Genomic DNA, 118,040 nt, shown 5'->3' with positions numbered 1-118,040 from the left:
TTTCAGGTTCAGAAGAAGCCACCTGCTCAGAGAAGGTAAGGTCGGCTCAAGCTCACAAGCTGTTAGGAGCCCATGGCTGCCTGACTTCACGCCTGTGCCCTTTCCCCTACCCCACCATTCTGGCTTCAAGGTGTTTGTTACAAAGCACATCTGCATACATTAATCTGAGCCTCACAACAGCAGCACCTGCATTTTATAAATGAGGATAGTAGGGTTCAGAGATACTAAATGACGTTCTGCCCCTGTACGGCATGCCTGGCAGAGCACGGCATATTTGTTGAATGGATGATGATCCGGATTATAGTAGTAATTCTTGTCCTTACGTTACTGAAAATAAACAATGTCACTGCCTAGAGGTCTTCAGGTTCCTTTTCTCCCTATCACCTCCCCCCTGGGCTTTCCTAGGAATTCCATCACCTTCAACCAAGACTCACAGAGCGTACAATCCACACCTCCTCAGGCAGGTGCTCAGAGAGGGGCTTAGGAAGGAAGGGCCCTCTTTCGAGACAGAGCTCAATGGGCCTGTCAGTTTTTGCTCCCCCACCTGCCACTTCAGGGCTTCCTTTGGTTCTGCAGTGGCAAGGCTGTATGCGGCCTTCTCCCTGCCCCCAGGTGGCAGGGCTGCCCTTGATCTGGAGTGGACGGACCAGTGAGCCTCTACTCCCCTGCGGCCCGGGCCCTGACAGCCATCACACTAGTGCCCCAACCCCTCTCTCCTCCCCAAGCCCCACCTCCTGCCTCTGGCTCGGCCTCCCAGCCCTTGACACAGTCAGCACACACAGCCCAGGAGCTCAGCTCAGAGAAACGGCTCAGAGAAACGAAGGGAACTTCGCCTGGGTTCCCAAGGCTATGGCTAGCACCTTCATACCAGGGCTGAACCCTCAGAACCCTCATTATATCCCAGGGTAAGACTTCTGCCCAGAGCACACGTGTTTGCTTCTGGGAACAGGGGTGTAAAAGGGTGTAAAAGGTGGCAGAGTTGTGCCACCTCGGCCTTGGGGGCCAGGTGGACATTCTGGTATGGGAGGCTTATGGCTGGGATGTCTATGATGTTGGATGGAAAAGGAAAAGCAAGGGAACAGTAGTAGCCGGGCCTGCTATGAAGCTTTGTGTTGTGCTCTCCATGGTAACAGGGTAGCAGCAGAGGGGAAGGGTTGAAAACCCAGACAGAGAACTAAGAAACGCCTGCTCCAAATATATACACAGCTGAGTCCAGAAGAGATCAGGGCTTCAGAGGTCTCTGCTTCTGCCTCTGGGGATGGTGAGGCCGGGGATTCTAGAGGTGAGTGGGTGAGACTTGTGCTACAGGTACACTGGACACTGCCCGCTACTTCGGTTCAGCATGGGCCAGACCTATGGGCAGATGACTGGGCAGCTACTTCGCGGCTCTCCTGGCCTAGCCCGGCTCCCTTCCCACCGCACACTTCTGCCTCCCATCCGGCCTCCAAGATCTCCCGACGGTCCCAGGAAAAGCCTGCCTGTCAGGCGTGGACACGAAAGGCTCAGCTCCAGCATGATCCCTGGGTACACAGGTATGTACCCAGGTATGAACAGGTACCCCCCATCCCAGAACATGGGTCCCACACACTAACAAATCGTCCTTGCCCCCTGCCTACCTAGGTTTTGTACCCCAGGCACAGTTCATCTTTGCCAAGAACAGCAGCCGGGTCTGGGCTGAGGCTCTGAATGATTTCACTCAGTGGTATGGGCGACAGAGGAGTCAGGAGCTGCCAAAGGAGGCCAAGGGAGAGAAGGACGTGGAGAAAGACCAAGAGCCAAAGCTGGAGGCAGAGCTAGAGACGGAAAAGGAGCCAGAGCTGGGGCAGGAGGTGGAACAAGTGAGACGGAGAAGGCTGATGGGGAGTACGAGGCGGGAGTGGGGAGCCTTACCTCTGTGTGGCCAGGTCTGGGGTGGTCATGTGTAGCATGGCTGTGGGACAGGGGATGTGGGCTAGACCGCCAGCCTCACCTCCCTGGGAGCTTGTGTTACAGCCCAGGGGCTGAACTTGATAGCCCTGTTTTTCTTCTATCAACTTCTCCTCAGAAGGCTTCCCCTTATTCCATGGATGACAGAGATCCTCGCAAGTTCTTCATGCCAGGTGAGAGGAAGTGGGTAATGACCAAAGGCCTGGGGAGGTGCCCAGGAGGTACTGACTTAGTATCCCCCTCCCCTAGGCTTCACTGGTTATGTGCCCCGTGCTCGCTTCCTCTTCGGTTCCAGCTTTCCTGTGCTCAGCAACCAGGCACTGCAGGAATTTGGACAGATGAAGTCAGGGGTCAGATCCCAGAAGGATCCTAAACATCTCCCCTCACTTTCCAGGACCTACCCTCAGAACCTGGGCCTTGTACCTAAATACGGGGGCTATGTGCCAGGTGAGGACAGCCCCCAGAGGGAGGCTTCGGGGACTGGAATATTTGTGTGTGTGTGTGTGTGTGTGTGTGTATGTGTGTGAGAGAGAGAGAGATGGGTGGAGGTGGTTTAGGGCTTGGAACTAGTAGATATGGGGGGACCTTGGGTCAGCTTTCTCACTGGGCAGAAAAGGAAACTGATGTAGCTCCTAGGGAGTAGTTAGGACCAGATTTTGAAGGATAACTTGGAGGTTCTAGGCAACTGGCTGAGAAATAACTTTTCTATGCCTCTGGCTACAAATGACAGAATCTTTTGGCCACACAGGGTATAAGTTCCAGTTTGGCCGCACATATGGGCATCTCACCCATGATGCTCTGGGCCTCAGCACCATCCAGAAGCAGCTCCTGGCGTAGGTACCTAGACTTCAAGTTCTCTCTTTCCTTTTCATCCTATCCCAGCCATCCTTTTGCAAAGAAGAAAGATGGTCTGGAGGGTGGGAGAAGGCACAAAGAGAGAACAGTTTGGAGGCCGAGCACCTTTTTTATTAATAGGTGTAATAAATAAATAAATAAATACATAAACAGAGCCTGGGCTCCTCCTCCCTCCTCTGACCACCAGGCACTGGCCACAGCCTACTTAAAGCTGGGGGCTCAGGGAACTGGCCCCAATACTGTCACCCATCCTTCTCACCACCTGGCCTAGGGACCCCCACAAACGGGCCTTCTGGTCACCTCCCTCCACAGGGACATGCCTGTCTGTACCCATGGGAGGGCTGGCCAAGATAGGCGGGGGAAATTCTGGCAGCCCAGTGCTGCGTCCCTTCCCTCCTTTCCTGGGGGGAGATCTGGACGAGGTCACTGGGACAGTTAAGGGGGAGTAATTGATACTGAGCACAGGGGTATGTGGCCCCCAGCTCTCGGTCTACTCTCTGTAACCAGGCCAGAGGGCTTGGGAAGGGCTCTCAGGCTACGAGTCTAGGGGTTGTGAGGGTCCCTGAGGCCACCAGCATGCACAGGGCCTCAGTTTTGGCTACTTCCAGGGGTTGGACTTGGAGTTGGGGTCAAAGTCACATAGGCCAGAGGCACCAGGCCAGTGTCAGGGCCACGGCTGCAGCGCAGCCAGTCTCTTCCGGCTGGCCCCAGCACCCGCAGGATGTCTCCCTTGTGGAAGCTCAGCTGTCCAGGGCCTGTGGCCAGATAGTGGCACAGTGCCTTCACCTCGCTGGGGAAACAACAAATGGAGGTCAGAGAAACCCCACCCAGGGCCAAACCCAGCCCCCAAATCCCTCTGTCTCCCAGGGCTCACCATGGAGTGCTGGAAGGCAGGGCTGGAGACTGTGGCTCCTGCAGGCCCTCCTTGGGCTCTGGCTCCCGGCGGGCACCCACTGTTTGCGCCACTAGCTGGAACATGGACTTGTCCAGGCTGAGCCAGTCCGAGGGTAGCCTAGGGGATAGCGGCCGGGCTCTGGCTCTGTCTGTGCCCTGGCTTAGAGCAGGCACCCCCGTCCGTCTGTCCACACCAGGGGCTGTCTCTTACCTGTTTGTGGGCCGGGCCTCCCGCTGAGCCTTTCGGGACCCGAAGAGGTGTCCCCACTTGATGACCCCGGGTGAAGGCTCTAAGGCTCCTTCCTCATTTTCTGCTGGGGGGGCAGTGGGCCCCTCCCTCTCCCGGCTGCGCCTCAGCTCAGCCAGTACAGAATCAGGGGGGCTCCCCATCCAGAAAGGCCAGCCCCTCTCCCGGCCAAGGGTCTCCTCAGGGGCAGGGCAGGCCTCAGCTCCCTCCACGACTCCCTCTCGGGGGGGTGGCCCCCCACCTCCCGTCCCTTTCTTTTTCTCACTGCTGCTGCCACTGCTGCTATTGCTGCCACCCCGGGGGAACCTAGAGCCCTCAGCGGAGCCATCGATGTAGACCTGGGAGCTCTGCATGAGCTGGTACCACCAGCCAGCCTGCCCACTTCGGGCCCACCTGCCACGCCCTGAGCTCTCAGCTGCCTCTGTCTCCTTGTCTTCTTCCTCATCTTCTCCACCTTCTGGGGCACCCACACCCTTCACCCGCTCCCCACGGGCTGCCCCGTCCATGTCTCCAGGGCCCTCCTGGCTCCGGGAGCGGGCCAGCTGCAGTGTCGAGTGGGCGGACAGCAGCAAGTCCTGGGACACCCGCAGCAGCTCCTTGTGCTGCCGCTGCCGCTGCCCACTCTGCAACAGCCGGTGCTGGAACAGTAGGTCGAGGCTGAAGGGCAGGAGGGCCAGGGGCTGGAGCAGCAGCAGCAGTTCCTCCAGGAGGCCAGGGCACACCGTATGCGCCGCGTTCAGGAAACCCCACGGCTGGTAGTGGGTCTGGATGATATCTAGGGGAGAAAGAGAGAGGGACTGAGCCACACAGAGAAGCAGAGCCCGGCCTGGGGTGGGCCTGTGAAAGGCAACCTGGGTGGAGTCACTGTGGACTGCTGCACAGGCTGTGTGCCGTGCCACTTAGATGCACTACGGTGTAAACGATGCCTTCTGAAGTTGTGCAGTGCGGAAGCTCCACAATCTTAAGTGGCAGCCGTGAGTTCAGAGGAGAGAGGTTCCTGGCCACCCTGACTCCCAGATTGCCTGAGTATCCCGCTGACTCCAAGGCTCTAACACAAGCAGAGGCTGGGAGAGGACTTGGGTAGAAGCCCAAGCCTTGAGGATGAAAGCCTGTGTGGTTCTCCTCCCCACTTCTAGCATCTGAAAAGACAGCTGTGCCTCCCTCTTTCGATCCTCCGAGGTCTGGCCTCTGCTGAGTTTGCAAGACAGACCAGGGTTCTGAGCATTACCTTCATGGTTATAGAGGTGATTAAACCAGAACTCCAGGGACCGGATGCTGTAGGGAGATAGGTGAAGAGAGTTGAGTCTTGTGTGGATATAGCCAGATGATAAGATACAAAGAAGACAGATATGGGGGGGGTCATGCACAGGGCAGAGGTATAGGTGAACATCTCCCTGCTATGGCAGTGATGCTACCTGGTTAATAGGGAGGGGGTGAACATGTGATTCACAAGCCAATCACTTCCTCTTAGAATGGAGTTGGCTTGCCCGTGACCCAGGAAGTCAGGGCAGCTGCTGAGTGAGAGGACAGGATAGCTCAGGACCAAAGGGGATGACCTCGGCCCATACTTGAGAAAAGAAGGATACTGTGATGTGGGTGCCAAGGTGAACTGGGTCAAGCAGGATTTGGAAGCAGTGCTGGAATGGACAGGATCAGGGTTACAATATCCAAAGAAACTGAGAACCAGGTTAATTTCCAAATGAACCAGATTATGGATTTGTAAAAGCAGAAGACCATGTTGGTGATCAGTGCCAGAGACTGATGGGTCTGCTGGGAGACCAGTGACCTACTGAGAGAGGCTGTAGCTAGGTGGGGAGAAAGTGAGCCTGGGCCCTGGCCAAAGATCCTGCAGATCCACCCTTTCTGACCCAGTCTAGGGAGCTGGTTCTTCAGAAGTGCCAGAGCCCAGGGGAGGGGACCGGTGGTTTGTAGATTTCCACACACTCACTTGAGCAGGCCGAGGATGAAGGCGTTGAAGCGCATGGTATGACTGGTGAGCTCTGGGAATTGGCTGACTTTGTTGTACAGGCCGTGCAAAACCTTGGTGGATGGGCCTGGGAGGAAGCCAGAGTTGGAGGTCACGTGCCCAATCCTGGAACCCTGAAATTCAGCCTGGGGTCCCTATCTTGCCAGCCAGCACTTACCTAGCTGTGTGGAAGCCTCAACCACACTCCACGGGGTGTTCTTCCGCTGCCCGATGATGACATCCAGCACAAAGGCCTTGAGCCCATCCTCCAACACCGCCCGGACCGCAGGGCACAAGTACTTCAGAACCAGGTGGCCTACATTGGGGCTCACAGAACTATTCCCCAGCTTTGCCTGTGGATGCAGTAGGGAAGTACAGGGAATCATCTGGAGCCTGACCTTGGTCCTTTCTGACTCTCTTAGTCCTTACGGTGCTTCTCTTGCGATCCCCATCTCTAAGTACCCAACTCTGAGTTCTAGAGGCAAGAGAGCAAGGGCAGGTGGTAGCAGAGAATAGGTGAGGGTCAGCAGGGTAGAGCTCAGCTCTCCACAGTTTCTTGCCTACCTTTACCCCAGGATCCCGGCTTGTGCCAAAATGGGCCACAATGAGGTCTACAGCCGTGTTAATAGCTTTCACCAGCCCTGCAAGTGAGAATTTGATGTGATGGGTCCCTAATCAAGTCCCTGGGCAACTCAGCTGGGACTGAGCCCTCAGTGGGAAGAGGGAAGGGCTTCCACACACACACACACACACACACACACACTCACTCACTCACTCACTCTCTCTGTCCCTGCACACACAGCAGGCCCTGGCCTCTTCCTGTTTTTGCCGGGTTCTCAAGCCCCTCCTATTTTCACCTCCCTGCCGAGACCCACCTCAATGATTCCATTGTCAAGACACTCAACATCCTCACTTCCTTGCCCTCTTGCTCCAAACCTGGATCACTCTAACCATCTGTCCTCTCCACTCTGAGAAACCAGGCTATTGGCTGTTGTAGGAGAAAGTCCAGTGCTACTCACACCAGTGCCTGGGAGAAGCACTTCTTTGACGTGTGCCTTGTAGCACTCTTTGCTATGCTCTCACGTTGCCTTGCCAAATCTTGACCCCTCTCTCAAGCCCTTGGCTCTACTTCACACAGAGAACAGAGGCCACTGGTGATGAATTCAACTTCCCTGTCCATCCAAAAGACAGAGCTACATTACAACTATCTTCCTTCCCACCTGCCCTCTCTTAATCCCTTTCCCACTTGGAGGAAGGTGGCTATTCCCCTTCTTGCCTAAGGTTCTTCCCTCTCCCTAAACTCTGAGTCCCCCACTCTGCCTCTGCGAGGGACTTTAGCTTCATCTTTCTCCCTTTCACAGGCTGCTTCTCTAAGGCCCGCAGTTATGCTCAATTCTCTCCCCATCATCTCACTTAAACAGGTCTGCTAGATAGACTGGTTCCTTGTCAGTCCTTACCTTATTAGATGTTACCATCATGTTTACCCAAACCGCTAGAGCTTGTAGCACTTGAGCTCCCCCAGTATAGCACATGGGAGTCTCCCTCACTATACTTAGCTCCCTGAGGGAGGAAACTAAAACCTGATTCTTAAGCATCTGATAAAGGATCCTTGCTCACTTGCAAATACTCACGAGCCACAGTACAAAGACTTCTGCCTCTTGCCCCAGTACCTGTGCTCTCTAATTCCCTCCCAGCACTTGGAGTCCTAGAACAGGGAAATATTCCGAAGGGCTAGATAGTAGGGCAACAGGCACAAATAGGTAGTGATAGCAGATTTCCCGTCCGGAGCTAGGAGTAATATTCACCTTTTTTCTGAAGAAGGTCAATGGAAACGGCCTCTGAGTTGCCATCTGGGGACAGACAGAACTCAGCTGGAGGCTTCTCAGTCAAGGAAAAGGGGTCTTGGAAGTCAGGACAGGTCAGTGGTAACGGCTTCACTACTTGACCTGAAAAGAAGAGAAAAATCAATTCCAAGGAATTCTCTTTCTGAGATGCAGCTCAGTTCAGTGCCTCATACCCTCTGAGCCATGTGATTTTGGGGACTGATCCCTTCTCTAGCCCCTCCCAGCTATGGCAGGGCCTGCCCTGGGTTTACTGGGGATCTGGCCCACACACCATTCAGCCGGCAGTTCAGATGGCCAGCAGCACTGAGGGAGCCAGGGAACTCAAAGATGGGGTTCCTTCGGGCCAGTCGACCATCCTGTGGCCTTCGGTCTAGGCTCCCTGACAGACCAGGTGGCCCTAGAGGGTTCTTCCTCCTGTATTCCCTCCACTTGAGTGCTTGAGGGGATAGATGGTTGGCTGAAAGCAGAACAGATTAGCAAAAGAGACAGGAAATAGTCAGAAGACAGCATTTCATACCCACCCAGTGGGCCCATATAAAACATGAGGGTTGGGATGTTAGCCACAGATGCAAACACTGTAACCTCTGACCCCAAGCTGGAGTATAAGAAACCATTCAGCGGGGAGGTAGCTTGCTTGGGGTGGGGTGGGGGGCAGGCACTGAACCTCATACCATTATTGGGCCTGGAAGCCATGCTGCCCTCACCACCTCCCCGGGCCAGGCTCTCCGCCCGGCTGAGGCTAGATCTCCAGGAGCCCAGAGGAGGCAAGCTTCCTGTTCCATGGAGTCGGTACTCAGCCAAGGTCAGTATCTTCTGATGCTCCTTTTGTGGCTGCTGGGAGGTGGCAGGCCGGACAGCAGGAGGACAGGAGCGGCCCCATGGAGGTGGGCTTTCTGTGGCTGTGGTCTGCTCTGGGGGAGGGGAGCACGAAGTGGAGGCAGAAGAGTCGGTGCTGGGCCCAAAGGGGCCGGCACTCCGGATGGGGGAGTAGCTGCCCAGGGGTGACGGCCGTGAGGTTTGTGGCTCAGGCCCAGCTTTCCTGGCACCTCCGCTGCTGGATGCCTGAGGCTCCCCTGAAGGAGCGTGCGCTGGGACCTGAGCAGTGGGGGCAGCCAGAGGGGCACGCTGCGGTGCACGGGTGCAGCCCGAGAGGCTGTAGAGCTGGGAGAGGCTGTGGAGGGCCCGGGACTTGGCCAGCTGCTTGGGGAAGTGGTGCTGGAACACGAAGGGCTGGATGGGCAGCGTGGTTGGCCTCTGCTCCTTGCTGTAGCGAAGGACTGGTCGGCTCTCAGCACCACCCCCTGCGGCAACAGGGATGGAGAAGGAATCAGATGAACACTGAACTCACGTGAGGGGAAGACAAGAAGCAGGAGATGACGCTCCCTGGGGAAAGGGGATGAGCGGGGTAGGACCTGGGCTGAAGGAATTGAATGGGGTAGGGGTAATTCAAGTTTGTGGAATGTGCTCCTCCCGTCTTTTGTAAAACTTTTCCTAGTGTTTTTATGACATTGACCTGTCTTGTACCTCTTGACTGTTCAGTCCTTCTTCATTTTCTTGACTTCAAAGACGGGCATATCTTAAGGCTCAATTCTTATATTTCACTCTACACTTTCTTCCCTGCCTTGTTCACGTTCAGACAGTCGTACAGGCAACTCCTGAACCCATGGCTTTAGCCCCAACCTTCTTCTTGATCTCTAGATCATTCTACTTTAGGGTTCTGCTTTCATTTAAAATTTGCCATTTTAAAACACCTCATTCATTCTCCTGATGATTTCCATTTCTGCCAATGGCAGAACCGTCATTTTCTCTGTTTCTAAGGCCTAAAGACTTGGAGTTAGTAATATATTTTCAGGGTCAAGATGTTAATTTACTTCAAGCTTTCGCCCATCATCCCCTGTCTCCACTAGAGACGACACATTTCATTTTTGAGCAAATCTAACCACAATAAAATATTTCTTTACTTGCAGCTAGAATCAGCCCCCCTGTCACCCTATCCACCCTGCTCCCACTCTCTCATGATCCTGGTATTGGAGCCCCAGAGTCCACATCTGTTCCCTCTACATAGAGGTGTGTTCCCCAGGAGTGGTCCTCTCCTGTTCTTTCAGCCAATCTTCTAGTCAGTGTCCCTCAAAACACGGGTCTCACTCCAAAACACGGGACTCACTCACACAACAGGACGCTGCACAGAGGGAAAGTCTTTGTGTATGGGCTGTGCAGCTAATGAAACACTGCACACACTGTAAACATGTAAAAGAACACAAGGTGGCGCTATAAGCATCCATACCACCTGAAACCCTGGGTGTGGTTCACTGGCACCCCTGGCTCCACAGTTCTGAGGAAGGAATTAGTATCCATACTTGAAAGATCTGGGTATTGGAAATTTAGAGATTAAGTCATTCGCCCAAGGTCACACAACTAGAAAGCTGCAGAGCTAGAATTCTGCCTAAGTCAGAGTTTGACTTCGGGGCTAATGTTGTCTTTACCACATTGTACTACACATGAAATGATATCAGGCTGGATTTTCCTATTCCTCATCTTTCCCCATTTATTTACTTCAGCGAGTCTTAAGGGGATGGTGAACACACCCTGTAAAGGAGATGCTTCAGAACCACTCTCAGTGGAAATTTTCAGACTATACCCTCCTGCTATTCCCAGTCAGTGATCAGAGAACAACCCTTGTCATTCTCCCTGGCTCACTATGCTCCAGCAATACCTTCTTCTGTCCTTCAACATGCCAAGTTCATTAACATCTCGGGGTCTTTTGTTCTCGCTGAAATTGTCTCATCATTCAGGCATCAGCTCAAGCATCACTTCATTAAGACCTTCTCTGACCACCCCAGTCCCTCTGGCAAGTCATGCTCTCATCACCCTGTTTTATTTCCTTTTTAGCCATTTTTCACTATCAGAAATTATCTTATTTGTTTATTGTCCATTACTCCTTATAAGGGCTCCAGAAAAGCAGGGATTTTTAAATTGTTTACTGCTGTATCCCCAGTGCCTAGAACAGACCCTGGTGCATGGTGGGTACTGAATAAAGATTCGTTAAATGAATGAAGCCTCACTGTCACCCTCGGTTCAGTATAGGCTCACTGCATCCAAATCTTCTTACATATACCAGCTTTAGGAAGTATTTTATTTCCTGCGGCGCTACTGCCCACAGAACAAAGTCTAATCTTCTCAGTCAGGTAGGTGTCCACACCTGCCACAAATTAGCTGCTCTCCCCTCAAACGTCCACACCTGCCATGCTCATTGACACCACTCTTCCCCCCCATTCCCATCTTTAAGCACACTGCTTTTCCTACTGGGAATGTCTTCATCCTCTCCACTTACTTAAATACCAAATTTCAAGACTGAGCTGACGCTGGCTATCAGAGTAGGCCCTCCCAATCCCAGCTTTACTGTACATGCTATGCAGAGTATGTCTGAATTAGACTATCTATTCCTACTCTTTTAAAAATCCTCCCTGCTAAGTTCTCAGGCAGTAAGATCAGAAAGGGGGAGGGGTGTCTACTGTGGGGAGTGGGTATCAGTTCTACCCTCAGGGAATACAGGGAATAAGTTTTCTCATTTTCTATGTGACAGCCCTTAAGAAAATTGGAGATAGAGACCACATTCACCCAAGTCTGTTCTTCTGTGGGCGACACAGCCCCAGCCCCTTGGTTCCCTCTTAAAATGGAGTGTCCAGAACTTCCAGGAGGGCTCTAAGTGGTTCACAAGGGTGAGGGGGACTATCAACTCCTCCCTTCTCGAGTCTCTAAATGAATCCAACCATTTTAACTTTTTGGAAGCCCTTCCAAACTGCTGACTCATTCTGAGTTTGCAATCAATTAAATATCCCAAATCAACTCAAGTACAGCTTACATTATCAAAGTTCATATTGGTCCCTGAAAGAACAAAACGTTCTTTCCCGACTTGGTAAAACCCTTTTGAATCTTGATTCTGCTGCTCAGAATCTCAAAGAGATCTCACTTCTTTTGTCATCATTTTTTGATATAAAAAAAAAAGTCATACAGAATCAAGAAAAAAGCCCTGTGGTAAGTCACTGGAGACTTATGGAACAAAACAGCATCTCAATATGAAAATTCTTACCTGATAGCAAAAACACTTTTAAGGCCTCTCCTCCCATCTCTGACCAGGGCTGCTCTTGCCCTCAGACTGCAAGCCCTGTGCCTAGATATCACCCACCAGACACTGCAATCTCAGAAGAGCGTGGGTTCCAAAGCACTCTGACCAATCCCTGCTGTTTCTGACCCCCCTCTTCCCTAGAGACCCTCCTGCATCCCTTCCCCAAGGGCACCTCCTCTGTGTATGTTTAGGAGTGTGAAGTCTTCTGATAGACTGTGATCTCCCTAACAGCAGAGACAACACCATTTATGATTTTTTTTAACCCTTTTCCTTTGAGAAGCCAACAGACCAACCTAAGGCTACAGACAGCCAATTCCCCTTTATCGACCTTTCCCCTGCTTTATCTCCCCTTTCCTTCCAAACCTTCTGAGATCTGGCTTCTATGCTGGCCACTCCCAAATGCTGCTCTTGGGATTCTTCAGCCTTAATCCTAGTGATTTCTTTTCAGAACTCATTTGTTGAACTAACTCTTCTTGAAACGTTCTCCTCCTTTGGCTCCTGTGACTTCACCCTCTCCTGGTTTTCCCTCTATTTTCTTGGCTAATTTTTCTCAGTCTCCTTTGAGGGTTGCTCTGCTCAACCTTAAATCACTGTATCCCCAGGGCTCCGTCCATCATTCCCTTTATAACTCTACACATTCTCCCTGGATGTTCTCATCCACTCATAGCTTCAACTACTATTTTTATTCCAATGACTCTCTGATCACAGGGGTCTCCTGACCTCCAGGGAGACATCCTTTCTAATCTACCTTCCACCCAAACAATCAGAAATCTTTCTAAAATGCAAATCAAAACATGCCACTATGCTGTAACAAACCAAAAAATGCCACTTTCCTGATTAAAATCCTTCAATGGTTCCATCCACATTCCACTATAGCTATACTAAATTATCTGCAGTTTCTGGAAAGCATCAAGATATGCTGTGCCTTTGTGATTTTGTATAGACTACTGTATGGGCCTAGAATGTTCTTTTTATGAGTCTCCACAAAGCCTATTCCTAATCATTTTTCTAGACTGTGCTTAAATGTAAACTGTATGAGCACTCCTCTGACATTTTGGTCTGTTTAGCTATCCCTCTCATAGACTAGTACCACACACCGCCATCTCTACATTTTAATTTTGTACCGCACACTGCCATCTCTACATTTTAATTTTGTTTCCTTTTCTGTTTCCACCCTTCATCGGAATTCCTTAAGGACAGAGATTGTTCCTCTCATCTATCACCAGCACCCACTTAACATAGAGCTTTTAAAAAATAATTACTTAAGTGTAATAAAGTAAATAGGGAAAGAGCTGGCCTGGGAGGCTTAAAGGTTAAGTGTCAGGTCTCAGGTTCTTTGAAGAGTGGCTACAATCACTGATCAAAGAATGAACTTACTGATACCCAGGGTGGTTTGCCTGTTGGACATTTCCCTTAAACACTGCAAATTCCTTAATGTCCAAAATGGAACTCATGCCTTATTCCTTTTCCAGTAAATCTACTTCTGTGTTTACAGTCCCTAACCATGTATCAACATATTTCCAGTCATCCGGGCTTAGAATCACAATCTTTTGAGTACTTCCTTTCCCGATACATCAATCTCTAAGTTGTGCTAATTTTATCTCCTTGGTGTATTTTTTATTCTCCATCCTCCTTCCCCCTATTACAACCGTAGGACATGCTCTGGACTGGAAAGATGATTGATCTAGGCTGAGGAACCTCTAGTGGTATGCGTGGGGTGGTGGGCAGGGCCCTACTACTGAGGAGGCCATGCACACACCCTGGTATTCTCCAGCCTTTAGGTTCCTTACCGTCAGCTCTAGCTCTTGCATCCCTCTGGGTATGGCTGCTGGCTGGGCTCCCTGGGAGAGCAGGCCCTGGATCCATCAGCTGGGCCAGGGGGCCTTGCCCAGCAGCTCTGAGGCCAGCAGGTGGCATCTCACTGGACTGGAGGCCCTGACAGACCTGGGTGGACCAGGGCTCTGGGCCAACTAGGTCCAGGCCTGGCCCCAAGGGCATGGGTGGTAGGCTATGGCTACAGTGAGTGCCCTCATCTAGTGGGCCCACCCTGTCTTGCTGGGCTTCCTGGATGGGTGAGAACTCCTGGGAGGAGTCCCCAGCGCTCACTCGCAGTGGGGGGGAGCCAGAGCCTGCAGTTTTCTTCCGGCCCTTGGCGAGTTCAGCAAAGGAGGTGACACGCCGAGGTGGGGAACTAGGCCCAGTCAGGGCTGCAGGGCCCTCACTCAGGCGTACTGGGCAACTCAACATGCGTTCCAGTGAGCCCAGGCGGATAGGAGGGCTGCGCTCTAGGCCGCGGTCGTAGCTTCGAGAGCGCTGACGTCCAGTGCTGAGGTTGGGGGGTGAAGTATTAGTGTACACCTGCCCCTCGATCACAGTGGGGCCCACGGGAGCAGGTGCTTCCACTTCGGAGCCCACTGCTTCTTGTTCCTCTGGCTGGACTTCTGGCTTCTGGAACAGGTAATACTCAGAGGGCTGGCTAGGGCCAGGGTCTGGGCCAGGGCCTGGCGCAGGACTTATCTTGGTGTGTTCCTCTGAGCAGCTGGTGATGGAAGAGCCAGCTGGGCTTGGGGATGATTGGGAGGACAGGTCACAGGTGACAAGTTTATAGTAATTCTGTGTGGCCACAACAAGACGGGCCTGGCTCTGGAAGCAGGCTGTGAGGTCAGCCACAGCTGGGCAGGGCTCACAGTGCGAGCGGTAGGAGTTGCAGTTGGCATCAAGCTCAGGAGACGAGGCATGAGGACAACCATAGCCACCTTCCCTCCCTCCACTGTCAGGGTGGTGGGACTCACAAGACATCTTAGACTCTGCTGGGGAGGGCTGCAGGTCCAGGTAGAAGGCGCTGGGGTCTGAGTGGCTGCAGAAGGAAGAGTCGCTGCAAGATTGCGGGGCAGAGTTGAGATTGGCATGGGAGTTGCCGTGCATCTTGTTGTAGAGGGTGCTGAAGGTGACCAGCACTCCGTCTGAGCTGTTGCAGGAGGAGTCGCTCACATAGCCCATGGACTGGTCAGCCGCCTCGGACTGACTGGATGTGCTACTGCAGCGGCAGTGCTGGGGTCCTGAGCCTGAGCATCTGGGGTTCCTTGGGGATTCATCTGAACTGAGCTTCCACTCCTGGTCAAAGGAAAAGCCAGAGGTATCACTGGCTCCACCCCCGCTGCCACTCCCGCCAGGGCCCCCGTACTCATCCAGCTCCATCGTCTCTGCTTCCGGCTCTGGCCGGCAACTGTGGCTACTGCTGCACTGCTGGGCATCCAAGGTGGTCACTGGCTCCTGTTCCTGCCCCTCCACCACTCCAGCCCGACTATGTGTTGCCTCCCATGGCCTGCCCACTCTGGGGCCAGGTGGTGGCAGCTGGAAAGAGGAGGGATGGAAGGTGGGCTGGCCAGCCCCGTGCAGGTGGAAGGACTGCTGGGTGGCACTATCACCAATGCTGTCATCATACAGGTCACCAAGTCCTGGCTCAGCAATACCCTCTTGCAGCAAAAAGGGATTGTGTCGTTTAGGGGCCCCGGGGCCTCTTCCATCCCGACCTCTGTTCTTGGTGCTGTCTGCAGATCGCGCAGATCCCCCGGGAGCAGAATGCAGACTGTTGTATAGCAGAGAGTCGGCTTGTCCCAGGTCTTGATCAGGCTGGGTGATGCCCAGCTCAGGTGGGCAGAAGGGATTGGGTCTTGTGCTCCCGCTACCTGCACTTGCCCCTCCGCAGCATTGCCTGTCTGGGACTTGACAGTGTACCAGGGGGATGTGGTGGACGATGAGGGTCTCTCCAGTCAGCTTTGGGGGACTATCCATTCTGGAAAGTTCGAACAAGGGCATCAACAGCACCAGACACTGCCCCCGGAGCCCAGTGGGGCAGAACACATTTCATCAGGAGAGCTTGGTACCTGGAGAGAGAGGGAAAGAAAGGGAACCTAATGTCACCTTCCCGAAGTCAGGGACATGCCCTTACCCATATCATTTTCAGATGGAGAAGAGCCCAAGAGGAAAAAAGATTCAGAGTCAAGATGCAGCTGGATAATACAGCTCGTCAAGGCACATTTTCTGCATTGCACAGGTCCAGCTCTTGAGTTCCCCTTCATTTTAAGTTCGTCATGCATCCACTTGCAACAAAATGCCACATCTGAAGGTCTGGGGAATCTCAGGGACAGCATTTTCTCCTTCTCTTTCTTAGCAGTAAATAACGACTAGTCCTGAGTACAAAAAATGTATGAATAATGACATAACTAAGAAAAAACTGTCTAAGATGCCTGAAAGGGTACTAGGCACTGAGGAGATACAGAGATGTCTTAGACACAGCTACAGCACGTTTACAGATGAGGGGGGGAAACCACAAATAATGTATCACGTATGCATAGCAATAAGCTATAATTTTGCAAGAAAAATAAATTTTAATGTATTATATCATTTGACGCCTATGTCATCTTGGACACCTTTTCTCCTCCTCTGAGCCCCAGAATACCTGCCCCTCTCTGATGGCTGTGGGCTAAAGATCCTCACTCTCTCCACTACTGTACTAGAGCTTCTTGAATAGAGACCGAGTTAGGCATCAGACTACTAGTATGGCTGATGCCAGCCTCTTCCTTCTCAAGGTGGGTAGAGGTCTGTTTTTATCTTTTTTGTATCATTCTAGCACAACATCAGATAAGGCTTGGCAAACATGAGGCATAATATATCCTTTTTTAAAAAAATTAATTAATTTATTTTTGGCTGCATTGGGTCTTCGCTGCTGCGCACGAGCTTTCTCTAGTTGTGGCGCGCGGGGGCTACTCTTCCTTGCAGTGCGCGGGCTTCTCATTGCGGTGGCTTCTCTTGTTGAGGAGCAGGGGCTCTAGGCGCACAGGCTTCAGTAGTTGTGGCACGCAGGCTCAGTAGTTGTGGCTCGCGGGTTCTAGAGTGCAGGGTGAGTAGTTGTGGCACATGGGCTTAGTTGCTCCGCAGCATGTGGGATCTTCCCGGACCAGGGCTTGAACCCACATTCCCTGCATTGGCAGGTGGATTCTTAACCACTGCGCCACCAGGGAAGTCCCCAGGCAAAAAATATTCTTAATATTTATCTAGCTCAGGGTACAGATCTGAAGTGCCCAGATTCTGCCCAGTTTTAGCCAAAACTTTAACTATGAGGGTCCCCTAAAAAGTCTTCTCTTCCCAGTTTTAATTCTGATAGGTTAAGGTCAAGTTCTCTACACAGAGTCCATTCTAAGCTTCTCTGGTCTCTTGGCTGGACCATGGCAGAATGGCCTCCTCAAGTTCTAGTCTCCTGTGCTACCAAGTTCATGTCCCAAAAGACTTCACTTGCTCAGACTTCTCCTACCTAATTTCTCCTAATTCATTCATTTCTCTTCTTTTCCTTATCATTCCTGTCATTTTCCTTACCTACCATGAGTCTAAACCCCTCACTGCCTATAAGTTCTGCATCATTTAGTTGAACCCATATACCACCAATTTTTAAAAGTGTAACTCATTTAGATCACAGGATCAGAGCTCTTCATGTGGAGTACAGTAAAGGGCCAGGCAAGTCACACATGCTCAAGGACATGAACAGGCAACACACAAAAGAAAAAATTCAAGTGTCTAATAAATACATGTGCAAGGGACATTATTAAATATATTCTTTTGTGTTAAGTTAAATTACATTAAAATTAAAAAGCAAGTATTTACCTTCTTTCTTCCTCCTTTCCTTTCTGAGAGGAAGGCTCCTCTGTTGGACTTCCCAAGCCTTTGTGTGTTGATTGAGGTAAGGAGTAGATATGCAGAAAGGCAGAAATCAGAGAGGCTAAACTGAGCCACAAGGCTAAGAGTTACAGAAGAAAACATGGGAGTAAATGCATTATCTTAGATTAAGATTAAGATGGGATGCTTTCTTAGATAAGATACCAAAAACACAAGTGATAATAGAGAAAACAGATAAGATAGATTTCATAAAAATCAAAAACCTTTGTGCCTCAAGGGAGACCATCAAGAAAGTGAAAAGACAACTCAGAGGATGAGAGAAAATATTTGCCAATTGTGTATCTGATAAGAGTCTTCTGATTAGAATATACAAGGAACTCTTACAACTCAACAATAAAAAGTACATAACCCAATTAAAAACTGGGCAAAGAACTTGAATAGACATTTCTCCAAAGAAGACATACAAATGATTAATAAGCACATGAAAAGATGTTCAACATCATTAGTCATTAGAGAAATAAAAACCACAATGAGATACCACTTCATTCCCACTAAGATAAAAGGCAATAACAAATGCTGGTGGATGGATGTGGAGAAACTGCAACCCTCAAACAGTGCTGGAGCCATTGTAAAATGGTGCAGTCACTTTGGAAAAACAGTCTGGCAGTTCCTCAAAATGTTAAACATAGAGTTACCATATGACTTAGAAATTCTACTCCTAGGTATATACCCAAGAGAAATGAAGACGTATGTTCACACAAAAGCTTGTATACAAATATTCACAGCAGCATTATTCACAGTAGCCAGAAAAGTGGGAACAATTCAAATGTTCATCAACTGATGAACAGATAAACATAATACGGTATACATAATGGAATATTATTTAGCGATAAAAGGAATGAAGTACTGACACATGCTACATACAGCATGACGGAATCTCGAAAAGGTAAGTGAAAGAAGCCAGTCGTAAAAGGCTTCTTTGTATGATGTTATATGATTCCATTTACATGAAATGTCCAGAATAGGCAAATACACAGAAACAAAAAGTAGAATAGTGGTTGCCAGGGACTGAGGGACTGGAAGATGGGGAGTGACTACTAATGGGGATGGAGGTTCTTTTCGGGGGTGATGAAAATGTTCTGAAATCAGATAGCGGTGATGGTTACACAAGTCTGTGAATAAAATAAAAACTCCATAGTTTTATGGAATGTGAATTATGTCTCAGTTTTATAAAAGAGTGGATTTTATGGTATGTGAATTATACCTTAACAAAGCTGTTAAGATATAATTTGTAAGTAGGAAAAAAGATTAAGGTTTATGGGAAGAGGGAAGGGAACCAATGTTTAGCAGTGGAGGGGAGTGGGTATTTGCAGAGACAAGATGAGAAAAAGAAAAGAGAGGAACAGCTGCCTTAAAGTATGGGATTTTGTAGAGAGGGATAAAGATAATTTTGAGGAAGTTTTGCTATGAGGTATGTGAGATAATTTCCCCTTCACTCCTTCCCATCTCTTCTCTTCCTTTGCCAAGAAAACTTTGAACTCAAATATATATGCCACAAGGATAACAGAAAGTTGGGAACACAGTAAAATTCCAACAATAATCAGTTTTAAAATTACAGAACAGGGACTTCCCTGGTGGCACAGTGGTTAAGAATCCGCCTGCCAATGCAGGGGACACGGTTCGAGCCCTGGTCCGGGAAGATCCCACATGCCGCGGAGCAACTAAGCCCACGTGCCATAACTACTGAGCTTGTACTCTAAAGCCCACGAGCCACAACTGCTGGGCCCGGGTGCCACAACTACTGAAGCCTGTGCGCCTAGAGCCCGTGCTCTGCAACAAGAGAAGCCACTGCAATGAGAAGCCCTGAGAAGCCCGTGCACCGCAACGAAGAGTAGCCCCTGCTCACCACAACTAGAGAAAGCCCACGAGCAGCAATGAAGACCCAACGCAGCCAAAAAAAAAAAAAACCAAAAACGTACAGAACAGAGTATCATTAAAACAACGTTGGTTAATTTGATTATTATTGACTTGAGAAACTATTCACAAACTATTAAGTGAAAATAGCAGATTACAAACAGAATTTACAGTATGACACCATTGTTGTAAATAAATATATCTCTATATCTGTCAGTCCATTCAGGCTGCTATGACAAAATACCTCAGACTGGGTGGCTTTATAAACAGCAGAAATGTATTTCTTACAGTTCTGGAGGCTGGGAAGTCCAAGATTAGGATGAAGGTTCCAGCATGGCTGAGTTCTGGTGAAAGCCCACTTTCTGGTTCATAGTTAGCAACTTCTACCTGTGTCTTCACATAGTGTAACGGACAAGGGATCTTTCTGTTTTATAAAAGCGCTAATCTCATTCAGGAGGGCTCTGCTCTCAAGACCTAATCACTTCCCAGAGGCCCTACCTCTTACTACCTTGACCTTTGGGACTTAGAATTCAACACATGGATGGCGGGGAGGGGACACACAGACATTCAAACCATAGCAATATACATGGAAGAAAACGTGAAAGCATAAACAGTACCAAAATCCAAGGGTGCTCAGGTCCCTTATATAAAATGTCGTAGTATTTGCATATAACCTACACACATCCTCCTGTTTACTTTAAATCATCTTCAGATTACTTGTAATACCTGATACAATGTAAATGCTATGTAAATAGTTGTCAGAGCATGGCAAATTCAAGTTTAGCTTTTTGGAACTTTCTGGAACATTTTTCCTGAATATTTTTAATCCTCGGTTGGTTGAATCTATGCATGCACAACCCGCAGATACGGAGGGCTGACTTTGCAACAAAATGTTAACAGTGATTATTGCTGTTGAGTGATTTTCGATTATTTTTTAATTTTATTCTTTTTGTTTCATCTAACTTTCTAATAAATATCTGTTATGTACATATATATATATTTTTATTATTTATTTATTTTTGGCTGTGTTGGGTCTTTGTTGCTGTGTGCGGGCTTTCTCTAGTTGTGATGAGCGGCGGCTACTCTTCATTGCGGTGCGTGGCTTCTCATTGCGGTGGCTTCTCTTGTTGCGGAGCACAGGCTCTAGGTGCATGGGCTCCAGTAGCTGTGGCTCATGGGCTCTAGAGCACAGGCTCAGTAGTTGTAGCACACGGGCTTAGGTGCTCCGCGGCATGTGGGATCTCCCCGGACCAGGGCTCAAACCCGTGTCCTCTGCATTGGCAGGCGGATTCTTAACCCCTGCGCCACCAGGGAAGCCCCTATGTACATAATTTAAACAGTTTTTTTTCTTTAAGTGCTACAGATACTGTGGGTTTGGGGCTTGGGAAGGGGGCTTCCCCTTACGTACAGTACTATGCTTCCCCAGGGTCCAGGCCACAATCTGAGGCCTGGACTAAATGGAGCATAAAGAACTTTCTTGCACACATGGAAGTAATTTTAGGAGTACCTGTGGGCTACAGCCATCACTTGATCTTCAATGAATACCCCTCCACCCCCTTTTATAGCACGATTTTCAAAAGCATTCACAAGTAATACGCGCATAAGAGTTTCTGATTTTGACCCACAAAACCACTGACTGTGTCATATACACGTTCAAATGGAGAAACAGAGCAACACATAGAGTCTGGAAAGCTGACTCTCTGAATCAGGGATAAAGCACAAATGAATGTGGAGGGTGATGGAGTACCTTTGGCTGGAGGGCGCTGAAGGTTTATTATGTTATGTTTACGTATCTGTCCCCAGACTAGAGTGCAGTTCCTTGAGGAACAGGGTAGGGACTGTATCTAGGGATAGAGTCAACCCTGTGTCCCTAGAACCCACGCATTGTGCTTGGAACATGGTAGGCACAGTAGGTTAGTTATCGACTCCTGTTCTACCCATTTTAAAAACTGACTTGTCTTTTTATTGTTGAGTTGTAGGAGTTTTAAAATTTATTCTGGATACAAGCCCTTTGTCAGACGTATGTCTTGAGAATATTTTCTCAAGTGGCCTTTTCTCAAATGTGGCTTGCCCATTTGTTTTCTTAATGGTGTTTTTTAATTAATAGAAGGTTTTAATTTTATGAAGTCCCGTTTATCTGTTTTTTTCTTTATGGTTAAATCTTTCTGTATGCTAAGAAAGCTTTGCCTGTCCCAAGATCATAAAGAAATTTTCCTCTTTTTTTCCCTAAATGCTGTATAGTTTTAGCTTTTATATTTAGGTTGTGTTGAATACTATTTTAAGTGTAAAGCTCTTTCACTGGTTGATTCCATTTTATTTTATATTTTTGTATCTCAGAGAAAGTCTTATTCCTTCCTGATCTGCCAGTAGTTTCTCCACAGACAACTCCAGTTCAGCCAACTAAGGTAAAGTTCTACAGACACCTCATTAGACTTTGTACTCATGCCTTTTGCCCCGACACATTCACATATTTTACAAAGCACTTCTTTATGTATGTCATCTCATTGATCCTCACAACAAGGCACCAGAATAGGCAGAGCCACTTCTTTATTTAAAAAAATAAGGAAATCAACACCTAGAAAAAACAAATGACTTGCCCAAGATCTCTCAATGGATAAATGACAGAATTAAGTCAAGAGTCAGGAATCCTAATGTTTGACCTTTTTTCTTGATCAGTTAGGAATGTAATGAGAGTCTACTGTACACGTGACTTGATTTCAAACACCACAGAACACATTTACTGAGAGCATATCTATTAGACTTCTCCCCCGGGAGAGACATGTTCTATAACAAGACAAGTTTAATATTGTGGCCCATGAGCGCTAATAAAGGTGAAGAGTAAACAGTGAGATGGAAGAGCTCATTCCAGATGCTTTTTGTGCCCTGATTAAATGGAGAGACATGGGAGATGAAGATGGGGAAGGAATAGAGAACCCGGAATAGGAAGAAAGTGGAAGAAAGTGCTCAGCTCTGCCTACCAGGTGGACAAAGAAGTGGTGGGCTTAGTCAGCATAAAGTTACGAGGTCTAGATCTCTAGAATCAGGGAAAGCTCTCCACGAGAGCCCTCTTCCTGGCCCTCATCACAAATGGGTGTCTCCTGGCCTATTATAATAATACTATTTATTAGTGATCATTTACTGAGAACTTACATGTAAGGTGTTGTACATATATCATCTCTAATTTCACTATAATCATTTAAAGTAGACATAATCATCCCCATTTTACAGATGAGAAAACTGAAGCTTAGCAAGTGTGAGAAGTTAGCCCATAATTATACAGCTGAGATGGACGCAAACCCAGGTCTGCCCAATTCTTAATTCTTTCCACTACAACTGCCTCTCAGAGAAAAGATCAGGGCCACACCCTCTTCCTAAAGCCCCTACATTTACTCTGCTACCAAGGCAGATGCTTCCTACCTTTCCTGGATAGGCTCACACTCTAGTTTCCATTTACACAGTTTATACTTACCCACTTTACTATTCTCTGAACCCACAGTCCCTTTCATATTACTGCCCTATGCTCTAATAAACACTCTTCAATCACACCTCCTGCCCCAGTTCCCAGCTCACATCTCCCTGCCCCATTCACAGTCCTCAACGCCCCTTTCCCCTGCTCTGCAGTTCACATTCCTAGGTGCTTCCTGGGAACTAACACCTCCCACAACGTCCCAATGTATTATCCAACCACATTTGCACAACATGGAACTACTGACTCCTATTAGCATATGTTTTTGAATCCTCCACCAAGGTGATCAATGGAGATGGGAATTTAAAGAACTCTTCCTATCTGCTCAGCAACAGGGTAACTCTGGGCAGGAAGATGTTCTAAACTTCAGAAGAAAGGTTTCCCTTGTCTTTGGTCTTCAGCATCTTTCTGCCAGTCATAGAATCCCTTCCCTCTTTTTTTAGCCTCCTGAAGGGGGACGGGGAAGATGGTGATACTCGGCTGTTACTCTCTAGCAATCTGACCTTGACCTGAGGTCTGATGGGGAGCCTCAGTAGGACTGATAACCCTTTTCCTGTCTGGGTTCTCTCTTGGACAGGATTGAAGGGAAGAGAGCAGGAGGGTGGATTTGGGAGTCTCAACTTATGCTCAGGTCTCTTCCTGTTAGGAATCTAAGCCTGTATAAGAAGACCAATTATAATAGGTCAGGTGCCCTAGGCACTACTTATCCCCACCAACCAATAATGTGGAGCCTCTTGGTCAACATTCTTTCTTATTCCATCCTTATCTGTAGCCTCTTGGCTCCCACAGCTCCAGAAGATATGGTATGTGTGTCTAGTGCATGTACATATGTGCATGGAGGTAAAGGATGGACTCAATGCTTCCCAGTACCTCCTGTGTGGATCCCTGCATGTCTCCATCATAAACTTACAGTAGCTGTAGGGGTATCTCCTCCCTATTAAGCCTTTGTTTCTAGATCTGACCCCCTCTACGCTGACCCGCACTATAACAGCCTCATTAGAGATGCTCAGAAAGGAGGAAGGGGATTTTCTGCTTCTTGACAAAATAGCATTAGCCCAAGCCTGTTTTTCCCCATCTCTGCACCACAGCCCAAATGTATGCATGGATGAGCTTGTCTAATGTTTGCGCTCATGCTCGCTCTCTCTCTCTCTCTCTCTCTCCCCCTCTTTCGGGAAGACAAAGCCAACCCTCAAAACCAGGGCCCAAATGTGCTGATCAGTTATTCTAGCATCTCTGCCCTGCCCCTCCCCCCAGCTCCGCTGAGCCATACCTCTGTAAGGAGCCTTAGCTGTATCTGGAGGCTTCTGTTCCTTTTGCACTCCGACCAAGCTCTATCTTGACAGTTCAAGCTGAGGCACTGTTCCACAGGACCACACAGGGGGAACTGGGCTGATTTCCTAAGATCTGATTTCTGCTAATACAATGGCATCGTTGCTAATGCAGGGAGGCTGCGCAATCCCAGCCCCAGTATCCTTGCCGCTGCTGCTGCCTCTGGTGCTGCGGTGACGTTGCTGCTAAGGGAAGGGGGAAGGGAAAGGAATAGGCATGCCCACAGTACAGCCACTCAGCCTTCCTCCCTGCCAGTCCCCGTGGGCCCTTTAGCCTGGGGAAGGGGGAAGGTAGAGAAAGGAGTCAGCCACAGAAGGCAGTCAGTGCTGGAAGATGAGAAGTCTCAAAGCGGCAAAGAAAAATAGCGAGAGAGCTGGGCCTCGCTCCTCTCTCATCCCTAGGAGTCTCAGGGAAAAGGTCTGGGAGGAGGCTTAGAGCTTCCTTCCTTCCTTAGGCCCCTCCTTTTAGATCTCAGCCAGAAACCTCTCCCTCCTCTTTTCACCCACTCTGAATGACTCCTTGTTTTCCAGCTTTTTCCCTTCACTAGGATTCTAGACTAGCCTCAGGGTGGAGCAGCCAGCCTGGGAGGGGGTTCCTGAAGCCCTGCAGGGAGGCTGTGGGGACCAATCATCATTCCACCAGCAGTAACACCAAGTTCCTAGACTTGGCAATAGGCTTTCTAGGGCGTGCCTCTTCAGAGAAACGGGGTCTGTCTCAGAAAAAAAGAGAGACTGGGCCATAGAGGCTTCTATATACAGGGTGGTAGTGAACCTTAGGATCAAGCTGGCTACAGGCCCCCTTCCTACCACAGGGTCCACTTCAGTTCCCTGGATCTTCAGCGGGTCTGCTAGTGGGGCTGTAGCAGAACCTTCCGCCCTCTCACCTACATCAGTTTTAGGTCAGTACTGAGTAAGGTCCAGCTGGGCCTGTGGGAAGGCAGAGTCCCTTTAGCCAGGCCAGGGGGCAGAAAGCCTACTTTCCTAGGGAAAGGAAGGCTAAGGAAAAGGAGTGGTCTTCCCCAGCCCAGAGAAAATTCTCAGTTCTGTCTGAAGAACTACAGAGCCCTCCACCCCTTCCCTGCTCCACCCTCGTCAGGTTCTGGGCCAGTTCTGTGGGAATCAGTAGACAGTGGAGAAGCCAGAGGCAGAGCCAGCTGTACAGTAAGTAGCAGCATGTCTCTGTCCAGTTCATGCCACTGCCGCCTGCTGCCATCCTTGAACACAGAGATGGTGGTGTCAAGATGGTCTTGGCCCTCAAGCACTAGCCCTGCATAGAGCTCCTTCCAGTACTGACTACCATCTGGACGCCACAGGCAAGCCCTTGGATTTCAGGTCCCTAAAAAGAAGCCTTAGGTCTACTGGCCAGGACCACATCAGCTACCACTCAGGATCCAGAAGATACGTCGTTTCTTTCCCCTTATTGTTGCTTCTATTCCCTATGAGACTCAAATGCTCAGTGACAGCATCCTAAGATGAACTGAGTTGTAGAAGAACAGAAGTTGCTGAAGACCCAAAAACCTATCTCCAACCTTGAAATAAATGTTTGAGGGGCCATGCCTTCTTGATTCTACAAAGCAGGAAACAATGAGGAAGGGAAGGAGAGAGGAAGGCAGCTGTTCATAAAACTAGTCATGAACGATCCCCTCAAGGACAGTGAAAGGTGTCACTGTACTTCCCTCTCCCCTAGCTGGGCTGTAGGCTGGGGCAAAGTCAATCTCCATGACCAGTGCTGAGAATTCCAGTAAGAGCTCTGGGCCCAGGGTCTTTGTCCCTGAAATTTCTGTGAGACTAAGCCATGCATTGTACTAGAGAGCTACTACTTAGGAAGTGTTTCCAGCTGCCTACAGAAGGTGGCAGCTATCATACTTTCAGTGCTTAACTTACTTCACTATATCACAGACCACATCATCACCTACTTTCCACCAACTACGGCCAAAGATCTATAGGGCTTTGATAAGAAGATCAAATTTTTTTCTGGCTAGAAACAAAATATAAAAACCATCACATTATAAACCACAATTGCCTCCTAACTAGTCTTCTCACCTGCAATTTACCTTCTATCTAGTACTGCCAGATTCATCTTCCTGAAGCCCCATTTTATTCAACATGTCACTCCTGCCCCTTTTAATGGTTTCCCATTACCCAGAGAATCAAGTTCAAACTCATTTTGGCTTTCAAGGTCCTCCATCTTGGCTGTCTACTCCCTCTCTACCCAACCTTACTTCCCATCCCCGGTCATGTAGTCCTTCAAACCTGTTTCATAAGCTCTTTCCACTCTTTGTTCAGATTCTCCTGCCTGTTACACTTGGCTAAACCTATGAGGAATTATCTAAAACCTGCAATGCCCAGATCAACTCCTCCATCAAGTCTTCACTGATCACCTTGGAGCCAGAAATGATCTCTGTCTTCCGAACTGTGGCTGGAGGTTGTTGATTTTACAGACAAGAAAAAAATCCCACAAAAGCCAGGGGATCAATACGGGATTGCCAATATCTTATATCGCCAAGTAAGATCATTAAACAACAACAACAAAAAACACACCCTACATCAACTATCACCATCATTTCATTAAAAAAGCACACTGTCATTATTTTTCTTATTTCATTGTATACTGACGGAAACTTCATCAGAAACTAACATCAGTTCATGAGAGGTGTTTTTTTAAATTTTATTTTATTTATTTATCTTTGGCTGTGTTGGGTCTTCGTTTCTGTGCGAGGGCTTTCTCTAGTTGCGGTGAGCAGGGGCCACTCTTCATCGCGGTGCGCGGGCCTCTCACTGTCGCGGCCTCTCTTGTTGCGGAGCACAAGCTCCAGACGCGCAGGCTCAGTAGTTGTGGCTCACGGGCCTAGTTGCTCCGCGGCATGTGGGATCTTCCCAGACCAGGGCTCGAACATGTGTCCCCTGCATTGGCAGGCAGATTCTCAACCACTGCGCCACCAGGGAAGCCCCATGAGAGGTTCTGATTAAGTATATCGTTTGTCACTTGACATGGTTATGTTCTTTTTTGCCTATCTGCCTTAATGGCTCTTATAGACTGCAAAGTCCAAGTTATAGTCATCTCTGTATCCCCAATACCCAGAGCTTAAGACAGTATCATTTTTATTTTGTGCTTCCTATAATACTAGCACAGTGTTTGGCTTATAGAAGGTGGTTAGTCAAAGTCTTGTTGAATAAGAGTAATACAAAAAGGGTGAGAGAGTAAATTAAAGTAAGTGGTGGGCAGATCTGACTCAAAAGGCTGACAGAGAAGCCCCCTGCTGTTCATGAGAAAAAAAAAAAAAGGTCTGTTAAAAGAAAGCTTAGCAAAAAAAGGAATAATCCTTCATAACCTTGAGTTAGGTAATGCATTCTTAGACAAGATACCACAAATACAAGTGACAAAAGAAAAAAATAGGTAAGTTGGGGCTTCCCTAGTGGCACAGTGGTTAAGAATCCGCCTGCCAATGCAGGGGACACGGGTTCAATCCCGGGTCCAGGAAGATCCCACATGCCGTGGAGCAACTAAGCCCGCGTGCCACAACTACTGAGCCTGTGCTCTACAGCCCATGAGCCACAACTACTGAGCCCACGTGCCACAACTACTGAAGCCTACGCACCTAGAGCCTGTGCTCCACAGCAAGAGAAGCCACCACAATGAGAAGCCCGCGCACCGCAACAAAGAGTAGCCCCCGCTCGCCGCAACCAGAGAAAGCCCACACGCAGCAGTGAAGACCCAACGCAGCCAAAAATAAAAACTAAAATAAAAATAAAATAATAAAATAAATAAATTTATTAAAAAAAATAGGTAAGTTGGATTTCATAAAACTTTAAAACTTTTGTGCTTTAAAGAACACAATCAAGACAGTGAAAAGACAACCCACAGAATGGGAGAAAACATTTGCAAATCATATATCTGATAAGGGACTTCTATCCAGAATACATAAAGGACTTTTACAACTCAGCAATAAAAAGACACATAACCCAATTTAAAAATGGGCAAAGGACCTGAATAGACATTTCTCTAAAGAAGACATACAAATGGTCAATAAGCACATGAAAAGATGCTCAACATCATTAGTTATTAGGGAAGTGCAAATCAAAACTTAAATGAGATACTACTCCCTACTAGAATGGCTAAATAAAAAAGAGAGACAATAACAAGTGTTGATGACAATGTGGAGAAATTAGAACCCTCATATATTGCTGGGAGGATTGTAAGATGGTTCAGTCACTTTAGAAAATAGTCTGGTAGTTCCTCAAAATGTAAAACACAGAGTTACCGTATGACCCAGAAATTCTACTCCTAGATATCTACCCCAAAGAAATGAAAACATATCTTCACACAAAATCTTGCATATGAATGTTCATAGCAGCATTATTTATAATAGCCAAAAAGTGGGAATAACTCAATGTCCATTAACAGACGACTGGATAGATAAAATGTGGTATATTCATAAAACGGAATATTATTCGGTAATAAAAAGAAACATGCTACAATATGGATGAACCTTGAAAACATTATGCTAAGTGAAAGATGCTGAACACAAAAGGCCACATATTGTTTGACTGCATTTACATGAAATGCCCAGACTAGGCAAATCTATGGAGACAAAAAGTAGATTAGTGGGACTTCCCTGGTGGTGCAGTGGTTAAGAATCTGCCTGCCAATGCAGGGGACATGGGTTCGAACCCTGGTCCGGGAAGATCCCACATGCTGCGGAGCAACTAAGCCTGTGCGCCACAACTGCTGAGCCTGCGCTCTAGAACCCGCGAGCCACAACTACTGAGCTCATGTGACACAAGTACTGAAGCCCACGTGCTTAGAGCCTGTGCTCCGCAACAAGAGAAGCCACCGAAATGACAGGCCTGTGCACCACAACGAAGAGCAGCCCCTGCACGCCGCAACTAGAGAAAGCCCAGGCACAGCAATGAAGACCCAACGCAGCCTAAATAAATAAATAAATTAATTAATTAAAAAAAAAGTAGGTTAGTGGCTGCCAGGGACTTGGGGGAAGGGAAAATGGGGAGGGATTGTTACTGGGTTTGGGATTTCTTTTAGGGATGATGCAAATGTTCTAAAATTAGATTACGGTGATGGTTGCACAGCTCTGTGAATATACTAGTAACAATTGAATAGTATACTTAAAAAAAATTTTTATTGGATTATAGTTGCTTTACAATGTTGTATTAGTTTCTACTGTACAGCAAAGTGAATCAGCTATACATATACATATATCCCCTCTTTTTTGAATAGTATACTTTAAATGATGAAACAGATGTCAATTATATCTCAATAAAGCTGTTAAAAAAAAAAGAAGCTGCAGCAGTGAATGGTGTTGCTCAGCTCCACAGACGCAGGAGTCTTTAAAGGCTCTGTGACTGCGTGGGCGTGGGGTGGCAGAAACTCAGGTGTACTAGAAAGCAGAGGGTATCACTGCCATGTCAACCTAAGGACCTTAGACAATTCCCCCTTCCTTCTGTTTTTTTCAATACCAAAATTCTTAGAACAATGAACTATGTTAATTCTACTTTCTCCTTAACTATTTCTTAAACATCGGAAGTCTGACTTCTTTTAATTAATACATGAACTGTCTGAAACAGTTCTAATTTTTAAACCCATAATATTTAAATTGCCTGACACTTAGCCATCCCCTCCTACTGAAACCCTCTTTTGCCTTTGGCTTCCATAACAACAACCCTCCTAGTTCTACTTCTTAGATCATTCTTTCTTAGTTGTTTAATACAATACCTGACCTATATTTAAAGGTAGATTTACAGCAGGGCTCAGACCTGAAGTCTTTTTCAACCTGAGAAGTGTTTAGCCCTTCCCATTATACTGTTGATTTCCAAATCTTACATTCTTCCTGCGTTTCCAGAATCAAATCTCCAATACCGTATTAGGTACTTCTTATTATTACCTCAAATTCAACACGTTTAAAACCAAATTGAGGGACTTCCCTGGTAGTCTGGTGGTTGAGAATCTATCTTGCAATACAGGGGATGCCAGTTCGATCCCTGGTCGGGGAACTAAGATGCCACATGCCGCAGGGCAACTGAGCCCACGTGCCACAACTACTGAGCCCACACGCTCTGGAGCGCGGGTGCCACAACTGGAGAGCCCATGTGCTGCAACTACTGAGCTCGTGCGCTCTGGAGCCCGCACACCATGACTAGAGAGAAGCCTGTGCACCGCAGTGAGGAGCCCGCACGCTGCAATGGAAGATCCCACATGCGGCAACTAAGACCCGTTGCAGCCAATAAATAAACAAACAAACAAACAAATAAATATTAAGGAGACTGTCCTTAAAAATAAAAAATAAAGCCAAATTGATTTTTCTATTTCAAATCAGCTTTCTTTGGACTACCAGTAACACAAAATTGAAAATACAAGAATCGGGCTTCCCTGGTGGCGCAGTGGTTGAGAGTCCGCCTGCCGATGCAGGGGACATGGGTTCGTGCCCCGGTCCGGGAAGATCCCACATGCCACGAAGCGGCTGGGCCCGTGAGCCATGGCCGCTGAGCCTGCGCGTCCGGAGCCTGTGCTCCACAACGGGAGAGGCCACAACAGTGAGAAGCCCGCGTACCGCAAAAAAAAAAAAAAAGAAAATACAAGAATCATCTGGAATCTCTCCTCACATTCAGACAATCACCAAGTCATGCTGAGTCTAACTTCCAATGTTTTAGGCATTGATCTAATAATTTACTGTGCTCTTACCACATTCCAACTACTATGCTAAGCACTTACATTATCTCATTTAACCCATATAACCGCTCTCTAAGCTCAGTATTAGTATCTGTGTTTCATGGATGAGAAATCTGAGGCTCAGAGCTATTAAATAACCTTCCTAAGGTAACTCAGTCAGTAATGTCTGATCTGGGATTCAGACACAGAACTGTCTGATTCCAAAGTCAGTGTTCTTAACTACTTGTTACATTGCCTTTCAAGTTCCCATCCCTACTCCTATCATCCTAGTTCAGACCTGCAGCATCTCTCCTCTGAATTATTATATAGTCTTCTAACTAGCTTTCTTGCTTTCATTTTGGCTCTTTCCTCCCAGCTATCCTATATACTGACACAAGACTAATCTCCCCAAGTATACTGCCTTCAATACGTCACCTTACTACTAAAAAGCCTTCAGTGGCTCCCAACTGCCTACAGGATCATCCAAATTCCTCAATGTGGTATTCAAAGTTCCTTCCTACTTATCCAACCATGTTCCATCACATGCCAAATTTATTCTGAATTTTGAGTTTTGGCTCACTCCACTGGGAAGATATCTGGAATGTTCTCTCTCCCTATTTCTCTTGCCTTTTTTTTTAAAAAAGGATCTAGCTCAAATTCTACCATTTCTGGAAGCTTTTCTTTATCATGAAAGTCTTTTCTTCTGAACTTTTTCAATACCAATTATCTGTACAACTCATTTGGTACCAAGTCTTGGCCATTTTATTTTGTTATTTATCTCTTGATGACAGCAGACTTTTGGAAGGTGGGACTGTGTCTTATATCTTGATAAGTAATTCTGAGCCCAGAGCCTTGGCACTTAGTAGGTCACCACCAATGTTTGGTAAAGCTACTGAATGGCAAGCCCAGTGGGCTAGCTGGACTCAAGTCTGCTTTCAGAAGGTTAGCTTAGTCTGAGAATAGCATATTTGATAAGAGCTGAGGAAGGAAGGAAGGAAGATGAAAACCAAAAAGCTGAGCCTTAGTAAATAAATCTTCAAGGCCAAGATCTTAAACTCTTAACTCCTCATTTCTCTCTATTTCGTACTGAGAATGGAAAGATGACTGAACAGCCATGTCTTCAGTCAGTACTTCCCCACCATTTATTCCCACAGTCATGATCCTAGAGCAAAGGTTGCAAAGTGACAGCCTGATGGTCACATCTTGTATGTCGACAGATTTTATGTGGTTTGCACAGTAAAAATGCGACCATAAAATTTTTTTTTTTTTAGATTTTCAGTTTGTGTTGCTTGAAAAATCAGAAGAACTGACCATACCAGTCCCTCATTCCTAGATGGTAACAATCAGCTAGAGATATGGCTGCCCTTATTTATAAGATGGGCATGTGCCCTTCAGTTTGACATGTTCCCACCACTCCCTTTGGTCTTTTGTACTAGTCAGCTTCATTGCTTCACTATACTCATTTGCTTTATTTGCCTGGATCCTACAAAGCATTTGAGTTTACAACCCCTCCCCAGGGTAACAGCTATGCTTTTCCTTTATATCCTCAACCCCCGATTTACCTCACATTACCACAATGATGTTCAATGCAGTATTATTTACAACAGCAAAAACCTGAAAACATTCTAAATATCTAATAGAAAAATGCCTAATTAAATGGTGGTCTAGCCATGCAATGGAATATAATGAAACCATAGGAATTACGTTTATAATGAATGTTTACTGGTATAGAAAAAGGCTTAAAAGCTAATAAAAAAAAGTAGGATATCAAATTGTACAGAGAGACTTCTGCTTCCTGCATTACAGTGAACAAGATATCAAGGGAGTTCCTTCTACTACAAAAAACTATATCCTGGGCTTCCCTGGTGGCGCAGTGGTTGAGAGTCTGCCTGCCGATGCAGGGGACACGGGTTCGTGCCCCGGTCCGGGAAGATCCCACATGCCGCGGAGCGGCTGGGCCCGTGAGCCATGGCCGCTGAGCCTGCGCATCCAGAGCCTGTGCTCCGCAACGGGAGAGCCCACAACAGTGAGAGGCCTGCATAACGCAAACCTCGCCACCCCCCAAAAAAAACAACAAAAAAAACCTATATCCTGTATAACATATACTTTTTAAAGCATTTCAGGGCTTATAGTAAATAGGAAAAATCTCCAAGACTACTTGCCCCACCCCCCAAAAGAGGAAAAAAAAAAAAATCATGAGCTGTGGAATAAGCAAGGGGTCAAACAACAGTTTCTTGAGGGCTAATTCCCAAAGCATTCCTATAACGGTCAGAATGACAAGCCCTGGACCACTAGTAAGGTGAGGGAGCCAAACCCAAGACCCCCATAGTAGGCTGAGACCCTTGAAGCAAGCTCAAGTGATCCAGGGTTGGTGGTTCCTCCCAACTTTTGGAGGAAAATATCTCCAACTTTAAGTTGACAGCATTCTCAAAATTAAAGAGTAAGTAAAAATTAGTTTGTATCAAAGATCACAAATATACATGGAAACAAGAAACCATGAATGAATAACAGAAAACAACAAATAATAGATTTAAACTGCAAGAATTTCAAATATTAAGAATGCCATGGGCTTCCCTGGTGGCGCAGTGGTTGAGAGTCCGCCTGCTGATGCAGGGGACACGGGTTCGTGCCCCAGTCCGGGAAGATCCCACATGCTGTGGAGCGGCTGGGCCTGTGAGCCATGGCTGCTGAGCCTGCACGTCCGGAGCCTGTGCTCTGCAACAGGAGAGGCCACGGCAGTGAGAGGCCCACGTACCGCAAAAAAAAAAAAAAAAAAAGAATGCCAGATACAGAACACGAATCAGCTATGTGTGAAATGTTTTAAATAAAGGATAAAATCTCAAAGATACGCAATTAGCAGGAGACTTATTAGAGAGATCCAGGGTGGTGAAAATATATCTGAATATAACCATTGGCTACTGAGCATTCTTAGGCCTGGATTAGGCTATTCTATAGGGAATCACTAGGCGAGAAAAAGGATGTGGAGGCTAAGGGGAGATATTATACCTCATGCTACGGATCTGAACAGTGTCTACTCAAAACAGTGTGTGAAAGTGCTCTATAAATGTTTTATAGAAATGTAATGCATTGTTATTACTCTTTAAAAATGCCAGCATCCATTGCAGATTTTTACCTGAATTAGTTATCTACTATGATGGTTGAAAAATGATGATTTTCTCTCTATTATTCCTCCTACATTTATTAGCTGGCATTCCAATATGAGAAAGATTTCCCTTTTCCTTCCTATTTATTTTTTTGGTATTGGTATAGATTCTCGGCTTTTTTTTTTTTTTAATTCAATGGGTCATAATCTATTGCTGGTATTATTGATTTTGTTGGTCATTATCTCAGATTTGGCACTACTTGGCATTTTTCTTTTTCATTGTGAAGATCTTCATTATTGTGTACAAATTTTTAAAAATTATTTATTTTGGAATAATTTTTGGAAAACTTGCAAAGATAGTTAAGAGTGTTCCCGTATGTCCTTCAACCAGTACCCCAATGTTACCATCTTACATAATCATGGTGCATTTGTTAAAACAAGGAAATCATCATTGAATATATTAATATTACCTAAACTTGCAGACTATATGGATTTTGCCAGTTTTCCCACTAATGTCCTTTTTCTATTATTTGGCTTTTTAAAAACTAAACATATATATCACTTTTATAAAACATAAATTGATTAAAAACAAAATAAAGCCACCCACCCCCCCCTTCAAAAGATATGTAGATGTATACTGGAGGCTACAGATAAACAGCTTGGACGGTGTTTTAAGGCAGCTTAGCGAAGAAAAAGATTTGTACTTCCCATAATCAAGACACTGAGTAGTTTTGGAAACTATCAGGCAGGTAATTTTTAGCAAAAGCAAGTAATACTGAAAAGTAGATAAGGCTATGTTATCTTAGTATATTTCTGTCCCTAGTGTTTCCCAGTAATCACTCTGCTTACCTTTTACCTCAGGACACACTTCTTTGGAAGTACTTTTTTGCTTGTGTTGACCTAGTCAAGTATCCTCTACACCAGCAATAACCTACGTTAAATATTAAGTAACTCCTTTAGGCCATGTTTTTACCTCAGATTGCACGACTGATTGCAGTAGGAAAGGTCAGAAGTGCCCAAATCATAACAAATAAACTATGATTTACTATGTACTCTCTTTTCTGGTGTAGAAGCATCCCAAGGCCATTAATTAATATCATCTCAGGAGTCAATCAATCAAACAAGCAATCAAGCCACAAGTATTCACTGCACACACTTCTACTGTGTATAAAGCACTGTGCTGGATGTTTAGGGGTAAGAAAGCTCAACTTGCAAGGCTCAGAATTTTGTTAAAATCATTGCCAACATGTCTCTGGGGAGGGCTAGGGCAGCAAGAAAGATGTTTTAGGATGTAAGACAAGGGTTAGAGCAGTGGTTTCAAACTTTTTAGCTCCAACACATAAAACAGAGCTATTCTGGTTGAAGCAGGGAAGGCCTAAGGCCCCATACACTCCAACTCCCTCTCTCCACTGCAGGGCCCCCAAAGGCACTTCCAGGGGACCCTAGGGCTCAGAGGAAGAAATTCTGAAAACCTCTGGGGAAAGACAAAGGCAAGACTGAACATGGTTGGTTGGGGTCGGGGAAATGGGGAGTGAAACAAATTTTTTTTTTTTTTTTTTTTTTTTTTGGTACGTGGGCCTCTCACTGCTGTGGCCTCTCCTGTTGCGGAGCACAGGCTCCGGACGCGCAGGTTCAGCGGCCATGGCTCACGGGCCCAGCCGCTCCGCGGCATGTGGGATCTTCCCGGACCGGGGCACGAACCCGTGTCCCCTGCATCGGCAGGCGGACTCTCAACCACTGCGCCACCAGGGAAGCCCTGAAACAAATTATTAACGGAGAGAAATCATCTTTCTTTTTTCATGGCTCTCAAATCAAATATGTTTGGAAAATGATGTCAATTAACTGCACTAACAGCAAACTTACTTACTTCTGAGTACAGAAAATAACTTTCTATGTGAATTCAGAAAATCAGTTTGTATAATTACCCTTCACGCCTGCTAAGGTTCGATGTCTTTATAGGCCATGAGATTTGATGGAGACTCTGAATTACCTATAAAACAAATACTTCTGAAATGTGTGAGAAGTGCTGAAAGAATTTGGAGATTTAAGAATTGGTGCTAATAATGATTCCTGTGGTGTCTGGGCTGAGTTGCAAGGAGAGAATAAACAGGCTGTTAGATGCCTGAGAGCACCTGGCTATGGCATCAGGAGTCTGATTCACAAATGGAATAGCAGCCAATGCCCAGGAGCGCATCTATCTGTCCTCCAGGTTGTGTGTAGCTGCTCCTAGCTGAGGAGGCCACTGTTCCGAACTGGTATTATGTTATTTTGGACTCCAAGTGAGGCCAGCCAGCATGCTAGGAGTGTGTTAGAAGAGGCCTAGCCTGCTTCCTTATCAGGCCTCCCTAATGTAGAGTCTTCTTTCAAAGCACAGAGCTTGCTTTGCTTTTGGGTTCTCAAATACGTTACAGAGGGACTTCCCTGGTGGCACAGTGGTTAAGAATCCACCTGCCAATGCAGGGGACACGGGTTCAAGCACTGGTCTGGGAAGATCCCACATGCCGCGGAGCAACTAAGCCCGCACGCCACAACTACTGAGCCTGTGCTCTAGAGCCCGCGAGCCACAACTACTGAGCCTACGTGCCACAACTACTGAGGCCCATGAGCCTAGAACCCGTGCTCCGCAACAAGAGAAGTCATGGCAATGAGAAGCCCGCGCACCGCAATGAAGAGTAGTCCCCACTCGCCGCAACTAGAGAAAGCCCGCGCACAGCAGCGAGGACCCAATGCGGCAAAAAATTAAAAACAAAAAAAAATATGTTACAGAAAGGTTCAGCTAAAAGTCCACTCCCAAAAGTCAAACACACTCTAGAAGAGGTTTGGTTCTGAAGTAGAATGGGTTCTTTCCTAGGACCACCTGGTGTGGATTTATCGTCTTTTCCCCAAGTCTATCACCTCCCTTATGAACTGGAAATATGCAGGCACCTTTAATGTAACCAAAATCACAGACAGAACATCTAGGGGTAGAACCCCAAACAAGCTCCAAGCCTTTTACCTCTCAGGCTCAGCTGAGAGGAGACTGCAGCACTAGGAATTATACCCAGGAAAAGAATAAGCTAGAAGCCACTGACCTCACTGAGCTGTAAAGGGTTGCTTTCCTTTAGTCCATAAAAATAAAATAATAATAAACTCAGCTTTGTTCCAGGTTCTCCTTCTGCTCAAAAGGGATTACACCTAGATAAATATTCTCTTCCACCAATCCAGCCAGCAAGTGTATGCCTTCCTCCATTAGATCAATCATTTGATTTCCTCCTTAATTCAACTCATAGCACCTGTTTGTGGAGGCAAAAGGCTAAATCAGATGACTTAAGGTCCCTTTCAGCTCTAATTACAAACTAAGCCAAATTAAAACCTTGGGCCCAAGGGAAGGTTCCTATGAAGGGTGCTAATAAATGTCCTCCCTCTCACCCTCCTCCCTTTCAACATAAATACACAGATACACACACACACACACACACACACACACACACACACACATCCCTATACTTCCAAGTGCCTTGCTTCTAACTGCTACAATTAGAAGTCTCTAAAGATTGAGAATTTGCTGTAAATCCTACCTCTTTTGAGGATGTAGGTTAGGGATAGAGAGGAGGACTATAGGGAATTAGGGAAGATTTAGTTCCTACCTTGACAGACTGATTTCTTCAGATGGAGGGGATGGAGGATGCAGCAGTGGATAGAGGTAAAGCCTCCTAATGCTGCGTATAGGTGAGCAGCAAGGAGCAGGAAACTACGAAGACCAGAGACAGTGTACCAGGGGTGGGTCCAACGTGGGCTGCTCTACTTGGGGGATAGCTCTCCAGTGTATATTTGCAAAAGCAAGTTAGCTGGGACAAAAAAGGCCCCTATGCTTCTTGACTGTTCAGCGTGGTCAACCCTTTGCTCTTCCTTTGGCTGTTCCTTTTGGCTTCTAGGCTCTAGGAAGCAAAGCCAGAGTGTTTTCTGCTTCCCCTCCCCCAAGGCAGTGGACTGAGTCCTGCAGGCTGGTAAGCTGTTATCCAATCAGACTGTCAAAGGCTGTAAATAAAAGGCCACATATGCACAGTGAAATAGGCTATGAGAAGAATCTAGATTGAATTACCACAAGCCAGTTGTGGAGACAGGGTGGGGGAGGCAGGAGAAAGGATAGAGATGCATAACTGCCCTTCAAGGAAATACTTTCATTCAAGCACACTCCTCCCTCAGCATGACTGCTAGAAGCCATCAAAGCCTTGCTCCTCAAGGAACTAGGTTCTAGTCTGACCCTATTCTCAGCAGAGGGGTCATAGTCCCAGAGACCCCTCAGTCAAGTCAAAAGCCTTTTCCCGGATGTGACTTACGTTCCAATAGACTTCAGGTAACAGTCTCTGAGTCCAGCTCACGGTGCTTGGTAAGAGCACCGGGACTGCCTCACTAGCGGTCAGCGGCAAAGACCATTTCTTTGTACCAGATACTGTATCTGCTTTGGTTGTAAGATTAAAGTAAGAGTAAACTGATATTAAACAAAAAATTTTTAAAGCAGGTGTCTGGAGTCTTGTCTGGGTCTGGAATATTCAGGAGCCTAGTTTCTGTAATGATTCAGGGTATGGATTTTGGTGTTGACAGGTTTGGATTCAAATCTGACACGCTACTTGCCAGCTGTGGACTTCGGGAAGTTATTCAACTTCACTAAACTTTAGCTTCCTCATTTGTAAAACTGTCACGATATTTTCCCTCAAAGGCTTGAGGGAGAATGAAATAAGATATTATACGTAAGTGCCTGACACAAGGTAAGTGCTCAGTTATGGTCACTATTATTATTATATCTTTGTCAATGACCAATGGAGTCCTTACCTCTCTCCTTTCCCAATTTCCCAGAAAACCTAAAGGCTCCAGGTCCAGGGAACTGGCAGGCAAAACCTCTTCAAAAGAGCCAAAGGAACTGGAAAGAGTCATGTTCCTTTTTTCCCCTCCCCTGCACTAGGACTGAATCAGTAACCCGGTGCCCATTACACTCTGGCCTGGCAGGCTGGCCCTAGGAGCCTAAGGCTTTCCCAAACCAAAGACACTAATCCATCTCTAGTACTACCTGTTGTGGGGCATGCTCCCAGACTGCTGGTGCTTCTCCAGGGGCCCCAGATCAGATTCCAGTAGACCGAGGAAAGAAACAGTCTGATCCCAAGCTGGCAGGATAGGTCTGTCCAGGCTGTTGTCTGCCCATCACAGCTGCCTGTGAGGCCTATAGGTTAATAATAGCAACTCTGATGCGAGTGGATTAAGACAGCACTGTAGGAGGTGTTTATTTTTACACTCTGCCGTCAGTATCAAGTTCTACTGGTTACTGCCCAAATCTAGGGCAGCTTCCTGCTACAGGAGTGGCCTCAGGCTTCTCCAGGATGCTAAGTTGGATTCTGGAGGAAACAAGCCTTGTTGAAACAGTTTAGTATCAACAGGGACAGGGAAGGGGAAAAAGGAACAAACAGAGCTGTCATATGTCCAGCTGTCTGGTCCCAAATCTTCGGAACCAGGTGGACCTCAATTGAGAGCTGTTGTTCATGGCATTTTCCTGAGTCAGGTAGGCCCTGGACAAGAGACTTAATACGTTGTTTTGGAAGGGCGGGCACACACACACACACACACACACACACACACACACACACACACATTGGTTGCACTGAAATGACTTGGATAAAATCAAGGAAAGACTGTTACTTAACTAACCAGAAGCTCAGCCTTGTCAGTCACAAGTCCCAGATGAGTGCTGTGAGTGCTGACCTTGTGAGAAAAAGAAAAAAGCCCACCTGGGAGGGTTTTATAGGATATTTGAAATAAAGGATGGTTAGGCTGGTCCTTATTTTATTTGCACAGAATTTTTAGCAGGTATATCAAATCCCTTGAAAATTTATTTGGCCAGAGCTTCTTCCTAGAAATGACACAATAGGATAGAAATACCAAGAAACCAGCTTTCATCTGGCGAGGAGTCAGTGCCCAGAAAAATCTTTCCTGAAAGCCTCTTTCTCCCCCAAGGCCTAGAGGGTGGGGTCCCTGGGACCTTACACTTTACCACAGTATCTGGAACTCCGTGGGTATCCCACTCACGTCCCTGAAAGGCAGTTCCTAACACAGTTTCATCTTGTTCCATCAGGCAGACAGGGATGCGAGGAGGCTGGCAGCTGGATAGCTGATGTAAATAGATGGGGACTGGCCTACTGAGAGGTCATGTGCACAGCAGGCCGCTGTGGAATGACAAAAATGTACCACATACCAGGTAGGAATGCTGAAGTGCAAAGAAAGCAGCCAAGCAGCCAAGCACACAATAACAGTGACTCCATCATCTTCCTGCCTAAGGCTGACTCATAACCATCATCAGAGACACAACATATCAACATCTCGTGGAGCAGGAAGGTAGGCTGGTGAACCATTCGTTCAGTACTTTTTCTTCTGTCATTCAAGGCTTATCTACCTGGTCATCATAACAACAACGCAGCCTCAGAAACAATCAGATATGATGACTAGAGATATAGGGTTTGATCTTAGCTTCATTTGGAAGCTACTCATGCCTAGGATAGTGGCAGGATGCCCAAGGATAGGAATACTGCTTTCATTCTTGGCTTTTTCTCTGACTTGCTGGGTCATCTTGGGGCAGGGTACCTGTCCTCTCAAAGTTCTAGGTTTACCATTTGGAAAAGGGGCTAATTGTATCTACCTTCTGGTGTTATGGCAAGAAAAAAATATTCGAACAATTAGAATAATAAATAGCAAAAATGCAGCTGTAGATGATCATACTAAGTGAAGTCAGAAAGAGAGACAAATATCATATGATATCACTTATATGTGGAATCTAAAATATGACACAAGTGAACCTATCTATGAAACAGAAACAGAATTACGGACATAGAGAACAGACTGGTGGTTGCCAAGGGTGAGAGGATTGGGGGAGGGGTGGAGTGAGAGGTTGGGGTTAGCAGATGTGAGCTATTATATGTGGAATGGATAAACTACAAGGTTCTACTTTGTAGCACAGGGAACTATATTCAATATCCTATGATAAACCATAATGGAAAAGAATATTTAAAAAATATATATCATAAATATATTAAAAATATATCATAAATATATAGAACTGAATATATATATAAAAAACTGAATCACTTTGCTATATAGCAGAAATTGACACATTGTAAATGAACTATACTTCAATAAAAAATAAGTAGCAAAAAATTTAAATGCTATAAATTCTTTGGATAAAGTATTTTAGAAATATAACTGTCATTCATGCATATAGGTAGAGAGCCCAGGCCTTATGTATTTTCCTTCTTCTAGGTCACGGTGGCCATGTTGGGAAGTGAACCTGGTCTGTGCTTGGAGGTACAGTTCCTTTCTTTCAGGCCTATAATCCCCACCACTGGTTTGAGGAATGGTTGAAACAGTTAGGAATCTGTTTATCTAGATACAAGGTATTAACTTCCACTAATGTGTAATAGAGAAAGTAGAAAAATGCAAGCAAAAAGAAATGCCTCTACTCACCCACTTGCTCCATCTACAAACCTAATTCTCCCTTACACCTGGGCCCAGGACACTGATCTGAGACTTGTATCCCTTTGATACAGGACTGAACAGTAGTATTTCAAACTAGATTTAGCCGAAAGCCCTGATAAAGCAGCATTAATGAAAGGATGTATTCCACTGCTCAGTTAGAACAAAGGCAACACTGTATTCTAAACCCAACACAAGGCTTCACTCTTTCTGGCCCGGCAATCGGTTAGTTTGCCAGGTCTCCAGAGCTTTTGGAGAGGAGAAATAGAAATCTATTCTTCATTGATGCTGATACCTCTTTTTCTGCAAGTGCCTACCCTAGGGTTCAAAACAGACTCTGCAACATCCTGCAGCTTCTGGTGAGCTTTCAGTAAACCCTCCTTTCAGCAAACTCTGTCTGTAAAGGGCCAGAGAGTAAATACTTAGGCTTTGTGGGCAATAAAGTTCTGCTACATATTCCAACCTCCGCCCCCACCCCCGCCGCCTTTTTTAAACAATTCTTTAAAAATGTAAAAACCATTCTCAGCTTGTGTGAATGTAAAAACCATATAAAGTTACTCTGGCATGGGCCATAATTTGCTGACCTCTGCTCTAGACCTTAAAGCCCTCTCTATTCAAAGTATATTTCTCAAAATTCTGACTCTGCTGAGCCTGCCTAGGGATCCTCTTTCCTCTTCCCACAGGGCTGATGCATATACTTCAGAGGCAGCTCCCCCCTAAGAAGCCACTGAGGAATGTGAAGGAAGAATTCTGAGGTTATTTGTATTGAAGCTGACAGACTGGCTAATTCCCTTCATATAAAGTGCTTCAGAAACATCTGCGGAATTTAGCTTATTGCATTATCATTCTGGAGTGCAGACTGAGCCATAAACAGTCTTTATCCTTCTATTTTTGCTTAATAATACTATCCCATGCCTCTACCAGGCCATTTCTTTTTTCTTTCTTTCTTTTTTTTTTTTTCCCTTTTCTCCTGCTCCCAGGTTCCAAACCCACACTTGAATTGACTTAGGTCTCAAGTCTTTCTCTTTTCCCTATCTTGCCCACTTCTATATGTGGTATGGTTGTGGACAGCGAGCAAACTATCAACAGTTAGATGAGTTTGGACATAGTAAATATGGATGAAAGGCCTGAGGCTAGGGGTGAGCTTATTTTGAGCAAAGACTTAAGGCTGTAAATCTAGGCTCTATCACAAATAGTTAAAGGCTTTGCAAACAGTGATCAAACTACTATAGAAGCAACCTAAGAACAATGTGCAAAGGGTCAGTAATCACTGGAGTTATACCTCACCACACACCACAGGCTAGAAGGAAATGAATGACTTATAGATAAAGACTAATACTTACAATAATAATAGTCCGCTGTGCTAGATGTTTGCCTAATACTTTATTTCAGGGAAGAACCAAAAGCTACAGGCATGTCTAAGGCAAATCATAATTCACTGAGAAAGCTATTTGTTATTTTGAAAGATTCAAGTTACATTCAAAGTTCTAAAATGCCACATATTAGCTTGAGAAAATTATGGAAATAAAAACAATTGAGAAAATTATGGAAATAAAAACAATTAATATAAGAATATTCTTGAAAGTTGTGCCTGCCCATTTCATAAATAATTTAGTAAAATAACTGCTCACATCTAAAAAGGGGAGATTTTCTTGTATTTTTAAAAAATCATAAATTAGGAAGCCCATAAGTTCACACGTGGATATAAACCTGACGGTTACCTTTATAAGAGAGTTAAGAGTAAAAGAATTACATAAAGTACACAGGACTATAAAGCAAGGAAGTGTATTATAATTGTTTACATACATTTTCTCTTTCCTTCTTGGTTGCACGTTAAGGATAGAGACTGTCTTATTCATCTCTGTAGTCATTTAACCTAGCCTAGAGCCTGGCACATGGCTTAAAATGTTTACTGAATTGAACTAAGGAGGAACTGAATCTTCACCAAAGTAAATTGGGAAAATTTCCTTTTCTAGAGAAGAATTTGGTTCATTACAGCTGTGGACATATTTACACACACTTAGTTCTAGTCCTCCCTCCTGGGGTATGGGGTGCTAAGAAGATAAAGGGGGTACAGTGGTTGGCTTCTGGAATGTGCAGGGCAAATATCCCCAGGTACAGCTCCTCTCCCTTCACCTCAACACTGAACTCCCTTTACTGCTAGTGCGAGCTGCAGCATGAGAACCAGAATAGCATGCTCCAGCCAGAATGACAGACATCCTCTATCCCTCTTTCGTTATCTCTCCCTGCTGAACCTCATCAGTCTTCAACTCTAGCCTGTTGGCTGCTTCCAATGGGGCTGCTGAGCATCTAGGAAAGAATGCAGGATGTGTCTCAAAAAATCCAGCACTAGCTGAGGAACAGTTTGTTTTTTCCTAAAAAAGGGCAGTCTGTAAAGTTACATAAGACTTGGCTCTCCTGGCTAGGAGCTTTTCCAATTCCAGCTGGAGAGATTCCTCAAGCTGTTTAGAGTTCAGGAAAAGGGTTTGGAATTCCCTGATTGGCTAACGTATATTGGAGCCATCTCTGGGTAGCAATGGGGAGGTTCCAGCAGAGTACACAGTAACTCTGTGTTCTCACTGCCCCTCAGTTGTGGTCCCACTGAGTTCTCCTGAGAACAGGAAATAAGCATGATCCATTTACAGTTAATATCTCAGAACAAAGACAAGCCCCACTGCCAAACCAGAGCCCCAGTGGCATCAAGCCTCTGGGGCCCCACCCAAAGGAGGCAGGACCTAGGGAATCTAATAGCCCAACCTAGAAGCACAACAAGGCTCTGGGAGGACTTCCTTCCCTGCTTTGGGCAGATGTATAGAAGAATTTGTTTGTGGCCCTGAGAACCTCAGATGCCAGTCTTGCCCAAGGACTAGATGAATCAGTCAATAAACATTAACTGAGCACCTATGAAGTGCAAGGCACTGCACTATGTGAACAAAGCAGGCCTTCATGGAGCTTATAGTTCACCTGGGGAGACTAACAAATAATTAAATAACTATGACATACAAACTATAAAGTAGGCTTCGGAATGTGCTATATTCAAAGGAAAGACAGCTAATTCAAAAAGCCATCTCTGTCCAGGGACGTCAGTTAGCATATTTATTAAATCAGGGACAAATTTATACTGAATTGACAACCCAAATTACCTGTGTTTTGGTTGAAAATTCTGACCCTTGAAGGAGTCACTAGAATCTCAATAACTTGCTCTCAGTTGAGCCCCATTTTTATTCCTATTCATTCTGCAGGAGTTCAGTCCCTATTTACATCACACACTTTTGTTTAAGGCATAGGAGCTCACTTCAACTAACAAATTACTGTCCATTTACAATGAAGAAATTGAACCCTGATTTGCTCTTTCCAGCTTCAGGCCATGCACTTTTATTTCTTTCTGGCCAACAAAGGGAGCTAGGGACTTCCCTGATGGTCCAGTGGTTAAGACTTCAAGGTTCCAGTGCAGGGGACGCGGGTTCGATCCCTGTTCTGGGAACCAAAGTCCTGCATGCTGTGAGGTGTGGTCAAAAAAAAAAAAAAAAAAGGGAGCTAAAAAAAAGCTGGTATATTAACTCTGCTCTTATGGACTAATTCTGTAGCACTGGGCAAGTTATTTGATTCCCCTCAGCTTGGGTTTCTTCACCTGTACAATGGGGATAATATAGTATCTCCTCTCACAGGGTGCTGGTGGAAGTTAAAAGATATAGAAACATCTAGAACAGTGATTGGTATTTAGTGAGTGCTCAGTAAACGGCAACTATAATGAACATGAATCGGGAATCTCTTCTTTCTTTGAGCCTAGATCCCTCCTATTGCCTTTTTGAGGCTGCACTACTGTTCAACTTACCAACTCACACCAGGGAATCTTGTCACAGTCATACCCAGAGCTTTTCTTTTCAACAGGCCCACAACCTCAAATTTTTTAACCCTCATGGCTCTGTTCTTTGTCCTCCTGAAAGTTGTAAAGTGGCTCTGTCCCAGAAAACATCCTGAGGGCGGGACTTCATGGGTGGCGCACTGGTTAAGAATCCACCTGCCAATGCAGGGGACACAGGTTCGAGCCCTGGTCCGGGAAGATCCCACATGTTGCGGAACAATGAAGCCTGTGTGCCACAACTACTGAGCCTGTGTGCCACAACTACTGAAGCCCACGCGCCTAGAGCCCCTGTTCTGCAAGAAGAGAAGCCACCACAATAAGCCCGCGCACCGCGACGAAGAGTAGCCCCCGCTCGCCGCAACTAGAGAAAGCCTGCACCCAGCAACGAAGACCCAACACAGCCAAAAATAAATAAATAAATAAATTTATTACCAAAAAAAAAAAAAAATCCCGAGGGAATACATAGAAAGGTTAGAGTAAATATGCAAATTATCTGTGAATCAAGAATTTCCCACCCAGTGAATACAGCGAATTCAGTTACATGACTACCTGAACTGCTCACTGTCAGCAGAAGACAGTGAAAGTGAGTCCTCTACATAAACTCATGGGCTGACAAGATTCTCCTTAAAGGGTCTAATTATTTCCAGACATGTATCCCAGGAGACCCTATCCAAGTCCCATAGCTTCTGCCGTAGAAAAGCTCTCAAGTCTATCCTCTCTTCTAATTCCTACAATCAGTGCTCTAATTCTAGGCCCTCCTTCAACACCTCTTTCGAGGATTATTAATTCAGTCTTTGGGCAGATTCCTATAGGCCAGGAAGTGGTAAACAAAATAGATGCTATCCCTGCCCTCATGAAGTTTACAATCTAGTGGAGGAAGGCAGACAAACAATCACATAAATAAAAATATAATTACAAAGTGTGATAAATGCCATGAAAATAAAGTACAGAGTATTAAGCGGATCTGATTAAGACTGACTAAGGGCTTGATTAAGAGGTCAGGGAAGGCCTCTCTGGGAAACTGATGTTTAAGTTCAGCCTTGAAAGGTTAGTTGAAGGGAATTTAAACAGGTGAAAAGTTGGGGACAACATTACAAGCAGAGGAAATGACATGTGTGAAAGGGCCTGAGACAGGAAAGTGGTTGGTGTCTTAGAAAAACTGAAAGAAAACGAGCGTCTTTGAAAGTGTCCATTTTATTTGGCAACGGGGAGTTCACTGGTGATCTTGACATAAACAATTTCAGGGGTGTGGTTAGTGGAAATGAAGCTAGACAGCAGAGGGTGCAAAAGTGAATGGACAATTGAGCAGACAGTCTGGGTGGTCAAAAAAGGTTGGCTGTTAAATGAGACAGTCAATACCCAGAGGGTGATGTGGTGTCAGGGGATTTTTAAATTAATATTGATTTTATCAAATTAATATATGCACATGATTACAAAGATAAATTGTAGTATAAAGTTTATGATGGAAAATAGCAGTCCCCAGCTCTACCCCTTTCTACCTCTGTGTCCTTCTCCAGAGACCACTACTTTCCAATCTTTTAGCTGTCTCATCTGGCATTTATGTTCATGTTTATAAATCATATATGTATTTAATTATTTCTTGATTTTAAACATTCTCTTGACTTCCTACATCCACCACCTTCCTCACAATTTCTTTTTTTTTTTTATATTTATTTATTTGGCTGCGCCAGGTCTTAGTTGCAGCATGCAGGATCTTTTTCAATTGATCTTTGTTGCAGCACGTGGGATCTAGTTCCCTGACCAGAGATCGAACCTGGGCCCCCAGCATTGGGAACACAGAGTCTTAACCACTGGACCACTAGGGAAGTCCACACAATTTCTGATTTAATTAATATCCAGTGTTTGCTATGACTTGGTAGTCTGTGGACCCTTATTATTACTGCATAATTTATAATTTAATTTTACTACTTGGCTCTCTTTTATTTTTCTATATATTTGTCCCTAAATCCTCACAAATTCTCTAGCGGAATGGTAAAAATTGCTCTCAATCTAAATCTAACTTTCCATATGGTCAAACACAGTTCCTTTTTGTTTCCCCCCGGAACATAATCCTTCTGGAACTTTCTTTTCTGATACATTCTGAATTGACTCTCCTCTCTGGCTTACAACACCACTTCATGCTGGACTTCTCTCTCTCATCATGCTAGGAATTGCCTTTGCCTCTCTTCTATTAGTTGCCCTGTGTTCTAGATCCCATGATTTCTTCTTTCTTGTTGGGAAGTCCCTGTATGTAAACTTTAAAAAAAAATGACAGATTAAAAATTTCTCTATATCCCTAGTTTTCTAGATTTTTATGATGAGGTACCCTGGGGTAGGCTATTTTTATTTGTTGTGCTGGGCACTCAGTGGGCCCTTTCAATTTGGAGACTTGTGTCTGGGAAATACACTTGGTACGCTTTCTTTTATTTTTTTATAACTTTGCCTCCACTGATGTTGAAGGTTTAGAAAGGAGGAATTAAATGATGAAGCAACACCCCTGAGAAGCAGTAGTGGCTCAAGAATTTCTATATAAGGCTTCCCTGGTGGCGCAGTGGTTAAGAATCCGCATGCCAATGCAGGGGACACGGGTTCGAGCCCTGGTCCGTGAAGATGCACATGCCGCGGAGGAACTAAGCCCATGCGCCACAACTACTGAGCCTGTGCTCTAAGAGCCCATGAGTCACAACTACTGAGCCCACGCGCCGCATCTACTGAAGCCCGCGTGCTCTGGAGCCCGTGCTCCACAACAAGAGAAGCCACCGCGATGAGAAGCCTGCGCACCGCAAGGAAGACCCAACACAGCCAAAAATAAATTAATTGATTAATTAATTAATTTTAAAAGTTTACATACAAATAGAAATCAGAATGGCATTCGGCTTAACAATGATGGAATCTAATTAGTAACCAGTGGAGCAGTACTTTCAGATTTCTGAGAGGAACTGATTTCTAGCCTAAGGTTTCATGCACAGCCAAATTATCAACTGTGAGAGTTTAAATATATATACTTTCAGACATTCATTTCAAAAATGTTCCTACTATGTATCCTTTCTTAGAAAGCTACTACGGAATATGCTTCAGCAAAATGAGCCAAAAATAATAAATAAAAAAAATAGATTTAAAAAAAAGGATTTCTATATAGGTTGAACTTAGGATCAGCAAACAAATCAAAAGAGGTGTGTGGAAGTGGGGTGGCATCAGGGAATTGTCTTGAAGTTCCATTTGTATAGCAATCAGTGTTTTTACTCAGAGTATAGGTTTGTTTGGGGTAGTTTACAAAGTATATCATTTAGGTTTAATACTCTCTGCTGTATAAAAACATCTCAAAACAGCTAAACAATAGAGGGTATGCAATCCAGTTCACCAGGGAGAGATTAGCTTTTGTTAAGAGGTGAGATACTCCTCCCTGCAACTAGTGAAGAGAGGATGGCTATAGACAGATTTGCAGATTGGTGGTAGGAAGTAAGAAAGTTCATGTTTGATGGCTTCCTTTTTCTTTGAGGTATATGAGTCAAGGTCATCATAGAGTATATGGAAGGAAGATGGGAGGGTCAGAGGTTGAGGAGGGTAGTGAAGGTATAAAATATTTGTTATAAAGAGTAGAGGAATAACCTTGTAACAGAAATATAGTAAGACTGCTGGCCAGCATAAGTTTGGTGATGATGAAAGTGATACTAAACCTACTGGACTGTACAATTTTCTCTAGCTGTTTAAGTACAGACAAATAAAAGGTAAGGGGTTATTATTCAGAGTTAGGTTCATTACTAGGTGAGTACATTTTTAAAAGAATGATTGTAATATCAATGAAGTTTTAAAGATGTTAAAGGACTACCAGTGAGGATATTTCAACAACTGAATAGAATACACTAAGCCATAAACCATAAAGCCTAAACAGCAACATGGATAAATGTTTATGAAACAAGGTTAATTAAAATAAAGCAGAATACAAAATAATTTTAATGCTAACAGTTATATTCCTGCAAAATTATATATGCATGTAAACAGAAAGGATAGGCAGATAGGATTACAGGTGAATTAAATTTCTTTTATTTTGTTATTGTTTTATTTTTAAATGGTTTTTGTATATTTATCTTAATTTAAAAAACTCTTACTTATGTTCATGTTCAGCTCAGTTCATAGATCTTTTTTTGGAAAGAGCTTTATCTAGTCTACCAGTCATAACTGACCATTCTGTCTTCTTTAAAAGTTGCTCTATAGGGCTAAAACCAAACTCATCATAGGACCAGTCTATAATTTCTGTGACTGTCACTAAATTCATGGATCCTTGGTGATAGAGAAAAAAACCTCAGAAATGTAGCTGATTTGCTGAACTAGGCTTAAAGTCAGTTCAGCTGTCATAATTTATTCATTTATTCTACAAATATTTATTGAACTTATACTATTTGTCTGGCATTGTGCTGGGCACCAGTGAGACAGGCTGGGACCTGAGACCCTTTGCTGCAGCGCTGCAGTGCTTGTACCTGGACACACTTCAGCAACAAAATACAAAGACACTGTCTGGGACTAAAAATAATTGCATGCCTGCAGTTAGGGTAAATTCTGGACCCAAAAGATACAAAGAGACCAAAAAACCCAACTGCCACTTTTGAAGAGCCTGGAGCAAAAGCAGGGGGTGGGGAGCAAAAGCAGGGTCCTGCGGATGCCCCTGCCCACACCACCACCTAAGGGGTGGGCAAAACACCTAAGCCACCCCTCTGGCCAGAGCTCTGGACACACCCCTACCCTCATCCCATGTAAGAAACAAGTTTGCCCCCCCTCGGGGAGCCAACAAGCAAGGGAACCTGTTGTTTGTTCTCACTGCCCACTGCTGCAGCAGGGGCCCCAATAAAGCCTTGCCTGAATTTCTTGTCTGGACTCTGATCAACTTCTACTGATTAAGGAGGCCAAGAACCCTGGTTGGTAACACCAGGAATATAGAGCAGAAAATAGAGTCTTTCACAAGTTGGGGGAAAAAAGGACAGGAAAATCTTTGGCCCAAGACTGACAATCACAAAGGGCTTCAAATTAGCCTTTTATCCTTATTTACACATGAAGTTATAACTGTAGTCATTAAAAAAAAAACAACAACTCTTTTGACATATAATTCACATACTATAAAATTCACTTTTTTAAAGTGTACAAGTCAGTGGTTTTTAGTGTATTCACAGAGTTGGGCAACCATCACCACAGTCTAATTTCAGAATATTTTATCACCCCTAAAAGAAACCCTATATCCATCGATCTTGCATCCTACAATCTTCAACTCATTTATTAGTTATAATAGTTTTTTTTGTGGCTACCTTAGCATTTTCTATATACCAGATCATGTTATCTGCAAATAGTTCTACTTCCTTTTCAATCTGAATATCTTTTATTTCTTTTTCTTGTCTATTTGCTCTGGCTAGAACTTCTAATACAATGGTGAATAGAAGTGTTGAGAATGACCAACTTTCTCTTATACTTGATCTTAGAGGGAAAGCTTTCAGTTGTCTTTCACCATTAAGTATAATGTTAGCTACAGGGTTTTTTATAGATGCCCTTTACCAGGCTGAGGAAGTTCTACTTCTGGTTTGTTGAGTGTTTTTATCATGGACTTGTCAAATTTTTTTCTGCATCTACTGAGATGATCATGTGGTTTGTCCTAAACACAGTCATTTTCATATTACAAAATGAATTTGTTAAGGTAAATATTTTAAATATACCAAAATTATTAGAATTCTGCTTTGGATTTCAATCATTTTTAACACATGAAGAACTTAAAAAATGGAAGAGATCAAGCTCTCTCTCTGGATCTTTCAGAGACCCTGGATTCAAAGACTATTTCTGCCCTCACAGAGTTTACAGCTATGTAAATAACGCGTTAACCGCTGTAATGGAGCCCCAGACAAGGCCAATGATAGCACAGTGGAAATTATACCCAAATTTGCAGGGGGTCATCAGGAAAGGTTTCGGAAAGGAGTCATATGAGTAGATTCTTAAAGGAGGAGTAGAAATATGCATGCAGGTCAGGGGAAGGATTTCAATCAGAGAGAACCATATGTATAGAGTTCTTTATATTATTCAGCCATGAGAAAGAAAGAAATCTTACCATTGTGACAATATGGATGGACCTTGAGGGCATTACGCTAAGTTAAATAAGTCAGAAAGAGAAAGACAAATACTGTATGATATCACTTATATGTAGAATCTTAAAAGGCCAAATTCATAGAAACAAAGAGTAGAATGGTTGCCAGGTGCTGGGGGGTGGGGGAAATGTTGGTCAAAGGGTAAACATTTCCAATTATAAATTGGGGATCTAATGTATAGCATGGTGATTATAGTTAACAATACTGTATTATATATTTGAAAGTTGCTAAGAGAGTAGATCTTAAATGTTCTCATCACAAAAAAGAAATGGTAATTATGTAAAGCGATGGAGATTTAACTATCCTATTGTAGTAATCATTTTCCAATATATGAGTGTATCAAATCAACACACTGTACATCTTAAACTTACACAATATTATATGTCAGTTATATCTCAATAAAATTGGAAAAAAAATAAAGAGAGAGACAGTTTGTCACAGAAATCTGTACCCAATAGCCTCAGACTCAGGACATAGACTCCCAGAGTATTTATTGAAAGAAGGTGTACCAAAGTCACAACAGAAAACTAAAGATTTGACCATATAGAAACTGTAAAATTCTAGATGTCAAGTCATAAACAAAATTAAAAGACAAATATTTGACACAAATATAACAAAATGCCAATATCCTTATATGTAAAGAATTTATGTGAATTGATTGCTAAAACCTAAGATCTTTTTTTAAAATTGAGGTAAGAACATATAGCATGAGATCTATTCTCTTAACAAATTTTTAAGTATATAGTGCATTATTGCTAACTATAAGCATAATGTACAGCAGATCTCCTGAACTTATGCATCTTGCATAATTCAAACTTTATACAGGTTGAACAGCATCTCCCCATTTCCCTCTCCTCCAGCTCCTGGCCACCACCATTCTACTTCTTGCATCTCTGATTCTGACTATTTTAGATTCCTCATGTAAGTGGAATCATGCAGTATTCGTTCTTTTGTGACTGCCTTATTCACTTGAAATAATAGGAAAATGGGCAAGATATGAGCAAACAATAAGATTTAAAATACTATCTTTTGTTTATCAATTATCAAACAAAATAATAATAGTTAAGGGAAGGAAAGTAAAATAGGCATTTTCACACTTTGCCAATATAAGCATATTTTGGTACAACCTTCATATTGAGGTTGGGGGTAAAAAAAAATATATATATATATTTTTGAATATATATATTCAAAAATAGAGCCTGTGCTCTGCAACAAGAGAAACCACCACAATGAGAAGCCTGTGTACCGCAATGAAGAGCAGCCCCTGCTTACCGCAACTAGAGAAAGCCTGTGTGCAGCAACGAAGACCTAACACAACCAAAATAAAAAAATAAATTAAAAAAAGATACTATCAAAAATAAAAAAATAAAAGGAAATGATTAGCCTTACAGAAAAACTCTAGCTATCTACAACGTACAGGGAATAGGTTGGTCTGATAACAAAGTTTGTCTGTATCTTTAAATAAACAGAATACAACATCCTTCAGATAATAAGAAAATAACATTTTGTAAGAGAAACAACTCTTGGATGAATGGGATCAGCACTAGGTCCCCAACTCTCCCATCTTGAGTTTTTGCTTTTTTCCTTGGGGTCTTCTAAATTCTATCTATACTGACTTTAGGAATATGCTTATCTCCTTTTTTTTCCTTTACCTGAACATGGATAAAAAATAATTTTTCATTTTTCCCTAAGTACACTAAATATAAGGCTGCATTTTCTTTCTTAGAATAATTATACAAAAAAAGAAAGGAAGCACAAAAGTATAAAAACAGGTAAACAAGTTAAATATAGATTTTAGGATTCTAAGGTAAACTTAAGTATAAACTTTGGACCCTAAAATAACTAAATCTAGCCAGAAGTTGGCTGGCCCTTTTTTCCCCTCTCCACCCAGTTATCAATTTGTTGTCCTTGACCACAGGACCACACAAGAAGCCAAAACCACAGAAGACATTTCAGAGCTGTCTCATTTCCTAGAGAAGATAAAAGACTAACTTATTAAACCAAGAATTCCAGAGAACAGAAGTTTTCTTCTTTAAGTATCAAAATTAATTTTTTTTAAACTTTAGGTATTTTGATAAAACTCTTTTAAAATGTACACTTTCACTTACACACTTTTTTTTTTGTTTTTTTTTTTTTTTGCGGTACGCGGGCCTCTCACTGCTGCGGCCTCTCCCGTTGTGGAGCACAGGCTCTGGAGGCGCAGGCTCCGGACGCGCAGGCTCAGTGGCCATGGCTCACAGGCCCAGCCGCTCTGCAGCATGTGGGATCCTCCCAGACTGGGGCACGAACCCACGTCCCCTGCATCGGCAGGCGGACTCCCAACCACTGTGCCACCAGGGAAGCCCCCACACTTTTGTTTTAATCACAGTGTATAGGCTATAACTTAACTTTTTCTTGATGACTCACTGTTAACACTAATATACTATGCTAAAATATAGTTTTGTTCTCAGCATCTATTATGGACTTACATCCTTAAGCATCAAACCAAACCAATCATCAAACCCCTAAGACTGTGTGTTAAGAGTAAATATGGTTTTGCCACTTCTATTCAACATAGTATTGGAAGTCCTAGCCAGAGCAATTAGGCAAGAAAAAGAAATAAAAGGCATCTGCACTACTGTTGGCAGATGACATGGTCTTATATGTAGAAAACCCTAAAGATCTACCTCCCCAACTCTTAGAATTAATAAATGAATACAGCAAAGTTTCAGGACACGAAGTCAACATATAAAACATAAAATCAGTTGTGTCTCTAGACAATAATAATGAAAAATCTGAAAAGGAAATTAAGAAAATAATTTCATTTACAACACATCAAAAAGAATAAAATATGTGGGAATAAACTTAACCACTGAAAACTATAAAATGTTACTGGAAGAAATTAAAGAAGATACAAATAAATGGAAAGATATCCTGTGTTCATGGATGGTAAGACTTAATATTGTTAAGCTGTCAATACTTGCAATATTCGACAACATGGTTGGACATTATGCTAAGTGAAATAGGCTAATCACAGAATGACAAATACTGCCTGATTCCACTTGTCTGAGGAATATAAAATAGTTTAATTCATGAATCAAAGAGTGGAATGATGGTTGACTGGGGGAGAGGGAAATGAGGAGTTGTTGTTCAATGGGTATAAAGTTCAGTCAAGCAAGATGAATAAGCTCTAAAGATCTGCTGTAAAACAATGCACCTACAGTCAATAATATATTGTAAACTTAAAAATTTGTTAAGAGGGTAGTTCTTTCCACAACAACAAAAGGATGTCAACTGCCCAAAGCAATCCACAGATTTAATGCAATCCCTTTCAAAATCCTAATGATATTTTTTGCAGAAATAGAAAAATCTATCCTAAAATTTGTATGAAATCGGAAAGGATCCTGAATAGTCAAAAAAAATCTTGAAAAAGCAGAACACAGTTGTAGGACTCATACTTCCTTACTACACAGCTTACAGTCATCAAAAGAGTATGGTACTGCCTCATGCTGGTCAGAATGGCCATCATTAAAAAGCCTACAAATAACAAATGCTGGAGAGGGTGTGGAGAAAAGGGAACCCTCCTACACTGTTAATGGGAATGCAAGTTGGTGCAGCCACTGTGGAAAACGGTATGGAGGCTCCTCAGAAAACTAAAAATAGAATTACCATATGATCCAGCAATCCCACTACTGGGCATACATCTGTACAAAACTATAATTCAAAAAGATACATGCACCCCTATGTTCATAGCAGCACTATTCACAATAGCCAAGACATGGAAACAACCTAAATGTCCACCAACAGATGAATGGATAAAGAAGATGTGGTATATATATACAATGGAATACTACTCAGCTATAAAAAAGAACGAAATAATGCCATTTGCAGCAACATGGATGCAACTAGAGATTATCATACTAAATGAAGTAAGTCAGAAAGAGAAAGACAAATACCATATGATATCACTTATATGTGGAATCTAAAATATGACACAAATGAAACTATCTATGAAACAGAAACAGAATCAGGGGCATAGAGCATGGACTGGTGGTTGCCAAGGGGGAGGGGGTGGGAGAGGGATGGACTGGGATTTTGGGATTAGCAGATACAAAGTGGTATATACAGAATGGATAAACAACAAGGTCCTACTGTATAGCACAGGGAACTATATTCAATCCTGTGATAAACCATAATGGAAAAGAATATCAAGAAGAATGTATATATATGTATAAATGAGTCACTTTGCTGTACAGCAGTAATTAACATAACTTTGTAATTCAACTATACTTCAATAAAAGATAAATTAAAAAAAAAAGAGTGTGGTACTGGCATAAAGACAGACACACAGACCAATGAAAGAGAACAGAGAGCTTAGAAATAAACCTGGCATATCTGGTCAAATGATACTCGACAAGAATGCCAACACTATGCAAAGGGGAAAGGAAAGTCTTCAACAAATGGTGTTAGGAAAACTGGATATCCACATGCAAAAGAATTAGATTGGGCCCTTATCTTACACATCATACAAAAATTAACTCAAAATGTATCAAAACCTAACCATAAAAGATAAACCTATTTAAAAAAACTTAGAAGAAAACACAGGGGAAAAGTTTCATGACACTGGATTCGGCAATGATTTCTTGGCTGTGACACAAAAAGCACAGGCAACAAAAGAAAAAAATAGGTAAACTGGATCTCATCAAAATTTAAAACCTTTTGTGCATCAAACGATACTATCAACAGAGTGAAAAGGCAACGCATGAAATGGGAGAATATATTTTCAAATCATAATATCTGATAAGGGACTTCTATCCTGAATATATAAAATACTCTTACAATTCAACAATAGAAAGACATATAACCCAATTAAAAAATGGGCAAAGGATTTCAATAGACTTTTCTCCAAAGATATAAAAACAGCCAATAAGTACATGAAAAGATACTAAACATCACTAGCCATTAGAGAAATGCAAATCAAAACCACAAGATACCATTTCACACCCATTAGGATGACTATTATTTAAAAAACAAAACAGAAAATAAGTGTTGGCAAGTTTATGGAAAAACTGGAATGCTTTACATTGTTGGTGGAAATGTAAAACGGTAGAGCCACTGTGGAAGATGGTATGGCAGTTCCTCAAAAAATTAAACACAGAATTACCATATGATTCAGCAATTCCATTTCTGGGTATATATCCAAAGGAATTGAAAACAGGGACTCATATTTGTACACCAATGTTCATAGCAGTTTTATTCACAATAGCCAAAAGGTGGAAACAACCCAAGTGTCCATCGATGAATGTGGATAAAAATAATGTGATATATACATACAATGAATTTTATTCAGCCTTAAAAGGGAAGGAAATTCAGATGCAAGCTATCACATGGATGAACCTTGAAGACATTATGTTAAGTGAAAATAAACCAGTCACAAAGAGACAAATATTGTATGATTCGACTTATATGAACTACCTAGAGTAGTCAAATTCATGGAGAAAGAAAGTAGAATGGTGGTTGCCAGGCGCTGGGGGAAGAGGAAATGAAGAGTTAACCGTTTAATGATTATGCAGTTTCAGTTTGAGAAGATGAAAAAATTCTGGAGATGGATGGTGGTGATGGCTGGGCAACAGTGTGAATGTACTTAATGACACTGAACTATATATTTAAGAATGGTAAAAATGGTAAATTTTATATTATATATATTTACCACAACTTAAAAAAAAACAGTAAACATGGTACAAGAGAAGTTCTACTGTGAGTTGTTAACTTTTCGTTAGAATGCACTCCACACCCCACCCTCATCCCTTGAAGTTAATCCAGAGCAATGTTTATATCTGGCCACTCAAAATAATATGCTCATTTTGCAAGACAGACTCATTTGACAGGAATTACAATATCATATGTCAATGTTTGATGGGTGTTTTCTGGGTAACCTAAACACTGACCAATTGCACTATCTCTACAGAGCCTGCCCTTACCCTAACATGCAGTCAGTGAGCCATCTCAGTCAAGTGACATTTAATAGGGTGCTCAGTCATTGTGTATGAGCAACAGAAGAAAAGGATGAGTTATTGTCCTAAAGTTGCAGAGAGAAAAACAGAACACATAAGCCTTCCCATGAACTAGGGTTGCCAGATTTAGCAAATAAAAATACAGGACACCCTGCTGTTTATCTGAAATTCAAATTTACCTTGGCATTCTGTATTTTATCTGGCAACACTCTGAAGTATTGGAAGTGAAGAAAAAATAAATCAAACAATCCAGAGTGTTTTGGGGCTACTGAGGTCTTAACAGGGATCCTAGACAGGGAAAAGTAGAAAAGCCCATTAAAAACATATTGGTTAACAAAAAAAAAAAAGTACTGGTCTCCAGATACCATGCCCCTGCTTAATTCAGCTTAGGAGCTCTTTCCTGCTTTCAGTATCACTTTGTAAAGTTACAAAGATAAGTCAGAGAATGGCAGAAAGAAAAAGTAAAGAAGGATAAATCAAAGTTAGAAATGGGTGAGAACATACCCAGCTTCCAGTTAGGCAGGCCTTGCCTCAAAAAGGAACCTTAAACATTTAACAAAAAGGAACCTTAAACACTTAACATAAAAATCAGAGGAAATCAGATTCTGACCTGGCTCAAAGCAGAAAAGAAACAATGATGGTGAGTGTGCTATAGTCATACAGTAGGAGGGACACGGATAGCAGAACACCAGAGAGAGTGGTGGGATCTCCCCTCTCCCCTAAACCGTATCACTGCTTAATTTCCACGGAGCCTGCTAAGAAACTCCAGTCACTATTTTATCTAGTAATATGCTGAGCCCCAGTGACAATAATGCCACTATTAGTCAGGCAACTACTTAGCTTATAAACTCCCGCAGCTTGCCAGCCATTGTTTCATCACTCAGCAATATCATCCACTTCCCCACGGAACCGGGGCCAAAACTGAGGTCGCCGAACCCTGTCTTAGCTTCAGGAAACTGAATCTGTTCAGGTCATCCTCTTAGGAATCAACAAAAACAGGTTTCAGGCTTTCTGTTCTTTGAGAATCCCATCTTTAAAAGGCCTGTGTTCTTGTTTATTACTGACACTGTTCACATAGCAGTAACCCCTGCCTGATTCTGGTCTACTGAGATATAAATGGCCCATATGACCTGATCATACTTCAGTAGTATTTAGGAATCTTTCATATTTCTCACACTAGGCCAGCCTGGGATGTCTACCCCTCCAGTGGAGGAAAGGGGAGGGGAGGTATCCAGGAGCTAAAAGGGTAAAATAACTGAGGTCATTCCTCCAACCTGTCCTGAAGCACTAGCTGACCAGCTACAGTGAGTAAGGTTTAAAGACTGTGGCTAGTCTCCACAGTTCTTCTTTAGAGGGAGCAGTTAGTCGCTAGGGCAAAAGGAGGGGCGTCACCTGGGTAAAGCTCTCTCAAGATTATCTGGGCAGCCTCTGAGGCACACTGACCAATAAAAATTTCTGCAGCCTTGGCCCTGACTTTTTTTTTTTTTTTTTGTAAACAGAACATAAAGGGAAATCAGCTGATAAATAGAAGCTTCTATGTAAATGACATTAGATGCATGAATTGAGACTGAATATGTTCAGTTCTATGCTCCCAACATAAGCACCACAAGTAATCCCCTAGATGCCCTTCCTTTTTTCCCACTTCATGTAACTAGTGACATTTTTCCCACTAAAGCACTCTGCCTCACAGCCTCTGCATTGGTCTCATTCATTCACCCACCCATTAAATATTTACTGAGTGCTACCATGTGCCAAGCACTGTGCTGGGCGCTGGAGATACAAATTAATAATGTACGGTCCTTGCCTCCCGGGCAGTCCCATGGTGTCCTCAGGGCCAGCCTGGTAATCCCAAGCCAGCCCTGGGCAACGGGAACACGGTGCCCTTTGCAACAGGTAAGAGCGGTAGCAGGGGACTGGCAAACTGCCAGTCCAAAGGTTTTCCCAAGGTAAAATGGGATGTGAGAGCGATCCCAGCCCGGCTCAGGCAGACACCAAGTTGGGAAGCAGGGGCCAAAGGGGCGGAGGGCGCAAAGGACCCGGTTGTGCGGAGGACCCCGCCGCAGTCGCCGGGCTGAGTGCTAAGCGGCCGCGCTACCCCAGAGCCGTCACTGGAGATGTGGGTACAACGATGACTACTGGGCGCGAGTCAGCTGAGGGGGTGTCTCCGAAGGGACACTTTGAGGAGACAGTTGGGGTGGATCTGGGGTGACGCCCAAAAGGATGGTTGGTCCTGGGTGTTTGAGGGTTCGGCGGATGGCAGAGCTGAAGGGTCAGGACAGGACTGAAGACGAGGTCGGTCCAGAGGGTCGAGGAAGACCGGAGGGTGAGGTTGCGGCGACGAGGGGGAAGGGCGGAAGGGAAGGGGCGCTAAGGGTTGGATAGGTGGGCAAACTGAGGGCTTTTCTCCTAAGGGATCATTTGGAACGCGAGGGCAGTGGGTCTCCGGGACTTCTTCCGATCCCGAAGAGACGTCCTACCTGGTTTCTCGCCTCAGTTTAGTCCTACGGCGTAGGCGGCGGCGTAGTCTCGCGCCCTGCAGGGGTCGTGTTGCAGCCTGGACCAGCAGGCGCCCCCCTTCTCTCAGACAGCTTGGTAACGTCCGGTCCCCCCTGCAGCTGTGGCGCCGATGGTCCGATCTGAATTGCCTTCATGCCGCCCCTCAGGACGGCCAGTGGTTCGGTCCGCTGTGGGCCAGCGGGTGCTCGCCCACCTCCCCGCTCCTGCGGCTATGCGCGCAGCGAGTCACGCGCAGTGCTTTCCCGCGAGGGGAGCGAGCGGCGAGGCTTCAGCCGTGGCCCCGCCTTCTGCGGCGGCGCCCCGCCCCCTCGGGGGTGGTGCCGGGCTAAGCGGGCTGGGGTGTACTGGAACCCGGAGAACCCTCGCCCGCAGCCTAATTGCCCTGTGGAAGGCAGGTACATTTGCGCATCCACCTTAGCCTAATGCCGCGATTCTCTGCCCGACACCGCAGTAGAACCTCTTGGGAAAAACAGAAAAACAAAACTAAAGCCTGACCTCAGCCGAGACCAGTTGAACTGGAAGCACGGGTAGGGTGGAGTAGGGGTGGGATGGTGCCCAGCCTTGATATTTTTAAAAGCACCGCATGCGTAGCCAGGGTTAAAAAGCCCGGTAAAACCTAGAACGGACAAAGACTGTCTCCTTTGGCTAAAAATTTAGTCAGGCTTTTCTGGGTCTGCCCTGGACTTAGGTTGACTTTGGGCTTTCCTCTTTGTCCTTGTAGAATCCAGTTTGAGCAAGGATCTCACTAAATCAGTTTATTGGAAGTTCTCCGCCCTTGGTATCTGACCATCCTTGGTGTCTTATCACCTTGGCCTGCCTTCAGCACGAATTCTGTTGAGTTGGTCTACCAAGAATCCCCCTTACCCCTGATGTTTCTTCTTAGTAACTGCTATGATCATGTCCCTCCAAAATTCAGATGTTGAAATCCTAACCCCCAAAGATTAGTAGGTGGGGCCTTCGGGAGGTGATTAGGTCATGAGGAGCTCTCATGATTAGGATTAATAGTTTTATAGAAGAGATCTCACAGAACTCCCTAGCCCAGTCCTCCAGGTGAGGAAATTTGTGACAAGAGAGCACTTAGCAACCATGCTGGCACCTTGATCTCAGACTTACAGCCTCCAGAACTGTGAGAAATTTGTTTATAAGCTACTCAGTCTGTGTTGTTTTTTGTTTGTTTGCTTGTTTTGTTTGGCCGCGTCGTGGGGCATGCAGGATCTTCGTCCCCAACCAGAGACCGAACCCGTGACCCCTGCATTTGGAGCACAGAATCTTAACCACTGGACCACCAGTGAAGTCCCTATGGTGTTTTATTATAGCAGCCAGAGCAGATTAAGGCTTACTGTAATTTTCCACCCACTGACCCCTACCCTGCTCCTTGGCTAATAAATTACCACTTGTCTTTGTTGGGGTCTGAGTTGAACTCAATCTCTCCCCCACTGCAGCACCCATTGCAGTGGTTCCTATAGCTACTTCATGGTCCCTGCCCCCCTCAGCCCCCGTAAATAATATCTGCCTTACCATCTTTAACAAGTGTCATGAATAATTTTTACTTTAACGGAACTCATGCACTTCCTGCTCCTAGGCAGGGTGTATGTGGGACATTGAGGATTGTGTTGTCTTCTTCTTCTATCCAAAGAGGGGTGGGGACAGGTGGTCATTCAACAAATAGTTATTAGAACCTCACTAGGTTCCATCCTCTGTGAAAGAGTTGAGACTGAGACCCTGTGCTCTTCCAAGACCCAGGCTTGTTGGGTCAAGGAAGCAGATAAATGTCATACTGTGTAATGCATCCTCAGGCTTCACAGAAGGCATGTGAGCTGAGCTTGGAAAAATGAGTGGGAGGTAAAGGGTGTGAAGGAATCAGCATGTGCAAAAGAACAGAGGGGCAAAACAACTGATATGATTGAGATGTGGGACGTGATGGAGAGAGCACAGCAGAGATGGTCAGGGGTGTGATAATGAAGAGCCTTCCATGACATGCTAAGGAGTTGGGACTCATCCAGCAAGCAGTGGAGAGACACTTTATGTGAAGGCAGGAATGGTAAATCAAATATGAATTTTCGAACTACAATTCTGGGGGCAAAGTGGAGAGGGCTAGGACCAGCCAGGGAGACCAATGGAAAACTGGATGTTTGTGCAGTTAAATGGTGCAGGGTGGGGACTTAGCCTAAACTAGGCCAATTGGAATCCCTTCCCTGAAAATTTGGATTTGGGGGAGAGAGAATTACACCCTTACTCATTGTTAGACTTATAATGGAAATTTGAGAGTGCCGAGTGACCATCTTTTACTTGTCAAATGGCCTGAGTAGCAGAGAAAACCAGTTTGCTGAGAAGTATCAATCTGTGGCCTAGAGAGGAGTCAAGTCTAGACATAAAGAGACTCTACTCCCCAGCAGCTGGTTCTGCTTCTTACTGAGGCGAGCTTGATTGTTGCCCTAGGTTGATGGCATATCCTTCGATCCATTCATATAGTCTCATTTTTGGCTTCAGCAAGTGGGGGTTACTTCCCGTTATTTGTGTTAAGGGATAATTTTTCAAAAAGGTAAAATCATGAATCTTATACAAATATAAAATAAATCTATATTAAACTCACTAATTAATGAGAGAACCAGTGAGACACTAAGACTGGTTCACATGAGTATTTGACTTTTAGAAATGTAAATTCTCTACCAGACAAAATTAGTTTGCATCACTGGGAATAGGAATTATTTGCATTGTTATGGGCAAAAATATTTTGCATTATTATCAGTATTTGAACAGATTTGAACTTAAGAAATCTCACTCTAGTTGGAATGTAGATATTGAATTAGAGGAAAGTAAAGAGACCAGTTAGGAGACTGTGGTAATTATGATGAGAAATGGGAGGGTCTGAATTAGGACAGTGGCTGAGGGGTTAGATAAGAGGAGATAGATCTAAGAGAGATTAAGGGTATAGAATCTATAGCAGTGGTCCCCAACCTTTTTGGCAACAGGGACCAGTTTCGTAGAAGACAGTTTTTCCACGAATGGGGGTGAAGATGGTTCAGGCGGTAATATGAGCGATGGGGAGCGGCAGATGAAGCTTTGCTCGCTTGCCCACCACTCACCTCCTGCTGTGTGGCCTGGTTCCTAACAGGCCACAGACCGGTACCGGTCTGCAGGCCGGGGGTTGGGGACCCCTGATCTATAGGACTTAATGATTAATGTGTCATTGGGGGGTGGGGGTAAAGTAGAGTGAATAGTCTAGCATGACTCTCAGGATCCTCCAAACGCTGAGTTTTCTCCAAAACTCTTTGTACATATCTTAGAAGATTTGGAGCTAGAATTACAGGGAAATGTTGGGGCTAGGACAGTGCTCCCTTGTTTCTCTGTTTCTGGCAGTGGTAAATATGGTTATTTCCCCCACAGTTTCTTATAGAAAAAGATGTTAAGGATGAGCCAAATGGTCCCTGACCTTTCCCTGTTCCTGAGAAGCTGTAGATGAGGAACAAGTATAAGCCTATGTAAGTTGGAATCACCTCTCTGTTTTTGCTATTGGCAGCTATCCCATCTAGCTCAGGTGAAAAGATCTCATCACCAACTCAACTTCAGAAAACCCCTCATGGGGTGCTCTCCTGGAATGAAACAGTGTCTTGTCTGTTTCCCTTTGGACATCTGCTTTATTCTTCTCTCTATAGACTAGACACATTGGCGTACTTATCTTCATACTTATAGCAAGTCATGGCCACTTTAAAACGGAGGCCTCTCTTCCTGAAACTATATGACCTTTTAGTAACTATTCTCATCACTGACTTAGTTTCTTGGAATTCTAATTCCCAGAGAGAGCAGGTATATTGGGATTATATATCCACTCTTCACCAGTTGTGGCTGGGAGTAGTGGAGTCAACTGGCACAAATAGGGGACGACCTAGACCCACCCCATCATCAGGAGCTGTGTGGGAAGAGTCAGTAATCTATGGATTTAGCACCATTGAGTAAGTCAATGGGCTCATTTGATAAACCAGTACCTGCATCTTCTGTAGCCCACCCACAAAGTCCTTTGGTTTTATCTTCAAAATATATCCTCTATTCATCCACTTATTTTTTCACTGCTTCCACCCTAGTCTAAGCCACCACCATTCCATGCCTAGACAACTGTAACTGCCTCCTAAATAGTCTCCCTGATGTCACTTTTGCACTCCTATTGCCCATAGAATAGCCTGACCAGTCTTTTCAAACTGGCCTTAAAGCCCTCCACTGCTTCTCATCAGACCTATCTAACCACACTCCCCTTTGCTCACCATGTTTTGTCCACATTAGGCTTCTGTTTCTTATATACAAAGCTTGCTCCTGTCTTCAGGACTTTACACTACTTACTCTGCCTGGCATGTCTTTCCATTAGATTTTTGCAAAGCTAGATCCTTCTAGTCACTTAAGTCTCATGTCACATGTTATTTCCTCAGAAAGTCCTTTTCTGACTACCAAATATAAAATTAGCTACCCCTCCCCCCTCACAGCCTCTCACTGTTAAAGCAGCTGTTGCAGTATCTTCATAGCACTTATTATCTGAATGATCTTGTTTACTTTGACATTGGCTCTTCTACTAGAACATAAGCTTCATGGTAGCAGAAACCTTTTTTGTTGTCTTTCACTGTATTGGCAGCATCTAGAACAGTGCCCAGACATGGTAGATGCTCAATAAATATTTGTTGTATATGGGTGAATGTGATGAAAGGGAGTGTGTGTGTGTGTGTGTGTGTGTGTGTGTGTGTGTGTAATTGGAACCTTGAAAGAATGGAATTTGTGGGGTCAGTTTAACTATAAAACCATTTTATTTTGTTTTCTACTCTTTTAACCTATTTATGAGACTTTTACTTCATGAATTTCCTGGTCAATTTTAGGTAGCAATCAGTACTTGTTACTTTAAGTTTCACTTGAATAATTAAGATGTCCACACTAATGAAATTATTTTTTAAACTTCTTACTTTAAAAATAAAGCGTTTCCCATCTCTCAGCTTGGCCCTATTGCAGGTGGCCATGTTCAGTGGGGCTTAGTAGATGTCTATCATTTCCCACTATCTCTTTCCCATGCCCCAGTTTGCTAATCTTCTTTCTCCAGGGTTTGAGCAGGGTGGAGGGAGAAGAAGGTTCTTACTTGACTAATACTGTCATAAACTAGTTTTAGTGTTTGGCAGGTATCTAAACCTGACAGGAAATTGGGTGTCAGTGAAGGCTCCCAGAGGAAGTGACCAAAGCCGCTGAGATTGAAGATCAGATACACATTAGCTAGATAAAGGAAAGAATATATTCTAAGAGGAGAGAACAGAAAGGGCCAAGGCACAGTGGTTTCTGAAGATAGTGGAACCTTTGGGGAATTGCAAATAATTTAGTGTGTGCAGCAGAAAGTGGCGATGAAGGGGGGAGGTAGGCAGCACCAAGGCAGGAAAGCTATGATGATTCACTAAAGGACTTTAAACTGGCAAATGACATGATCTGATTTGTATTTTTGAAAAATCACTCTCTGTGGTGTGGATCATGGATTGGAAAGAAGCACAATCAAAGGCAGGGAGACCTGAGAGGAGGATGTTGGCATAATCTAGGCAAGAAACAATGAAATCAATGGGATTGGGAACAAATAGGAAGAGAAAGACTTGAAGACATTTCTAAGACAGAGTATATGGAACTTGGTAACAGAATGGATTGGATTAGAGGAATGGAAGGGAGCTGTCCAGAAAGACTTCCAGTTTTTTGGTTTGAGCTACTGGGTGGTAGTGCTATTCAGGGAAACAAGAAAAATAGTCAAAGAAGCAGATTTAAATATTCTTTCATTTTATTTGTTCATTTATTCAGTAGACATTTATTAAAGGCCCATTATATGTTATGAATAGATAAGTAAATCAATGATTACAATGCCCTGTGATAAGTGTCACTGACAGAGGTATACACAGGGGAGCAATTGAATAAATAGGACAGATATACAAAAGTCACACTGAGGAATTAGGGTAAGCTCTTGCAGGAGACAATGCCTAATCTGAGTTTTTAAAAAATTGAGGTAAAATTCTCATAACATAAAACATTCTCATAACCCTTTTTAAGTATACGGTTCACGGGCACTTAGTACATTCACAATGTTGTTCAACCATCACCTCTACTTAGTTCCAAATATTCCGAGTTTTGAAGGGTGACTAGGAATTTGCTTGAAGAAGAAGGGGGTGAGGGAAAGCATTTTAGGATATGAGAACAGCATGCTTGACCACATGAAGACCAGAAATAGCATGACTGGAGTGAATGCAGATGGGGGAGAAGTAGAAGATGAGACTAGAGAGGGCCTAATAATAATATGTTCATATTTTACCTTGATCCTGAAGGCGTGCAAAATTCTTAAAGGGTGCTGAGCTGGGGCTTGATATGATCAAGTTTGCAGTTCAGAAAGATAACTCTGGAAATGGTACCGGTGATACTTTAGATAGGGGAAAGCCAGGAAGATGAGAGGGGAGATTTTATGCAGTAATCCAGGTCAGAGATGATCAAAGTCTAAACGAGGACAATGGTAGTAATAATGGAGGGAACTGAAAACAGGACATGATGAAGATGCTGAATTTACATTACTTGATGACTTATTAGACATCAGACTATATAGGAAGAGTATTGTATGATTCCCATCATTCTGCTTTGGGTGAATGGGATGATGGTAGTGACATCCTGGGGTGAAATTTTGGGGGAAAATGTTTAATACAGGTTGGTGAGTTTCCTGAGATTCAACTAAGTGAAGGGTCTTAGAGTCAGTTTAATAAATGGATCTGGATCTCAGAAGAGAGATCTAGGATAGAGAGAGAGTTGAGAATCTTCTTTCTATTGGTAAATAAAGTCATGAGATTAGAAGTTGTCACTCAGGAAAAGTGTACAAAGAAAAATGAGCAGAGAACCTAGGGCTGAGCTTTGGGAACTAATATTTAAGGTGTGCAAAGAGGATAGAGCTATATGGTTAAAAGATGTGGTCATACTGAGGCCAAGATAGAGTTTAGGAGCAGGGGGAAAAACTGGAATGGAAGTGAAAACGTAGTTGGGGGGGGAGGGAAATATTGGTCTCGTTCAAAAGGGGTCTATAGACCAATGATATTGCTTGGCCTAAGTTATTATCACTGGGGCCCTAACAGACAATACAAATCTCTCTACTCGAAAATCAGCAATTTATTACTTATCTATAAACTTCTTAGAAGCAATTTCCCAAGTACATACAATTTCTTCTCAAAATAATTTTATGGAATGAAGACAAATGTTCACCAATTATGGCTTATGTCCCTCAAGAAAAGATTTTTTTAAATCCCCTGCAGTCTCCCCCTCCCAGTTCTGAGGCCTGAAAAGGTATCAGTTCTTGGGTCAAAGGGGTCAAAGAGAAGAGAAGGTGGCAAAATCTTGAGCTGTCCTATCAAGGCAGGAACCACCTCCATTCTTTCTTTGGTCCAGAAACTCTCCTTTAGCTTCTTATGACCAACTTTTCATAGCTGCCTCTTCCTTTTGCTACCCAGGCCCTGAATCCCTCAGATAAACCTGAGAAAGGTACCTGGGTGAATATGTTTGTGGGGAGCCCTGGCAAAATTTATGGTTGCTCTGGGTATGGGAAATAGGGCCCAAACTAAGATTCTTAGGTCCTATTTTCTTTTCCCTTCCCCACATTCCCCCTCTTCACCCATTATTTCCACATTTGCTTGTATGGATTAAAACTTGGAAGGGCTGGTAGAGGGAGGCCTGACATCGCTTTTTCTTGAAATGCTGTAACTCTGACAGATGTCTGGGGGCCCTTTACCTTTCCTTGCCTTACCTGGGCATAGCCTTCTAGGGAATGAAGAGGCTGAGCCCCTGGAGTGAGAGTGGAAGAACAGGTTTATGCTGGTTTCCAGGGATTCTAATCTCTCCTTATTAAGTTGTGTGAATACAAGGGAGGAAGAGCAATGACTGACTCCTTTAGGGCTTCTGTAAAGGCCTCTACTTTTTAAAAGGAAAGCTGTTTTTCTTGGACATTTTGGCCCTCATTGTCTTGCCGGAAGTGATGAGGGCCCCAAAGCCCTGTTTGTGGGAGAACGCATAGGCAGAACGTTGAGAGCTTGCATGTTTCCGTTTGGTCCGGCTTGGGTGTGGCAGTGGATGTCTCATGCAATGATGAATTCTGTCAATAATCTAAAGCCAAAGCATGGGGGACAGGGTTTTTAATCCACAGAAGCAAAGGCAAAGAGGGTCATGAATTATATCTGGGTAGATTCCCTGTTCCACTCACCTTGTCCACACTGACGGGCCAGAATAGTGGTTTGAGAAATTGGTACCCAATCACAGGCAACATACAGAGGACCACACTGAGGACAATACCCAGCCACATTTGCGGCAGGTTCAGAGTGTTCCTGGCCACACCTGTAAACAATGAGCCAGAAGGGAAAGGCAGAACCAGAGCCTAGAGGAAGGGGGCTGTCAGCCAGAACTTAGGTCTATCTCTTCAGTCCAAAGAAAGAAGTTATTGATTTGGAGACAGTTAGTCTCCTGAGAAATAATATAAACGTGAAAGGATTGCACTGAGGTTAGGTCCTTGGTGCAGCCAAAGTCACTGTGAATTCACATGCCTTTGTCTCCCTCTAAAGGCCGGGCAGGGCAGGAGAGGTGGGGGTAGGTTATAGGAATCCTAGAGCATTGGCCTGGACACAAAAATGCGGTAGAGGGTTTTGGAAGGGAAAAATGAGTGGCTTGACAGGAGGTAGAAGCCAGCTACATCTACACGTCGACTCTGTCTGTATTTTGTCCTCATCACAGTGGAGATGAGAGAGAGGGAAATTAATGTGGGAGATAAGAAGGCAGTATGCCACAGTAGAAAGGACATTGGACTGGGAACCAGGAGACCTAGATTTGAGTTATTTTTTAAAAACCTCCAGTCTCTAAAATGGTGTAATAATCCTTGCCCTGTCTGTGTCACAGGATGCTTGTAGAGACCAAATTAGGTAAGAAGCTTAAAAATATCTTAGAGACTCTAATGAGGTAAAATATTTCACCCAGCTAGATTTTGAGTCCTTTTAGGGCTGAGACCATGTCATAATCATATATATATATATGATATGTATATATATAATATATATATGATATATATATGACAGAGCCTAACACATAGTAATAGCTGCTCAGTAAACATTTATTAAACAAATGTACTTGGTTCACACTACCACCCCCAGCCCCAGCCCCTTGCCACAGACTGGGCAGAATCTTACCTAGGAACTGGAAGATGTTGGGGAACATTAGGCACAAGCCATCACTGTACAGGAAGAATAAGATGCAAAAGTAGAAGCCCAGGCTACCCCAGGTGAAGATGTGGCTTATCATTGTCCAGTAGGTTGTCTCCAGGGCAATCTGAAAAGCACCCTCTTATGTTCATTAGTCTACAACCTGGGACCTGTCAGCCACCTCCCTTCTCCAATTTTGTAAAGGAGGATGCTCCCTTCCCACCTTCCCTCCCTCCTTCCCTTCCTCTCTTCCAGACAGGCTCCCCACCCAATCCCCTTACCCCACCACTGGCCACACCTGCACTGTGACCACGCAGAGCAAGGAGGTCTGCACTATCATGGAGAAGGACTGGTAGTCGGAGATTTCCTTCCCATCACTGCGCACTGAATTGTAAACGGTCCCCATAGGGATAAAGAACAGCACTAAGGAACTGTAGATCCCATGCATCAAACACTTCACAAATTCCTTCTTGTTGAAATAGAGGTTGTGCTGGCCTGGCTCATACAGCTCTGGGAAACGTAGGCTCCATGTTTCATTCACATCCTGGAAGCACCAGAGGGTAAGAAGGAAGGCTCAGGGTCTCTCCATAGAAGATCCCATTTCTAACAGACTAGAGGCTTCTCCCCTTACTGAGTCTGCTGTTAGGCTGCCTAGGAGTTTCCTCATGGATTACTTGAGAAGTGGAACCAGAGAACAGAGCAGTGACCACAGACCCTTCCTAAAGTCCTACTCTCCAGGCAAGGATATACGTGGTGGAAGAAAGCTAGAAGGGCAAGATGTGGAGTTAAGAAAGGGGGCAATTAGGATTGGGAATAGCTGAAGGGAGGACTGGAGCTTGGGATGGGGAAGGCAATTGGGACATGAGTCCCCAGTTTTAAGTGTTCCTTTAGTTGAATATCCTTTGTGTCAAAAGCCAGTTGGAAGAAAGTGGGAAGCCAATGGAGACAAGTTAGTCCCTTAGAGGTATCTGTGTTCTGTGATGCTGCTCCCATTCCCATAGCTACTGGGAATTCAGGTGAGGGAATTCTCTGCGTGGATGACATTGGATCATCTTTATCTGCTAAATCCAAAACTTTGGATAACAAAGCTGGAGGCTTGTTTTGAGATGTTGTGGATCCCTAGAGTTAGACCATTGAAGCTGGATAGGACTGTTGAATGACATAACTCACCCCCCTTGTTGCTCTGAGGCTGTCAGCTACTTTACGGAGAATTTCCCTTCCTACCCCGATGGAGACCAGGAACCATGATCCCATGATGTCTTCTTTCAGCTACCTTATTTCTCTTTGGAGGCCCCTTTTCTATTCCATGTGCCCAGGACTGGAGATTGGGTAGAAGAGGAGGGAGAGGTAGGGCACCAGGACCCTCAATGCCCAGGGAATTTCTGAGAGGGCTAAATGGTATCCCCTAGGCTGACTCCCTATGATTCAAGGCATCATATACCCATACTCCCATGTTTGGCCTTCAGGATTCCCACCTAGGCCTCCCTGAATTGGCTTATCTCATTATCTCTCTATGGGTCGCTCCTTTCTTGAAGCCCCTTGCTTTACCTAGTCCTGCACCAATAACTCTATTTCCTTTCACTTTTTTACACACTCGATTTACTCTGCAGCACAATTTCTGTGTTTCTCTCTACAAAGATAAAATTCACACAGGAAAACTTGGATTTCTACAACTGATGTTTATTCTCTGTGGCAGAGGATTCTTTACTTTATCCAATGATACCTCTGTAGGTGATCAGCTCCCTCCCTTGCTCTGTAAATTATTCCATTTACATTTGACTTTGTAGAGCTTGGCTATTGCTGTCCTCCTCACTCCTGGGAATACTCTTCAAGGGCCCAGGGGCTTCAGCCCTAACAGGCTTGCTGCTGGTCTTACCTGGTCAAACAGACTCAAGCCCAGGACAGGGAGGGAGGTGTAGACCAGGTTGTAGAAAGTGATAAACCAGGTATCATAAACTGTCTGGAAGAATACCAAGGAGATTTCTTAGACTCTTCTCTTCTCCAAAGTCTCAGCTCCACCTCCCAGGTCCAAGAGAAGCCCTTCTGCCCTCCACCTACCCATCACCATACCAACCTAGAGCAGGATTTGGATTTCCGAAATCTGACTGAGAAGGCTGACCCCAGACTCTGTTTGGTCCCTGGGTCCCAGGCTGGGGTAAGTCCACATCAAACTTGTTTGTGGCCAACCTGACAAGGCTGATTTAGACCAACCCCACCATGACCTGTACTGCTCCTCCCTACACAGAAAGGACCCAGAGTGGCTGCTAGGGAATGCTAGGTGTAGCCCTGCACTCCCAGGCATGTAAGCCTCTGGGTTCTTTATCTGCTTATGGCATTCAGTAGTTTCTATAACCCTGGACATTTTCTAACACTGGCAAGCAGAACAGACCCGATGACCCTTCCCCAGCTGGGTGCTTCATTCTGGGCCTAGAGAGGGCTCCTTTCTTTACTAACCACAAGAGGTCAGCAGTAACACATACATACACATACACCTCCCACAAAGCAGGCTGGCTTTGTTAGACACTAGGGGTAGACAAGCCTACTATTGTCTGCTGACTGGTCTGTTTCCCCTGGAGCCCAAGGTAACAAAGGTAGTAGGGATCTCCCAAGATAATCATTCCTGAGGTTGTTTCTCTTTGGGAATCCTTGAGAGACTCCTGAAAAACTTCTCATAGGAAAAGGGACTTCTCGTAGAACATCAACATCCAAGTGTCACCTCTCCCCACTTGTGGGGGAGGCTTCATATTCATTAGAGGAAAGATAGGGTGTGTTTGGCAGTGTGGTATGTCTGGGTGAGGAAGGAGAAGTAAAGGGAAGCTGTGTTTCCAAGTATGGCTACAGGTAAATGCCAGAACTAGTCTGTCTGGCAAGACCCAAAGGCCCCTTGAGACTTAGCCTGTTCCATAAAGATTACTCTGGACCCTAAAAACCCTCCCAGATCCAGGAATCTCACCCTCACCCCCATTACATATGTTTGGAAATTCTAGGTCTCTGTGTCATGGAAAAGATGAAAATATCTCATGGGAGAGTTCTGTTGGTAGGAGTCAAGGCCAAGTCAGAGCCAGGACAGAAAAGTTAGTGTTTAGAAATCTAAGGTTAAGTGTCGGGTTAGGAGATGGGATCATCATGGGTGAGGAGTTTAATGGATAGATGACAGCACGTCATACACACGTCTCTAGAGGAGAAAAGGGGTTTGAACTGGTTGAAGTGGGGGGCGATTAGAAAAGACCCAGTTGACGAGAGTGGGGAATGCCACTTGACTTCCTACCTGTGCAGAGAACCCGCTGTAGAAGGCATACCAGAAGTGCACCAGAGTGAAGGCAAAGTTTTTGTAAAAGAAGTAGCTGAGAAACTTGCACATGCGATTATAGGACCAGCGGCCGTGGACCAAGAGTAGACGCTGAAGATAGCGGAACTGGGAGAAGGCGTAGTCACTGTTGAGCATGGCCTGCATTCCCTCCTGGCCATTGATGCCGACTCCAATGTGGGCAGCTGCAAAGAAACCCCAGAAACTTCTCAGCCACAGAGCTTGTCTTCTGGGCTCCCGGCCTGGGAAGTGCCGGGAAGTGTAAAAGGAAGGCTGAGATCATGTTGCATAAGCCCCTTATTTTACATTTGAAAAACACTGGTGGGCCCAGCTCAAGGTGGCACTCACTTATGGAGTCTTTTCTCCTTAGTGGATTGCCCCTCCCCCACAAGTCAGACAACAACTCCTTCATCTGCCCTTTGTTTCGGATGCTGCCACTCAAGAACGCCACGTACAGCTAGTACTAGAAAACTGTCCTTGATGGTTTTGCACCTACTATAGCCATCTGGGCTCTTCCCTACTGCCCAGATGCTGAGGTAAAAATTTCTTGTTATCTCTCGAAGTCACTTAAATCAATTAAAGACGCAGGATGAATGTCAACCTAACATAGTTTTTAATTACCTAAGTTTACCTAAGGAGCCAAAATCCAACTGTTGGGAGGAATACGTGATGTACATACTTTGTTAGTAAGAAACGCGTTCTTCAGGAAGCTTAAGGTGACTTTTTCTGGATAAAGCAAGGATTATGCTTGATGGAAGGTAAGACTTAAGTTTCTAAAAGTTTTAATCAGTCTGTTGTAATATAGGCCAAATTCTTTGATCTTCTGGTATATACCTATTACATTGCTTAACAGAATAACTGAAACCTCTAAGGCTCTAAAAGCCAATGAAGTTCTAGAAAGTGGGGAAAAGAGCAAGAACACTTCCTAGTATTGAAGCCGAGGCTGGAATATCTGCTAGTGTTTCCAGTACGGGGAGAGGTTGGACTAGAGGACCCCTAGATGTTATCCATATCTCACAGAACCACAAGTTGCTGGAGGCTAACAACATTCAGCTGAAATTAGCACCAGTTTCAGCCATTTGCTTCTGTTGGTCCGAAGCATCAGTAAGTTTGCTGTTCTTCTCCAGCCAGGGGAGTCAGGGCAAGCTCTTGGGAATATTGCCTCAGAGAGGAAAAGATCCCTGCCTCAGGCTGCACAGCTAATTCCCTGGTTGGGCAGCCCTGTAGTCTGTCTAACATTGCTCAGCCCTACAGCCTTCAAAAAAGGAACAGACCACGACTCCTGCCCAGGGGTCCTTTCTGTGGGCTTTGATGCCATCTCAGAAAGATGGCGTTGTAGTTGCACAGCCTGTTGTTCTGTGAATATGCACACGTGTTCTTATTGGAGCCATGGGTATCTGAGTGTGTGTGAGTGTTAACATACATGAATCTGAATGTGTGTGCATGACTGTGGATGTGGGCTGGTGTAATGATGTGTAAACAAGTGGGAACTGAGGTGTAGAGGAACACGAATGAAGCTGCAAAACACTATAAATGTACAATACATATGATATGCAGGAGAGTGAGCCAGCAACACAGTGCCACCCAGATCAGTTTTGCCCATGGAAGAAGGGAAGAGCAAGCCCGTGGCTAGGCACTACAGCCCCTCCATCCCTCACATGCCTTTGATCATGCTGACGTCATTGGCCCCATCCCCGATGGCCAGTGTCACCACCTTCTTGTACCTCTTCACCAGCTCTACCACCTGGGCCTTCTGAAGGGGTGTCATCCGGCAGCAGATCACTCCCTTGCACATGCACGCCGTTCGCAGCAGTTCCAACTCCAGGTTCCCTTCTAGAGCGTGGGCCTGCAGCACCAGGACACACCCACATTCCAGGCTGCCCCAAGACTCTTGGGACAGAACCTTCCTAGGCCCTCTCCTTCCCCTCCATACTCCCCTGTCAGGCAGAGCTTCTCCCCAGGTGCTCCACTCCCAAGGGCAGCCAAGCCCGCAAGTCAGTTCTAGGCATCCTGACCCAGCCTCCAGTGGAAAACCAGTGAGGGTCTCTCACTGGGTCAAATCAATTGACTGGGTTATAAGGCCAAGTGATTTTTTGGAGGCCCTGGTTCTGCTCACTTCCCCCCTTCCCCTATGTGATGGGCCACATCAGTAGTGAAGAATTTGGATAAGAAAGGACTATGCCCTTGGCTTCTCTTTCCTCATTATTCCTGCCTAGAGAAGGCTGGGGAAAGGTGTCTGACAGGCAAGGGTACCTGAAGGAAGAGGGAATAGGGTAACTCATGGAATAGCAAAAGGATCTTGAAATTTCCTTCCTAGGTCCTGGGTTGGACCTAGGAAAAAATTCCTTGGAAGAAGAGAACAGAGTTGTAGGTCTGTGTTGCCCACCAGACTGTAGCCATTGATGATCAAGCCGTAGTTGCCATTGGGCATCTCCTCGGGTATTTTGAAGGGCATTCGGGGATTTGTGGTGAGGTAACTGTTTACCGGGTCGGATTCCAGTAGAGACTCAGGTTTCATCTTTTCCCTTGCTGACCTGAAAGCCAAGAGTAATGGTTAGTGTCTGATCTGAAGCCCCAGAGCTTAGGAAGGAAAATGTGTCCTCTGCAGAGCACCTCCCAGGGCCTCATACTCAACTGCTTTCTGAGACCTGCCACTGCCTTAGGTCCCAGACCATCTACATACAACACTTCTCCACCTCCACACTCCAACTCCTTGAGCCCTAATGCTTCTTCACAAAATTCTCTCGAATATTTTAGGTTTTTTTGTTTTTCCCTCCCCCATTTCTTCTCTGTTCCTTCTGGTACTGTAGGAGCCATACTGGGTGAAGTGATGGGTGGGAAATCTTGGTTCCAGGGACAGGCTGTGGCAGCTCTCCCATCGTACCTGAGTTCTTGCCGAACAGTCTCATCATCCTTGCCTTCCACGATAAACATCCCATCCATTTCATCCTCAAATATGTTACAGGCATAGGCAATGTTCACAGCAGTCTCTGCAGGGCAAGGGGGAACACAGGTCGCATTTTGGCTGGAACAGGGTCTTTACAGTATACAGGTACAAAGGCACTAAACAGTGGCCTGCAGAGCCCATATGTCCATATTTGCCATGGATGCAGTCAAAGTGTGTTTTTCGTGAGCCAGTGGAGACTATATTCAAACATCCAGAGGAAAATGTCTACCTGGTACAGACTTGCAAGTTATTTATCAATAACTAGGATCATTCTGGCTTAGCTTTCTCTACAAAGCCTTCCCTTATTTCTTAAAGCAATTCCTGTCTGTATTCACTTCCGGCAATCTGGGTACATTTCCTTGAACAGCACTGTGCCTGTTTCTATGCTAGATTTTATGGGGGACTGAGATATATTTAGGTTGTAGTCTTTCCTTTACATCAAGAAATCTTGAATTTGGAATAAAGTCATACTAAGGAAAACAATTTTTTTTAATTAAGTCCTGAACCTTGGCTACAAGTAGTATCAAAATTCAGAGAAGAGATTGCAATTGTCTTAGAAAGTTTCTTATAGCAAGGCCTTAAAGGATGAGTAAGATTTGTTTAGGGGGAAAAAGAATTTCAAATGGGGAAACAATCCAAACAGAGGGCATAGAATAGGAATTGGTTCGGGACATAATGAAGATATGGTCACATTATGATGGAGATAAGGATGTGTAGGTAGCAACAGATTATCAAGGTCTTGAAGTCCAGACAGTGGAGTCCGACTTTACCATGTGAAGTTGCTGTAGGTACCTGAGTAGAGGAGTAACATCACAAAAGCAGTATTTTAGGAAGGTTAAACTGATGGTTGTACATAGGCTATATTGAAATTAATAAGGTCAAGAGACAGATCAGTTCAGAAGTTTCTGCAGAAGTACAGCCAACAGGGGACAAAGGCTAAACTAGGGTGGTGGCATAGTTAAGAGGATTTTCAGAAGAATTAGTGGAACATGGTAAGAGAGTAAATCTTTGGGACAACAGAGAGGGTATAGTCAAAGACAACCCTGAAAGTTTTTAGCTTGTGAGTTCCTGGATGACAGAGGCCATGTCTGACTGATTCATCTCTGTGTTCTCCATGCCTAATACAGTATCTGGCATAAAGTACTATATATGCTTAGCAAATTATATGCAAGACTGGGAGTGAAGGTGTCCTCTAAGGACTTGACCTGGGTTATAAGGTATTTGTCAAATAAATGGCTAAGAAAAAAAGGAAATGAAAAAGAAAAAGAAGAAATGGCTAAGGTGGACAGGGAAGAGAATTGGTCAGGCAAGGAGCTCCCCTTTACCTTGCTTATCTCCAGTTAAAACCCAGATTTTAATTTTGGCTTTGTTCAGGGTGATAATCGTCTCGGGTACTCCATCCTGCAGCTTGTCATCTATGGCTGTGGCCCCTAACAGCTTTGAACAGAAATATCAGTGAGTGAGGCAAAGGAAGAGGCTCACTGCATTTAGTGGTACCCAACAACTCGACTGGCACCTCAGCATCCTCTCTAGTAAGCTGGCTGTGTCCTGGCACGAGGACCCCAATGGTATAAAACTCACTACACTCTGCCCCTCAACAGACAGCTTTACAACCACACACTGAAATCACATTTAGAAACATAGAATATAAGGAACCAAAGAGGGAAAAGACTTGCCCAAGTCGTACATGAAGCTTTGTGCCACCTCTAAATCCTCTGTTTCTCAACACACTCTCACTTCTCCCTTGCTTCACAGCACGTTTCCTGGCTTTGGTCTCCAAAAGCAGTGGGTCCCAGACAAGGGATCCCCAAATCCAACTCCAGTTTTTCTTTCAACTCTAAAAGGGCTTGGGTGAACTTCATTTGTTTGTACCTACTGAGGTCCTCTAAGGTTTTCAAGGCCTTTCCCACACTACATTGAAAGTATGTTGGTCCAACACCATGCCGTCTCTCAGTGATACCCTAATAGTACCGACTGAACACAGGGATGGGCACCGGCACTGGGTCTGAGGAACTGACAGTCGCACAAACTACTGACTGATTTCTGCTAGGCCTCTAAAAGGACAGACTAGAAATACTAACCACAGAACTGACTATGGAAGGAGATTTGTGACCTTTGGGATCTCTGAATTTTCCCATTTGGTATCAGCAATTTCTCTTTTTATAGCAGAGCCTGTATCAATCTGGTCAAAAATCTTGGGGTCATCTTTAACTTCTTTTATCATATTCTATAATCTAAACCATCAGCAAATTCTGTTTGTGCTACTTTTAAAAGTGTACAGAATTTGACCATTTCTCACCACTTCCACTACTTCTATCTGGTCCAAGCCATTATCATTTCTCACCTGTACTATTACAACTACTTTCTTTCTTTCTTTTTTTATTGGGGTATAGTTGTTTTACAATGTTGTGCTAGTTTCTACTGTACAGTGAAGTGGAGTTCCCTGTGCTATACAGCAGATTCTCATTAGTTATCAATTTTATTCATATTAGTGTAAGTAGGTCAATCCCAATCTCCCAGTTCATTCCACCCCCCCTTCCCCCACTTGGTGTCCATATGTTTGTTCTCTACGTCTGTGTCTCTATTTCTGCCTTGCAAACCGGAAAAGCAACTACTTTCTAAATGGTCTCCCTGGGTCTGCATTTGCTCCCCTACAGTATAATCTCAACATGGCAGCCAGACTGATCATTTTAAAAGCTATCACATCACTTCTCTGGTTGAACTCTTCAACTGTTTTCCATGGCTCACTATAAGTCTTTATACGGGCCTGTCAAGACCCCTTACTGCTTCTCTGTTTCATGTCCTTTTATTGTCTCCTCCTCACTTACACTGTACCAGCCACATGAGCTGCCTTACTGTTCTACTAACAAATTAGGTCTGCTCCTATTTCAGGGTCCTTGTTCTTGCTGTTCCTTCTTTCTGGAAAACTGATTCCCCGGAGATCTGCTTGGTTTGCTACCTTCTTCAGGTCTCTGCTCAGATGTCTCCTTCATAGTGAAGACTAAGCACCCTATTTAAAATAGCAATTATACTCTACCCTCTACAATACACACACATATGCTGATACTCCCTACCTTTCTTCCTGGCTTTATTTTCTTCCATAGAACTGTCATCACCTAACATACTGTATATATATTACTTTTTTGTCTGTTTTGCCTACTACTACATGCTCAGGGCTTAAAACAGTACCTGGCACATAGGAGGCACTTAATAAATATGTTGAATGAATGAGTGGACATTATTGTCTTGATTATTCCATCAATTAGTTCTGGATCATCTAATTTGTACATTATTCAGACCCTGATTTCTTCCAGATTTCTTAGCTTCTGTGGACAGCTTTGGGATAAGAAACACTACCAGAAAGATGAAATTTACAAGTACATTCTTTCCTTATTTATGGATTTCAAAGATCCAAGATATCCTGAATCAGCTTGGATTCCAGTATCTAGTATCCAGAGAGCCTGAACCTATGATTTGCTGGAACCCATTCTCAGAGCCCTTGCTCAGTCTCCCGACTGCTCCCCCGCCCCCAATCCTGCCTCCAATCTGTCCCTGGCTTCCTCACACTAACCATCAGGTCTTTTTCGATCTCTTCACAGACCATTGATATTTTATCTTCCCGATTCTCCAAAGACAGATAGGCTTCACTGTGCTTCCTGCTCCAGTCCTGGAAGAATGCATTGTCCAGTTCTCGGTAGGCCACCATGAGGGTGCGAAGGCCATCACTGGCAAAATCCTGGAAGACATGTGTGCACTTGGGCTGGGTTAGGGCTGAGTTAAGGAATGACAGAGTAACCCCACAGGCTCCATCTGCCTGCAAGATAGGGTTTATTGGTTAATATCACAGGGCTAGTACCTAGCCTAACCAGAAAGCACCTGTTCAGTTTTCTCAGTCAAACGTCCTAAGGATGGTGCCAGCATAGCTGGGGATAAAGGCTGAGAGTACATCTGGGAGACAGCAGATTCTAACTTCCACCTGTTGTTAGGTAATTTGCTGTGCGACCCTCGTAAAGAATGACGCCTTCTAGATTTATTTCTTGTAAAATTGGGATAATAATTCACCCTCTAAAGAGAAGATAATGATGTCTATAAGATGAGAAAGAAGAGAGTAATAAAGTACAAAGGGGGCTTCCCTGGTGGCGCAGTGGTTGGGAGTCCGCCTGCCGATGCAGGGGACACGGGTTCGTGCCCCGGTCTGGGAAGATCCCACGTGCCGCGGAGCGGCTGGGCCCGTGAGCCATGGCCGCTGAGCCTGCGCGTCCGGAGCCTGTGCTCCGCCATGGGAGAGGCCACAGCAGTGAGAGGCCCGCGTACCGCAAAAAAAAAAAAAAAAGTACAAAGGAATTCTTATAACAAATAATCAAGGGTGTTACTGTTTTTTTACAGGCTTACATTTATTTATTTTCATCTCTCCCTGCCTTCGTTCATCAAGTATTCAATGGGCATCTCAAATAGCAAATTTGTGTATTTGTCTACAGCTGGGTGGCTCAGTTAATTAGTCATTGCCGGTAGTGTTAATGAGGCCACTGCTGAAATGCTCTCTGGGTGAGTCAGCATCTTTTGCTCTTTGGCCACCAATATATCCTAACCACGCATAGCTAACTATCTTACGGAAGTATACTCTTGGTTATAAGGAAAGCTAGGTGAGAGTGTGGGTAGTTTAGGGCACAATTCATATTTAACTGAAGGAGGGTTAGAAGCAGATTTTGTGTGTTGAGAATTGAATAACAATTCTACATAATCACTGTTTTGTTTTGTTTTTTTTTTTTTAGATGCTGCACTGTGCGCGGCACATGGGATCTTCTTAGCTCCCCGGCCAGGGATCAAACACGTGCCCTCTGCAGTGAAGGTGAAGTCTTAACCACTGGACTGCTAGGGAAGTCCCCATAATAACTTAATAGTGAGCTTCAAAATAATTCACTTTGGCATTATAAGAGCAAAGAGAAACAGAATTTATCATCTTGATATTTTGTTCTTAGTTCTCTGTGTAACTCCTGAGTACTTCATGTTAGCTGTCAGGTAAAATTAATATAAGGCAGTATCTGCAGAGAATGCTATCTCTTAAACCTCTGTACTGTTGGCAGGTGAAGCTATAAAAAAGAAGGCTGAGAGAAGATCTCAAGAGACTTCTTAGGAAGGAAATATCTCCATACTGTTTTCCATAGTGGTTTTACCAGTTTATATTCCCACCAACAGTGTATGAGGGTTCCCTTTTCTCCACATCCTCTCCAACCTTTGTTATTTGTCTTTTTGATAATTAAAAATAGAATCACCATATGATCCAGATCCAGCTATTCCACTTCTGGGTATTTATCCAAAGAATATGAAATCACTAATTCAAAAAGATACATGCACCCCTGTGTTCACTGCAGCATTATTTACAACAGCCAAGATATGGAAACAACCTAAATGTCCATTGATGAATGGAATACTACACAGCCACAAAAAGTAGAAATCTTGCCATTTGTGACGAGATGGATGGACCTTGAGGGTATTACGCTATGTGAAATAAATCAGATAAAGAAAGACAAAACACCAAACGATTTCACTTATATGTGGAATCTAAAAAACAAACAAATGAACAAACAAAACACAAACTCATAGATACAGAGAACAGATTGGTGGTTACTAGAGGAGAAAGGGGTTGGGGGGGTGGGTGAAATAGGTGAAGGGGGTCAATTGTATGGTGATGGGTGATAACTAGACAAAGTGGTGATCACTTTGAAGTGAATACAAAAATCAAATTATAATGGTGTACCCCTGAAACTTATATAATGTCATCTACCAATTTTACCTCAATAAATAAATAAATATATATATATATATATTCAGCAATTTAAAATATACATCAGCCATTTTATAAATTTATTTATTTTATTTTTGGCTGTGTTGGGTCTTCGTTTCTGTGCGAGGGCTTTCTCTAATTGCAGTGAGCAGGGGCCACTCTTCATCGTGGTGCGCAGGCCTCTCCTTATCGCGGCCTCTTGTTGCGGAGCACAGGCTCCAGACGCGCAGGCTCAGTAGTTATGGTTCACGGGCCCAGTTGCTCCGCGGCATGTGGGATCTTCCCAGACCAGGGCTTGAACCCGTGTCCCCTGCATTGGCAGGCAGATTCTCAACCACTGCGCCACCAGGGAAGCCCCAACATCAGCCATTTAAAAAAAAAAAGAAGGAAGAGATATGGCAGAAACTGATTTTGCATGATACTGATAAGAGGACTTGGCAAGCTTAACAATACACTGACAGATTCCTAATCCATTCAACGAATACTTTAGCAGCCTGTGTTAACATTATTTTTTACTTATCCCTTACTAGTATGTTTTTTTTTTCTCTTGTGGTGGGAAAACTGGGGCCCTGGGGCCAAATTATGACTGCTGCTTGTTTTTGTGTGACCTGTTTGCTGGATTCCTGTCTTAGAGGGCTTGGAGCTGTGCTTCTGCATGAGTGGGTTTCTGGAACTTGACTATTATAGGTGTATCCTCAGTAGTTAATAGATTGTAGTGTTTTAGGCTCTACTATGGGTATCTGTTAAGGTTGGAAGCAGGTCAAAAGATCTGAAATAGTTTTATGACCCCTCTTTGAAGTCAGTCTGTGGAATATATGCTCATTGAGAAGATACCCTAATTCATGAGTTCTGGAAGGTTAAAAGACAAGTTTTCAGAGTAGCCCATAAAACACACACACACACACACACACACACACACACAAAAAAGCAAAACTGTGGCCTCAGGAAACCAGTATAAGACATAAGAGTTGTCCTATGTGGGACGCTTCAATGACTTTTTCAAAAACTTGAGATACAATGTATGTACCATAAAATCCACCCTTTTAAAGTATACAATTAAGTGGTTTTTAAATATATATATATTCATAAAGTTGTGCAACCATCACTATTATCTTATTCCCAAACATTTTCATCACCTCCGAAGAAACCCTGTACCCGTCAGCAGTCATTTCCATTCCGTTTTCTTCTAGCCCCTGGTAACCACTAATCTACTTTCTGTTCTATGGATTTGCCTATTCTGGACATGTCATATAAATGAAATCGTAAAATATTGGCCTTTTGTGACTGGCTTCTTTCTCTTAGCATAATGTTTTCAAGGTTTATCCACATTGTAGCATTTATAAGTATGTCATTCCCTTTTGTGACTGAATAATATTCACTGTACAGATTTATCATATTTTATTTATCCATTCATCCATTGATGGGGATCTGGGTTGTTTCTACTTTTGTGCTATTATGACTAATGCTGCTATAAATATTAGTGTACACGTTTTTGTGTGAATATAAATGTTCATTTCTCTTGGGAATATACCTAGGAGTGGAATTGCTGGGTCATATGACAACTCTATGCTTAACTTTTTCAGGAAATGCCAGACTGTTTTACAAAATGGTTGCATCATTTTACATTCCTGTCAGCAATGTATGAAGGTTACAATTTCTCTATATCCTTGGCAGTGCTCATTATTGTCTGGTCATCTTTTCGATTTTAACTACCCTACTGGTGTGAAGTAGTGTCTTGTGATTTTTGATTTGCTTTTCCCTTATGGCTGACACTGAACATCTTTACATGTGCCTTTTGGCCATTTGCTCTCTGACTTCTATGAGTTAACGTGGGGCCAAGCCAAAACGGCCCTAATAAAATAGCACTTCCTCCAACCTATTTCTTCTTTAAAATATTTTTCTGATCTGCCCCTTCCCCATCACATCCCCTGTCCTATTCCCCCAACCCTTTATATATCCAGGTTTAAGGGTAGAAACCCCAGCGAACATGAATCTGGTTTTCCCTTCTAATGTCAGCAGACTGAAGCCAATCTCTCTTTCTGATATATCTCAAGTCCCAGAGGGTGGAAGTGGGGTGGTGTAGGTAGGTACCCATGGGGATTCTAATCCTGTAAATAACATAGGACGGTGTCAAACAGTCCTCTACATAGCCCAGGCCTGGTGCCTTCTGCTCCATACCCTAAAAGCAGTCTTTTCCCATCATGGCTGGTGGGGTGGGGCCTCCCATACCAGCAGGCCCTATTCTTTTAATTAATTAATTAATTTTTGACTGCGTTGGGTCTTCATTGCTGCACGCGTGCTTTCTCTAGTAGCGGCGAGCGGGGGCTACTCTTGGTTGCGGTGTGCGGGCTTCTCATTGCGGTGGCTTCTCTTGTTGCAGAGCACGGGCTCTAGGGTGTGCAGGCTTCAGTAGTTGTGGCATGCGTGCTCCGTAGTTGTGGCTCGTGGGCTCTAGAACGCAGGGTCAGTAGTTGTGGTGCACGGGCTTAGTTGCTCCACGGCATGTGGGATCCTCCTGGACCAGGGCTTGAACCCGTGTTCCCTGCATTGGCAGGTGGATTCTTTTTTTTTTCTTTTTTTAAGAAGATGTTGGGGGTAGGAGTTTATTAATTAATTACTTTATTTTTGCTGTGTTGGGTCTTCGTTTCTGTGAGAGGGCTTTCTCCAGTTGTGGCAAGCGGGGGCCACTCTTCATTGCGGTGCGCGGGCCTCTCACTATCGCGGCCTCTCTTGTTGCGGAGCACAGGCTCCAGATGCACAGGCTCAGTAGTTGTGGCTCACGGGCCCAGTTGCTCCGCGGCATGTGGGATCCTCCCAGACCAGGGCTCGAACCCGTGTCCCCTGCATTAGCAGGCAGATTCTCAACCACTGCGCCACCAGGGAAGCCCCGGCAGGTGGATTCTTAACCACTGTGCCACCAGGTAAGTCCAGCAGGCCCTATTCTGAAGCAAAGCAAATTCTAGATGTGACCACAGGACCTCCCGAGCCAGGAATCATAGAATGAACTGTTCTGACTGTGGTAAGTGTTCCGACAACACAATCCTCTTCATGCCCCTGGGATCCTGGGCCACCCAACTCCTTCACACAGAAGGTGGCAATGTGGTCAGTGAGAATCCCACAGAATGAGGTAGTTTTTATTCTTCTATCAATTAAAGAGACACAGACACCAATGTACCCCATACTGAAACACACTGACATGGCGACATATATATGGACACACATCCAGATACACAGATCCATCCACAGCTTCCCTCCCCTGCAACCTAAACACTTACATCTAAATGTTCCATGGTCACGTCTCTGAGGGATCTACAGGATGGATGAAGTAGGTGACAGAGGATCGTGTCTGCACCCTTGCAGAATAACATTACGCGATCTTCAGGTGTCCTCACTAAGGATAAGCAAATTAAGCAAAGTAACCATATAGGGCCATTATTACAAGAACTTGTCTGGGCCACTGAGAGATGGCAGGAGGCTGTTCCCATGACATTTGTTTCTGACACCTTTGGGGGCTAAGCACTCAATGTGTGGTCACACAGGATGAGTGATGTGGTGAGGGCTGGTGAGAATGAGAGAGGACCTTTTGGAACCAGTTTTTCCATGGGTTCAGTATCACCTATGGAAGACTCTGATACAGAATCACATTTAGCTTCTCAAGTCCAAGTTCCAGACCAAGGCCCACACCTAATAAGGACCAAGGATGAAAAATGACTTTCTTCCCCTTCAGCCTGAGGCCCAAACTAACTGAGAGCAAGATAGTATTAATTTCCTCTATATTGTCTGCCCCCATTTCTTATTCCAAGTTCAGGCTTTATGGGTTTATTCTCTGTTCTTATTTTGGCTTTGAGGGTTCTGACAAGCTACTACCCAGGATCACTAAATAAGGGCCCTAGCACATGGCAGTAAGCTCACATATGTGTATATGAGAAAATATAAAGGATTATGAGAGAGAAAGTGGGAATGGCTATGTATTTGTATTTGAGGCAGAGTGCCTGTGAAATGGCATGTGGGCAGGAGAAAACATTTGTGTGTAGATAGAGGGGAAAGTCAACGTGTGAATGTATATGAAAGACAAATAAGGGGAGAGGGCCGACTAGGAGGGGCACCCACCAATAACAGACATCCTCTTGCGCACACTGTTGAAGTCCAAAATAGCCAGTAGTTGGTAGATTCTGGTTTCCCCCATTTCGACTACCATGATTGTCTCAGACGTGCGGGAACGGAACACAAAGCCAAAGTTCCTGGCAGCAGTGACCAGGGCACCTTCATCTGGGGACTGAGCCTGGTAAGTCAGCTCACCTGGCAGGAGAGAAGAGAGCAGCCAGAGCCCATAGAGATGTGCAGATGAAGTCCACCCAGAAGTGAGATTGTCTTCCAAGTGGCTTACATAAAGATGGAGCCCAGGAGGGGACATCTTTCTTCAAAATTTCCACCCAAGCCTGGCCCTAAAAGGCCAGGTTGCATAGAACAGGTCAGGTTTTTCATTCTTTCCCATATTCTCAACTCATTTCACAGACCTGAGTTAGTATTACAGAAGTACACGGAACATGTGTACAAACGAAACATAGGCAGTTGCTTTCCAACTTTAGCGGGTAAAGATGGCTCGGGAGATTGTTAAAAATGAAGGTTCCTGGGCCCCACCCAAACTTACTGAATCCAGAATCACAAAATCTGGGAGGATGGCCCAGGAAATTGAATTTTAACAAATCTCCTGAGTGAGTCTCATGCATATGGTCCTACATAAAGTGCTCCTGCATAGGACTGGCTGCACTTTGATGAACACTGCTATAAGGTAATAAGATTGATAGTTTAGTAAACAATTAAAAAAATATATATATATGAATGAGTATTGTCACCTTTGAAACTCTCACCCTGGGAAGGTAAATGACTTACTCTGTTGAATCAATCTTTCAATCTGATATTACTCAAGACATTTCTGGAACTCCTCTTTTAGAATAATCCCCATAACCTGAGATATATTTTAGATTATTTCTCTTTTGAAGGTTAATTTGATTTTTAAAAACAGTTATACATCATCAGAATCTTATACTTGTGAATAAGGTAGGTGGGGGAGTATAATTTTAAGTCAGACATAAGATGTGTCTATGGGATAATAAGATTACTTTCTTGTGTGTTTCCTACCTTGTCACTCAAGGCAGTAAACATAGACAAGTCCAAATATGCTTCAAGTAATACCAACTTTTTGGAATATCAGACCCGGAGAGGCTTGTGGAAGGGTGGGAGCTCATGGGGCCAGAAGACATGAGATTTGGGTTCTTATCCCATTTCTACCTTTCTTAGCTATAGGATTTTAGTCGTCACAATGTCTTTTTTTAAAAATTGGGGTATAGTTGCTTTACAATGCTGTGTTAGTTTCTGCTGTACAGCACTTAATTTCTTTTAGCTTCAGTTTCCTTTGCTATAAAACTAGGATCATTTTTCTTGTTCTGCAGAGGGCTGTTGTGAAGATTGTGGAAGGTAATATAAATGAAAGCAACTTGTAAAATTATAAAGTGATGTACAAATATAAGGTGTTACTCATGGTGGTATTATATTAAGACTACATTGACTTTGAAGGATGTGATTTACTTGGCTGCCTAAATTCTTGTTTGCTAAGGAAAAAAGTCTTCTTAATTTAAAATCAGTAATTTCTGAAAAAGATTTTGATAAATTCATGGATGACATAGTCATATTTGGTTACTAAAGAAATTAGGGTATATGGGGATACCTTTAAATTGTGAAGCAACAAGAGGATGACTCAACTCATCCTTCAGGAAGTCTTATCAGAGGTAGTGGGGTTGATCTGGGCAATAAATCAGATAAACTCTGTGACAGAATATTACAGAGTCTCAAGGTCCGAAGCTCGCTAGATAGCACCAAGTTTGACCCCTATCCAATGAATGAATCTTCTTTAAGACAAAGACGTTGTTTTCCACTTGAATATATTCAGTGACTAGGAGCCCACTACTTCTCTTGACTATCCATTCCATTGCTGGACAACTCTTCCTATTAGAAAGTTCTTTAGATTAAGCCATTACAAACGATATCAAACCATCCCCCCCTCCAATCAGCCTAGACTCTATGACATATTCTCAGTCCATGAGGCCTCAAGCCCCTTCTCACCTTCTACTTTCTCTTCTGGTATCACGGTATGACACAATGAGAGTGACAGGAAAAACAAGTGTACCCAGCGATCTCCCCTTTTCACTGCTTCCACCAAAGTCTTGTCATAAAATGAAAACTTAGGATCAGCCAGTCTGTTGTAGGAGAAGTCAACCTTTTCTGTTTTCTGGAACACATAAGCCAGAACAAACAGCAGCTTGACACTTTATAGAAGGTCGACCTGGGGGCAATTTCTGGAATGTGATGAGAACTCTTAGGAGGATGGGAAAAGAAAAGCAAGATAAGTGAAAGAGACCCTGTGCTGGTTTCTAAGCCTCTGTAGCTCTGACCTGGTCCATCCATTCACTTGGAGAAGATCCATCACACAGGAGACAAGCTAGCACTGCTTGGCAGACCCTTCTTGCCCTCTTTCTACTCCAGCTATCCTGAATGATTAGTGGCCATCTTCAGGCTCTATTCTTCCAAGTCCCAAATCCATGATAAATCAAACCTGAGGACATTAGAGAGTAGCTGTTCCCTATTAGTAAATGGTTTCTGGAAAAAGTCTTGTCTCTGGCTGTCCTCTGCCTGATTTTGGGAACTGGGAAGGGAGCTAGGTACAATGACATCACTGTGTTGCACTATCCCTATTTTACCCCACAAGGGGGCTAGAGAGAAATATTGCAAGACAGAGGCAAGGCTGTATAACAAGGAAGCTTCAGTACAGACTTCTTGTTCACAGACTTAATTTTATACCATTTTGCATACCTGATTCAGCATACCTGATTCCTTCCTGCCTCTAGTCCTCAAGGTTATTGACCCTGCCTCAATCTGTGGACCTAATATTAATATTCACTACCATTTTCCTGGCTATGAGCTTGGCTCCTTTAGATGTTGACTAACGTTCTTCACGTCAGGTAGGCTGCTGGTAGGCACCTGGGGTAAACATTCTTTTCTGGCTCAATTTGGTCCTGAGACTCTCTTATGCCCACCCTGGAGTGTGGTGTTATTAACAGATTTCTCCAGCCCATATCAGAACTCTCAAGGATATTTCACCAGTCCATTGTAGTTGTGGTGCTACCTGGGCTGGGCCCCAATGTGTCAAGTACAGACACAATTGCGCCGCTTGGTGCTATGTTGGGGAAACGGAAGTTTGTAGTGGGCTATACTGGCTCTTCTCTATAACCCATCTAGAGGGAGTTTTGTCATGATAGTGAGGAAGTATGGTCAGGTCCAGAGCCAAGTCCTAGACCTGGCCAACCACAGACTTGTGAGCTCTGGGAAGTTTGTGGGTTTAGTAATTTAAGATAACTCATTATATAGCATCCTCTGAGGCTCTTCTATAACTGGGCTCTTGTACTGGTACATTCTTTGAAACTTAGAAGCTGGTGAGTGATGTGAGAGAAGTTGGAGAGGTAGATATGAAGCAGATCCTGCATTACCATCTTGTATGCAATAGAGAACCATAACAATTTTCTGCTGAAAGTCATATGATCATATAGTCCTCTGGTAGCAGCATGGAGAATATACTGGAAGTAGCAAGACGAAAAGCAAGGAGACCAGTTAGAAAGCCAGTCAGTAATTCACAAGAGAAATGATAAAGTAGTGATAATAAATATTAAATTAAGGGTATGATTTGAAAATATAGAATTTGATGACATGGATATGACAAGTGAAAGAGAGAAACAGTTAAGAATAATTTTATGTATCCTAATTGGGATAGATGGTAAGACCATTCACTGAGATAGGATACCCAGCAGGAGGAGATTTTTGACAGACTGACCTGGCGATACCTGAAGGACATAAAGGTAATAATGAAAGCAGGCATATATAGTTTGAAGCTCAGGTAAGAGATCTGAGCTAGTTTCTAATATCCCCTTCCAGACAAGTAATGTTTGAGAACACTGGACCTGGCTGGGTACAGGACTGAGGCAGGGCTGGCTTAGAGCTGCAGTACAGCATGATCTGAGGAGCAGTATTCATGAATTACTCTGCAATTGAAAGTTAAACACCCAGTTGAATAAGATTGAATGGCAAATCCAGGTACTAGACAAAAGGATGGAAACCGGGGGTATCAGATGAGAAGAAACGAATTCAGAATGGAGGGTAGAGGAGGCAATTGAGGATACTCTTTGAGATTCTGTGACATAGCTATAGATAGTTTTTATAGGATATCTTTAGCTTTGGTCATGGATAGGGAGGGAGCTAAAAAGGTTCTTGGATGTATGGATTTGGAGGTCATTAGTAAGTAGGCAGTAGTTAAAGACAGTAAAAACACGAGACTATAAAGATGGAAAAGAGGTACAATAATAGAGCTCTGGGGGAACATCAGTACCTATGGCCAAGAAGATGAGAAAAACAATCATACAGGAAGAAAACACAAGAAGAGAGTTACTTAACAGAAGCCAAGGGACAAGAGAGCTTTAATAAAAAGTGGAGTTTTAAGTGTTAAAATCTGCAGAGAAATTGGGTAAGGACTTAACAACAAGGTAGTCATTAGTGACCTTGGCTAGTTTCAGTGGCCATGATAGGACAGAGTCTAATTATATAGGGTAGAATGAGGAATGAATGAAAGGTGAGGAGTTATAAAGACTGCTGTAATTGTCTATTTCCTTATACACTTTTCCTCTAGTCTGCCAACTCTGAAGGTAGGGAACAAATTTCCTTTGTTTTCCTTGAACCTTTAACATTTATTCAGAGTCTGACATATGGTTGAACATTTTGGACTGACTGATGGAGTCAGAGGGTAATGCAGGATGAAGGAAAAGTTCTAACTGCTTTAAAAAATGAACAAAATAAGATATAAACATTTATTAGTAGTGGTTACCTCTGGTTAATGGGCTAAGGGTTACTTTAACACATTTATTTTATTTTAACTTAATACTACATTTTTTAGAGCAGTCTTACATTCATAAAAAAAAATTGAGCAGAAAGTACAGAGTTCCTATATATTTCCTTTCTTCTTTCCACTCCACATTTCCCCCTATTTTTACCTTACATTAGTATGGTACATCTGTTACAATTGATGAACCAATATTGATACATTATTATTAACTGAAGTCCATAGTTTACACTAGCAGAGTTCACTCTGCTTTGTACAATTCTGTGGTTTTTGACAAATGCATAATGTAGTGAATCCACCATGACAGTATCACACAGAATAGATTCACTGCCCTAAAAATCTCCTGTGCTTCATCCTGCTCTCCACCCCTCCCCAAACCCCTGGCAACTACTACCTTTTCCAGAATATCATACAGTTAGAATCATACAGTACCCAGCCTTTTCATATTGGCTTCTTTCACTTAGCAATATGCATTTAAAGTTCTTCCCTTTTCTGTGTATATATGTGTGCGTGGCTTAATAGCTCATTTCTTTTTATTGCTGAATAATATTCCATTGTATGTATGTAGTAAGTGTTTTTTTTTTTTTGTTTTTTTAAAGAAGGGATAGATTTGAGCTGAGGGGAAAGAATCATATAATGGGATAAGTTTCAGATATTAAGAAACAGAGAATACAGGATTGACTGAGGTTCCTGAAGAAGTAGAAAGGCATGGAATCAGAATATATGAGGAGATTAGTATTGAGAGAAAAAGTTATACCTTTTGTTGAGACTGAAGGAAAGGAGGTAAAGGTGGGTTCTGATATTTGTACAGAAAAGGGTACTTAGCTGATAGTTTGGATTTTTCTCAGCAAAGTAGAAAACAATATCATCTATTGCACACTGGGGAGAAGGGAGTGGGATGTGGTAGAAGGCCCAAGAGTGGTGAATTTTGGAATAGCTAATATGGAAAATTAAGAATTAAGCTCACCATAAATAGATTAAAAAATTATCCAAGTGGCACCGGAAGCCCAGAAGAGTTTGGAGTCTCTGAATTTGTAATGGCTTGTGATCCCTAAAAAGTGCTTGGCATTCTGAGATTAGAAACAGAGAATGGTAGATGGCTTGGTTAATTCAAGGTTGAGATTTGTTGGGCGATCAGAGAGGGGAAAAAAAAGGGAGAACTAGTAAGGTATTGAAGATGCTTATGATCTTGGGTACAGATGGGGGGCAAGATAGGACAGAAAGTAAAGTCACAAGGGGTTGACAGAGAAAAAGGAGAACAGAGAGTTTGTAAATCTTCCTTTGATAAGAAAGCAGGTATACTAGGAATCAAGTATCAAGAGAACTGGAAAAATAAGGTTTGTGATCAGAGATCATGACAAAGGAGTTTACAATTTCAGAGTAGTACACTTCTGGATGGTGACATGATAACATAGAAATGGATGATATAGGTTTTTTTGAGTCCAAAAAGTCATTTGAAAGATATATTCTTTTAGACATCTGAAAGCATCTATGTTGCTAGATCATCCGTAAATAAGCCAATACCACCCAAGATGATAGCAGGGATTGGGTAGAGAGGGGAAATATGAGCTAAGGTTTCAAGGTCCTCAGTGAATGAAGTGGAGAAGCCAGAAGATTTGTAAATGTCAACGACAAGAAGAAAAAGGAATATAGCTAGAAGTCATAAGCATCCCAGGAAGAAAGATTATATGAGGGCGAAAAAGTAATAGTTTAAAAGTGGCACAGGATGGGCTTCCCTGGTGGCACAGTGGTTAAGAATCTGCCTGCCAGTGCAGGGGACACGGGTTCAAGTCCTGGTCCGGGAAGATCCCACATGCCGCGGAGCAACTAAGCCCGTGCACCACAACTACTGACCCTGTGCTCTAGAGCCCGTGAGCCACAACTACTGAGCCCATGTGCCACAACTACTGAAGCCTGTGCTCCTAGAACCCGTGCTCTGCAACAAGAGAAGCTACTGCAATGAGAAGCCCGTGCACTGCAACAAAGAGTAGCCCCCGCTCGCTGCAACTAGAGAAAACCCATGCGCAGCAATGAAGACCCAAGGCAGCCAAAAAAAAAAGGAAAAGTGGCACAGGATAATGAGGACAATACCTTTGGAATTTTGGTATGCGGAGTACGAGAGATGGAGGAAAAGGGATCTCCTCCGGGAAAGTCATCTTTCAATCAAGGTAGAGAGAAGAAAGCATTTTTATGAAAAGATAAGGCTGTGGGTGTTTGCTTACAAGAGAACAAAGATTCCAGGGATCCAGAGGAAAATGTGTTATGGTCGATCAGTAGCAAAAGGAGGAGGAAGAGAAAGGTAACTCCAGGGTAACAATTTACTCCCTAGAAGCTATAACTTTGTTTATATTGCCAAGGTCATTAGCAAAGTCCCTGGAAGAGGATTTAAGGCAAATACTGATTTTATTCCCCATTTCCAATCTCTCTGGATGGATAAGGGTGAGGCAGTAGTTGGGAGCTGGAGCTACCTGTTTAGTACGTAAGTCAAGTGGCTAAAGGTTTGGAATTGGTTCTAGTAGGAAAGCAATAGGGTGAGTAGTATCCTGAATGCAATGGAAGAAGCCCTATGAAGGGATGCTTAAAATCAAACCCATAAACAGAAGTTGAGATCCAATACTGGAAAAAACAGTAAAATTGAACCAGCCAGAGACAGGAAGAATGAAAAGGAAAATATTCTTACAATTGTGTGGGTTAGGACTATTGAGTATGTCATAAATCCTGAAGCTATAAAGGAAAAAGACTGATAGAATTAATTACATAAATTAAAAACTTCTAAACAAAAAACTTTAAACAAAAGACAAAAATAGAAAAAAATAATTGTAACATATGTGCCAGATGAAGGAAAAGTTGGTATTTTTACTATATAAGGAGACCATTGAAATAAGAAAAAAAGGATGAAGGATATGAACAGGCAATTCACAAAAGAAGTATAAATGGGCAATAAAGTGATTGGGAAGAGGAAGGAAAATAAGCACATAAAATGATTCAATCTGATTAGTAATCAAAGAAAGGTAAATTAAATGAGATATGATTTTCACAATTAAATTTCTAAAGATTGAAATATTAATACCCAGTACTGACAAGGATACAGTATGGGAAAAGAGGAATTCTCATATTTTTTGGTGGGATTATAAATTGATGCAGTCTATCCAGAGAGCAGTATGGCACTATTAAGTGCATTAAAAATCTAGCCACCCTTTGACCAACTAATTTTACTTCCAGGACTTTATTCTAAGGAAATAATGTTCAGAAGAGGAGACAAAAATGTATGTACCTGAATGCTTATCATAATGCTGTTTATCATAGCAAGAGACAACAGAATAAAAATAGGGGATTGGCTAAATCAATTAAGATACATCAATGTAATTGGCTACGACAGCCATTCAAAATGATGATGTAGACCTAAATATACTGACACGGACGGAGGGCCACAATATAGTGTCAAGTGAATAAAAGGAGGCTGAAAATAGCATGCATGCTACGATCCATCCATCCATCCTTCCTTCCTACATACCTACCTACCTACTAGACCTAGGTGTATATGTGTGTATATATACATACGAAAAACATCTGAAAAGATAAATATTCCCAGATTATACACTGGTTATCTAAATGGGACTGAATGATTTTAATTTTCTTCTTCATACATTTCTATATTGTTTGAATTTTTTTTTATCATGAACACAGATAATTTTTTAAATAGAAAAAGCCAATAAAGCTGTTTTCATTTTTAATTAATTAATTAATTTGTGTTTAAAAGAAATTTTAATAGCACTATTCAGAAAATAATATTCATATGTAGAATTAGAATTTATTCTCAAGTAATGTAATGTCTTCCCAAAAAGTATCTTAAATCACTGTTCATTTGCTCTCCTAGATCATTTTTATGAGCTCAAGGATTCATCCCTTTGCTGGTTTCTTCAGATGTTCCTTACTTTAAAAAATTTATATATTATTTATATATAATCACCTTCTTATAATAAGCTAATTTCATTTAAAAACACAAACCCAAATATCCTCAAATAAACAGAGTTCATTTATATAATACTTTCTGATATTATGGGGCCAATAACAGCTGTAATATTTCAGGGGCTAAGGGAATCCCAATCTGTGTTAAAGATGCTGCTGTGCGGCGCAGCCTCACTCAGGTCCCACATGCATTTCACAGGGCGCTGTAATCACTCACCTCCGAGACTTCTACCCTCTGTCCATTCTTGTCATAGACAACACCTGTTGGTAAGTAAATAGAATACACATTTGGCAAGGGTTTTAAAGAAGGGTTTATATTTTTTTATTGTGGTAAAATATGTATAACATAAAATTTTTCATTTTAACCATTTTTAGTGAACAATTCAGTGGCATTAACATCATTCACAATGCTGTACAACCATCACCATTATATATTTCCTAAACTTTTTCAGCATCCTAAACAAAAACCTTACTCTTCCCTATTCCCAGCCCCTGGTAACCTCTAATCTGCTTTCTGTCTCTATGAATTTGCCTATTCTAGATATTTCATATAAGTAGAATGATACAATATTTCCTATTGTGTCTGGTGTATTTCACTTAGCATAATGTTTTCAAGAATCATCCATGTTGTAGCATGTGTCAGAACTTCATTATTTTTTATGTCTGAGTATTCCATTACATGGATATACCACCGTTAGTTTACCCATTCATCTGTTGATGGACACATGGGTTGTTTCTACCTTTGGTCTATGGTAAATAATGCTGCAGTGAACACTGGCATACATCTATCTGTTTAAATCTCTGTTTTCTTTTTCTTTTCTTTTCTTTTTTTTGGTATATACCTTGGAATGGAATTACTGGGTCATATGGTAATTTAAAGGAGGATTTTTAAAAGCTTATTCCCTCTGATTCTATCATCCTAGACTTGCAGTTAAGCTCCTCGAATCCCCTCAGGCCACCTAGCTTTCAGTGCCCTATGAGCTCCTTTCCTCAAGCCAATGGTAAGAATAATGCTGCTTGGGGTGCAATTCTTCTCCTTAAGTGTGAGTGAGTTGAGGCTGGAGGCTAGTCATTTATGAGGGACTTCGTACCTCCGGAAGCCTTTCAATCAGAAAAGTTACCCAGAGGATACGTGAAAGTAGTGCTGGAATGTTTAGGATTCTTGGCCAGTAGACAGCATAGACAGAATGGGGGTGGAAGACAGTCTGATGCCAAGCGTAGAAACACCCATGACCCTTTTCAACCTTATCCTTACCCTTACCCAGTATATGGTCAGGTCATACAATGAGTAAGAAAATTAAGATCCTCACCCAAATCAACCATCCAAAAATAAGCTTTCAGAGTTTATACGTGTGAAAACTTGTTTGGCAGGGGTAATAGAAAATATTAGAGTGCTCTAGCTTTTTTTAACATTTTGACTTTAATTTTTTTATTTTTAAAATTTAACTTAAAAATTTTTTAATTGAGGTGAAATTCATATAACATACAAGTAACCATGTTAAAGTGTACAATTCAGGGGCATTTAGTGCATTCACAAGGTTTTGCAACTATCACATCTTCCTAGTTTCAAAGCTCTTTCATAATCCCAGAGAAACACCCCAGGCGTCTATCTTTTTAGATGTGATTGCCTTCCTTAGCTAGTTAGTGCAGTGGGCATGAATGTTCACACATATAAGGACTTAACACTATCACAAAAACAAGCTTATGCCTAAGGCAGGAAATAAATGAATAACTGGGCCTGGGAGACACATCAAACTCTGAATACCCTTTGATGGCTTCTTTCTAGAGTGTTTATTGGTCTGAGCGGGAATCAGGAGAATAGCAGCTTCAGAAATATGCTGGTTGCACCATCTGATTTAATGTGAGAGTAACTAACATTGCCCAGACATTGGGAATTCCTTGAGGACGGAGATTAATTCTTATACATCTTCATATTTTCAACATCCAACACAATGGATTGCATCTAAAAGGTGCTAAATAAATGCTTTTGGTTAGAACTGAATGGGCTAGGTGAGCTTTGCTTAGTGAACAGGGCAGGTTGTGAGACTAAGAAGTAAATGTGAATTTAGAGGCATATAGATTTAGAGATAGATCATTCTTGAGAACAATCTGCAAAGTAATATTTCCCCAAGACTCAGGGAAAGCAGAAAAATATGCATACCATAGAATTTCCCATTAATAGAACACTTGTTGAAAATCATGATGTTCTGAGTCAGGGTCCCTGTTTTGTCGGAGAACACGTATTTGACCTGGCCGAGCTCCTCATTAAGGGTGGTGGTACAAGCCCGTGCTGGTGTGTTCTTTAGTTCATAAAACATCCTCCGATCCCAGTTGATATAGAAACTGTTGCCCAATCTTATTATCTCAACACTAAGGAGAAAGCAAGAAAAGAAGGGTCCTGGGTCAAAGCAGGGCAAGCAAATTCATCACCCTGGTTTCCTTCCTACCAGTCCGGTGGTAGAAATGAAAATCAGAATATCTTCCTTGGGAACCTACAATCTTGAAGGACCCTTCGTACTAGCCAACCCATTGTAATTCTGACTTTGACCATTATCACTGAAGGCTTTACTTGATTACCAGACATACTAGCCAACCCATTGTAATTCTGACTTTGACCATTATCACTCAAGGCTTTACTTGATTACCAGACATACTGATTAACTTTGCTGAGGCATACTCCCTTTACAGCCTTTCTTCCAAAATTTTTGAAATTCTGCAATAATGCAAGGCCTGCCAGAGTTAAGAGCTAATTTATAAAACGTAGCCTAGGCTTAATCAGAGAGTTATTGCTGCTGTCATGTAAACTCATTGGTGGGGAAGAGAGAGAATCTTCAGACTTGAAATAGCACTTTGTTTCAGAAGGGAAAGATCTGTGAGACTCAGAAACAGCTTACAGGAGCTGACGACCCTCTGATAAATTTCTAGGCAGATCCAGCCTGCCTGTGGGGCAGCTTTTCCCTAGAATAGCCTCCTTTTCATTTTATCTGAGTTTTCCCAATTGTGTTTGTCACATTCCACTTCTGTTCCAAATAACATGCATATAGATTCTTTATGGTTAACAAGCATCTTCATTTTAAAACAGTGGAGACTTTTAAGTGGCTTCCTTCCTATCATCATTCATACTTAGTTTGTGGTAGTTTAGACTGCTTCATTAGTAATCCCTGTCTGAGACAACCGCATTGAGCAACATGGATTTTTTTTTTTTTTTTTGCGGTACGCGGGCCTCTCACTGCTGTGGCTTCTCCCGCTGCGGAGCACAGGCTCCGGACGCGCAGGCTCAGCGGCCATGGCTCACGGGCCCAGCCGCTCCGCGGCATGTGGGATCTTCCCAGACCGGGGCACGAACCCATGTCCCCTGCATTGGCAGGCGGACTCTCAACCACTGCGCCACCAGGGAAGCCCCCAACATGGATTTTTTGATTGAGGTGAGGGAAGAGGTGCTCAGGCCCACATTATTGACTTTATTAGTCCTCATGTGTTGAGTCTTGACCGCTCTCTTCCTTCACCATACCAGTCACCATAGCAATCTCTCTAAACCCAGACATTTAATGATATTATTTCTTTCCTTAGAAAGATCTCTGCTGCTTTTAGGATAAAACCCAAACTCCTTGGCCTGGCATTCAAGGCTCTCCTGAATCTAATTCTAAATTACCGTCCAACACCTTAGTCTAGGCTACTCACTGTTCTATGACCAGATCAAGCTTTTAAAAACCTCCAAACCTTTGTACATACTGGTCTTTCTGCTTGTAATATTCTTTTCCTGTTTTCTGCTTGGTAAATTCTACTCTTTTCTCAAATATCAGTTTGATTATTACTTTTTTCTGTAAATCCTAAGCCTCTACAGGCAGAACCAACCTCTTCCTTTTCTAGGTTCCCATAGCATTCACATATACATTTCTATTACATCATTCTTCATATTGTACCTTAATTATTTACTTAAGTATCTGTTTCCATGTCTATGTTGTAAGTTTATCTAGAGGAAGGGTTGTCTTATTATTCATGTTTCTTTCTCTGGCACCTAATATAGTGCTTGGCACATAGTAGGTGTTCAATAAATATTTATTAAATTAGTAAGATAATTTAGTTATATTGGGTGCTTTTGGGGTTGGGATGCCACAGTGCAGGGTTTAGGAAACCTGAAAAGAAGGATGCAAAAAATGTGTTTGTGTGTGTGTATGTGAAAGGGAATGTTGAAAATAGAAAAAACAGATCAGAGTACAGTAAAGACTTATTTTACCTATATTTCAAATTTTTGTTCAAGGTGCTCATGAAAAGGGGAAGGAAACATCCTTCATCTTCTCCAACTTTTAGCAACCAGAACTTAAGTCACAATTACACCTATCTACCATTTGCCACATTGTTTCTGTGGGAAAACTCATTCTGAGTTCTGAATTAACTGATTTACAAATGAATGGACTCTGTCTCACTGATAAACTAGGGGCTGCCTAGATTGTGCTTTAGCATCACCAAATTTGTGTGCATTTTTTCTAACTATTTCATGTGTTTGTTTGTCTTATTTAGTCATGTACATTATAAACTATTTGAGGGTTGGGATAATTTTCTTTTGTATAACCCACATAGTATCTAGGATGGTATTCTGGATATAGAAAACATTTATGCAGTCTCTAGATATGTCTCAGAGTGTTTTGTGCACGGCACTGTGCAAAGTAAAGGGTTAAAGAGCACAGAATCTATGCTTTCTGAAAGTTCACAGTCTAGTTGGGGAATTAAGTAGGAAGTATGAAGTCAGCTTGTCCCCCAGTGGTCAAAGAAGCCTACCTGACGTAGAGGGAAATAGGCACCACGGTGTTGAGAATAATGAAGTAGGACCAGAATATAAGGACGGCAGAGACAGCTGATGAAGACACATATTCTTTCCATGGCAGAAAATCCTGGAAGTAGTAGCCTTTCTTGCTTTCCCAAATGCAATGACCAACTGCTAGGACAAAACACATGCTGCCTAAAAACAGAAAAATCTAGAAATCAAAAAAAGAATTAAATTAACATTTCATCCAAGACATGCTGCTTCAGTTCTACCGTTTGGAGCCTCTCTCTCAACAAAACCTCTCTCTTTTCTTGGAGGGCAGGGGTGCCCTGACGCTCACATTCTCTAGGCAGTAGTACACAGGACAGAAAAGAAAGCCCAGCAGGAGCCATCCTTGGGATTTTGACAGGAGATAATAGTAACTAAAATATAGTAAATATTAATTAAGTGCCAATAATTGTGCTAAGTACTCTACATGTATTATTTAATTTAATATTTATAATACCCGTCTTTTAATAACAGACAAGAAACTTGATATTAAGAATGGGAAAGTATTTTGCCTAAAGTCATTCAGCTACTAACTAGGATGGACAGGTCTTGAACTAGTTCCAGAACACAATCTCTTAATTACTCCAATACTGAAGTGAGGTTCTGCTTTAAAAACAAATCTAAAATGTGTGGCGTTGGCTTAGCAGCTGGGGGTGGGTGGGTGGTAAGGAAATGGATATAAAAGACTGACAATATGGCAATCATGTTTACAGTAAAGAATATGGTAAAACTGGAAGACAGACCATGTGCCTACTGAAGCTAGAGCTCTAAGGGAAATGGTTAGAATTAGAATATTAGTGTGTGTTGGCTGACTTTAACAAAAGAAAGAGTTGAAATAGGGGAATAACTGGCCAATTTTAAGCAGAAATGAAAAGGAATAGCGTGAAATCTGGGTCCTCAAAGGACTGGAAAAGCCTATTACTTTTAGACACCAAAGAGGAAAAAAGAGACAAGATTGAGATCTTAAGCAAACAAGGCCCAATAATTCTTTTCAGCTGAATAAAATGAATCAGCCTGGAGGCAATGTTCAGATTAAAGATGGCACCTTTTTACCGAAACAAGATTATTGTTCTAGATAACCCCAACTTTCTTGTCATTAGGTTGAGAGAAAAGGGCATGGAGGGGAAAGGATGCAAAGAAAGAAGACAGATTTGAGAAAATCTGTTTAGAAAAGAACTTTGGGGAGGAGGGGATAATAATCCTGAACTCATTTTACAAAGCCAGCATTACTCTGGTACCAAAGCCAGAGAAGGACACTATAAGAAAAGAAAACTACAGGCCAGTACCCCTGATGAATACAAAATTTCTCAATAGCAAACCAAATTCAATAGCGTATTAAAAGGATCATACACCATAATCAAGTGGGATTTAGACATTAATGAAAGAAACTGAAGAAGACAAGTAAATGGAAAGATATCTTATATTCACGGATTGGAAGAGTTAAGCAATGTTAAAATGTCTATACTACCCATGCTATCTATAGAGTCAATGCAATCCCTATCAAGATTTCAATGGCATTTTTTATAGAAATAGAAAAAAAATCCTAAAACTTGTATGGAACCATGAAAGACCTCAAACAGCCAAAGCAGTCTTGAGAAAGAAGCAAGGTGGGTGCATCTCATTTCCTGATTTCAAACTATATTACAAAGCTACAGTAATCAAAACAGTATGGTACTGCTATAAAAACAGACATATAGACCAATGCAACAGAAATGTGAGCCCAGAAATAAACCCATGCATATATGGTCAACTAATATTTGACAAGGGAGGCAAATGGTGTTGGGAAAACTTGATATTCACATGCAAAATAATGAAACTGGACCCCTATCTTATACCACTCACAAAAATTAACTTGATATGGGGCTTCCCTGGTGGTGCAGTGGTTGAGAGTCCGCCTGCCAATGCAGGGGACACGGGATCGTGCCCTGGTCTGGGAAGATCCCACATACCGCAGAGTGGCTGGGCCCGTGAACCATGGCCACTGATCCTGCACGTCCAGAGCCTGTGCTCCGCAACGGGAGAGGCCACAACAGTGAGAGGCCCACGTGCCGCAAAAAAAAAAAAAAAAAAAAAAATTAACTTGATATGAATTAAAGACTTAAGTGTAAAACCTGAGATCATAAAACTCCTAGAAGAAAACATAGAAACATAGAGAAAAAGTTCCTTGACAGCCGTCTTGGCAATGACTTTATAGATATGCCACCCAAAGCACAAGCAACAAAAGCACAAATAAACAAGTGGGATTACATCAAACTAAAAAGCTTTTGTACAGCAGAAGAAACAATCAACGAGATAGAAAGGCAATCAGTGGAACGGGAGAAGATACTTGCAAACCACATATCTGATAAGGAGTTAATATCCAAAATATATAAGGAAATAACTCAATAGCAAAAAAAAATTCAATTAAAAAATGGGAAAAGGTCTTGAACAGACATTTTTCCAAGGAAGATATTCAAATGGCCGATAAGTACATGAAAAGATACTCAACATCACTAATCATCATGTGATGCTCCTGGTGGGCATGTAAATTGGTACAGCTACTTTGGAAAACAACATGGAGGTTCCTCAGAAAATTAAAAATAGAACTACTATATAATCCATTTCTGGGTATATGTCCAAAGGAAATTAAATGACTCTCTTAAAGAGATATCTCCACCCCATGTTCACTGCAGCATTATTTACAATAGCCAAGACAGGGAAATAACCTAAGTGTCTATCAACAGATGAATGGATAAAGAAAATGTGACACACACACACACACACACACACACACACACACACACACACTACAGTGGAACATTATTCAGCCCTGAAAAGAAGGAAATCCTGTCATTTGAGACAAATGCCCAACTCTCCAAAAAACTGCCAAATGCTTTCCAAAGTGGCTGTACAATTTTACATTCCACCAGCGTCACATGCCCACATACCTGCAGAGAAGACATGTATGATGTTATTGTGAACCACTTCTAAGTCTACTCAGGGGTCTTCAAACCTGTGCCCTTTATCACAAGGTATGAATTGCTCAAAGCAACCCATCCCCACTGCTAGAAAATTTTAGGTCTCATCTTTGAGTCACTGATAGAAAGTCTTTGGAGACAAGAGTATGAAGGCAGGAGGAGAAGATCTAACTGGGACCATTCTCAGAAAATGAGATTTAAAAATCCTTATTATGAAAAATTTCAAACACATTTAATGTATATAAATACTATAATGAACGCCTATGTGCCCATCACCCAGCTTCACCAATTATCAATTCGTGGTCAGTTTTATTTTATCCCAAACCTCCTCTTCCCCTGTCCTCCCTTTTATTTTAAGCAAATTTCTCACATTATATAATTTTTTTTGCAAACAGTTTAATATATCTCTTTAAAGGATCTTATTTAAACACATAATCACAATACCTTTATCACTTAAAAAGCTAGTAATAACTCCTTAATATCATTCAATATTTGAGATTTGAGAGTTGAATAAGGGATGGAGGAGAACAAAACAGGAGGATCAAGATAAAAAAGAATAAAATCTGCTTTCATTCCTAGCCTAATGCAGATTCATACTGAATAGTTCCGCTCTTTGTGATGAAGGTTTCTTCGGGGCCATAAAACCCTTCTTAATCTTACTCCTCCTTCCTTATGCTTCTCTTTAATGGGTCATGTGAAAGCATGGCTTATCCTCATGGTTCAGATTAAACTTCAGTGATGAGTTCTACTGGCTTTGCTTCCCCTTTGGACAGTCTATGTGGCCAATATTAAATCTGAGACCATATTCCTCTACCTGCCACTTCTCCAGGCCCGACTCCATCAGCTCCAGTGGGAAAAAGTGGGGAAGGTAAAATGATTATAATAAACTATTATTATTTATTTATAAATATAAATTTATTTATAATCTGTTTATTATAAATTATTAGAATAAATAATTTGATACCCTCTGAAGCTGTGGGAGAAAATTACTGAGTGAATTTCAACACCCTTTCTGCTCCATACCTGTTGCCTGGATAATTGAGAATTACCCATCAATCATTTCCAGTGCTGTGCCATCCCTCCATTGTTAGACTATGAGTCCTCCAGAACAGATCTTTCTGTTCAGATTTTTTTTTTAAATTTAATTAATTAATTAATTTTTGGCTGCGTTGGGTCTTTGTTGCTGCCTGCAGGCTTTCTCCAGTTGCGGTGAGCTGGGGCTACTCTTTGTTGCGGTGTGTGGGCTTCTCATTGTGGTGGCTTCTCTCGTTGTGGAGCACGGGCTCTAGGTGCACAGGCTTCAGTAGTTGTGGTGCACAGGCTTAGTTGCTCCGCGGCATGTGGGATCCTCCCGGACCAGGGCTTGAACCCGTGTCCCCTGCATTGACAGGTGGATTCTTAACCACTGCACCACCAGAGAAGTCCCTTTCTATTCAAACTGAGCCAGCAGAAAGGAAGTCAGCTTTATTGGACCAAGATCCTGAGAGCAGGGCCTCTCTCCCTTCAGAGAGGCCTGCAGGGGCAGGACACAGTCTGCTCTTTGCTCATTCCTAGAGCTTTTCCTGCCATCCTGAGGCTTTCTAAACCCTTGCAGATGTTCTCTTTCTTAAGAAATATTCATGTTGTGATGGAGTTTATTGGTACTTAGCCTAAAGCTTCACTTTGCTTCCTTTCTATAGGAAGAAAGAAACAAGAAATTGGTTTTTGCTACAAACCCCAGATGTTACTTGTTTATTACAAGAGCCAGTCAGACCCAAGAAGACCTGTGTGTGAAGAGTGGTTCCAGTAAAGGCTGAAAGAGATACTCAGTTTTGTCAAGAACTAAGGCCATTGCTGGTCACAGTGGAGCTCCCAGGCATCACAGGCAGTCTGTAAAAAGAGAGTACTCCTTGGTCCTTTGGCCCTTCACCTCTGTGCTTTTCATTGTGCCTTACCCAAGAAGTATATCCTGGATTTCTGGCATCATTCAAATTTCAAGCACTGTGCCCCACAAATACGTCCTACTTAAGAGACTAGGGTTCACAAAGCATTGTCATTGTGAGCTCTGGGGAGATCTGGGGAGGGGGAAAGGACCAAACTCCAGCTCCCCTGTGGGCTTATCAGGAAGGAGTTTTACTAAACATACTTCCTGTGTCTGTCAGATTTTCCCCTAAGAATCATTTCCAAAAATGGGAAAAAATGAAGTGTTTAAATCAGGAAGGATTTCTGCTTCAGCTTTGAGAAATGACAATGCATTATACCTAACTACACTGACAATGTCTTGGCAAAAATACCACATAAACAAAACTGCTGAGCTGTTAAGAACATAGCTAATGCAAGAACATTTCTTCATTTAATAACCATTCAAAAGATATTTCCTGAGAACCGTTTTGTGCAAGGCACTCCCAAGAATATAGAGATGAATATAGCATAATTTCTACCTTACAGGCTCATAATTTGGTAGCTCAGGTATTCATTCATTTTTTTCACTAACTCAACACATAATAATAACACATTTTTTTCACTAACTCAACACACATAACTCAACAACATAATAATGATGCTCCTATTATGTGTCAAACATAATTCTAGGGGCTGGGATACAGTGGTGATAAAAGACAATGCCTTAACTCTCAGAGAGTTTGTAATCCTGTGGAGATATGAGGAAAACAGATATGTTAAGAAAAGAAAAAATACAAATTAACTAGTGCTAAATGCTGTGAGGAAAATAAAACAAGTTAATACAATAAAAAATGTCTTAATGGAGGTGGCCACTTTAGATAGGGTGGCAGAGAAGCCTTCTCTGAAAAGGTGACATTGAATACTGAAAAAGAAGCAAGCCATGCAAAGGCCTAGATAGACATTGCCAGCAAGGGTAAAGGTCCCATGATAGGAACAAGTTTGCTCTCTCACTTGATTCGTAGTTTACCTGGGTATAGATTTCTAGGTCAAAGTAATTTTCACTAAGAACTTTGAAGGTATGACCCTATTGGTTTCTAGGGCCCAGTAGTGTTAGTGAGAAATCTGATGCCAATCTAATTCTCATTTTTTGTTGGTATCTTATTCTTATCCCTATGAAAAAGTTAAGGGACTTTTATACACCATTGGTGTTCTAGAATTTCATGATGTTTAATGGATGCTTTAAATCTGAAATTCATATCCTTCTTCAATTCTAGGAAATATTCTTCTATTATTTCTTTGACAATATTGCCCCCTCCATTTTCTCTTTCTGATACTCCTGGGAGATCATGTGGGGGCTCTTGGTTTCGTCCTCCATTAAAAAAATGTATTTGTCTCTTTGACTTTTGGTTTTATGGTCTAGTAGTATTCTTTGACTCTTTATTTCAGCCCTTCTATTGGCTTTTTAATTTCAGTAATTTTTACTTTCCAAAATTCTTTTTGTTATTCTTAGATTGCTTTTTTATTCTTTCATTAAAAAAAAAAAAATTTAGGGAATTCCCTGGCGGTCCAGTGGTTAAGACTCTGCGCTTTTACTGCTGAGGGCCTAGCGTGGATCCCTGGTTGGGGAACTAAGATCCCACAAGATATGGCATGGCCCCCCACAAAAAATTTTAGCCTATTCTTATTTTATTTGTGCAATTGCTTCTTCTAAGAATACTAGTAAAATTCTTTTGAAAGTTCTTTTCTTTTATCTTCCTGAATTATAATCTGTTTTTTCCAGAGTCAGTTATTCTCTTTGTTCATCCTCATCCTCCTCTTTTGTGCTCCTGGTTTCCTTCCAGTTCACTTAAAAACAGGAGTAAAAGAGTAGTTTCATCATTATAGGTTGGTTTTATTTCCTTGGGTTAATTTTGTTTCTCGAGCAGACCACTCCCCTATGGGAAGATGGAACCATGAGTTCTGTGTAGGTAGGCAGAATGTGTTCTTTCACTGGTTTTACCGTAGAGTACACGAGGAGCTTGCTGGCAAACTTGAGTCCCCCAAATTTAAAATAAAGTGGGTTTTACTCTGAAGTGATAACACCCACATTAGAAGCCCTACCTCTCTGCGGATAGATTGTTAAATTTCTTCGGAAAGCAGTTCTCTTGTTTGAGACTAGAGGTCAGATACATTTGTTACTGCTATATGTATGCCTATAGGGGTGGTAGGATGGTACAGAGGGCCAGGTGTTGTCCATGTTGTTTCATGGGCAGTTTTAAAATTAATTATCCTGATTAGTACCCCCACATCTTACTCCTGCTCTCAATTCCTGCTGAATCTAGCTTGGAACTACTCTTGAGGAATGCATTTCCGCGGAAGCTTTCACTACTCTGGTTTATTTATCGGTATAATCTATCTACTTTCTGCCTTCCAAAAGCTCATCAGCATCTTGGGTCTGCTGACAGTTCTTCACGCTCTGTCAGGGGATTTATTTTCTATTTGTACTTCCTTACAGTCATTTCATTAGGCTCAAATAGGAAGTCTCAACATCCTTCTTAAACTAGATGCCCAAAAGTGAACATGGGACCCAAGATAATATTCCCTACTTTCTGAAGGAATGATTGCATGAATGACCTCATAAATGTAGAAATTCATAGCAGCTACTCTGCTAGTTTAGCTGCTCTGGGTATTTACACTGCTTCTCTGCTGCAGCCGTCTTGTGAGAACTTGAGCAGAGAACTGCATTCTCTTTGGAGACTCCCATTGCAGATCCCTCTATACCTCTGCTTTAATCTGCTCTGGTGTTCTCTAGGCCTGCTATTCAGCCACCATCCTAGGACTTCCTTTCACTGTTCTCATGTTTCCTGGCTTCCATATCTTTCTTGGTTTATTCTCTTGTTTTGCTTGAGTATATACTAGAAGCTTCCTGAGAGAGGATACATGATAAGTAAATTTTTTGAGTCTTTGCACATATGGATATTTCTTTATACTTGCATTTTATTGATAGTTTCAATGGATTTAGAATTATAGGATGCAAATAATTTTCTGGCAGACGTTTGAAGCGTTGATGTTTACCTTCTGCTGTTGCTGTTGAGAAGGCCAATGCTATTTTATTTATTTATTTATTTAGTGGTACGCAGCCCTCTCGCTGTTGTGGCCTCTCCCGTTGCGGAGCACAGGCTCCGGACACGCAGGCTCAGCGGCCATGGCTCACGGGCCCAGCCGCTCCGCGGCATGTGGGACCCTCCCGGACCGGGGCACGAACCCGTGTCCCCTGCATCGGCAGGCGGACTCTCAACCACTGCGCCACCAGGGCAGCCCAGCCAATGCTATTTTGATTCTTGAATATGACATTTTATTTCTCTCCGGAAGCTCTTAGGGTCTTTTAAAAAAATTTTTATAATTTCTTCACATGTGGTCAATCTGCCATGTTAAACAGGTTTGTCATGTGTTTTAGTTTTGTCTCCCCAGGGAAATAGCAAGTATAGTAGAAAGAGCATTAACTCTGAAAAGTTATGCCTAGATGGATAGATGTGATTATTAATAAAATTATGTATGTAAAGCATCTGGCACATATTGATGCCCCATCTCCCAAAAGTGAACGTATATACTTGAGAGCTGGACCCAGGACTTATAAAACCTTATGATCTTCACAACACCTGGCACATACTAGGCACATACTAGATTCTCAATAAATATGACTTGATCTCACCATACACAAAAATAAACTCAAAATGGCTTAAAGACTTAAGTATAAGTCATGACATCATAAAACTCCTAGAAGAGAACATAGGCAAAACATTCTCTGACATAAATCATACCAATATTTTCTTAGGTCAGTCTTCCAAGGCAGTTGAAATAAAAACAAAAATAAACAAATGGGATCTAATCAAACTTACAAGCTTTTGTACAGCAAAGGAAACCATAAACAAAATGAAAAGACAACCTACTGAATGGGAGAAAATATTTGCAAATGATATGACTGACAAGGGCTTAATCTCCAAAATATACAAACAGCTCATACAACTCAACAACAAAAAAACAAACAACCCAATCCAAAAATGGGCAGAAGACCTAAATAGACATTTCTCCAAAGAAGACATACAGACGGCCAAGAGGCACATGAAAAGATGCTCAACATTGCTAATTATTAGAGAAATGCAAATCAAAACTACAATATGGTATCACCTCGCACTGGTCAGAATGGCCATTATCAAAAAGTCTACAAATAACAAATGCTGGAAAGGGTGTGGAGGAAAGGGAACCCTCCTGCACTGTTGGTGGGAATGTAAGTTGGTGCAGCCACTGTGGAAAACAGTATGGAGGTCCCTCAGAAAACTAAAAATAGAATTACTATATGATCCAACAATCCCACTCCTGGGCATATATCCAGACAAAACTGTAATTCAAAAAGATACATGCACCCCTATGTTCATAGCAGCACTATTCACTATAGCCAAGACATAGAAATAACCTAAACGTCCATCAACAGATGAATGGATAAAGAAGATGTGGTACATATATACAACGGAATACTACTCAGCCATAAAAAGAACGAAATAATGCCATTTGCAGCAACATAGATGCAACTAGAGATTATCATACTAAGTGAAGTAAGTCAAAGAGAAAGACAAATATCATAAGATATCACTTATATGTGGAATCTAAAATATGGCACAAATGAACCTATCTATGAAACAGAAACAGAATCACAGACATAGAGAACAGACTGGTGGTTGCCAAGGGGGAGGGATGGAGTGGGAGGTTGGGGTTAGCAGATGTAAGCTTTTCTATATAGAATGGATAAACAACAAGGTCCTACTGTATAGCACAGGGAACTATATTCAATATCCTGTGATAAACCATAATGGAAAAGAATACCAAAAAAGAATGTATATATATGCATAACTGAATCACTGTGCTATACAGCAGTAATTAACACATCATTGTAAAGGTTCTTCTGACCATTTTTTTTAGATTCCATATATATGTGTTAGCATACGGTATTTGTTTTTCTCTTTCTGACTTATTTCACTCTATATGACAGTCTCTAGGTCCATCCACCTCACTACAAATAACTCAGTTTCAATAAAAAATATGATTTGATGACGATGAGTTTTTGCCATTATTTTTCTGTGGGACTTTATTTATGATATTTATCTTTACTTGTCTCAATTTGCATATGTGTCAGTGGGGAAAATAATTCTTGACTTGCTTATTGTTCATGTGTTGTGAAGCTTCAGTTAGTGAATGTGAAAATATTCAAAAAAGTTAAAATCCCTCTACAGATGTCAAGTACAGTTTCTGGTCTCAAAGCTGAATGAATCTTTTTTTTTTTTTAACATCTTTATTGGAGTATAATTGCTTTACAATGGTGTGTCAGTTTCTGCTTTATAACAAAGTGAATCAGTTATACATATACATATGTCCCCATATCTCTTCCCTTTTGCATCTCCCTCCCTCCCACCCTCCCTATCCCACCCCTCTAGGCGGTCACAAAGCACCGAGCTGATCTCCCTCTGCTATGCGGCTGCTTCCCACTAGCTATCTATTTTATGTTTGGTAGTGTATATATGTCCATGACACTCTCTCACTTTGTCCCAGCTTACCCTTTCCCCTCCCCGTATCCTCAAGTCCATTCTCTAGTAGGTCTGCTGCATCTTTATTCCAGTCTTGCCCCTAGGTTCTTCTGACCATTTTTTTTTTTTTTAGATTCCATATATATGTGTTAGCATACGGTATTTGTTTTTCTCTTTCTGACTTAATTCACTCTATATGACAGTCTCTAGGTCCATCCACCTCACTACAAATAACTCAATTTTGTTTCTTTTTGTGGCTGAGTAATATTCCATTGTATATATGTACCACATCTTCTTTATCCATTCATCTGTTGATGGACACTTAGGTTGCTTCCATGTCCTGGCTATTGTTGAATGAATCTTCCTAATTTTCTAAAATCCCATTTATTAAATCCAAAGGATATAGAAAAAGAACTGTAACATTTAACATAATAAATAACAGAGAACACACACTTTGTAATTCAGATATTAATGAGAAATGTACAGAAAAAGGGCACTTTTATTTTCTAAGCAATAGAGTAAAAATAAAATATAAAAAGTAATGGAATCAAGTACAGGCAGCATTGGAACCACTCAGTCATGCAGAGAAGCTGTGTAAGTGAAGAAATTAATCTGTCTATATCTAACAAGAATAAAGGCCACCCGTATATAATAGCATGGAAATAAATTAATTAGTCTTCAATTTAAACTTTATTCTCAAAGCTGATTATTATCTATTGAGTGCTTATAAAAATTTTTTATTGGAATATAGTTGATTTACAATGCTGTGTTAGTTTCAGGATACAGCAAAGTGAATCATTTATACATATACATATATCCACTCTTCTTTAGATTCTTTTCCCATATAGGCCATTACAGAGTATTGAGTAGAGTTCCCTGTGCTATACAGTAGGTCCTTATTAGTTATCTATTTTATATATAGGAGCATGTATATGTCAATCCCAATCTCCCAATTTATCCCTCCTCCCCTTGCCCCCAGTAACCCTAAGTTTGTTTTCTACATCTGTGACTCTGTTTTGTAAATAAGTTCATTTGTACCCTTTTTTTAAGACTCCACATATAAGCTATATCGTATATATTGAGTGCTTTTCAAATTTCATTTCTTAGCAGCAGAATCCTTTATTTTCCAACTGAGATCTTACAGACAGATAAATGTGAAGCTGCTCTTTTTAAACCAGAAACTTCAGAATGAAGAGGCCGAACAAAACTCTTGATCTTCTCTATTCCCCCTGCAGCAGACCTTAGACTCCTCTAAGGAAATAGAGTTTGAAAATCATTGGTTTAAGTAAGGTGATCTATTAGTCCAAGTAAGGTTTTATTAAAGTGGTCATGAGTAAAATTGGCTATGAAAAAAAAGTGTCTTAATTTCTAAAGCAGGGTCCATAATCTATTCTGGTACCACTAATTGAAGTATCAAAGCTTCAACAAGTTATGACTGTCCTCCACAACAGAGGTATAAACTTGAGACTCCCTTGTCAATGAGTTCTGTTCTTTTCTGCTTCAGACATTAGTATGTGGGGTCCTAAAACTGCTTGAGGTTTTCAAACAACTAAATTCTGACTTGAAAATACCAGCTACTGCTGTGGAAGGAAGGGAAGTATGCTTATTTGTAAAGAAACAGAAAAAAGTCTTTAACTTACCCAGAGCACAAGGACATTCATGAGATGGTCTATGTGTGTCCGTTTAAAAGTGGACTTTCCACTGTTCTGCATTAATTTGGTGTCTGGTCCTAAGTGAAACAGGGAGACATCACCTCTTAGAATCACTGAATATTCTCAACAGGATTGAAATTGGGTTAAAATGTACCTTTATGATCATTTTATCAAACCTCTTTCCAATGCTAGGGGATAAAGTCCTGGAGAAAGGCTCATGCTTGGTGCCAATAACTCAAAGAATGGAAAATTTGTTTCTAAGGATAATCCCAACTACTTCTGCAAAGTGCATCAATGCTTGACACCTCCCTCTCTTTGCTGCACCTTAGTCTAGTTTTTCACTGATAAGTCAGAATAGGAGCCACAAGCTTCTCTCTCATCACCATCTGGTTTATTTAGCTTAGAAAAGGGATTTTCTGATAAGGAGAACTTCACCTTCTTTTGAGGAAACCCTGCTGGACCAGGCTCTATTTAAAGTTTCTAATTAAGAAATGGAGAAAGGAAAAGGCAATGGCAGTGATTTCTCTTGAGGTGGAAGCTTGGGAGCTGAGATTTCTCTGGAGCTGAGAGACAGAGACTCTGCATTTCTTCATGACAAGGCAGATAGTAAGTAGAAATAAAGAGCTTTTTTTTTTTTTATAAGAGCTCCTATAGGAACCAACATTTTTTTTTTAAATTTTATTTATTTATTTATTTTTGGCTGCATTGGGTCTCTGTTGCTGTGCACAGGCTTTCTCTAGTTGCGGTGAGCAGGGGCTTCTCCTGTTGCGGAGCACGGGCTCTAGGCACGCGGGCTCAGTAGTTGTGCCTCATGGGCTCTAGAGCGCAGGCTCAGTAGTTGCGGCGCACGGGGCCAGTTGCTCCACGGCATGTGGGATCTTCCTGGACCAGGGCTTAAACCCGTGTCCCCTGCACTGGCAGACGGATTCTCAACCACTGCACCACCAGGGAAGCCCTAAAGAGCTTTTAATGGCCACTGGGACTAGAGTTGGAAATTATTATCTTACTGTGGTTGTTGTCATCAGTGCCCACTGTCACCAAGGGCACAGGGTGGCACAGAATCTTCCTCCATTTTCCAGCACTACCTTATAACTTAAGAAAATCCCTCAATAAGTATAAGGGATTATGGTTCTAAATGCCATCTCAAGATGGGCCACTGCTAATGAGCCACATGTGCCTTTTCTCTGGCATGAACACTTCATATTGTATTTTATATTCTACATAAGGACCGCCGTGTTTATTTTTTCCTCATGGGAGTAATCCACATGTATACTCTCCCCTTTCACATGTTCCCCTTTCATATGCTAATACTATGTGTACTTCTATGTGTATACCTTCTCTTGTGTCCAGTTATGTTTAGAAAGACTTATGAATGCTCTGTGGTCTTGGAACACAAAGCCTTCCTCTAACAAAGGCAGGGCTGATATGCTGGCAGCTCATTGCTTGGAAAAAAGTCGTTTTTTTCTTAAATTATCCATCCATCTATCCATCTACCTGCCTCCCTTTCTATCTGTCTCAAAGCCATAGTGTTCTGGTACATATCTGAGCACCATATCTGCATCCTGAAAACTAAGTGCCCACAACATGGCTACTAACGGAACCCAGTAGGCTGGGGGTCTGTGGTCCCCACGAAGACGTACCAGTAAAAATTACCAAGCCATAGCACCAATCTGTATTCCTGATGATGCAGCCTCGGAGAATCAGCCTGTCATGATCCAGGACGTAATTTTTTCCTTTATAAATCAGTATTCCTGTGAATCTGTCCAACCTGTTATTGGGAGACTCACACCTCACTTCTCCTGAAAAAAAAAAAAAGAAGGAATAAGAGTCCTGACTCTGTAATCTTAATTCTTTCCTAACAGGACAGAGGAGGCTTAACAGAGAAGAGGAAAGAACATCCCCTTTTCAAAATATACACACATCTTTTGCCTATCCTTTCTCAGCCGCTGCCCATTTCTCACCAGGCAGACAGTGTTCTGGGCATCAAAGAAGAGTAATTCTGTGACATGGGTCATCCAGAGAGAGAACAACCCACACGATAACCTATCACCATCAGTACTTCTAGATCAAATGAGCTGAATCTGAAGAAATTTTAAAAGTACTTAAAACAAACCTAGTAGTTGTTTCAAAATGGAAATAATTTGACTTTTTCATGATTAGTAAAGTAAAATATGCCCATTGTAAATACATATACAACATTAAAAGGAGAAAGGAGAAAGTAAAATTCACCCACTGCCTCGAAATAAGCACTATTAAACTTCTGTAGTACATCCTTCCAAGTTTTTCTCTATACATGTACTCATACACATACATATGTTTCCAAAAACAGGTTTATGTTACATATACTATGCATAGTGTATTGCAATCTTTTTTCACTTATTAATATGTTGTGAATATTTTTCCATGTGAATAAATATCAACTTGCACATCGTTTTTAATAAGTTATATAGAATTCACTATATGGATGTACCACACTTTAACCAGACATCTACTAATAAAAATTTGGGTTGGCAAACCTATTTCCTAACTCACCATCAAAGGCAGACAGTAGCTTCAGGTTATCTTCCATCTCACTGGTAACTGAGATGGCTTGCTTCACTTTCAAGTTGGTTTCACTAGAGTAAAGAATGCACATACATAACAGCAGCACAGGCCCAATTTCTCCAACTTTAGAAAACAGTTGTTACCAATAGAGCTTGGGCTATAGGCTTGAGCCGTGAGAGTCACTCCCACTGTTATCCTCTCTCAAGAAAAGTTTTGAGGTGGGATGGTTCTACAGGGAAGCTGAGTATTAGCCCACTCATTCCCCTCTCTCCCTGAAACACATATCAACTACTTTAACCAACCTATGAGATCTTGCGGGTCAGATGCTCTAGAAAAGCTGAAGAAACATCACAAGACAACCTGGAGGGGGTACCTGCTCCCTTCAAGAATAAGGAGCAGGTCCTGGTAAGAAAGTGCATATACCCCCAAGTAAACATACTCCTCATCTCATAAATATTTACAGGATCCATGAAGGGATCCCACTTAACCATTTGCTGATACAAGAATGCACAGAGACAGAAGTAAAAAAGAAGCCACATTTCAAAAAGTTTGTGGGCACCAAGAGGAATAGTTGTAAGGCTGCAGATCGATACAAAACTCCACAGGACAAGCTCTCTGAAGATGGCCTCTATACTCCAAAGATCTTAGCTTTTGCACGTTAATGAATTTCTACGTTAAATCCTTTCTAGAACATGGTTTATCAGTACATAATTACCTCCATATTCATTTCCCCCCCTGGAAACTTTGGAACTATATTCTGAAATTTTACAGTTCTGTTAACGTCTTTCCCACCACTCAGCATTACTGAATATAGATAGACAGAATGTCTCCAGTTTAGAGATGGAGAATATGGAGTTTATTTGCCCAGATTCTGCACCAGTGGATGCTAAATTATTGCTGTCAAGAGCTCAGCCTTAGACTTGAGGTCCCAAGAGTCTGGCCTCCTATCTTATCTAGATATTTCTAGCCTCTTTTAGCACTTCATTCTCTGCATCATGTTCTCCCTCAGTGAGAAATCACTCTAAGCTGGCTCGACCGTCTTAATGGATTATCAGGAGGGAACACTCACCCGTCCAGTTCTGCTGTTTCTATATATGTCAGACTGTAGGGCTCACTGCTAGAGAGTAATAGTATATCAGCCTGTGGTCAGAAAAGTCAGAGAAGATAAGGAAGGCAGACTTTTAACATTACAGTGTAACAAAAGCAATTACCTCAGGAACAGATGTTCATCTTAAGAATATTAAAGACATTTGGTTTACTTTCTTTGTCTAGGACCCATCACTGCTACCACACACCCCCTCTCCAAAAACTAGTCATATTTTACCTGTAGCTATGGTGAGAAATGGACAAGAACAAACTTCTTACCACAGGAGATGTTGATCTCTGGATGCAAAGTGAGGAAGGTGAAGGTCACCAAAAGGAGTGGTCACAGAAGTTGCTAAAAGGGTTCCTATTCAAGCCAAAAGAGAAAAAGCCACAGCCCAAAGAGGTACTCACCGTGACAACCTGATTATTTTCTAGTTTTATTATATCTCCCACTTGGACATTCATCCATTTGTCTGTCACTATCCTGCAAGAAAGTGAGCCTTGAATGCCTGCATGCCTGCTCTGAGAATTTCCCCACAGCCCTGTTTTGACAATCAAGAAGAAAAAAAAAAAAAAGCTGAGATGAACTCAAGGCTCAAAGGAGGACCGAACTGGGTTTGTGATACTCCTTGCTACAGTCAAGAATGGGGCCCACTTCTCTTGACTTAAGACTATAAGAGTTTTCTAAAACTCTATAAAGGTATATGTAGACATACATGCACATAATTTTTCTTTAAATAAAAGCAATATATGCATATGGTAAAAAAAAAACATTTCAAATAATTAAGAAGTATGTAAGGGCTTCCCTGCTGGCGCAGTGGTTAAGAATCCGCCTGCCAATGCAGGGGACACAGGTTCGAGCCCTGGTCTGGGAAGATCCCACATGCTGCGGAGCAACTAAGCCCGTGTGCCACAACTACTGAGCCTGCGCTCTAGAGCCCGTGAGCCACAACTACTGAAGCCCACGTGCCTAGAGCTCGTGCTCCACAACAAGAGAAGCCACCGCAATTAGAAGCCCACACACCACAACGAAGAGTAGCCCCCGCTCACCGCAAGTAGAGAAAGCCCGTGCACAGCAACAAAGACCCAATGCAGCCAAGAGTAAATTAAAAAAAAAAAAAAAAGAAGTATGTAAAAGGAAAAAGTAAAGTCTCTTCTCTCCCCAGATTTTAATTTTCCTTCCCCCAAGGTAGCCACTGTGAGTAATTTTTTGCATTTCTTTAGAGAAAATATCAATCCATATAATCCCATACAAGATAAACATTTAAAAATTACATAATAGATACATAATTTTCTGTACTTTGCATTTTTCATTAATAATATATCTGGGAGAACACTTATAGAAGATGTGGCTCATTCCTCTTGATAGCTAAAAAATGTGGCTTTTAACTAAAGATGTGCTTGTAGCCAGAATTACTGAGAAATTAAGATGACAGAAATCACAACTTGAAAAACAAATTTTTTTCAGTAGTAGCTTTGCTCAAACTCATGTGCTCTAGAAAAAGAAAGCCACTTTTTGGAATATAGACAACTCACCTCAAGTGTTACATCAGTCAAACATGCACTGGCTTACAAAGTCTAACCACTAGGGCCCTGCTTGTGAACTCCTACTCTAAAACCACTCTATGACAAATTCTTCTCTAATAATCTTATAAAATCCAAGTGCTCAAGCTCCTTGGGAAGTTCATTTGACTAAATTCATTTGGTAACTCCCTAGCCTTGCAAATTTCTTATACACTCAGTTTTATCTTTTCTTTCTATTTCTATTACCTTCCTTTCTTTTTTAATTTTCTTTTTAATCACAACTGACTTTTTGGGTGGTATCTTATGAGAGGCTTCAACAGACCAAAACACTTAGGGAAATAATCCACCATGAGTAAGAATCAGCAGACACAATAAATAACAGAATTAGATGCCCAAGCATGTCACATAATAGAATCATATGATTAAAACTACAGCTGCTGGTATATATACAATGAAATACTATTCAACCATAAAAAAGAATTAAATTTTGTCATTTGCAACAAGGATGGACTTGGAGGGTATTATGCTAAGTGAAATAAGTCAGACAGAGAAAGACAAATACTGTATGATATCACTTATATGTGGAACCTAAAAAATACAACAAACTAGTGAATATAAAAAAAAAGAAACAAACACACAGATAAAGAACAAACTAGTGGTTACCAGTGGGGAGAGGCAATATAGGGGTAGGGGATTAAGAGGTACAAACCATTACGTATAAAATAAGCTACAAGGATATATTGTACAACATGGGGAATATAGACAATATTTTATAATAACTATAAATGGAGTATAACCTTTAAAAATTGTGAATCACTGTATTGTACACCTGTAACTTGTATAATGTTGAACATCAACTATACTGCAATTAAAAAATATGTTTTTAAAATATAGCTCCTGGGTATTCTGTAAGGTCACCATGAAAAAAGACTGGACCTCAATCTTGAATTCTCTCAGATTTGTACTTCTTTGCAATCATGATTCTGCAAACACTGGTCACTTTTCCTTTCATACAATCTCTATTTGTTGAATTCTTTCCCATCTCTTAAGGCCCAGCACAAATATCACCTCTTCCAGAAAGTCTTCCTTGATTCCTTTAGCCAGCTATGATTGCTCATTTTTATTAATTCCTATGATAATTTTTTGTACCTCTTATGATAATCTTCACATTTTGCCTTATATAGAAATCATGCCTGTCTCCCTCTCTCCCTGCCAAAGGTAAATTGCTCAAATTTTGCAGGAACCCACAAAAAATACAAACATTGACCCAATACTTTAGATAGATATGACCAAACACTACAGCAATGGAGTCAACGCCAATATTTTCTTTAGATTGCTAACAAAAAGATGCCCTAACCAAAGGTTACAGTAGAATGGTCAATAAGCCATGTAGAGTCGATTGATGTTCTAAAGACAGGTGTCTCCATGCTGACCACTGTACTAGTAATAACCACTTGCACATTAATACCATGTCATAATTTATTAATTGCTTTAATATATATTATTTTGTTTTCATTTTCATAAGCATCCTCTAAGGTAGAGAATATTATCTTCACTTTATAGATAAGAAATATGAGGCCCAGAGAGGTCTGAGGTCACATAGGAAGTTCAGAGCATACTAGATCTAAAAACAAATTCTTCTTATGTCCAACCTGAGGCTCTTTTCACTGTCCTGAATCACTTTTGCAAAGCACCCAGCACATCAAGTTTTAGCAAGGCCAATCCTCTCCCAGAGTTGGTCCAACCTAAACTGGCTTCCCTAGGACTTACCTGCCATCCATCAGCAGCAGAACAGAACGACTGTTGACTTGATTGTCGTTTTGGTGCCTTTTCTAAAATTATACAAGAAAAAGTTCAG

At 42.8% G+C, this 118,040-nt stretch overlaps 4 protein-coding genes across 7 annotated transcripts; 1 reads left to right on the top strand and 3 right to left on the bottom strand.

Annotated features, from left to right (window-relative positions):
• The first annotated feature begins 686 nt into the window (after nt 1-686).
• CIMIP2B (ciliary microtubule inner protein 2B) lies at nt 687-2,850 on the top strand. The gene is given in 6 exon segments (XM_079927824.1): nt 687-905; nt 1,309-1,555; nt 1,557-1,838; nt 2,048-2,099; nt 2,176-2,373; nt 2,675-2,850. Coding segments are annotated over 6 exon segments (924 nt in total). The 5' UTR covers nt 687-849; the 3' UTR covers nt 2,764-2,850.
• Nucleotides 2,851-2,861: 11 nt separating this feature from the next.
• RUSC2 (RUN and SH3 domain containing 2) lies at nt 2,862-60,907 on the bottom strand. Of its 4 annotated transcripts, XM_079927822.1 has the most exons (13): nt 24,182-24,652; nt 17,520-17,652; nt 13,649-15,745; nt 8,404-9,033; nt 8,004-8,189; nt 7,694-7,834; nt 6,453-6,529; nt 6,067-6,241; nt 5,871-5,976; nt 5,151-5,197; nt 3,887-4,697; nt 3,656-3,793; nt 2,862-3,571 (listed from the first exon to the last, which is right to left on the bottom strand). In XM_079927822.1, the coding sequence occupies exons 3-13, from the start codon at nt 15,675-15,677 to the stop codon at nt 3,370-3,372; spliced, it is 4,542 nt and encodes a 1,513-aa protein (XP_079783948.1). In that variant the 5' UTR covers nt 15,678-15,745; nt 17,520-17,652; nt 24,182-24,652; the 3' UTR covers nt 2,862-3,369. The 4 variants fall into 4 exon arrangements, with proteins under 4 accessions (XP_079783948.1, XP_079783946.1, XP_079783947.1 ...); XM_079927820.1 differs by lacking the exons at nt 17,520-17,652; nt 24,182-24,652 and adding an exon at nt 59,958-60,907; XM_079927821.1 differs by lacking the exon at nt 17,520-17,652.
• A 5,807-nt stretch (nt 60,908-66,714) lies between these two features.
• Nucleotides 66,715-70,469, bottom strand: LOC307188907 (phospholipid-transporting ATPase FetA-like; the record flags this gene model as incomplete). Its single annotated transcript, XM_079926567.1, has 5 exons — nt 66,715-68,133; nt 68,231-68,361; nt 69,204-69,342; nt 69,514-69,759; nt 70,386-70,469. 5 exons carry the CDS (start codon nt 70,467-70,469, stop codon nt 67,942-67,944), a joined length of 792 nt encoding a protein of 263 aa, XP_079782693.1. The 3' UTR covers nt 66,715-67,941.
• A 425-nt stretch (nt 70,470-70,894) lies between these two features.
• Nucleotides 70,895-96,908, bottom strand: LOC307188906 (phospholipid-transporting ATPase FetA-like). Its single transcript, XM_079926566.1, has 12 exons — nt 96,329-96,908; nt 94,385-94,428; nt 87,378-87,543; nt 85,365-85,553; nt 84,530-84,645; nt 79,041-79,205; nt 76,795-76,906; nt 75,407-75,512; nt 74,909-75,056; nt 74,185-74,368; nt 72,484-72,707; nt 70,895-71,175 (listed from the first exon to the last, which is right to left on the bottom strand). The coding sequence occupies exons 1-12, from the start codon at nt 96,483-96,485 to the stop codon at nt 71,044-71,046; spliced, it is 1,743 nt and encodes a 580-aa protein (XP_079782692.1). The 5' UTR covers nt 96,486-96,908; the 3' UTR covers nt 70,895-71,043.
• Between the last annotated feature and the right edge of the window lie 21,132 nt (nt 96,909-118,040).

The sequence above is a fragment of the Stenella coeruleoalba genome (genome assembly GCF_951394435.1).
Source record: "Stenella coeruleoalba genome assembly, chromosome: 7".
Lineage (NCBI taxonomy): Eukaryota > Metazoa > Chordata > Mammalia > Artiodactyla > Delphinidae > Stenella > Stenella coeruleoalba.
The sequence above is the reverse complement of the archived record's forward strand: the minus strand, read 5'-3'. Positions and strand labels throughout refer to the sequence as shown.

Coding starts and splice junctions, on each gene's coding strand:
- RUSC2 (XM_079927820.1), bottom strand. CDS start 15,677: ATGCCCTTGTTCGAACTTTCCAGAATGGATAGTCCCCCAAAGCTGACT. Junction 7,835..8,003: donor TCTGAACTGCCGGCTGAATG/GTGTGTGGGCCA, acceptor TCTTCTTTTCAG/GTCAAGTAGTGAAGCCGTTA. Junction 3,572..3,655: donor CTGCCTTCCAGCACTCCATG/GTGAGCCCTGGG, acceptor TTGTTTCCCCAG/CGAGGTGAAGGCACTGTGCC.
- LOC307188906 (XM_079926566.1), bottom strand. CDS start 96,485: ATGTTTTATGAACTAAAGAACACACCAGCACGGGCTTGTACCACCACC. Junction 75,513..76,794: donor TTTAACTGGAGATAAGCAAG/GTAAAGGGGAGC, acceptor CTTGCCCTGCAG/AGACTGCTGTGAACATTGCC. Junction 71,176..72,483: donor ACAGCGGGTTCTCTGCACAG/GTAGGAAGTCAA, acceptor GTATTCTTCCAG/ACAGTTTATGATACCTGGTT.